We start from the raw sequence: 140,795 nt of genomic DNA on the forward strand, positions 1-140,795 counted from the left end.
TCCGGTGGCTTATAAACCGCTGGAATAAAAGGCCCGAGAGCAGGGTGACTCATGTGGCACATAATAAGCTGTCACATTAAGGATCTAGAAGAAGTTTCCAGCTCTGGAATGGGAGTGGGGTCTAGTAGGCTAGAGTGGGGGCACAGGAGCCAAGACTCTTCGGTTCTCTCCCCAGCTCTGGGAGTGGAGTGGGGTCTAGTGGATTAAAGTGGATAGGGGGCAGGTGGCCAGTTTAACACGTTCTAAAGGCAACAACCCAGATATATAAAGGTATTTTAGGTGCTGCTCTGATTAGCTTTGCAGCCCCAAACCTGATTAAGAAGCCTAAGTTTAATTATAACCACTTGGGGGAAGATAGTCATAGGGATTCAGGCACTTATTGGCACAGGAAGGAATCTAGTGGGATTTTGAAAATCTCCAAGGCACCTACAAAAGATGGTGCTTTGGAACCTAAGTCTAACAGAGCGTCAATGGGAGTTAGGCGCCTAACCTGCACAGCCACATTTGAATACCCTGTTCGGAGACCGTCTGCACCTTTAAGTGCCGAAAATGCAGGCCGGTAGGGTGCATTTGAAAATGCTGAGCCTTGTCTACACACAGTTTGCCCTGGTTTGGTTCAATGGGTTTAAATTTCTGAGCAGAGGCTCCTGATTTCCAGGTCAGGCCGAAACACAAGGCCATGAAGAAGTAACTAGGTGTGTGATTGGATAGTGCTGGGTGCCAGCTGGCGGCCACCTCTGACACGGCTTCCTGCTGGTCTAGAACCGGCATCGGCAAATACACAGGTGCCAACTACCCCAAGAGGAGTGGTTTGAAACCCATATTAGGACTCAGACACACCAAAACATGAACATCTCTTCTTTGTGCTAGGAATTGAATCCCCCATCCGTCAAATGATCATATTTATTTTTAAGAATGTTTTTACGTTCCTCAATTTAAATGTTCAGTTTTGCAAAATTATGGGTTTTAAGCATTTTTTAATTTTTATTGGCTTAAATTTTCCCAGTTGTGGACATTTATGGGAGGGGCTAGGCAATAACTATTTAATGACAGTGGAGGTTGAGATTCAAAGAATCAAAGCTTTATAACCATTAAAACGCAAATGGTCAATATCCCATGTCAAAAAATGGAAAGTAAATATCCTTAAATCAAACTCGGAGTTCTCAAGCAGCATTTCTCATCTTTTGGCTATATGTAAATTTTGATTATTTCCAATCAAAATACATTTTTGTCGGTCTGTGTGTGTACGGTGAAATCAACATTGACTGACAACAATCCAGTCCCTCCAGGGCTGTGTATAATGGTACCTGTATAAATGTGCGGGTGTTAAACTGTGCAACCATATAATAGGACAATCGTACAACCATACCTGTATAACTATACAACTGTGTCACAGTACAACTGTGGCTGTTTAACCATGAGAACAGCCATATGGGGTCAGACCAAACGTCCATCTAGCCCAGTATCCTGTCTTCCCACAGTGCTTGGTGCCATTCAGAGGGAATGAACACAACAGGGCAATTTATGGAGTGATCCATCCTGTCATCCAGACCCAGTTTCTGGCAGTCACAGGTTTAGGGAGACCCAGAGCATGGGGTTGTGTCCCTGACCATCTTGGCTAAAAGCCATTGATGGACCTGTCCTCCATAAACTTATCAAGTTTCAGAGTAACAGCCGTGTTAGTCTGTATTCGCAAAAAGAAAAGGAGGACTTGTGGCACCTTAGAGACTAACCAATTTATTTGAGCATAAGCTTTCGTGAGCTACAGCTCACTTCATCGGATGCATACTGTGGAAAGTATAGAAGATCTTTTTATACACATAAAGCATGAAAAAATGGGTGTTTACCACTACAAAAGGTTTTCTCTCTCCCCACCCCACTCTCCTGCTGGTAATAGCTTATTTGTTAATAGCTGGATTTGTGCTGGAAATGGCCCACCTTGATTATGATACACATTGTAAGGAGAGTGATCACTTTAGATAAGCTATTACCAGCAGGAGAGTGGGGTGGGGGGAGAGAAAACCTTTTGAGTGGTAAACACCCATTTTTTCATGCTTTGTGTGTATAAAAAGATCTTCTATACTTTCCACAGTATGCATCCGATGAAGTGAGCTGTAGCTCACGAAAGCTTATGCTCAAATAAATTGGCTAGTCTCTAAGGTGCCACAGAAAAGTCTCCTTTTCTTTTTATGAACTTATCAAGTTCTTTTTGGAACCCAAAATGCTTTTGACCCTCACAACATCCTCTGGCACCGAGTTCCACAGGTTGGCTGTGCGTTGTGTGAAAAAGTATTTTCTTTTGTTTAAGACTTCTGCCTATCAATTTCCTTGGGTCAGCCCTAGTTCTTGTGTCACCCGAAGGAGTAAACAACACTTCCCTGTTCACTTTCTCCACACCAGTCATGATTTTATAGACCTCTGTCACAACCTCATCTTATCCCTGTAATTGTGTGAATGTGCAACCATACAACTGTGGCTATAAAACCATATAACTGTAATAGTAGCTGTATAACCGTGCGACCGTGTAACTCTTAGGCCATCGGTGTCTATATGAGGCTGCTATCACCCAGCCTGTGACCTTCATCCAGTGCTGGCCTTTCCCCTGCCCTTCCCCTCTCTAACAGCTACGAGTCTGCCCCACCTTGTGGGAGAGCGTTCCCCCAACCAGTCACCCAGCAGGGTTTCCCAGCGGGCACATGGACGGAGGCGTTAAGCAGGCACACGGGGCTGATGGAGGCCGTGAACGCAATTGGCTTCTCCAGCTCCACCAGGGCGATGTCGGCAAGGAAAGTGCTACTGTTGTAATTGGGATGGGGGATGATCCGCGTCACCGATGAGAACGACTCGGTTGGGGTTTCACTGACAATCCGGTTTTCACCCAGCTGCACCCGATATGCTGAAATGGCTACGGACCTGGATACAAGAAAATCTGATTGGGGAAGAACTGCACAGCAATGCCACACAGGCATGGCTTGCGCAGCGCTCAGATGAAGCTAGCTCTGGGGCAGGGTCGCTGGAGAACAGCCACACATAACACCACAGGGGGGATGGCTTCCTAAAGCAGACGTGCAGCCATCCCTGAGGTGGAGCAGCGGGGGATCAGCCACGCAGGAACACTGCACAACAAGAAGCCAGTAGAGAGGGAGTCCTTCCAGAGCAGCCGCGGTCATTGTCTCTGCCCTGCCTGGGGTACTCACAGATTGAAGCAATGAGCTGCTGACACCACCCAGCTCTCAGAGACGAGCGAACCGCCGCAGATGTGGAAGCCGTTTTGCTGCACGCTGACCTGCCAGGGCCAGGCCCCGTCCTTGGCATCTTCACCATTGAAGATGCGCCCTGAGACCGAACGCTTGCCACAGCCTGGGAAGAAAACAGGGAACCTGCATTATCCCCAGGCAAGGGAGCTAAAGTGGGGAGGGTGTAAATAATTATAAGTGTTACCTGATGATCAGAGAGCAACTCGTTCCCCTCCCAGAGCCAGGGAAATAACCCAGGAGTCATGATTCCCAGCCCCCCCCCCCACACACACACACACACATACTTCAACCCTCAGACCCCACAGCAGATAATACTGGCATTTTGCTTTGGGCACTTTTCCTGCTCGATTCCAATTCCCACGAGCCCTGTGATACTTTTTGAGGTGACCCACAGTGTCTGGGTTGCACCACCCCCTGCTCCCAGCACGAGGGAGCCCTATCTGTGACCACCAGGAAAAACTCTTCCAGCCGCCAGCTGCTGGAATTCCTGGCGTGTCGCGAGTCCTGCGCTATCCCTCTGCAGGCAGCAATTTACACACCCAACGCTGTTACACGCCAGTGCCCCGTCCCCTGTCTTCGGCACACCTGCCATGCACATGGATCCACTGCCTCTGTGGAAACAGCGCTCCCCAATTCACTGCTTTCACCTTAGTTCTACCTTCTCCTTAGCACCTGGCACGTAGACGATGTGACAGAATATACCCATATCCACTATTGTAATAATCTTTGCACAGAGTTTTCCTGGTGAAGTATTGTTTGAAAACTCATCATTTGCTGGTCATTAATGTCCTGGTAAAAGACATGCGGTCACATTGCACGTGAAGTTATCAGATTCCCCTGTATGACGTTACTCATACATGTTCCAAGCCTGGGGACTGGCCGAACCAGCTCCTCAGAGACAAAGGGCAAGCTGACCCCTCAGCCAGGTGTCAGCAACAGCAATGGGCCACTGCCTGCTCAATGGCCATTCTTTGGCAGGAAAAGGGGCAGGGGTGAAAAATCTTCATCTTAGCAGAGAAAGAGTCTGGAGTTCCCATCCACACAGGCTGCCTCTTGCCCTGCTTCCCACTGGAATTGCTTCTTAAAGAAAAGGGACAGGACCATAAAAGGAAGGGGGCAGACACCTCCTGCTCGAACCCACTAACCCCTCCCAGAGCCAGGGAGAGAACCCAGGAGTCCTGGCTCCCAGTCCGCCCCCTGCTGGGCTCAGGTTGGCAGCTCCCTGCAGCCTCTCTCTGATTGGCTGCTTCCCCAACAGCCTCTCTAGGCAGCTTGGAGGATTCACCTCTACTGCTCATCCCTGGGGTGGGGTGGGGTAGGTCTGTGAGGCCTTCAGCAGGGCCTCCGGGCTTGGTACACCCGCTCACAGCATAGTATTTCCTTAAAGGAATAACAGACTTAATATGGTTGCACTTTCCAGGAGAGAGCTGGGCAGCACAGAACGTACATTTCTGGGGGAAATCTGGGGCTGGGGATGTGTCGGGGTCACCCTATGGGACTCTTTAAGGCCGGTAATAGCCAGGGTGTGGCTGGGCGGCTGGAGCACACACACAGACAGAGCTGGGAGCAAACTGCAGGTTGGAGGCTGTTTGTGAGCAGTCCAGACCGGAGGCTACAGCAGCAAGGCGTCATAATGGGCACCCCAGGTTACGGGGCAAGGGTGACACAGCTACTCATTAGTCTGGACTGTGTCACGGGGTATGTCACGGACATGCCTACAATAAAACCAAAGTGAAGTTGTTTTAACCGGGGGTGAGGGAGAGATTCAAAATAAAGCCAAGGAACGTGAGGTTACAGATAGAAGAAAAACAAAACACAGCCTACGGCCTGTACCTGTTAGCAAGATACTGTCCTGTCTGATAGGGTGTTACTCACTAAATGGCGAGTTCTTCCAGCCCTTGTCCAGCCCGTAGAGCTGGAATCTACCATTCCTGAGACCTCACCCCCCACTCTCTGCAGGTTCATTTGTCTTTGTGAACCTCCAGCCTGCGTCTCGTCCAGACAGTAAACAGAGGCTGTCTCCACGGGCGTCCACTTTTCAGACTCCCCATCAGTTTTGGAAGACAACAGCCTACGTCTCCAAGCTCTAAATTCTTTCCCCACACAAACGTCTCACAATAATTCGACAATCAGCTGAGCCTCAGAGACCCCACGAGTCCCCTTCAGTATGCCTGGTTGGACATAGATATAATGTCCCTGCCAGCACGTGGCTGGGTGAGTTTGGGCATGCCTATGTTGCAAGCGCTTAGGGAGTGAAGGAAGAGCAGGCAGGGCTCAGAGTACTGGGAGTTGAGGCTTCCATGGAGGTTAGGTTAAAGATATCATGGGACTGGGGACAAGGTCATTTAGATATAAAAGTATGACTGCTCAGAGCTCCGGTACGAAACTGTGGAAAAACCTGAGTGTCTCTGGATTAAGTTTAGAAGTGTGTGCAACAAGAGTGATGTAGTGGTGGGAGTCTGCTATAGACCACCGGACCAGGGGGATGAGGTGGACGAGGCTTTTTTCCGGCAACTCACGGAAGCTACTAGATCGCATGCCCTGATTCTCATGGGTGACTTTAATTTTCCTGATATCTGCTGGGAGAGCAATACAGCGGTGCATAGACAATCCAGGAAGTTTTTGGAAAGCGTAGGGGACAATTTCCTGGTGCAAGTGCTAGGGGAGCCAACTAGGGGGGGCGCTTTTCTTGACCTGCTGCTCACAAACCGGGTAGAATTAGTGGGGGAAGCAAAAGTGGATGGGAATCTGGGAGGCAGTGACCATGAGTTGGTTGAGTTCAGGATCCTGACGCAGGGAAGAAAGGTAAGCAGCAGGATACGGACCCTGGACTTCAGGAAAGCAGACTTCGACTCCCTCAGGGAACAGATGGCCAGGATCCCCTGGGGGACTAACATGAAGGGGAAGGGAGTCCAGGAGAGCTGGCTGTATTTCAAGGAATCCCTGTTGAGGTTACAGGGACAAACCATCCCGATGAGTCGAAAGAATAGTAAATATGGCAGGCGACCAGCTTGGCTTAATGGTGAAATCCTAGCGGATCTTAAACATAAAAAAGAAGCTTACAAGAAGTGGAAGGTTGGACATATGACCAGGGAAGAGTATAAAAATATTGCTCGGGCATGTAGGAAAGATATCAGGAGGGCCAAATCGCACCTGGAGCTGCAGCTAGCAAGAGATGTCAAGAGTAACAAGAAGGGTTTCTTCAGGTATGTTGGCAACAAGAAGAAAGCCAAGGAAAGTGTGGGCCCCTTACTGAATGAGGGAGGCAACCTAGTGACAGAGGATGTGGAAAAAGCTAATGTACTCAATGCTTTTTTTGCCTCTGTTTTCACTAACAAGGTCAGCTCCCAGACTGCTGTGCTGGGCATCACAAAATGGGGAAGAGATGGCCAGCCCTCTGTAGAGATAGAGGTGGTTAGGGACTATTTAGAAAAGCTGGACGTGCACAAGTCCATGGGGCCGGACGAATTGCATCCGAGAGTGCTGAAGGAATTGGCGGCTGTGATTGCAGAGCCCTTGGCCATTATCTTTGAAAACTCGTGGCGAACGGGGGAAGTCCCGGATGACTGGAAAAAGGCTAATGTAGTGCCCATCTTTAAAAAGGGAAGAAGGAGGATCCTGGGAACTACAGGCCAGTCAGCCTCACCTCAGTCCCTGGAAAAATCATGGAGCAGGTCCTCAAAGAATCAATCCTGAAGCACTTAGAGGAGAGGAAAGTGATCAGGAACAGTCAGCATGGATTCACCAAGGGAAGGTCATGCCTGACTAATCTAATCGCCTTTTATGATGAGATTACTGGTTCTGTGGATGAAGGGAAAGCAGTGGATGTATTGTTTCTTGACTTTAGCAAAGCTTTTGACACGGTCTCCCACAGCATTCTTGTCAGCAAGTTAAGGAAGTATGGGCTGGATGAATGCACTATAAGGTGGGTAGAAAGCTGGCTAGATTGTCGGGCTCAACGGGTAGTGATCAATGGCTCCATGTCTAGTTGGCAGCCGGTGTCAAGTGGAGTGCCCCAGGGGTCGGTCCTGGGGCCCGTTTTGTTCAATATCTTCATAAATGATCTGGAGGATGGTGTGGATTGCACTCTCAGCAAATTTGCGGATGATACTAAACTGGGAGGAGTGGTAGATATGCTGGAGGGCAGGGATAGGATACAGAAGGACCTAGACAAATTGGAGGATTGGGCCAAAAGAAATCTGATGCGGTTCAATAAGGATAAGTGCAGGGTCCTGCACTTAGGATGGAAGAATCCAATGCACCGCTACAGACTAGGGACCGAATGGCTAGGCAGCAGTTCTGCGGAAAAGGACCTAGGGGTGACAGTAGACGAGAAGCTGGATATGAGTCAGCAGTGTGCCCTTGTTGCCAAGAAAGCCAATGGCATTTTGGGATGTATAAGTAGGGGCATAGCGAGCAGATCGAGGGACGTGATCGTTCCCCTCTATTCGACACTGGTGAGACCTCATCTGGAGTACTGTGTCCAGTTTTGGGCCCCACACTACAAGAAGGATGTGGATAAATTGGAAAGAGTCCAGCGAAGGGCAACAAAAATGATTAGGGGTCTAGAGCACATGACTTATGAGGAGAGGCTGAGGGAGCTGGGATTGTTTAGTCTGCAGAAGAGAAGAAGGAGGGGGGATTTGATAGCTGCTTTCAACTACCTGAAAGGGGGTTCCAAAGAGGATGGCTCTAGACTGTTCTCAATGGTAGCAGATGACAGAACGAGGAGTAATGGTCTCAAGTTGCAATGGGGGAGGTTTAGGTTGGATATTAGGAAAAACTTTTTCACTAAGAGGGTGGTGAAACACTGGAATGCGTTACCTAGGGAGGTGGTAGAATCTCCTTCCTTAGAGGTTTTTAAGGTCAGGCTTGACAAAGCCCTGGCTGGGATGATTTAACTGGGACTTGGTCCTGCTTTGAGCAGGGGGTTGGACTAGATGACCTTCTGGGGTCCCTTCCAACCCTGATATTCTATGATTCTATGATTCTATGTTATTTACATAGGCCAATTACATAAATTAACAGAAGCCATCTCGGTAAAATTTTAACTCATCCTGTCTTCATTCTGCCACTAGGTGGGAAAGAAAGAAAGAAAGAAAGAAAGAAAGAAAGAAAGAAAGAAAGAAAGAAAGAAAGAAAGAAAGAAATCAAATGAAAACTAGAGAATGACCTTAACTTCCATGATAAACTTCGTTATAACCCCAATGATAACCTTCACCCAATGATACCCTTAACTCTAACCCAATGATAACCTTAACCACAAGATAACCTTAACCCTTGTCCCTAATCCCAATGATACCACCTTGTTCCCCTGCCCTAACACACGAGACCCCACTCCGTTTGCAAGTCAGGCTAGGACCCAGGAGTCCTGGCTCCCAACCTAATTCTCATTCCAAATCACCAGGGCAGATAAGTCTCACATTTTGCTGTGGGTGTCTTACCTGCCGGATTCTGACTCACTGGAGCACCTAAGGAGCAAACAAAGAGAAAAGAAAGCTATTACTGTGTGTCTGTGAGGGAGGGGGGATTATACAGTCATTCCTGTTGTCTGACACGATGTGTCTTTAGGAATGGGTGCCAATAGCTTCACCCACAGTTCTCAGGCTCCACCTACTCTCCTGAACCATCCCTGCTATCCACAGCAACAGCTAAAAGTCTTAATAGTGTCGCTATTCAACTCACCATCTGTAGGTTCCAGAGTTAACAATCCCCACTGATCTGAAAGGGGTGGATCAGGAGTGAATACCGAAATAGGGGCTAGATGGGGAGGGGTATCTATGAAGGGTGAAGATGTTGGATCCTCCTGTTATTTACTAGCCCAATTTCCTTCCCCCCAAGCCAGTATCTCTCTCCCCTCCCCATGGGAGGTAGGGCCCCATCTCCCACCTCCATTCCACCCCACACTCACCCTGCACCAGGGTCATCGCCAGCAGTGCTATGGCCAGGAGGGAGCAGAGATGCTCCATGATCCATCCTCGCCTGGTTCTGCCTTGGCCAAACTCAGCTGTCTCCATCGCCCCAACCAAAGCCCGGCTGGAGAATGAATGTGCCGGGGCAGGTTTTTATAGACCTGGTTCCTGCCTCCGCCCTCCCCAGATAAAGATCAAGAGAGAACAGATGTGACCCATCCCCTCATGAACCACTCAAGGAAACAAGTGCTGCTAAATTCTGCACGTGAACAGGGCGCGACCGTTCTCAGTCTGCTCTACCTGGAATTGCCCCATTAACGAGCACCTGGAAAACCAACAAAAATGTCCAAAGGCCAAGGTTTACGGTGGGGAGGCCCACTGTAATTTTAACTTCCATGTTTTGTTAGCAACTGAATGTGGCGAGAACAGATGGCCAAGGACAGTGCCCAGGCAAAGCTAAGGTTGTAATGGGGGTAAGGTTAGCGTAGGGGGTTCGTAGATTCGAAGGTGAAAGGACACCACTGTGATCAGTTAGTCTGACCCTTGGTATAACACTGGCCAGAGACCTGCCCCCAAATAACTCCTAGAGCAGAGCTTTTCGAATCATAGAATCCTAGAAGATTAGGGTTGGAAGAGACCTCAGGAGGTCATCCAGTCCAACCCCCTGCTCAAAGCAGGACCAATCTCCAACTAAGTCATCCCAGCCAGGGCTTGGTCAAGCTGGGCCTTAAAAACCTCTGTGGATGGAGATTCCACCACCTCCCTAGGGAACCCCTTCCAGTGCTTCACCATCCTCCTACTGAAATAGTGTTTCCTAATATCCACCCTAGACCTCCCCCACTGCAACTTGAGACCATTTCTCCTTGTCCTGTCATCTGCCACCACTGAGAATAGCCGAGCTCCATCCTCTTTGGAACCCCCATTCACATAATTGAAGGCTGCTATCAAATCCCCCCTCACTCTTCTCTTCTGCAGACTAAATAACCCCAGGTCCCACACCCTCTCCTCATAAATCATGTGCCCCAGCCCTCTAATCATTGCCCTCCGCTGGACTCTCTCCAATTTGTCCACATCCCTTCTGTAGTGGGGGGACCAAAACTGGACACAATACTCCAGGTGTGGCCTCACCAGTGCCGAATAGAGGGGAATAATCAATTCCCTCGATCTGCAGGCAATGCTCCTACTAATACAGCCCAATATGCCATTGGCCTTGGCAGCAAGGGCATACTGCTGACTCATATCCAGCTTCTTATCCACTGTAATCCCCAGGTCCTGCTGATCTTGTTTTAAAAAATGTCAGTGATGGAGAACTTATCACAACCTTTGTATAGTGTTCCAAACATTAATTAATCTCACTGTTAAAAATGTACACTTTCTTTCCCATCTGAATTTCTCTAGCATCAACTTGCAGCAATTGGATCAGACTGACTGAAGAGCCCATTATTAAATATGTGTTCCCCATCTAGGTATTTATAGACTGGGGTGAAGTCACCCCTTATCCTTCTTAAACTAAATAGATTGAGCTCCTTGAGTCTCTCACTCTCAGGCAGGTTTTCTAATCCTTTAATCATTCTCATGGCTCTTCTCTGACCCCTCTCAATTTATCAATATTATTCTTGAATTGTGGGCCCCGGCAATGGACACGGGATTCCAGCAGGGGTCACATCAATCCCAAATACAGAGGTAAAATAACTTCTCTGTTCCTACTGAAGATTCCACTCTTTATGCATCCCAGGATCACATTAGCTGTTTTGGCCACAGCGTCCCACTGGGAGCTCATGTTCAGCTGATTATCTTTTTCAGAGTTTCTTCTTCCCAGGAGTGAGTCCCCCATCCTGTAAGAATGGGCAACACTCATCGTTCCTAGATGCACACATTTTCATTTAGCCATACTAATACACATAGTGTTTGCTTGCACCCAGTTTACCATGTGATCCACATCCATCTGAATCAGTGATCTGTCCTCATCCTTGTTTACCACTCCCCCAATTTTTGTGTCATCTGCAACCTTTATCAATCATTTTTTTCTTCCAGGTTATTGATCAAAAGTTTAATAAAATTGTGATTCTACTCCCCATATTCTTCCTAGAAATAGCGTTATAATATGATTATAGCATATCAAAGATGTATTTTGTGCAAGATGGCTCTGGCGTGATATCATTGGAAAGGCTATAATTTGCTGAATATGATTATTTTATCTGTATGCAAGTATCATTTCTGTATCTGAAGTTAGGAATATTGACTATGTAACAATTATAAGTGGGTTTACACCTGGGGAATGCCCACCAGACAGAATGCTAAGGGGGAGCAATAGGACTTTGAAGATGCTAATCTCCCACCTTTCTGAGAAGCTTCCTGGGATGCTAGAAACAACCTTTGACTCATGGCTACTTTCACACTGCAGGGTCATGTGATTAAGTCACCTGTTACTAGATTCCATGATAGAACACCAGTATTTTTCCACTGGGGGTGGAAAGGAACCACAGTGGCAAACAAAGGGTTCCTACCATATGTAAAACCTATTTAAGACAGGGGACTGACTTAATCAGTGTTCAGTCTTCACTGAATCCATGCCCACAATGACTGCTGGAAACATCTAAGAAATGAAGACAAAAGTGGGGGAGAATAGCCGAGCCCAGGCTGGAAAAGCCCAAGCTAAAACAACATTTAGGGAGATAAATTACTACTTGTAACCAGTTTCTTTAGTGTATTATGCTTAGTTTACGTGTTTGTTTTATTCGTTCAGTAATCTGCTTTGATCTTTTTGCTATGTCTTATAATCACTTAAAATATATCCTTTGTAGTTAATAAATTTGTTTTTCTTTTCTCTAAAACCAGTTTGTGGAATTCATAACAGGGGGAGGGGGGACAAAAGATGTGCGTACCTTCCTCTACACTGAAGGAGAGGGCAAATTTTATGAGCTTACATTGTACAGTTCTCTGTGCAGCACAAGACAATACAATTCCCTAGCCGAGTCTTCCCATGCAGAGCTGATCTCGGTGTCTGTGTCTTTCCGCAGCTGGGTGTGTCCCTACCTCTATGTGTGTTGGAGGAGGCTTGAGGGCCTGGCTCAGCAGGACAGTGTAAGGGAGTGATGGAACAGCAGGCTCAGTGGTACCCCAGTACATCAGGGGGCACCCTGGATTGGGGAGTAACCTGTCAAAAAAAATGCTGATAAATTAAAAGTAATGCACACTGGAAAACATAATCCCAACAACAGACACAAAATGATGGTATCTAAAGTAACTGTTACCACTCAAGAAAGAGCTCTCGGGGTCATCATGGATAGTTTTCTAAAAATATCCACTTAATGTGCAGCAGCCGTCAAAAAAGAATCTTAGGAGCCCTTGGGACATCGATAGATAATAAACCAGAAAATAGCATAATGCCACCATATCAGTCCATTATATACCCACTCATTGAATGCTGCATGCAGTTCTGGTCACCACATCGCAAAAAATATATAGTGGAACTGGAAAAGGACCAGAGAGGGGCTACACAAATGATTAAGCGTATGGAGCCAAAGGCCCTGATTCAGTGGGTGCTCCAGGGCTGGAGCAGCCACAGAAGAAAATTATGGGTTCTCAGCACCCACCAGCAGCCCCACGGATGAGCACCTCCCCCTCCCTCCCACTGCCTGCCACCCACTGTGATCAGCTGTTCAGCGGTGTGCAGGAGGTGCTGGGGGTGAGGGGGAGGAGCAGGGCTGGGTCGAGGCAGGGGTAGGGCGGAGCATGGGTGGGGGATTGGGGGATGGGGTGGAGTGGGAATGGGTCCTGGGGCAGAGAGGAGGTCAAACACCTCCCTGGAAATGAGGAAGTCAGCACCTATGTATGAGCAATCAATTGCAGTCTGTTGGGGTTCTTGAGGCAGTTGGCCTTCCCATGCCCCAGCTCGTTACATTTAAAACATTGCCCAGCTGACTGGTCACTGGGGAGAGGTGGGTTGCTGGAGAATGGTGTGGTGGGCTGATAAGGTATCTGGGGTTTTCCTTGGGACATGGGGGGGCCTTGCACTGTCCCCGGTGGGAGGGTTTTGTTTCATGTTGCCCCTTCTGATATCCGCTCCAACTGCTACTAGCTTTCTTCTTTTCCGCCACCTCCACCCATGGGTTGTATTTCAGGCTCCGGCTAAGCCTCTTGCACAGGTTTAGCTGCTGCTGCCAGGGCGGGCTCGGTGGTGCCCTCCGGCGCTGGAGTTGCACATGGGGTTGCAAGCGCTGGATTCAGTGCTGGCAATGGTTCTGGTGCTGGTTGCTCCACCAGTTCCAGTTCTGGGACTTCAGTGGTTCAGCAGCACTCTTCTTAGCAGACTGTCTACACCCCACAGCCCCACTCTGCTTTCCACCAGCCTTGGTTACAACCAGCAAGGGTGACCCCAACACACCCCCACTCTCAAATTTCCCTCACACTGAAGTGTCCAGCCTTGTCCTGGACAGCTCAGAGAAATCGGAAGGTTCATTTGTTCTTTTAAACACACAAAAGCACATCACAGCTTATTAACTTAACTGAGGGGTAGATACACTCTTCCCAGCAAACACAGCACTGAGCTGATGGGTGGTAAAATAAAACACATTTATTAACAATAGGACAGAGGGAAAGTGATGTGAATGGAAAAGGAATAAACTTAGGAAGGGTTACAAGGAACTAAAAGGTTTCAGAGTAGCAGCCATGTTAGTCTGTATACGCAAAAAGAAAAGGAGTACTTGTGGCACCTTAGAGACTAACACATTTATTTGAGCATGAGCTTTTGTGAGCTACAGCTCACTGAGCTGTAGCACACGAAAGCTTATGCTCAAATAAATTTGTTAGTCTCTAAGGTGCCACAAGTACTCCTTTTCTTTAAGGAAATAAAAGTGAAAACACACAGTAAAAGTCTAAAACTTAATCTAGCAAGATGCAGGCTTCCCGTCCCCCTGTGTGTAAATGGGGCTTCCATTGTTTTCATCCCACCAGGCTTAATTTACCTAAGAGACAGGTAAATAGTTCTTCCCCCCGCCCGCCCCACTTCCTGCCTGGGCAGGAACTGCTCCTTCCTTTGTCTGGCCAAACACTTTCAAACACAATATCAGTGAGTGTCCATAATTCCCCCTGTAGTGTTACTACCGTCATTTCACAAAGACATTCACCACCGGCATGTCATTAGCTCTCAGAAAAGATCTTGCTCCATACATGCTTCTAATGCAGGAATACCATAGGCAATCAGCTGATTCAGCTGCCTATCACTTGAGGTTCAGCCCTCCTATCTTTATAGCCCAGTAAATCTTTGCAATGGATCCTTCTGAAAAGTAAAATCCAGATGGAGCTTCTCTCTCCTGTTGGGTGTAGACACTTGTCAGTGTAAGGTTTGCCTCTGCCCCTTGTTAGGTCGACGGGTCTGTGTGCTGTTTCTATGGAAATGGACATAAACATACATACCTTAGTTTGGGAGAGAGTATAATTTACATTGGCCAATTAAATTAACACAAACCGTCTTGGTAAAACTTTATTTCATCCTGTCTTGGTTCTGCCAAAAGAAAGAAAGAAAGAAAGAAAGAAAGAAAGAAAGAAAGAAAGAAAGAAAGAAAGAAAGAAAGAAAGAAAGAAAGAAAGAAAGAAAGAAAGAAAGAAAGCCCCTATTTCAACCCTCACCCTATTCCCATGACAAACTTCGTCATAACCCCAATGATACCCTTAACCCTAACCCAATGATAACCTTCACCCAATGATACTCTTATCCCTAACCGCAATGATACCACCTTGTTTCCTCTGCTCTAACCTGCTAGATCCCACTACCTTCCCACAGCTGGGTATAGGACCCAGGAGTCCTGGCTCCCAACCTCATTCTCATTCCACATGCCCAGGGCAGGTAAGGCTGGTGTTTTTCTGTGGTTGTCTTACCTGCCTTATTCCAACTCCCCTGGGCACCTAGGGAGTGAAGAAAGAGAAGGGGAGCATATTACTCTGTGGCAGGGAGGGGAGGTGTGTGTTATACACAGATATTTCACTGTGTATCTGGGGGAATGGCTGTCAGTAGCTCCACCCACAGTTCCCATGCTCCACCCACTCTCCTGAAACAGCCCAGTTATCCTCAGCAACAGTTAAAAATATTAGCAGTGTTGCTATTCAAGTTGTCATCTCTAGGTTCCAGAGTTAACAGTCCCCACTGATCTGAATGGAGGTGTCTCAGGATTGAATGCAGAAATCCAGGCTACATAGGCGGGGGGGTCAATGAAGGGTGAAAGGGTTGGATCCCCCTGTTATTCACAAGCCCAATTCCCTCCCCCTGTCAGACCGTATCTCTTTCCCCTCCCCATGGAAGGTAGGGCCTCTTCCTACATCCCCACTCCACCCTCATTCTGCACCAGAGTCATCACCAGAAATGCTAGGGGCAGTGGAGACAACCCATGATCCAGCCTTGCCTCATCCTGTCTTGGCCAACCTCAGCTGCCTCCATTGCTCCGACCGAATCCTGCCTGGAGAGTGAACACACCGGGGAAGACTTTTAGAGACGGAGCCTCCTGCCGCCACCCTCCCCAGATCTGTGGAAAATAGATGTGACCAATCCCTGAATGAGCTACTCCTGGAAACAAGAGCTGCCAAACGCTATCAGAAGGATCCATTGCAAAGATTTACTGGGCTATACAGATACATACAGCTCCCACAGCATGGAGAGCCTGGGGCCCGAGTGAGCCGGGCAGCTCCCACCAACCTCTGTTCTGCTGGCAAAAAATTGAAAACCTCTGTGCTAAATGGAAGGCAGAAATTTGGTCCCCTCCATGAGTCGCCTCTAGGAGGTGCAAATATGCTTGCTCACCCCGAACCCTGCAATGCCTAGTTACGGCTCTGCTTCCAAATTCAGCAGGTGAGTAGGGCGTGACCGTTATCACTCTGCTCTGCCTGGAATTGCCCCAGCATAGGCACCTCATAAAACCAAATAAAAAAGTGCAACCTCCCAGGTTACTGGGGGAATCCCCAGAGTGATTTACATTGTCCTGTTTTGTGAGCAACTGAATGCACCATGAACAGCTGGCCAAGGACAGTGCTCCGGAAAAGCTAAGCTTGCCATGGGGGTAAGGTTATCGGGGTAGTTCATAGATTCTCAGGTGAGAAGGCAGCACTGTGATAACCTACATTGTAGGTTATTGTATAACACAGGCCAGAGACCTGCCCCCAAATCACAACTAGAGTAGAGTTTTCAGAAAACCCGACAGTCTTGCTTTAAAAATTGTCAGTGGGGTGGAGAATCCACCACGACCCTCAGTGAATTCTTCCAGAGGTTAATTACTCTAACTGTGAAAAATTTACACTTTATTTCCAGTCTGCATTTGTCTAGCTTCAACTTGCAGCTATTGGATCTGCTCCACTGAAGAACCCATTATTAAATATTTGTTCCCCGTGTAGGTCTTTATAGACGGTGACCAAGTGACCCCTTAACCTTCTCTTTCCTAAGCTACATAGCTGCATTATTATGTATAATTCTGCCATTTTCATCTAGTAATGGACCAATACCATTGCCAGGATTCTTATTGTTCCTAAAACGTTTTTAAAACTCCTTCTTATTGACCTTAATTCTGCTGGCCGTAGATTTCTCCTTGTGTCCCTTGGCTTCCCTTATCAACTTTCCCTATAATCAAAGAAACTTCCCCCCCCCCCCCCCAGCACAGCCACCAACATGCACTTCATGCACAAGAAATCTCTGCACCTGGAAGGAAACCTCTCTCACTCCCGCGCCAGACTCCCCTGTGAGCTGCCTCTGTTTGCAGCTCTCACTGGATCTAGTCCCTCAGGAGCTCTCCTGTTAAGGTCAGCGTGAGGTGAGGGTTATAGATTGAAATGTGGCAGTGTTGTTCACCTCTTTTCTTTCTTTCTCTCTCGTCCCAAACCAAGACGGGGTGAATTTATGGTCTCACAAGCTGGCTTGGCGGATTTATTTCCCCTTGGTAAATAACTCGTTTGTTTTTAAATGCCCTGCGGGTGTGTCCATCCATTGCTAAGGAAACCCCGGCACCCTGATCCTATCACAGTTTGACTCATTGCATTCCACCTCCCAGAATTAGCCCGAGGATTTTGATGGGATGGAAAAGTCTCTTTTTCAGTTTCTCTTCCAAACATGCTCGGGAACCTCTCTTCCCTAAACGGGACATAGAACCCAGGAGTCCTGACTCCCAACACCCCCACACACACACACACACATACTCTCGAAGCAGTAGATCCCACTCCCAGAACTCCATTATGGCATTATAAATACTTTCAGGGTAGGAGGACTCTACCAATTCAACCAGATCTCTTTCTGAACCAACATTGTTAAATCTGTGTATAATACACCTCTTTCTTTCTGTCTTTCTGCACAGTCTTTCCTTTTTAGTCTTTGGTTTTTTAAAACCTGTTCTCAAGATATAAAATAGCTGCAAATCCCCAGGAGCCAGGGCTTGAACCCCAGTGTCCAGGCCAAATTGTGACTCACTCATTCCCATTTTGAGTCCCTGGCCCCCTCTCAGTGCTGGGTGAGCCATTCCCATGAGGTCTCACTGTGTGGCATTCTCCAGCTGCTCGCCCCAGAGGTGGCTGCTTCTTGGTGCCAGGTGGGGATCTCTGTACAGACAGTGGAAATTTCTGAGGGGTGTATCCCCACACACCCTTCTGCCCCCCCATACCTCCTCCTCCCCTGGGCTCTTCTCTTTCCCCAGGTACCCAGGGACTGTCTCTCCCTATGTGTCTTTGCAGCGCCCAGCCCGACGTGCGGCCCCCTATCTCTATCAGTACCAGAGAAACCCAATACACACATCAGATAAATTGTGTGGTCAGAGTGCTTTTTATTCTGTACTTTTTGATCTTTTCATTTCGATTAACCTCTTAAAAGGGAGGAGCATTAATCTCTGGGGGAAATTCCTTTGTGGGGAGGCGCATCGATTCTCTATCCCTTGGAGTATTGAAATTAAGAGTGAATTCCCTTTCTAAAACCACATGCCAGCTCACCTGTCAGATATGGGCTGGATGGGGAACCCCTCAATTCCCTTTATAAGTGACACATGCTTCTTCAGCTGCTCTAAAGGCCGGGGAGTGGGTGGCCTAGGGGTTAGCACTAGGCATGGGCCAGAGGAACCAGGTCAGGCTGGAATGCCAGGAGTGAGAATCAAGAGAGAAATCAAACGGCAGGGATCAAGGGTCTGTTACCAAGAATACCAGGAGGTCCGGTTCAGAGAGCCAAAGCAGGAGCCTTAGAGCTCTCTCTGAGAGAGCGCAAGGGCAGAGCTTATACCCCAGTCGGGGTTCATGGCCCCCAGTCCTAGCTGCTCTCTGCAAGCTACTTGGTGGAAGACTTGAGTGTAATTGTTCCCAGGTCCTCTGCGGACTGGGGTTCAAGGCCCCTATGACCTGACAGCTATCAGATATGGGGTGGTATGTTCCCTTTGTAAGAGACACACACTAGCTCAGCCAGCAGGTAGGGCTTGGATGGAGGATTCCCTTTGTCAGGGTTTCCCCTGAACTCTGGGGTACAGATGTGGGGACCCGCATGAAAGACCCCCTAAGCTTATTTCTACCAGCTTAGGTTAAAAACTTCCCCAAGGCACAAATTCCTTTCCTTGTCCTTGGACGGCATGGCTGCCACCACCACGTGATTTACACAAAATTTCAGGGAAGGGTCACTTGGAATCCCTATCCCACCTCCCACCCCCAAAAAATCCCCCCAAACCCCTTCACCCCTTTCCTGGGGAGGCTTGAGAATAATATACCAACGAATTGGTTAGCAATGTGAGCACAGACCAGACCCTTTGTCTTCGGGACACTGAAAATCAATCAGGTGCTTAAAAGAAGAACTTTATTTATAAAGAAAAAGTAAAAGAATCACGCCTGCAAAATCAGGATGGAAGGTAACTTTACAGGGTCAATAAAAAGATTTAAAACACAGAGGATAACCTAACGCATTTCCTTGCCTTACTTACAATTTCTGTGATTTTAGATGGATTATTCCAGGTATATTTTCAGGAGATGTTGTACCTGCTTGGCCTCTCTCTCCGTCCATAGAGGGAACAACAAAGAGAGAGCTACAAACAAACCCTCCCCCCACAGATGTGAAAGTATCTTCTTTCCTCTTTGGTCCTTCTGGTCAGGAGCCAACTAGGTTATTAGACCTACTTAACCCCTTACAGGTAAGGCGATTCAGTCCAGCTGCCAAGGAGGGATTTTATGCTACCCTTCTCTCTATATTTATGACACTCTTTCTAAGATGGCTAGCTCAGCCATCACATATGGGCTGAAGGGAGGCCTGGGTTGGGCCATCTGGGCTGTGCCGTGCATGAGGCTAGACTGGAGGACTGCAGTGATCTCTTGTGGCTGTGCTCTTAGCACCATCCCTGCCATGGGTTCAAATCCTCCCCGATCCCTAAGAGGTAGAGGGGAACTTAAATTATCTTGGGGCTTGGGTTGGTCACAGTCTGCAATTCTCAGCACAGCCAGATGGGGGTGCTGCAGGGCTAAGTCACCTGGTCCCCCTATCTCCGTGGGCTTGCCCAGGGTCTGTGCATGCTGCCCCCACCCCACGTTCTCCCAGGCACAAGCCTATTGCATAAGAGGTTTGATGGGGCAATGGGGCAGCAGCTGATGCAGCACCACATGAGGTAGTGAGGCTAGGAGGATGGAGGCCCCCCACAAGCCAATGCAGTGCCGGTGTCTGGGTGTGCGGTGGGGAAACTGAGGCAGGGAAGATGGAAAGGGAAAAGCAAGCCAGAGAAGTGGAGCTGCAGGGGAAACAGGCCAGGAAAGATAATTACAGAGAGTGGAGGAAAAGGAAATAACAGTCCCTTCCTGAAAGCAGAGAGATATTTTGGCATCCAGAAGAGGAGGGTAGAGAGGCCTCGAAGGGGCCTGTGGGGTGGCTGGCAAAGAGCCGAAGAGAGGGATAAAGAGGTGGGGGCAGAGAATAGAAGGATATAAGGACACAGTCTGGCATTGAAGCAGGTGGGAGAGGGAGGCTATGGCTTGATTGCTTCTGTGTGTGTGTGTCCCTGCTCCCCCTGCTGGAGGGATGGGCCCTGCTCTGTCTGTGTGCACGCATGTGTGTGTGTGTGTGTGTGTCCCTGCTGCCCCCTGCTGGAGGAAATCAGGACCCTTTGCACCCTCGTTAGCATTAGCAGCATTTGCACAGGCCCAGTTGGGATCAGGGCCATGCACCAATCTGAGGCAGTGATGAGCTGAAACCCCATTTGGAGGTGGCTTTCATGGGGGCCTGGAGAGATGTGCTGGGGCATGGGGGGTGCATCTTACAGGATCATGGGGACAGCTGCAGCGAGAAGCACGGCAGGCAGAGCCGGTGCCAGGCAATGACTTAGGGTCCCGAGCAGCCCAAGCAGGCCCCTTATCTGCTTTGCCTGTTTTAATGTTGTGTGGGTGGAGGAGGCCCCCAAAATATTCCTTAGGACCCCCAATGGGCTAGCACTGGCACTGTTGCACGGCATGACTGACATGCTACTAATGGTGAAGGATAGGGTGGGAACGTATCCCTGGATCCATTCGGCGTAGGGGGGCAGCAGGATGTAGACCCCCGGGCGATTGGGGTTCCCGCATTCCACGCCCCAGCTCACCACCCCGGCCAAGAACCACGCGCTGTCACATTCGCAGACCAAGGGTCCCCCGGAGTCGCCCTGCAGACAGCAGAACAATGGGGTCAATTCCTGGTATGTCCTTGAGGGGGCGCTGGCTCTGATCCGGGCCCAGGACAGGGGACTGGCCGGCTCAGGAGGGCGGGAATGGGACGTGGGACTTTTCCCTTCTAGGGGGCGCCAGCTCTTGCCCCAGGGAGGGGGACTGGCTGGCTCAGGGTGGGTGGGGAATGGGACGTGGGGGCTGTTCCCTTCTGGGTGGCACTGGCTCCAATCTGGGATTGACTGCCATGGGGGGGAGGGAGTCAGGGAATAGGATACAGGGTCTCACCTGACACGAATCTTTCTCCCCTTGCGGATACCCTGCGCAGATCATATCCTGCTTGATGGGATCGATCTCCTGAGGGTCGACCGCATATGAGCCGATTTTGAAGAGGCTGTTGCAGGCGTCTCTGTCTATCAGGGGCACCTGCACCTCTTGCAGCGTTTTGGGGGCTGTCAGGCTCTCTGAGGACAGACAGACGAACAGGGCCGAGTCACCCCCCATGGAGACAAGCCTTTCCACAGCTTCAGACCTCAATCGGCGGAGCATTGCCGGACAGCTCGTCCCCAGCCACTGATGGGACTCCGGCACCAGCACCGCTCTGTGCTGACCACCAGGGGGAGCCCTTGACCCTCACGGTTGCATGGATCTGCCCAACTCCCCACCTTCCTGCGGAGCTATCCTGGAGGTCTCTCTCCCTGCCTCAGTTTCCACATCTGTAAAATGGGGATAACAATCCCAACCTCCTTTGTAAAGCTCCTTGGAGATCTATGGGATGGACAGAACTAGGTACGAGCCAGTGATGTGTTAATACTAAAGGATCAAAACCGGGCTCAGTTGCTCCCACCTCCCCACCAGTGGAGGGACCCGCTTCGGGCATGAAACCGCCGGACGCAGGCATCACTAGAGATCCATGCACAGAACCCTGCACCAGCAAAATCCCAGGCCGCAGCAGGATGCGCAAAGCTGCCACAGACTCTCACCCAGTGCAAAATCAGGGACGGTAAACTAGGCGTGGAAATTGGAGGGTGCAAAGACAAAGAAGGATGACAGTGGAGATTGCACCAGCAACTCACGAGACCCGTGGTTTTCAAACGGCGGGTTGTGACCCAGTACCGGGTCGCGGAATGTCAGGCCCTGGGTCGCGGCAGCTCTGGTCAGCTCCACCGACCGGGCCGTTAAAAGTCCCGTTGGCGATGCTGCCCGGCTAAGGCAGGCTAGTCCCTGCCTGTTCTGACACCGCGCTGTGCCCTGGAAGCGGCCAGCAGCAGGTCCGGCTCCTAGGCGGGGGGGCCATGGGGCTCCGTGCGCTGCCCCCGCCCCAAGCACCGGCTCCGCACTCCCATTGGCCAGGAACCGGCTGCCACAGACTCTCCTAGGAGCCCAACCTGCTGCTGGCCACTTCTGGGGTGCAGCGCGGTCCGCGGTGCGAGGACAGGCAGGAAGCCTGTATCTGCAGCCCCGCTGCACTGCTGACTGGGAGCCGCCCAAGGTAAGCCTGTGCCCCAATCCCCTGCCCCAGCCCTGAGCCCCCCCCCCAACCCAGAGCCCCCTCCTGCACCCCAAACCCCTCATCCCCAGCCCCACCCCAGAGCCTGCACCCCCAGCCCAGAGCCCTGACCCCCTCCCCCACCCAACGCCCTCCCCCAGCCCTGAGCCTCATCCCACACCCTGAACCCCTCACTCCCAGCCCCACCCCGCTGCCCTCACCCCCATACCCCAAACCCCTCCTCCCCAGCTCCATTGGGTCGCGGGCATCAACAATTTTCTTCAACCAGGTCGCCAGAAAAAAAGTTTGAAACCCCCTGCGCTCGACTGCTGCAGCTCCAGGCACAGAGCTAGCATGCTAGCAGATTCCCCCGCTGCTGTGTGGATGTGAGAAACTAAAGCCTGACCGTGCTCAGTGTAAGATCAGAGGCTGTGATCGAGAAGTGAAAGTAAGTGCTGTCCAAAGCCAGAGAGGAAGGGCAAGCCAGCTCGCTACGGAGCAACTGGGCATGCACGCAGAGCGAAATTTGCAAAGCCAAAGCAGGCTTTCGCCAAAGGCAGAATCAGTGGGGCTAATGTCCAAGAGGTGGAAATACCGGAGGCGTAAGCCAGCTGCACACTAGCTGGCTGCAAATCCATGCATCCAACTGTAAGCAGTGTCAGGATGAGCTCCGCCCTGACATCTGCTGGTGAGGTGTGGCAAGTTGTGGAAAAGAACTTCAGGGGCCGATCTCATTTGCATAGGCACACCCACCCCGCCTAGAATGAGGCCATAGCTGCCCAAATGGTCACTTTGGCTGCTGTGGGATCCCCAGTGTCTCTGTTATTGGGGCAGGAAGAATAAATTGTTATTACCCTGATTATGGGAACTGTGTTTGGAACTGTACTTGGCCTTTTGTTATGATGGAGGGACTCACCATCAACTAAGTAGCACTCGCTAGGCAAGGGTCATGGGTTCCAAAACTGTGTGAATTGAGAGAGGCTGGGGACAAGTATTAATGCTTGGTGGCATGGGTCCCTTGGTGAGGGCCTTACCTGGTAATTGCCCTTCCTCCTCTCTCCACTGTGGAATATCAGAGCTAATCTTGATTCTATTAGGAGTCTAGTTACAGGCTGCTGAGCTCACTTTGGGCTAATGGTGCACCAGCACTGAGGCTCCCCTGCTACAAGCTGAATTCACTAAGGAGCTGAACTGACTAAGAGCTGAAATCACTGAGTGTTGTGTTAAGTAGTGGGGGAGCCTGACGATATATTGTGGAGCAGTTTGTGGGACGGCTGGAGGGCCTTGTGGACAGGCTGGTGGAGCAGTTCATAGGACGGCAGGAGCTGCTTGTGGGACGTGGAGCCGAGCGAAGCAGTTCGTGGGGCGGCTGGTGGAGCAGAGCAGAGCGAAGGCCTATGGAGCTGTGGGGCAGTCAGCTTCAGATAATGTAAGGTGCCCCTTACCTGTCTCTCTCCACCCAGGTTGGGACGTAAAGCTCTGCAGATAAACTTTCGAACTCTGGGGCTGCCCTGACCAGAGACAGAGACTTTTGGGTCATTGGACTTTTGGGACTTTGGGTGATTTTGGGTTGCTGGACTCAAGAACCAAAGGGAAAGGACGTGCCCCAATTTGCTTGGGGTGGGTTTTTGCTCATGGGTTGTGTTATGAATCCTGTTGGTGGTGTTTCCCCAACATAATGCCACATTGTTTCTCTCTGTTATTAAAAGGCTTTTTGCTACACTCAGACTATGTGCTTGCGAGGGGGGAAGTATTGCCTCTTGGAGGCGCCCAGCAGGGGTGGTATATATTTGTCCCAGGTCACTGGGTGGGGGCTCGAGCTGGTTTGCATTGTGTTATTGGAATGGATCCCCTAGATATTGAACCCGGCCCTTGTTGCTGCCAACTCTGACGGGCAGAAGGGTTACACAACGATCACGCTCACACTGACTGCATGACAGGGGTAAAGCAGGGGTGGGAACTGGAAAATGAAAGGCGGGTCCAAAGCCCAAAGAGGAATGATGGTGGAAATTAGCTAGCAATTGGCTAGCCTGCTATGGATCCACGCACAGAACAGACACACGAACAAGTTATCTTGCCACAGGAAGATGTACAAAACTAAAACAATCTCTCACCCAATGCAAGATTAGGGACTTTAAAGGTTAGGGTTAAGGCTAGGGTTGGGGGTAGAGTATAAGTTGTCTCTCTGCTTTCAGAAAGGGGCTGTTATTTCCTTTTCCTTCACTCCCTTTAGTTATTTATAGAGGCCGGTAGGGGCTTTGTGGTGGGAGAGAAGCTGAGCCCTGATTAAGAGGAAGGGCTTCTCTGACTAGGGGTCCTATAAAGGTAGCCAGCCAGTCAGGGAAGGGTACAGCCAGCAAACAGAGCTGTGAACAGGGGAGTTGGAGTGGGAGTTCTGTTGGAGGAGTTTAGGGGGAGGACTAAGAGATGCAGGCAGAGGAACAGCCAGGCTAGTGAAGGGAGTGGGGGGTGGTCTGGCAGTGTGGTGGTGCTCCTGGGGGGTTTGTTTTGCTGTGGGTGGTGGTGGTTTGCTTTGGTTTGTGTTTCCCGGACTAACAGGACTCAGGTGAGAAGGCGAAGACAGATAGAGAGGCAGCAGTGGGAGTGACCCAAGCAGTGGAAGACACAATGAAGATGAGTGGATGTGGAAGCTGTGGCACGTACATGATCCTGGAGGGGGGACCTCGAAAGAGTTTCGTCTGCATGAAGTGCCGCCTGATAGAGCTGATGGAAGAGAAGATCTGAGGTCTGGAGATGCAGGTGGAGATTCTGGTTGAGTTTAGAAGGGGGTTCGAGCGGATGGTGGAGCAAAGACATGAGGAGGCTGAAGGGGAAAGCTCAGACTTGCAGATGGAAGCAGGACCGAAGAACTCTGAGGGGAGACTGCTGGGTGAGGAAAGTGGACAGTGGAAGCATGTGACTAAGAGAACCAGGCAGAGGAAAAGACGGGCTAGTGAAGGAGAAATAGAGCTCAGGAACAGGTTTGCAGGGTTGGAAAATGAAGAAGGGGCACCGCAGGTGGTCACTGAAGGTGAGAGGGCAAGGAAGAAGAGAAGAGCAGCTAGTCCTATAGGAAGAGGGGAAGAGTCAGTGGAGATAACACCAAATATGAGCCCCAGGGAGATACGGGATGGGTTGCAGAGGATTGCAAGGGAGAATAGGAATCGAGAGGACTTGCAGCCAGAGGGAATAGTAGGGAGGGATAGCTCAGTGGTTTGAGCACTGGCCTACTAAACCCAGGGTTTTAAATTCAATCCTTGAGGGGGCCATTTAGGGATCTGGGGCAAAAATTGGGGATTGGTCCTGCTTTGAGCAGGGGGGTTGGACAAGATAACCTCCTGAGGTCCCTTCCAACCCTAATCTTCTATAATTCTATGAACAGGGGATAGACAGGAGAATAGCACCGTCACCAGGAAAAGGCAGGTCTACGTGACTGGGGACTCCTTACTGAGAAGAATAGACAGGCCTGTAACAAGAGCTGATCCAGAGAACAGAAGGGTGGGCTGTCTGCCAGGTGCTAAGTTATGGGATGTGGACCTGAGGCTGAAGAGGATCCTAACGGGAGCGGGAAAGAATCCACTGATCGTCCTTCATGTGGGAACAAATGATACTGGTAGATTCTCCCTGGAACGTATCATGGGAGACTATGCCAGGCTGGGGAAGACGCTAAAGGAAATTGAGGCTCAGGTCCTGTTCCTAGAGAAGGGCAACAAAGGTGTGACAAGATTATGCTACTCAACAGATGGCTCAGACAGTGGTGCTATAAGGAGGGCTTTGGGATGTATGGCCACTGGGAGGCATTCATGGACAGAGGACTGTTCTCTCCGGATGGACTTCATCTGAGTAGGGAAAGAAATAGGCATCTAGGATGGAGGCTGGCACAACCGATCAAGAGAGCTTTAAACTAGGAATCTGGGGAAGATGGTTGGGAGATGTCCGGGTAATCTCCATGCCGGATTTTAACATTGAGAGGGAAGAAAACGAAGTAAGAAAGGATACAGCCGTGGGTAGGAGAATGGACATAAGGAGGAAGGGCAGTGTGGGTACCAGTCTAATAGGTCCTACTGGCTGTAGAATGACCGTGCCCAATCGGGTAAGGAATGTGAGCGAGGCCAAACAGCAAAAATTAAGATGTTTGTACACCAATGCGAGGAGCCTAGGTAACAAAATGGAGGAACTAGAGCTACTGGTGCAGGAAGTGAAATCAGATATTCTAGGGATGACAGAAACATGGTGGAATAGTCGTCACGACTGGACTACGGGTATTGAAGGGTATGTGCTGTTTAGGAAAGACAGAAGTAAAGGCAAAGGTGGTGGAGTAGCATTGTATATCAATGAGGAGGTAGACTGTAAAGAAATAAGTGATGGAATGGATAAGACAGAGTCTGTCTGGGCAAAAATCACATTGGGGAAGAAAACTATTAGAGCCTCCCCTGGGATAGTGCTTGGGGTGTGCTACAGACCACCGGGACCCGATCTGGATATGGATAGAGCCCTCTTTAATGTTTTTAATGAAGTAAATACTAATGGAAACTGCGTGATCATGGGAGACTTTAACTTCCCAGATATAGACTGGAGGACGAGTGCTAGTAATAATAATAGGGCTCAGATTTTCCTGGATGCGATAGCTGATGGATTCCTTCACCAAGTAGTTGCTGAACCGACTAGAGGGGATGCCATTTTAGATTTGGCTTTGGTGAGCAGTGAAGACCTCATAGAAGAAATGGTTGTAGGGGACAACCTTGGTTCCAGTGATTATAAGCTAATTCAGTTCAAACTAAATGGAAGGATAAACAAAAATAGATCTGTGACTAGGGTTTTTGATTTCAAAAGGACTCACTTTAATAAATTAAGGACATTAGTTAGGGAAGTGGATTGGACTGAAGAATTTGTGGATCTAAAGGCAGAGGCGGCCTGGGATTACTTTAAGTCAAAGCTGCAGAAGCTATCAGAAGCCTGCATCCCAAGAAAGAAAAATTCACCAGCAGGAGTTGTAGACCAAGCTGGATGAGCAAGCAGCTCAGAGAGGTGATTAAGAAAAAGCAGAAAGCCTACAGGGAATGGAAGATGGGAGGGATCAGCAAGGAAAGCCACCTTATTGAGGTCAGAATATGTAGAGATAAAGTGAGAAAGGCCAAAAGCCATGTAGAGTTGGACCTTGCAAAGGGAATTAAAAGCAATAGTAAAAGGTTCTATAGCCATATAAATAAGAAGAAAACTAAGAAAGAAGAAGTGGGACCGCTAAACACTGAGGATGGAGTGGAGGTCAAGGATAATCTAGGCATGGCCCAATATCTAAACAAATACTTTGCCTCAGTCTTTAATGAGGCTAATGAGGAGCTTAGGGATAATGGTAGGACGACAAATGGGAATGAGGATATGGAGGTAGATATTACCACATCCGAGGTAGAAGCCAAACTTGAACATCTCAATGGGACCAAATCAGGGGGCCCAGATAATCTTCATCCAAGAATATTAAAGGAACTGGCACATGAAATTGCAAGCCCGTTAGCAAAAATTTTTAATGAATCTGTAAACTCAGGGGTTGTACCGTATGACTGGAGAATTGCTAACATAGTTCCTATTTTTAAGATGGGGGGGAAAAAAGTGATCCGGGTAACTACAGACCTATTAATTTGACATCTGTACTATGCAAGGTCTTGGAAAAAAAGGTTAAGGAGAAAGTAGTTAAGGACATTGAGGTCAAGGGTAATTGGGACAAAATACAACACGGTTTTACAAAACGTAGATCATGTCAAACCAACCTGATCTCCTTCTTTGAGAAGGTAACAGATTTTTTAGACAAAGGAAAAGCAGTGGATCTAATTTACCTCGATTTCAGTAAGGCGTTTGATATGGTTCCACAAGGGGAATTATTAGCTAAATTGGAAACGATGGGGATCAATATGAAAATTGAAAGGTGGATAAGGAACTGGTTAAAGGGGAGATTACAATGGGTCACACTGAAAGGTGAACTGTCAGGCTGGAAAGAGGTTACTAGTGGAGTTCCTCAGGGATCGGTTTTGGGACCAATCTTATTTAATCTTTTTATTACTGACCTTGGCACAAAAAGCGGGAGTGTGCTAATAAAGTTTGTGGATGACACGAAGCTGGGAGGTATTGCCAATACAGAGAAGGACCGGGATATCATACAGGAGGATCTGGATGACCTTGTAAACTGGAGTAATAGTAATAGGATGAAATTTAATAGTGAGAAGTGCAAGGTCATGCATTTACGGATTAATAACAAGAATTTTTGTTATAAACTGGGGACACATCACTTGGAAGTAACAGAGGAGGAGAAGGACCTTGGAGTATTGGTTGATCACAGGATGACTATGAGCCGCCAATGTGATATGGCCGTGAAAAAAGCTAATGTGGTCTTGAGATGCATCAGGCGAGGTATTTCCAGTAGAGATAAGGAGGTGTTAGTATCGTTATCCAAGGCCCTGGTGAGACCTCACCTGGAATATTGTGTGCAGTTCTGGTCTCCCATGTTTAAGAAAGATGAATTCAAACTGGAACAGGTACAGAAACAGGCTACTAGGATGATCCGAGGAATGGAAAACCTGTCTTATGAAAGGAGACTCAAGGAGCTTGGCTTCTTTAGCCTAACCAAAAGAAGGCTGAGAGGAAATATGATTACTCTCTATAAATATATCAGAGGGATAAATACCATGGAGGGAGAAGAATTATTTAAGCTCAGTACCAATGTGGACACGAGAACAAATGGATATAAACTGGCCATCAGGAAGTTTGGACTTGAAATTAGACAAAGGTTTCTAACCATCAGAGGAGTGAAGTTCTGGAACAGCCTTCCAAGGGAAGCAGTGGGGGCAAAAGACATATCTGGCTTCAAGACTAAGCTTGATAAGTTTATGGAAGGGATGATATGATGGGATATCCTAATTTTGGCAATTAATTGATCTTCGACTATTAGCAGTAGATATGCCCAATGGCCTGTGATGGGATGTTAGATGGGGTGGGATCTGAGTTACTACAGAGAATTCTTTCCTGGGTATCTGGCTGGTGAATCTTGCCCACATGCTCAGGGTTTAGCTGATCGCCATATTTGGGGTTGGGAAGGAATTTTCCTCAAGGGCAGATTGGCAGAGCCCTGGGGGTTTTTTGCCTTCCTCTGCAGCGTGGGGCACAGGTCACTTGCTGGAGGATTCTCTGCACCTTGAAGTCACCATGATTTGAGGACCTCAATAGCTCAGACATAGGTTAGAGGTTTCTTACAGGAGTGGGTGGGTGAGATTCTGTGGCCTGCATTGTGCAGGAGGTCAGACTAGATGATCATAATGGTCCCTTCTGACCTTAAAGTCTATGATTCTATGATCTTTAGGTGTAGGGTGAGCATAACTGTTAACTTGAAGGTCTAGGATGAGGGTTATTGGTGGGGTACAGCAAGATTTAGTGTTTGTGTTAGGGTTAAGGTGAGTTAAGTTTCATGGTTAATAGAGAAGGGTTAAAGTGTTCGTGTTAAGGTTGTGTTAGGGTTAGAATTAAGGGTTAGGGTTAAATGAAAAGGTTCGATTTAGGTAGGTTTGGAATGATTCAGTCTTGATCGGTAACTGTCAATTTCACCAAGCACACACAAAGGGAAGACAAAATATTTCCACTGATAATAACTGCAATTTACATAGAGGCAATGTAAGGAAAGTGCCGCTTGAGAAGTTATTGTAGTCACACCTTAATGCGTATAAAACAGGTGGTAATGAACGCTACATAGAGCACGTAGTGACAGTTCTGCTAAAACAGCTGGTGTCTGCATTCCCGGGGCATGTGCAGCAGGTAATTATACAGCGTTAATAAAGCTTTCACCTTATGAATCTCATCATCTACTGGAATTAATTATTGTCTGACTCTCCCCCTATAATTTCCTACAACTGTGAACATTTAAATTGATAAAAATGGGGGGAAATGCTTAAAAATAAACATTAATATCATCCATCTAAATTATTAAAAAAAGTTAAATTCTGCCAAACCTAAATATGATCAGGGACCATAAAGTTTAGGACTGGGGTTAGGGTTAGGGTATAGTGTTATCTTTAGGTGTAGGGTGAGCGTAACTGTTAACCTGAAGCTTAAGAAAGCGGGTTATTGGTAGGGGGTAAGGTTAGGGTAAGAGTTAGGATTACTCTAACGCTTGTTCGAGGTTAAGGTTGTGTTAGGGTGAGAATTCAGTGGTAGGGTTGAGTTTAAGGGTTACATTCAGTGTTGAAAGTTAAGATTAGTGGTTAGGGTTAGGGTTAAATTTAAGGGCTAGAGATAAGATGAAGGTTAAAGGTTAGGATTAAGGGTTAGTGTATAGCTTTAGCTTTAGCGGTAGAGTAAGCATTTACATTAAATTTAAGGTTAACTTTTAGGGTTGGGACTGGGGTAAGGGTTATGTTTAGGGGTAAGGGTATATCAGGGGTAGAGAGCTAGATTTTTATTTAGATTAGCATTGCAGTTAAAGTAGGGTTATGCTTATCTAGGATTTACAGTTGGTGTTGCAGTTAAAAATAAGGTTGGGGGGTAGGGGTAGGGGTATAACAGGGGTATAGCGCTAGATTTTTACTTAGGGTTAGTAATTCCCTTAACGGGGCTAAGGTTATGGCTAGGGTTAAGGGTGTATCTGTGATATAATGTTAGAGTTTGATTTACTGTTAGCATTGAAGTCAATCGTAGGGTTATGGTTAGAGTTAAGGGTATAGCAGGGGTATAGTGATAGATTTTGATTTAGGGTTAAGGTCAAGAGTTAAGTTTTATGGTTAATAGTTAAGGATTAATAGTTAGGTTTAAGGATTATGTTGGAGATAAGGTTGTGTTAGGTTTAAAAGTAAGGGTTAAGGGTTATGATTAAATTTAAAGGTTAGATCAGGGACCATAAAGATTATGGTGGGGGTGGGAGCTAGAGTATGGTGTTATCTTTAAGTGTAAGGTGAGGATAACTGTTAATCTGAATATTAAGGATAAGGGCTATTGTAGGGGGAAAGGATGGGGTAGGGTTAAGGGTGGGAGTTAAGGTTATGTAGGGTGAGAATTAAGGGTTAGGGTTGAGTTTAAGGGTTTAGATTTAGGGTTAAGTATTAAGATTGAGTGGCTAGGGTTAGGGTTAAGGGATAAAGATGGGGTTCAGGTTAAAGATTAGGGTTAGCATAGAGTTTTAGCTTTAGCTGTAAGGTGAGCATTTAAATTAAATGTAGGGTTAAGTTTTAGGTTGGGGGGGTGGAGGTTTGGGGTCTGGTTTGGGTTAAGGTTATATGTGGGTCATTGTGCTTGATTTTGATTTAGGGTTATCATTACAGTTCAAAGTAGGGTTAGGGTTCAGGTGAGTATTAGGAATTAGGGTTAGGGTTAGGGGTTATGGTTAAGATTATGGAAGAATTATGCCCCAAAGTAGTTTTCCAGTCAACATTCAGGGGACCCCTAGAACCTCCTCCCCAATTAACCCCCAAAGTCCTACCATTTCCCCACAGCCCCCCATTCTCCCCCTCACCTTCGTACTTAGTGTTACCCCAGCCGGTCACCCAGCACTCCATGCCCGTGGGGAACTCCACAGAGGAGTCTGGAAGGCAGATGGGGCGGATAACTCTGTTGAAGTTCACAGGGGTTTCCAACTCCACCAGTGCAATGTCACCGCTGGACCTGATATCAGTGTAGCTGGGATGGCAGTAAATATTCTTGATGGGAAAAGATACCAGACTTTCAGAGGGGTTCAGGAGCTGATATTCCCCTAGGTTCACATGATAGGCAGACTTGTCCCTGCAATATACAAGAGGAATATAAAGGTGGTTCACCCAGCAATCAGATGCAGCCAACTCTGGGGCAGGGCAGCTGGGGAACAGCAGCCCATAACACCACACAGGGCTGGCTCGCCTGGCAATGAGATGCAGCCATCTCTGGGGTGGGACAGCTTGGTAATGGCCGTACAGTGACGCTGCATGGGGATGGTTCACCTGGCACTGAGAAGCACCTGCCTCTGGGATGTGGCAGCTGGGGAACAGCCGCACAGGGATGGCTCCCACCTGGGTTACTCACCCATTGAAGCAATGAGCTGCCGACACCACCCAGCTCTCAGCAATGAGGGACCCTCCGCAGACATGGTTGCTGCCTTCACGGATACTGACCTGCCAGGGCCAGGACCCATTATTGGCATCATTACCCCCCACAATGCGGGGAGATTCCATTGGCTGCTCACAAGCTGAGGAGAAAGGTGGGGAGCAGAGTGAATAGAACCCAGGACTCCCGGCTCCCAGCTGCCCCTGCTCTAACCCACCAGACCCCACTCCGCTCCCAGAGCTGGGGAGAGAACCCAGGACTCCCGGCTCCCAGCTGCCCCTGCTCTAACCCACCAGACCCCACTCCGCTCCCAGAGCTGGGGAGAGAACCCAGGACTCCCGGCTCCCAGCTGCCCCTGCTCTAACCCACCAGACCCCACTCCGCTCCCAGAGCTGGGGAGAGAACCCAGGACTCCTGGCTCCCAGCTGCCCCTGCTCTAACCCACCAGACCCCACTCCGCTCCCAGAGCTGGGGAGAGAACCCAGGACTCCCGGCTCCCAGCTGCCCCTGCTCTAACCCACCAGACCCCACTCCGCTCCTAGAGCTGGGGAGAGAACCCAGGACTCCCGGCTCCCAGCTGCCCCTGCTCTAACCCACCAGACCCCACTCCGCTCCTAGAGCTGGGGAGAGAACCCAGGAGTCCTGGCTCCTGGTTGCCTGGCACATAACCTCTATCCTGTCTTCCCTCCCCAACGTCTGTCTCCCCACCCATGTGGTCTCACTTCTAAGGGCTGTTTCCCAGGTCCCCAGCCAACCACTCACCTTCCAGCATGGGCAGCTCCAGCAGCAGCCGAATGGCCAGCAGGCAGATTAGACCTCTCATGGCCCACGGCCCTCCAGCTGCACCTGGGACAGAATCCTGAATGGGACAGGGAAAGTTGAGGGGAGGGAAATACAGATACACCCAGTTTCGTAAACAGAGGTATGAAAATAAAGAGCAGGAGGTGACAGGTAACAAGGGGAACTTCCCTTCCGAGAGCTGGGGAGAGAACCCAGGTGTCCTCGCTCCCAGCTTCCCCTCCTCTAGCCCACTAGACTTTACTCCCCTCCCAGAGCTGGGCATAGAACCCAGGAGTCCTAGCTCCCCCCATGTTCTCACCCACCAGACCCCACTCCCCTCCCAGAGGTCATTCATTGAGTTATTTCCTTGTTTCTGTCTCACTCAATTAAACCTAAAACAGTTTGTTCAAAGCAAATACAAGGTTTAATATTTAAACCCAGATGGAGTTGAACTCCTCTGTTAGCCACAAGCTCTGCTCACTCCTGTCTCGCAGCCCCCTGCTGTCCCAGCCCTGGGCTCCCAGTCGTGTGATCTCCGGGTGGATATATTCATTGACCCTTTGCTGCTTCTATCTAGTCCCCTTGCTTCAGTTGGTTCTTCCCCCAAAGCCAGAAAACCATCTGTGTATTGGTGCTCACTTGTTCAATGCATTAATCCTATAGGAGAGGACTGTGGGCTAGTGGGTTGGCGGAGGGGGTGCTAGAATTCAGGACTCCTGGGTTCTATCCCAGCTGGGGGGTGGGGGCCATCTGCACCTCTCGTGAACTTACCCGCCTTGTGGTTTTATAGCTCTGTTTACGAATGTGATGTGTAGCCGGTAAATTGCAGCCAGTGACTTTGCCCTCTCGGTCTGTGCTTTGGTCCCAGCCAGCTGGAGTTGGGGGAACTGCTGTCATGGGTGTTCTCAGCTGCCTGCTGGCCACCCTCCTGCTGCTGCCCCTGCTGGAGGGTGAGTGAAGAGTCTGCTGGGGTCCTGGCATTTGACGCCTTCTGACTGTGGAAGTGTGCTGGTCTGAAGGATGAGGATTGGAAAGGATTAGAACAGGGATGCAGGGGGGGCTGGGAGCCAGGACTCCTGGGTTTTATCCCCAGCTCTGGGAGGGGAGTGAGGTCAAGTGGGTTAGAGCGGGAGGGGGGGGCTACTGGGTCTAATTCCCACCTCTGGGAAAGAAATGGGTTTCTGTCCCTCACATCTTCAAGCCCATAAGGAATAACTCCCTCTGCAATAACTTGTGGCACTCTCTGCTGGAGGACTCTGCCCTCTGTGGGTTTCAAGAGAAAAAGGGCAGGGGTGGGGTTCTCAGCACTTACACTGGGCAGGAGGGGATGGAAGTGAGGGGTAGGGGAAAGAGGAGATGGTTTTGGGTGGGCAGGGCGAGGGACTGTGGGAAGGGTAGGTTGTGGGTGGCAAAGGAAGGGGAGAGTGATATAGGGCTCGGGGGGAGGAGAGGGGATGGATAAGTGAGGCTGGGGTGAATGTGTGGGGCATGGGGCAGGGAATAGCTCATGGAGGTTGAGCGGGGGATGCACAACCATGACTGAGAGAATGGGCCCTTCCCCCATCACCCATGGAGGGGAAGTTATGGGGCAGAGAACCTGGATTTAGGATTTGGGCTCTCTGTTGGGACTCTCAGACAGAGGGGAAAATCCTGTATCAGACTATGTCCCCCTACATACCTCACTTCCTGGGGGGGTCATACCCCAGGCCAGAGAACCACCCCACCCACATGGGAGGAGGTTGGGGACCCATGGGAGGCATGGGGGCAGGCCATGGCTCAAAGGGGGCCTGATGGGGTTGTGAGAGGAGGAATTTCAGGGATCTGCCTGTGGAAATCGTGTGTGTGTGTGTGTGTGTGTGTGTGTGTGTGTGTGTGTGCGCGCACATGCGTGTGAGTAGGTGGGTGCAGCGCTGCCCCCTGCTGGAGGGGTCAGGGTCGTGTGTGGTTTTCACACCTCACTCATCCCTCTCTTTCTCTTCTAGCTGCTGAGGAGTTCCAGTCAAGTAAGGAATCTGGACACTTTCTATCCCCAGCTCTGGGAGGGGAGTGGGGTCTGGTGAGTTAGAGCGAGGGGGGGCTGGGAGCCAGGACTCCTGAGTTCTATTCACACACCTCTCCACTTTTCTCCCCAGCCTGCGGGCAGTCAGTGACCTCCAGCCGCATTGTAGGAGGGCAGAATGCCCGGAACGGGGCTTGGCCCTGGCAGGCCAGCATCCGATACAATGGAGTCCACGTCTGCGGAGGGTCCCTCATCACGGGGGAATGGGTGGTATCTGCAGCTCATTGCTTCAATCAGTGAGTAGAATGATAGTCCAACCCCCTGCTCAAAGCAGGACTGATCCCCAATTAAATCATCCCAGCCAGGGCTTTGTCAAGCCGGACCTTAAAAACCTCTATGGATGGAGATGCCACCACCTCCCTAGGGAACCCATTCCAGTGCTTCACCATCCTCCTAGTGAAATAGTGTTTCCTAATATCCAACCTAAACCTCCCCCACGGCAACTTGAGACCATTACTCCTCATTCTGTCATCTGCTACCACTGAGAACAGTCTAGAGCCATCCTCTTTGGAACCCCCTTTCAGGTAGTTGAAAGCTGCTATCAAATCCCCCCTCGTCTTCTCTTCCACAGACTAAACAATCCCAGTTCCCTCAGCCTCTCCTCATAAGTCATGTGCTCCAGCCCCCTAATCATTTTTGTTGCCCTCCTCTGAACTCTTTCCAATTTTTCCACATCCTTCTTGTAGTGTGGGGCCCAAAACTGGACACAGTACTCCAGATGAGGCCTCACCAGTGTCAAATAGAGGGGAACGATCACGTCCCATGATCTCCTGGTAATGCCCCTACTTATACATCCCAAAATGCCATTGGCCTTCTTGGCAACAAGGGCACACTGTTGACTCATATCCAGCTTCTCGTCCACTGTCACCCCTAGGTCCTTTTCTGCAGAACTGCTGCCGAGCCATTCGGTCCCTAGTCTGTAGCGGTGCATGGGATTCTTCCGTCCTAAGTGCAGGACTCTGCACTTGTCCTTGTTGAACCTCATCAGATTTCTTTTGGCCCAATCCTCTAATTTGTCTAGGTCCCTCTGTATCCTATCCCTACCACTCCTCTCAGTTTAGTGTCACCTGCAAACTTGCAGAGGGTGCAATCCACCCCATCCTCCAGATCATTAGTACCCCAGCCTGTTCCCTAGCTGTCCCACCCCAGAGGTGGCTGCATCTCAGAGTGGGCTGGGGGGAGGGCATCCCTGTGCAGTGTCACTGTGCGGCTATAGCCCAGCTTCTAAACAATCCCCTGGACGAACCCTTCAGTGTGCCAGACCCCCGTGGGGTCCCACTCTGCCCTCGGGGTCAGCCCCACGGCTCCACCCACTCCATGACTGAGTCTCTGGGCTCCGGGACTCCTGCTTCAATTCATGAGCTCTGCCCAGCGAGTCCAAGGGAGACAGATCCCCGGTGGAGGCTTGTCTGCTCTGCAGGAGCCTGTGCACTTCAGCCAGGATTTGCAGTGACGCCAGGCAGCCTTGTCATACCAGGGTCCGGTTAATTAATCAACTGGACCATGGCTCCGGGAAATCCTTAGGTGAGCCCAGAGAAACCACAGTGAAGATAGAGGCCATCTGGCCAAGCCAACGCTCCCCAGCCTGCTCTGGACTCCATTTCAGCCGCTGTCTCTTGGGGTACGTTTACACTGCAATGAGGGACCCGTGGCAGGGCCGCGGCTGGCTTCGGGCAGCTAGCCAGGGCTTGAAGACTTGGCACGGCAAGGGTTTTTAGTGCAGTGTAGACATATCCGTTGAGCCTCTCCCAAATATTGGACAACCTTTATCCCCCGGCTGTCAGCTCTCAGTCCTTTGTTCTCGGCTAGCTTCTGCTCAGATCCCTGCGGAGATATGGAAGGAATCCACCTTCCTCAGGCTCTTTGGTTGCTAGGTCTCAATGTTCCGGCTATTGCGGTTTTTATTCTCTCCTCAGATTCCCCATTGACATAGGGTTGGCCCCAGCTGGGCCTGCAATGACCCAGTCAGTCCGTGCCAGACAGCAATGACACCCCTCTCCCCCTTGTTTCTCCTGTGCTGCCCCATTGAGAGACTTAACGCTTTTGCACCCAATAGGGAAACTGAGGCACATAGAGGATTCATAAAAATATTACAGAAAATTCCCACTTTGCCACAGGCTCTTCCCCATCTGCCCCACCACAGCAGTGGCTGTATCTCAGCCCCAGGCAAGCCACCCTATGTGGCCTTATGTGCGGCTGTTCCCCAGCTGCCCCACCCCAGAGGTGGCTGCATTTCTGTTCTGTGGTAGAAAATATAAAAACAAACTCCTGCCCAATGTCTCCCCATCTCCTAGGAGCCTGCCCCTCGCTGGTTACTCTGTTTCCCTGGGGGAATTCCAGCTAAACATCCAGAGCGCAAACGCCTTCACCTCTGCTGTGTCACGGGTCATAATCCACGACAACTACAACCCCACCACCGATGCCTCCGACATAGCCCTGGCGCACCTAAGCACGCCCCTTCTGTACACCGCCTACATCCTCCCTGTCTGCCTTCCCGCCCGCAATGATTCCATCGCCTCCGGCACCCAGTGCTGGGTCACCGGCTGGGGCAATGTCCAGACGGATGGTAAGATGCCTGGAGGGCCTGCGTGGGGTGGGGGTCCCCCAAAGGCGACATGGGAGACCCCTTGAGCCAGGGCTGTGTCTGCTGCATGAGTCACGTCGCCGTCGCGTGGCCGCAGCCCAGACAGGCAAAGCAAAGGCCAACGGCTGCCGAAGAGCAGAGATCTTCCAATGGGAGGCAGGTTCTGGGAAGCGAGTGGGGGCGAGTGAGTTAGAACGGGGGGGGCTGGGAACCAGGACTCCTGGGTTCTATCCCCAGCTTGGGGAGGGAAGTGGGGACTGCTGGGCTAGAGCAGAGAGTGCTGGGAGCTGATACCCCTCTTGTGCTTAAAAACTCCCATTCACACCTGACCGAGCTAGATTGACCCAGATGAGGTGGGGAACAGACAGTCAGGGATGATCCTTCCCCGGGTGGAGGTGGCTGAGGTGGGCCCTGATGAGGTGTATTTTTTCTCCGCAGAAAATCTCCCTCCTCCCCGCACTCTGCAGGAGGTTCAGGTCTCACTCATAGATGTCCAGACATGCAATGACCTCTATAACACACCCATCACAGGGTACCCGGGGTCGCGCCCCATCAAAGATGACATGGTGTGTGCTGGCTACCCCGAAGGAGGGAAGGACTCCTGCCAGGTGAATGAATTCAGGGACGTCCCAGGAAATCCAGGCCCCGAGGGCTGAAATAGTAGGGGGCTGTGGGTCGGGCTTGAGGGACACCAGGTCAGGACTGAGGGGCACCAGTCTCACTAATTCTCTTTCTCTCTCTAGAGTGATTCTGGGGGACCCCTCGTTTGTTCGCAGGCTGGCTCCTGGTTCCTGATCGGCATCGTGAGCTGGGGAATTGGCTGCGGCCTCCCCAACCGTCCAGGGGTCTATACCCGGGTCTCCGCCTACTCTGACTGGATCCAGCAGCAGTTCCCCAGTGTGGCATTCGGGGTGGTGAACGTCACCATTAGCACTCAGTCTAATGCCGGCTACGCTCCAGCGCCCACCCCCCTGCTTCTCGGCACCCTCCTGCTGGCCAGCGCTGTCCCGGGGATGGTGCCACCGCTTTCTAAGTTGCTAATTTAACAGTCAGCCCTGCCATGGGAAAAAAAACCATCAGAATTACAACCCATTATTATAGGGCTGGGAGGGGAGTGGGTGTGACGGGATTGACAGAATCTGTAACCGTGTAGATCACTGTTGCAACCACTGTTATACATTTGCAGTAAATATTGTCCAAAGGTTGTAGTGTGAGGTGTCTGTGGCAAGCTTATGGTTTTCTGGTCATGATTATGCTGTCTATATGTGTGTATCGTTTTTGTAGTTGAAGTTATGAATATTGGCTCTGTACCGTCTGTATTTCAAATTGTGCTCTGCTTCTGGGTGACACCCCAGACAAGTTGGTGTCAGCTCGGCCTAGCCTGCTTGATGGCCCATTAAAGACCAGCAGTGACCCAACTGACCCATTGAGAGAAGGCAGATACACCCTGTGACTCAGCAAAGTATGCAGGGACTTGCCCATATGAGTCCAAACTCCATTTTGCTGTAATTTTCCACAGTAAGAACAAAGAGGTGTCCTTACACCTGGAAAAGACCATAAAAGGCTGATGTCTCATCTCCATCTTGCCTTCAATCCTGCTTCTTACCTCTGCAGGCACTTTGCTACAAACGGAAGCTCTACACAAAGGACTGAATGACCCGTCCCAGCTGGGGATGTTCTCCAGAGGCTTGATTTGAACCTGCCATTTATTCCATCACTGCGACAAGCCTGAACCAAGAACTTGGCCATTACAGTATGTCATTGATCCCATTTAACCAATTCTAGCTCTCATCTGTATCTTTTTCCTTTTATGAATAAACCTTTAGATTTTAGAGTCTAAAGGATTGGCAACAGCGTGATTTTTGGGTAAGATCTGACTTGTATATTGACCTGGGTCTGGGGCTTGGTCCTTTGGGATCAAGAGAACCTTTGTTCTTTTACTGGGGTATTGGCTTTCATAACCATTCGTCCCCATAACGAGGGGCACTGGTGGTGATACTGGGAAACTGGAGTGTCTGAGGGAATTGCTTGTGTGACTTGTGGTTAGCCAGTGGGGTAAAACCAAAATCTTCTCAGTCTGGCTGGTTTGGTTTGCCTTGGTGTGCAAAGAAACCCAGCCTTGGGCTGTAACTGCCCTGCTTTAAGAAATTTGTCCTGAATTGGCACTCTCAGTTGGGTCCCGCCAGAACCAGGCTCATTACAGTGGGTTAGTTATTGCTGGAGAGGACTGGGTGTCAGGACTCCTGGGTTCTATCACTGGCTTTTGGAGGGGATTGAGATCTGGTGGGTTAGAGCAGGGGTTGGGAGCAGGACTCCTGGGTTCTATCCCTGGCTCTGCCAAAGACTCCCTGTGTAACCTTGAGCAAGTCCCAGGTCTCTCTGAGTCTCAGTTCCCCTAGATGTAAAAGGGGGAGAATAAACTTGCCTTTGTCTATTTAGAAAGTGAGCCCTTCAGGGCAGAGACCGGCTCCCATTGTGGGTCTGGGCAGTGCCAGCACAATGAGGCACTGTTCTCAGTTGTAGTCTGTGCAGCACCTGGCTCAAAGAATTCCTGGCTCATGTTCAGGTGTCGTAGGTCCTACAATAATACAGAGAATACTAGTAATAAAAGATATGTCTGTCTGTCTCAACTGCATCTGTCTGCGTAGACTGTATATGCCTGTCTGTCTAGTTTGCCTTGTCTGTCTGTCAAGATTGTTTCTGCCCCCTGTCTAAATTCTGCCTATCTAGGCTGTCTGTCTCTTAATGTGTTGCATATGACCATATGTCTCTATTGTGTCCGTCTGTTTGTTTAGATTGTGTCTATCTAGATTGTGTCTGTCTGTACTGACACCATCTGTCTATATTGTGTCTGTCTGTCGAGGACGGGTCTATCTCTTATTACTCACAATGATATAAAGTAAATAACACCAAGAATACTGTGAATTTCCTTGGGCTGTTCTGTCCTTGGTCATTTACACAACAAAGAGAACACAAAGGACCCATGCACCTCTGAGGTACACACACACACACACACACACGCAGACACCCACAGCAGAACCAGGTGAATCCCCTGGGGAAGCCTCCCTGACCATTTCAGGAAACATTACCCCATTCCGCACATGCCAGCGGCATCATGTTGTGGAAACACAAGGGGGCGGGGGTTGTCAGCTGCACAGGACCTAGGAAAGGAATGAGGGGCCAACGCAGCTGGGACGTGGGGCAGGCTGGATACAGGGAGAGTGAAAACAGGGATGAGGGGTGGAGGCCCAAGAAGCGGTTTCCCTAGAACGGTGAGAAGAGGCAGGCGATGGGGGGATTGGCTGGGCGACATTCCCCAGCAAGGCAGACAACTGACACTGGGGATTGGGGTCACTGGGGCAGCTCACCAACCATCTACTCCCCTGCGGAAGCAGAACTGGGAGCTGCTGTGCCATGTATAAGCAGGGTCTGAATGAGCTCTCCCCTGACAGCTGGGAGCGGGGAGAGACTTCAGGAGCAAATTGTATTTACATGACCACATCTACTCTGCCTAGGTACCCAGCAGACAGGAGCTGTGTTTTCAAAGTGATCAACTCTGGCTGGCGTTGGGATACAAATCACTTTAGTACTGAATGCAACGGTAGTGAAATGCTCTTACCAATATTGTTGCCTTTATTGTATGAATAAAGAGGAGCAGAACTGTGCTTAACCTGTCCCGAATGAGGGGGTCACCCTCCACTGAAGGGACCTTGTTAAGCCAGGGGCTCAAATGCCAGAGGCCTGTGAAAGTAAAAGGGGGTGGGGACAGATGTCCCCGCCAGGAGGTGTGGTCCCTCCCTCAGATTTCTCGGTCTGGTTTAACCTGTTTCCCCTTACTGTTCGAAGTTCATTATCTTAGAGTGCTCAAATGAGAGCTGAAATCACTGGTGGTGGGGCAGTGTGTCTGCCCAGCCTGCAAAAAGCTGCCAGGCAGTAAAAGACTGACCTGCAGAGGTCACAGCAGAGATGCAGGTGCCAGCAGAAGGTGACTGACAGTCAGCTGGTGGACAAGTGGCCGGCCGGGCAGCCAGCCAGAGCAAGCACTCAGATGGCAGAGCAAGCAAAGTGCCTTCTTCCCAGAGGTTGGAAGTGAACTCACACAGATGCACCTCTCAACCCTGGGTCCTGTCTGACCCAGGACAACCACTGTGAGTGGGGTGGGGTGAGGCAGCAAAGCGGGGCACAGGGAAGGCACTTTTGGTTGTAGACTGATGACCATGAGGTGGAGGGCACTGCCCCATGCAGTCTGGGGTGGGCATCCTGTTCACAGGTTTATGATTATGAATTCTGCTTGTGGCATTTTCCCTAATTAATGTTGCGTGATTTCTCCCTTTCACTAAAAGTTTCTTTTCTACACTCAGACTCTGTGATTGTGACTGGGGCAATATTGCCTCTCAGAGGCACCCAGGGGTGGGATGTAAATTTCCCTGGTCACTGGGTGGTGGCTTGAGCTGGTTCTGTGTTGTACTGTTGAAAAGCAACCCCTAGATATTGAACGTGGCTCCGGTTGCTGCCGGCTGCACCTGGCAGAAGGGTTACACATGGGAATGCCCTGTAAGCCAGGAACCATTCGTTTCCTGCTACCCACGCTGCAGAGTAAGTTGGGGGCTGGGAGCCAGGATGCCTGAGTCGTATGGGAAGGGAGTAGGGGCCAGTGGGTTGCATTCCTGGGTTCATTTGCAAGGAGAGTGCGGTCTACTAGCAAGTGGGAGGGGGGATGGGAGCCAGGATGCCTGGGTTCTATCCCAGCTCTGGGAGGGTGGAGCTGCCATTGGCACCTCTCATGAATTTACCTTCCGTGTGGTTTTATAGCTCTGTTTATGAATGTGACCTGTTACCTGTAAATTGCAGCCAGTGACTTTTCCCTCCCAGTCTGGGATTTGGTCCTAGCCCTTGGAGGAGCCAGCTGGAGCTGGGGAAACCGGTATCATGAGTGTTCTCAGCTGCCTGCTGGCCGCCCTCCTGCTGCTGCCCCTGCTGGAGGGTGAGTGCAGGGTCTGCTGGGGTCCTGACCTTGGGAATCTGCTGGGATGAGGGATGAGGATCAGAAAGGGACATAACAGGGACTGGGGGGGCGGGGAGGAGAGTGGTCGCTAATGGGTTAGAGCAGAGGGTGCTGGGATCCAGGACTCCTGGGTTCTCTCCCCAACCCTGTGAGGGGAGTGGGTTTCTGTCCCTCAAACCTTCAAGCACAAGTGGGATGGAGCTGTCCATGAGGAAGTATTCCCTCTGCCAATAACTTGTGGCACTCCCTACTGGAGGACTCTGCCCTGTGTGGGTTTCCAGAGGAAAAGGGCAGGGGTGGAGCTCTCAGCACTTACACTGGGCAGGAGGGGATGGAAGTGAGGAGTAAGGGAAAGGGGAGATGGTTTTGGGTGGGCTGGGCGAGTGCCTGTGGGAAGGGTAGGTTGTGGGTGGCAAAGGAAGGGGAGAGTGATGTAGGGCTCGGGGGGAGGAGAGGGGATGGATAAGTGGGGCTGTGGTGGATGTTTGGGGCATGGGACAGGGAATAGCTCATGGAGGTTGAGCGGGGGATGCACAACCATGGCTGAGTGAATGGGCCCTTCCCCCATCATCCATAGGGGGCAGTTATGGGGAAGAAACCCTGGATCTAGGGCAGGGGTGGGCAAACTTTTTGGCCCAAGGGCCACATCCGGATATGGACATTGTATGGCGGGCCATGAATGCTCATGAAATTGAGGGTTGGGGTGTGGGAGGGGGTGAAGGCCCCGGCTGGGGGCATGGGCTCCAGGGTGGGGCCAGAAATGAGGAGTTCAGGGTGCTGGAGGGGGCTCCGGGCTAGGGCAGGGAGTTGGGGTGCAGGTGGGGGGGTGAGGACTCCAGCTGGGGGTGCAGGCTCTGGGGTGCAGAAGGGTGGAGCTGAGGGATTCAGAGGGTGGGAGGGGGATTGGGGCTGGGGTTTGGGGCACTGGAGGAAGTCAGGGATGCAGGCTCCAGGTGGCGCTTACCTCAAGCAGCTCCCAGAAACAGTGGCATGTCCTCCCTCCAGCTCCTACGCGTAGGCGTGGCCAGGCGGCTCTACGCGCTGCCCTGTCCGCAGGTGCCTACCCCGCAGCTCCCATTGGCCATGGTTGCTGGCCAATGGGAGCTGTGGGGGGTGGAGCTTGGGTCAGGGGCAGCGTGTGGAGCCCCCTGGCTGCCCCTACGCGTAGGAGCCAGAGGGGAGACATGCTGCTGCTTCTGGGAGCCGCTTGGCCCCCGGACCCCGCTCCCTCGCAGGAGCTTGAGGGCCGGATTAAAACATCTGAAGGGTAGATAGGGCCCCCGGGCTGTAGTTTGCCCACCCCTGATCTAGGGTCTGGGCTCTCTGTGGGGAATCTCAGGCAGAGGGGGAAAGCCTGTATCAGACTATGTCCCCCCACATACCTCACTTCCTGGGGGGTCACACCCAAGGCCAGAGAACCACCCCACCCCATTGGAGGAGGTTGGGGACCCATGAGAAGCATGGGGGCAGGCCATGGGAGGAAGAGGGCCAGGTGGGGTTGTGAGAGGAGAAATTTCAGGGATCTACCTTTGGAAATCGTGTGTGTGTGTGTGTGTGTGTTTGTGTGTGTGTGTGCACGCGTGAGTAGGTGGGTGCAGCGCTGCCCCCTGCTGGAGGGGTCAGGGTCGTGTGTGGTTTTCACACCTCACTCATCCCTCTCTTTCTCTTCTAGGTGCTGTGGAGTTCCAGTCAAGTAAGGAATCTGGACACTTTCTATCCCCAGCCCTGGGAGGGGAGGGAAGTGGGGTCTAGTGGATAGAGCCGGGGGGACTATGAGTCAGGACTTCTGGTTTCCATCGCTGGCTATGAGAACGGAGTGGAGTCTGGTGGGTTAGAGCAGGGGCGGGCTGGGAGCCAGGACTCCTGGTTTCTATTCACACCCTTCCCCACTTTTCTCCCCAGCCTGCGGGCAGTCAGTGACCTCCAGCCGCATTGTAGGAGGGCAGAATGCCCGGAACGGGGCTTGGCCCTGGCAGGCCAGCATCCGATACAATGGAGTCCACATCTGCGGAGGGTCCCTCATCACAGGAGAATGGGTGGTGTCTGCAGCTCATTGCTTCAGTCTGTGAGTACCCCCAGCCTGTCCCCTAGCTGTCCCACCCCAGAAGTGGCTGCATCTCAGAGAGGGCCGGGGATGGGGAGGGAGAGCAGCCCCTGTGCAGTGTCACTGTGCGGCTATAGCCCAGCTTCTAAACAATCCCCTGGAGGAACCCTTCAGTGTGCCAGACCCCCGTGGGGTCCCACTTTGCCCTCGGGGTCGGCCCCACGGCCCCACCCACTCCATGACTGAGTCTCTGGGCTCCGGGCCTCCTGCTTCAATTCATGAGCTCTGCCCAGCGAGTCCAAGGGAGACCGATCCCTGGTGGAGGCTTGTCTGCTCTTCAGGGGCCTGTGCACCTCAGCCAGGATTTGCAGTGATGCCAGGCAGCCTTGTCATACCAGGGTCTGGTTAATTAATCAACTGGACCACGGCTCCGGGAAATCCTTAGGTGAGCCCAGAGAAACCACGGGATAGATAGAAGATAGAGGCCATCTGGCCAAGCCAATGCTCCCCAGCCTGCTCTGGACTCCATTTCACCCGCTGTCTCTTGGGGTACGTTTACACTGCAATGAGGGACCTGTGGCAGGGCTGCAGTTGGCCTGGGGCAGCTAGCCCGGGCTTGAAGACTTGACCCGTCAGGGGTTTTTAGTGCTGTATAGACATATCCTGGGTCCTCCTTTGTCCCGAGACATTGAGCCTCTCCCAAACCTTGGCCAATCCTTTATCCCCTGGCTGTCAGCTCTCAGTCCTTTGTTCTCAGCTCGCTTCTGCTCAGCTCCCCTGTGGAGATGCGTAAGGAATCCAACTTCCTCCAGGTCTTTGGTTGCTGGGCTTCAGTGTTCTGGGCACTGCGGTTTTCATTCTCTTCTCATCTTCTCCAGTGATATGTGGTCGGACTCAGGTGGTGCTGTAAGGACCTCTTCAGTCCACAACAGAGAGCAATGTAACATAACCCCTCTGCCCGGTTCTCCTGTGCTGCCCCATTGAGAGACTTAACGCTTTTGCACCCAATAGGGAAACTGAGGCACACAGAGGATTCATAAAAATATTACAGAAAATTCCCACTTTGTCACAGGCTCTTCCCCATCTGCCCCACCACAGTGGTGGCTGCATCTCAGCCCCAGGCAAGTCACTCTATGTGGCATTATGTGCGGCTGTTCCCCAGCTGCCCCACCCCAGAGGTGGCTGCGTTTCTGCTCTGTGCTAGCGAGTATAATAACAAACTCCTGCCCAATGGCTCCCCCTCTCCTAGGAGCCTGCCCGTCACTGGTTACTCTGTTTCCCTGGGGGAATTCCAGCTGAACATCCAGAGCGCAAACTCCTTCACCTCTGCTGTGTCACGGGTCATAATCCACGACAACTACAACCCCACCACCTATGCCTCCGACATAGCCCTGGCGCACCTAAGCACGCCCCTTCTGTACACCGCCTACATCCTCCCTGTCTGCCTTCCCGCCCGCAATGATTCCATCGCCTCCGACACCCAGTGCTGGGTCACCGGCTGGGGCAATGTCCAGACGGATGGTAAGATGCCTGGAGGGCCTGCGTGGGGTGGGGGTCCCCCAAAGGCGACATGGGAGACCCCTTGAGCCAGGGCTGTGTCTGCTGCATGAGTCACGTCGCCGTCGCGTGGCCGCAGCCCAAACAGGCAAAGCAAAGGCCAACGGCTGCCGAAGAGCAGAGATCTTCCAATGGGAGGCAGGTTCTGGGAAGCGAGTGGGGGCGAGTGAGTTAGAACAGGGGGGGGCTGGGAACCAGGACTCCTGGGTTCTATCCCCAGCTTGGGGAGGGAAGTGGGGACTGCTGGGCTAGAGCAGAGAGTGCTGGGAGCTGATACCCCTCTTGTGCTTAAAAACTCCCATTCACACCTGACCGAGCTAGATTGACCCAGATGAGGTGGGGAACAGACAGTCAGGGATGATCCTGCCCCGGGTGGAGGTGGCTGAGGTGGGCCCTGATGAGGTGTATTTTTTCTCCACAGAAAATCTCCCTCCTCCCCGCACTCTGCAGGAGGTTCAGGTCTCACTCATAGATGTCCAGACATGCAATGACCTCTATAGCACACCCATCACAGGGTACCCGGGGTCGCGCCCCATCAAAGATGACATGGTGTGTGCTGGCTACCCCGAAGGAGGGAAGGACTCCTGCCAGGTGAATGAATTCAGGGACACCCCAGGAGATCCAGCAGCCCCGCGTCTGCGATTGGAGGGGGCTGCGGGTCAGGACTGAGGGACTCCGGCAGAGCTGGGGGGGGTCAGGTATGTAGTCCCTCGGGGCTGCAGATTGGGATTGAGGGGCACTGGTCTAACTGGTTCTCCGTCTCTCTCTAGGGCGATTCTGGGGGACCCCTCGTTTGTTCCGAGGCTGGCTTCTGGTTCCTGATCGGCATTGTGAGCTGGGGAGCCGGCTGCGGCCTCCCCAACCGCCCTGGGGTCTATACCCGGGTCTCCACCTACTCCGACTGGATTCAGCAGCAGCTCCCCAGTGTGGAATCCGGGGTGGTGAATGTCACCATTAGGAGCCAGCCTAATGCCGGCTACACTCCAGCGCCCACCCCCCTGCTCCTCATCACCCTCCTGCTGGCCAGTGCTGCCTTGGGGTTGGGGCCACCCCTTTGTTTCTGAGCTGCTAATTTAACAACCAGGCCTGCCATGGAGGAGACAAGGCATGATTATGGGGCTGGGAGGGGAGTGGGGTCTAATGGGTTAGCACATGGGGAGCTGAGCGCCAGGACTCCTGGGTTCTCTCCCCAGCTCGGGGAGGAGAGAGGGCTGTAGTGGGTTAGAGCAGGGGACAGGGGCTGGGAGCCAGGACTCCTGGGTTCTCTCCCCAGCTCTGGCAAGGGAGGCAGTTTTAGTGAGTTAAAGCATTGGTTCTCATCCGGGGGCCCACAGACCGCTGGTGGGGTGTAAGCCATTTCAGTGGGTCCATGAGCCCCCTTGCCCTATATGGCTAAAGCTGGGAGCCCAGAATTCCAAGCCCCAGTGCCCCATGGGGCTAAAGCCCTGAGCCATGGCTCCCGATGAGGCAGAAGCCCTGCGCACCCCTGCCCTGCATGGGTAAAGCCCCCCAGACCTGTGAGGCAGAAGCCCCCGTGCCCACATCTAGCGGCTGAAGCCAGAGCCCCAAACCCCCACCCCCCTCCACACACACACACACAGACACACACACACAGAGCTGAAGCCTGGAGCCCAGGACCCCGCCCCTCGGCTGGGCCCTGGAATTGTATAACAGGTTGGGAGTCCTCAGAAAGAAAAAGCTTGAGAACCCCTGAGTTAGAGAAGCGGGGGCTGGGTGTCAGGACTCCTGGGTTCTATCCCTGGCTCTGGGAAGGGAGGGGGGTCTAGTGGGTTAGAGCAGGGGGGGCTGGGAGCCAGGACTCCTGGGTTCCGTCGCCAGCTGTAGGAGGGGATTGAGGTTGAGTGGGTTGGAGCAGGGGCTGGGAACCAGGACTCCTGGGTTCTATCTCCAGCTCTAGGAGGGGATTGAGGTCTTGTGGGTTGGAGCGGGGGCTGGGAGCCAGGACTCCTGGGTTCTATCTCCAGCTCTAGGAGGGGATTGAGGTCGAGTGGGTTGGAGCTGGGGCTGGGAGCAGGCCTCCTAGTTTCGATCTCTGGCTCATCCACAGATTTCCCGCGTGACCCTGAGCAAGTCCTGGGTCTCTCTGAGTCTCAGTTTCCTTCGGTGTAAAAGCGGGAGAATAAACCTGCGTTTGTTTGGAGCAGGTGTTCAAACAACACGTTTTTTGGTGGCCTCAGGGTGCAGCCACCAACTCTTGCTAGTGGCTGCTCTGAGACTTTTTCCTAAAATACTTAATTTACTTTAGGAAAAACAAAGAAATCTGCACATACACACGTCCACATCATTGTCATTTATTTATGTAGGGTTTGTTTGTTTGTTTGTTTGCAGACTCAATAATAAAAATAACGCACAGTTGTCTCTATTCTTTGCTGGAGCTAAACAGAATAGGAACACTAATTAGGTGCTTTCCACGTTCTTGTCTTTTGTTATCGTTTCTTTTGCTTTTTTGCTAAAAGGTCGCTGTCACGGACTCCCAGGTCATGGCCACTCTTGGCCCGGTGCGGTCCCTGGGGGGAAGCCCCTTCAGCGTGACAGCCCTTCTCGGGGGTCCACTCTGTCTTGGGGGTTAAGCCCCTCCTCCTCCTGGAGCCGCACCTCTCTGAGCCTTAGCACGCCTGTCTCTCGCCCGTGGGCCCCTCAGCGAGTTCACTCGCTCTGGACCCCTGGGGCCTCCACTCCCAGAGGGAATAACGCCCCCCCCCCCCCGATCTCCAGACCGGAGCGACTCTCAGCCAGTGTAACACAGGAGGGTTCATTGAGCATCTGAACACAGCGTAGGACCTCTCAGGGCCCTCAGGCCTGGCCTCCCTCAGCAGAGCACATCCAAGTCTCCCCTGCATCCAGGTGGGCTCTGCCTGCTCCCTCTCTCCAGTCCCATGAAGTGAGCTGTAGCTCACGAAAGCTTATGCTCTAATAAATTTCTTAGTCTCTAAGGTGCCACAAGTCCTCCTTTTCTTTTTGAGGATACAGACTAACACGGCTGCTCCTCTGAAACCTGTATCCCCTTCAGGGTCTTTTTCTGGCACTGATATTTTGTCCAACTTTCTGATACCCGTTCGCGTTTTTCACTCTTTTGCCTTCTGCCAGGAACGAGCTCAACCTGCCCAAACACCAGGCAGTGATTTTGCTGACGATGACGTTAGCCGATAGCCGCTGACGGAGCTGCAGTGGGGCGAGAGGTAAACACAGCAATTAGCCAACCAATACGCTTTGTGACTTGAAAGACAGCCATGCCTATGCAGTTCAGCTCCACCTGCCCTGTAAGGAACGAGGGCACATTTGGGGTGTATGGCGTTTACAAGGCAACTTTAAAATGTAACTTTTCAGCATTTGTTTGGGCACTTTGGCGCATAGGCGTAGTATGACTTCCATGTGGGGGTGGGGGGGCAGAGCGGGGGGATATTTAATGACAGCCCAAGCCCAAGCCCCGGCCCCCTGCAGCTGACGCACAAAGCCAGAGTCCCGCCACCCTGAGGCTGAAGCCCAAAGCTCGGCCAGGTAGGTTGGGAACTCATCAGCCACCTGCAGGTCCCTCTGGCACTGCGCACGCCGGCCACACGTGTCTCCGAAGCTGCTCCCTGGAGCCCCCGAGGAAGCTGCGTGGTGCAGGGCGCTGATCCCCGTGGGCAGCACCAGCAAACACCAAGGCAGCATATCCAGAAGCACGAGCCGGGTGCTGGGGGAGGGCAGCTTCTTATCTGCCTCCCCACCCGCATCTCCTTCCAGGAAGCTGTCGTGGTCGCAAAAAAATCCGCTGGTGGCCACGGTGGCCACATTTGAGAAATGTTGGTTTGGACTGTGAGCCCTTTGGGGTAGGGACTGGCTCCCACTGTGGGTCTGGGCAGCCATGTTCGGGTGTCGTAGGTCCTACAATAATACAGAGAATACTAGTAACAAAATATATGTCTGTCTGTCTCAGCTGCATCGGTCTGTCTCGATTGTATATGCCCATCTGTCGAGTTTGCCTTGTCTGTCTAGATTGTGTCTGCCTTTCAAATTCTGCCGGTCTAGGCTGTCTGTCTCTTAATGTGTGAGATCCAACCATCTGTCAATACTGTGTCTGTCTGTCTGTTTAGATTGTGTCTATCTAGATTGTGTCGGTCTGTACTGTCTCCATCTGTCTCTGTTGTGTCTGTCTGTCTGTTTAGATTGTGTCTGTCTGCCTAGGATGGGTCTATCTCTCATTACTCAATGATACAAAATAAATAAGCCCAAGAATACTGTAAATTTCCTTGGGCTGTTCTATCCTGGGTCATTTACCCAACAGAGACAACACAAGGAACCCCAGGCACCCCTGAGGTACACACAGACACACCCCAGAGTCTAGCTATAGGCACCCAAATACCCTGGAGTTTAGCTATAGACACACACGCCCTGTGGAGTTGAGCTGCACACACAAACACACAGACGCACACAAGACGCACACAGCAGAACGCGGTAAGCCCCCTTGGGAAGCCTCCCAGGCCATTTCGGGACACATCCCCCTATTCTGCAAAGGTCAGCAGCCGGGTGTCACAGAAACACGAGTGGGGGAGTTCTCAGCTGCACAGGACCTGGGGACGCAGCGAGGGGCCAATGCGGCTGGGGCCGGAGGCAGGCTGGGAATGGGGAGGGTTAACATGTGGCAGGGTTTGGTGGCACAAGAAGCGGTTTCCCTGGAAGGGTGAGATGAGGCAGGCGATAGGAGGACTGGCTGGGCCACATTCCCCAGCCAGGCAGACAGCTGACACCAGGGTTTGGGGTCACTGGGGCAGCTCCCCGACCCTCTAGTCCCCTGCGGAGGCCGAGCTGGGAGCTGCTGGGCCATGGGAGCGCCCTGCACCCCAATAACCATCCTTCTCCTGCTGCCCATGCTGCAGGGTAAGTGGGGGCTGGGAACCAGGATGCCTGGGCCCTATGGAAGGGGAGTGGGGGCTAGTGGTTTAGCACAGAGAGCTGACCGGGAGCCGGGACACCTGGGTTCTATCCCAGGTTCTGCCACAGACTCCTTGTGTGACCTTGAGCAAGTCCCGCATCTCTCTGAGTCTCAGTTTCCCTGGATGGAAAAGGGAGAGAATGTTCCTGCCTTTGTCTGTTTAGACTGTGAGCCCTTCGGGGCAGGGACTGGCTCCCACTGTGGGTGTGGGCAGCACCTGGCACAAAGGATTCCTGGCTCATGTTAGGGTATCGTAGGTCCTACAATAATACAGAGAATACTAGGAACAAAAAATATGTCTGTCTGTCTCAACTGCATAGTATATGCCCGTCAGTCTAAATTGCATCTCACTGTCTAGATTGCCTCTCTCTCTCTCTCTCTAGATTGTGTCTGCCCCTCTGCTGAAATTCTGTCTGTTTAATTTATTGTATCCAACCACCTGTCTCTATTGTGTCTGTCTATCTGTTTAGATTGTGTCTATCTAGATTGTTTCTGTCTGTACTGTCTCCATCTGTCTCTACTGTGTCTGTCTGCCTAGGATGGGTCTATCTCTCATTACCCACAATGATACAAAATAAATAACCCCAAAAATACTGGGAATTTCCTTAGGCTGTTCTCTCCTTGGCCATTTACATGACAAAGATAACACAAGGGACCCCATGCACCCCCCAGGTACACACACATCGGAATTTAACTGCACACTTTCACGGGGTCCCCGGGCGATGCTCTGGACCTGCTCCCCATGAAGCCAGTCAGGACTCTGGGCAAGTCTCCTTTCTGTGAGCAGCCTGTCTGCAGGACACACAGCTCACCCGGCTTCCACCTTCCTGGGTCTGACCTCGGAGCCTCCAGCCTCCTCTGCCCCTCCTTGCGCTTCCCCCAGCGAGTCCGCCCAGGTGGGGTCCTGGGGAAGCCAGAGGGTCCTGCCCCGCAACTCCGCAGTCAGACGGGACTCTCAGCCAGCCAGTAAAACAGAAGGTTTATTAGACGACAGGAACATGGTCTAAAACAGAGCTTGTAGGTGCAGAGAACCGGACCCCTCAGCTGGGTCCATTTTGGGGGGCAGTGAGCCAGACAACCCCGTCTGCCCTTCACTCCTCATCCCCAGCCAGCCTCAAACTGAAACTCTCTCCAGCCCCTCCTCCTCTGGACTTTGTCCCTTTCCGGAGCCAGGAGGGCACCTGATTCCTTTGTTCTCCAACCCTTTAGCTCTCACCTTGCAGGGGGGAAGGGCCCAGGTCATCAGTTGCCAGAAAACAGGGTGTCAGCCATTCTCTGTGTCCAGACCCCTGCACACACCTGCCCTGTAGGGCTCTGCAAGGATCATTCACCCGTACCTCACCACCTAGATACTTAAGAACTGCATAGGGGAAACTGAGGCACCCACACACTATTCAGAGGAAACATTAAGAACAGTCCCGCTTCGTCACGCACACACACACACCCAAGTCTAGCTATAGACACACACACTCTGGAGTTGAGCTGCACACACACACACACACACATATACACAAACACACAGACGCACACAGCAGAACCCAGTGAGTCCCCTTGGGAAAGCTCCCCGGCCATTTCAGGACACGTCCCCCCTATTCTGCAAAGGTCAGTGGCCGAGGGTCACAGAAACACAAGTGGGGGAGTTCTCAGCCGCACAGGACCCGGGGACGGAGCGAGGGGCCAATGCGGCTGGGGCCGGAGGCAGGCTGGGAACGGGGAGGGTTAACATGAGTGCGGGGAGGGCGGGGGGTTTTCCTGGAAGGGTGAGATGAGGCAGGCGATAGGAGGACTGGCTGGGCCACATTCCCCAGCCAGGCAGACAGCTGACACCAGGCTTTGGGGTCACTGGGGCAGCTCCCCGACCCTCTAGTCCCCTGCAGAAGCCGAGCTGGGAGCTGCTGGGCCATGGGAGCGCCCTGCACCCCAATAACCATCCTTCTCCTGCTGCCCATGCTGCAGGGTAAGTGGGGGCTGGGAACCAGGATGCCTGGGCCCTATGGAAGGGGAGTGGGGGCTAGTGGTTTAGCACAGAGGGGTGACCGGGAGCCGGGACACCTGGGTTCTATCCCAGATTCTGCCACAGACTCCTTGTGTGACCTTGAGCAAGTCCCGGATTTCTCTGAGTCTCAATTTCCCTGGATGGAAAAGGGGAAGAATGTTCCTGCCTTTGTCTGTTTAGACTGTGAGCCCCTCGGGGCAGGGACTGGCTCCCACTGTGGGTGTGGGCAGCCCCCGGCACCACGGGGCCCTGATCTCGGCTGGAATCTGGGCAGCACCTGGCACAAAGGATACCCGGCCCATGTTAGGGTATCGTAGGTCCTATCATAATACAGAGAATACTTGTAACAAAACATATGTCTGTCTGTCTCAACTGCGTCTGACTGTCTACATAATATATGCCTGTCGGTCTAGACTGTGTCTGCTCCTCTGTCTAAATTCTGCCTGTCTAGGTTGTCTGTCTCTCTTTCTGTCTTGAATCTGACCATCTGTCTCTACGGGGTCAATCTGTCTGTTTACATTGTGCCTATCTAGATTGTGTCTGTCTGTACTGTCCCCATCTGTCTATATTGTGTCTGTCTGTCCAGGATGGGTCTATCTCTCATTACTCACAACAATACAAAATAAATAACCCCCCAAATACTGTAAGTTTCCTTAAGCTGTTCTGTCATTGGCAATTTACACAACAAAGACAACACAAGGGACCTCGCACCACCCCTGAGGTACACACACACACACACCCCTGGAGTTTAGCTATAGACACACACACTCTGGAGTTGAGCTGCACAAACAAACACACTCACAAACATACAGAAGCACACAGCAAAACCCAGTGCATCCTTTGGGGGCAGGGACTGGCTCCTACGATGGATCTGGGCAGCACCTGGCACAAAGGATTCCTGGCCCATGTTAGGGTATCGTAGGTCCTACAATAATACAGAGAATACTAGGAACAAAAAATATGTCTGTCTGTCTCAACTGCATAGTATATGCCCGTCAGTCTAAATTGCATCTCACTGTCTAGATTGCCTCTCTCTCTCTTTAGATTTTGTCTGCCTCTCTGTCTAAATTCTGCCGGTCTAGGTGCTTTGTCTCTTGATGTATTGTATCCAACCACCTGTCCGTATTGTGTCTGTCTCTCTTTATAGATTGTGTCTATCTAGATTGTTTCTGTCTGTACTGTTACCATCTGTCTCTATTGTGTCTGTCTGCCTAGGATGGGTCTATCGCTCATTACCCACAATGATACAAAATAAATAACCCCAAGAATACTGGGAATTTCCTTAGGCTGTTCTGACCTTGGCCATTTAGACAACAAAGACAACACAAGGGACCCATGCGCCCCTGAGGTACACACACGGAGTTTAACTGCACACACACCCCGGCAGTCTAGCTACAGTCTAGCTATAGACACACATACACTCTGGAGTTTAGCTGCAAGCACACACACACACACACACAGACGCACACAGCAGAACCCAGTGACTCCCCTTGGGAAAGCTCCCCGGCCATTTCAGGACACATTCCCCCCCACACACCCCATTCTGCAAAGGTCAGCAGCCGAGTGTCACAGAAACACTGGTGGGGGAGTTCTCAGCCGCACAGGACCCAGGGAAGGAGCGAGGGGCCAATGCGGCTGGGGCAGGGGGCCGCCTGGGAATGGGGTGGGTGAAAACAGAGGGCGGGGGGGTGGCCAATGAAGCGATTTCCCTGGAAGGGTGAGAAGAAGCAGGCGATATTCCTCTGCCAGGCAGACAGCTGACACGGAGCAGTGGGGTCACTGGGGCACCTCACCGACCCCCTAGTCCACTGCAGAAGCCGAGATGGGAGCTGCTTGGCCATGGGAGCGCCCTGCACCCCAATAACCATCCTTCTCCTGCTGCCCATGCTGCAGGGTAAGTGGGGGCTTGGAGCCAGGAGGCCTGGGTTCTATCCCTAGCTCTGGGAGGGGAGTGGGGGCTAGTGGGTTAGCATCGGGGGGCTAGGAGCCAGGACGCCTGAGTTCTATCCCTGGTTCTGCCACAGACTGCCTGTGTGACCTTGAGCAAGTCACGGGTATCTCTGGGTCTCAGTTTCCATAGATGGAAAAGGGAGAGACTCTTCCTGTCTTTGTCCGGTTAGACTGTGAGCCCTTCGGGGCACAGCCTGGCTCCCCCTGTGGGTCTGGGCAGCGCCTGGGACCACGGGGCCCTGATCTCAGCTGCAGTCTGAGCAACACCTTCACAAAGGATTCCTGGCCCGTGTTAGGGTATCGTAGGTCCTACAATAACACAGAGATTACTAGTAACAAAACATATGTCTGTCTGTCTCAACTGCATCTGACTGTCGGAATAATGTATGTCCATCAGTCTCGATTGTGTCTGCCCCTCTGTTTAAATTCTGCCTCTCCAGGCTGTCTGTCTCTTAATGTATTGTATCCGACTGCCTGTCTCTATTGTGTCTGTCTGTCTGTTTAGATTGTGTCTATCTAGATTGCGTCTGTCTGTACTGTCTCCATCTGTTAATATTGTGTCTGTCTGCCTAGGATGGGTCTCTCTCTCATTACCCACAATGATACAAAATAAATAACCCCAAGAATACTGTGAATTTCCTTAGGCTGTTCTGTCCTTGGCCATTTACACAACAAAGGCAACACCCGTGTCCCATACACCCCTGAGGTACACACACACACACACACACACACAGATACACACACACAGACAGACGCACACAGCCCCGGAGTCTAGCTATAGACATACACACCCTGGAGTTTAGCTGCACAAACACACACACACACACACAGAAGTGCACAAAAGAACCCGGTGAGCTCCCTCGGGAAAGCTCCCCGGCCATTTCAGGACACGTCCCCCCATTTCACGAAGGTCAGCAGCCGGGTGTCACAGAAACAAGAGTGGGGGAGTTCTCAGCTGCACAGGACCTGGGGACGGAGCGAGGGGCCAATGCGGCTGGGGCAGGTGGGAGGCTGGGAATGGGGAGGGTTGACATGTGGCGGGGTTTGGTGGCGCAAGAAGCGGTTTCCCTGGAAGGGTGAGGAGAGGCTGGCGATGGAGGGACTGGCTGGGTGACATTTCCTGGCCAGGCAGACAGCTGACACTGGGCAGTGGGGTCACTGGGGCAGCTCACCGACCCCCTAGTCCCCTGTGGAAGCTTAGCTGGGAGCCGCTGGGCCATGGGAGCGCCCTGCACCCCAATAACCATCCTTCTCCTGCTGCCTAGGCCGCAGGGAAAGTCGGGGGTTGGAGCCAGGATGCCTGGGTCCTATGGGAGGGGGCTCGTGTGTTGCAGCAGGGTGGGCAGGAAGTCAAGATTCCTGTGTTCACTTGAAAGGAGAGTGGGGTCTATTAGGCTAGAGTGGGGGGAGGGGCTGGGATCCGGGACTCCTGGGTCCTATGAGAAGAAAGTGGGGGCTAGTGGGTTAGAGCAGGGGGAGCTGGAAGCCAGGACTTCTGGTTTCAATTCTCAGTCTCAGCAACAGACACCCTCTCTCGCCCCCACCCTCTGAGCCAGCCCCAGAAATGTACCTTAGGGCTGTTGAAATGCTCTAAATAGTGTAATAACCCAGGGATGAGGCTTCAGCAGGGAAGCGGTTAAAAAGATATGAAGTGCAGCTGTGTCCCACGGGCAGGGCAGGGTGCAAAAGACTCAGCTGTTGTCCCAGAGCCAAGGAGGAACCCAGCAGTGCTGGCCTCCAGCCCGCACTACTCTAACCACTAAACCTCCCCTGGCTGGGGAGAGATCCCAGGCACCCTGAGAGCCGTGTGTTATTTTGCACTGTTTACTTTTAGTCAGCATTTCTTTCTGTCTTTCTTTTCCTGTCTTCCTGATTCCTGTTCATTTCTGAAACCGGTTCCCCTGCTTTGTGCCATCTGTGACTCCTTCTCCTGTCTCCCTCAGCTGCACTGGACCGTGGAATCCAGACAGGTATGTAAACTATCACTGAAATCATGTCATCTTTCACTTCAATCAGCCTCTGCACCAGGTGGCTGGAGGGTAGCTAATGTGATACCGATTTTTTTAAAAGCTCCAGAGGCGATCCTGGCAATTACAGGCTGATAAGCCTAACTTCCGCACTGAGCAAAGTGTTTGAAACTATAGTAAAGGACAGATTTGTTGGGGAAGAGTCAATGTGGTTTTTGTAAAGGGAAATCGTGCCTCGCCAATCTACCAGAATTCTCTGACTGTGTCAGCAACCATGTGGACAAGGGTGATCCAGTGGATAAACTGTACTTGGACTTTCAGAAAGCCTTTGTCACAGTCCCTCACCCAAGGCTCTGAAGCAAAGTAAGCAGCCATGGGATAAGAGGGAAGATCCCTTCATGGGTCAGTATCTGGTTAAAAGTCAGGAAACAAAGGCTAGGAATAAATGGTCAGTTTTCACAATGGAGAGCGGTAAATCGGGGTCTGTACTGGGATTACTGCAGTTCAACACATTCATAAATCATCGGGGAAAAGGAGTAAACAGTGAGTGGGCAAAGTTGGCAGATGTTACAAAATACCTTGTTAGTTAAGTCCCAGGCAGACTGCGAAGAGCTAAAAAGGGATCTCACAAAACTGGGTGACTGGCAATAAAATGGCAGATGAAATTCAGTGTTGACAAATGCAAAGCAATGCACATTGGAAAACATAGTCCAAACTATATATATAAAATGATGGGGTCTAAATTAGCTGTTACCACTCAAGAAAGAGATTTTGGAGTCATTGTGGATAGTTCTCAGCGGCAGTGAAAAAACCAAAGAGAATGCTGGGAATCATTAAGAAAGGGATAGATAATAAGACAGAAAATATCCTATTGCCTCTCTATAAATCCATGGTGCGCCCACACCTTGAATACTGTGTGCAGATGTGGTCGCCCCATCTCAAAAAAGATATTTTAGAATTGGAAAAAGTACAAAGAAGGGCCACCAAAGCCATTAGGGGTTTGGAACGGCTGCCGTATGAGGAGAGATTAATAAGCCAGGGACTTTTCAGCTTGGAAAAGAGACGACTAAGGGGGGATATGACAGAGGTCTATAAAATCATGACTGATGTAGAGAAAGTAGATAAGGAAGTGTTATTTACCCCTTCTCATAATAGAAGAACCAGGGGTCACGCAAGGAAATGAATAGGCAGCAGGTTTAAAACAAACAAAAGGAAGTATTTTTTTCACACAACACACAGTCAACCTGTGGAACTCCTTGCCAGGGGATGTTGTAAAGGCCAAAAGTGTATCTGGGTTCAAAAAAGAGTTAGGTAAGTTCCGGAGGATAGGTCCATCCATAGTTATTAGCCAAGATGGGCAGGGACACAACCCCATGCTCTGCGTGTCCCTAAACTGCCGATTGCCAGAAGCTGGGACTGGATGACAGGGGCTGGATCACTTGATGGTTCCCTGGTGTGTTCATTCCCTCTGGGGCACCTGGCGTTGGCCACTGTCGACAGACAGGACACTGGGCTGGATTGACCACTGGTCTGACTCAATACGGCCGCTATGAATCACGACGCCGCAGGGTGGTGCTAGGGGGCGCTGTGCTGCAGGGAGCGGGGGCGCCCTCCCCAGACCATGAGTCCCGGCCCCGATGCCCGAGGGCGGCGCTAGGGGGCGCTGTGGAACACCAAGCCCCCCACGGGAGGCTGCCTTGCAGCTCAGCGCAGCTCCAGTCCCCTCCACCAGGGAGCGCCGCGTGTCCTCCGTTCCGTCATGGGTCTCTCCCTCCGCCCGCAGCGTGCGGCCAGGCGGGGCCCCAGGACCGGATCGTGGGCGGGGACGACGCCCCGCTGGGGGCCTGGCCCTGGCAGGTCAGTCTGCAGTATGAGAACCGCCACATCTGCGGGGCGACCCTCATCAACGCGGAGTGGGTGCTAAGCGCTGCACATTGCTTTCCCAAGTGAGTGACCGGGGCTGGGCCAGGAGGGGGCTGCGGGTCGGGAGCGGGGGGCACCGGTAGAATTCGGGGGGAGCCCAGGGCAGGGCCAGGAGGGGGCTGCGGGTCGGGAGCGAGGGGCACCGGTAGAATTCGGGGGGAGCCCAGGGCAGGGCCAGGAGGGGGCTGCGGGTCGGGAGCGGGGGGCACCGGTAGAATTCGGGGGGAGCCCAGGGCAGGGCCAGGAGGGGGCTGCGGGTCGGGAGCGGGGGGCACCGGTAGAATTCGGGGGAAGCCCAGGGCTGGGCCAGGAGGGGGCTGCGGCTCGGGAGCGGGGGGCACCGGTAGAATTCGGGGGGAGCCCAGAGCAGGGCCAGGAGGGGGCTGCGGGTCGGGAGCGAGGGGCACCGGTAGAATTCGGGGGGAGCCCAGGGCTGGGCCAGGAGGGGGCTGCGGGTCGGGAGCGGGGGGCTCCGGTAGAATTCGGGGGAAGCCCAGGGCTGGGCCAGGAGGGGGCTGCGGGTCGGGAGTGGGGGGCACCGGTAGAATTCGGGGGGAGCCCAGGGCAGGGCCAGGAGGGGGCTGCGGGTCGGGAGCGGGGGGCACCGGTAGAATTCGGGGGGAGCCCAGGGCAGGGCCAGGAGGGGGCTGCGGGTCGGGAGTGGGGGGCACAGGTAGAATTCGGGGGGAGCCCAGGGCTGGGCCAGGAGGGGGCTGCGGGTCAGGAGCGGGGGGCACCGGTAGAATTCGGGGGGAGCCCAGGGCTGGGCCAGGAGGGGGCTGCGGGTCGGGAGCGAGGGGCACGGCTGTTGGTCTCTGGGCGCTGACCCCTCTCTCGCCCCAGGCATGCGGAGCTGTCTCGGTACCGCGCCGTCCTGGGCTCCCGCCAGCTGTCGGTCCCAGAGCCCGGCTCCCTGCGGCTGCCCCTGTCCCGCGCCCTGGGCCACGCGCTCTACTCTGGGGAGGGCTCCAGCGGAGACATCGCCCTGGCCCGGCTGGGCCGCCCCGTCACCTTCACCCCGCAGGTGCTGCCCGCCTGCCTCCCGGACGCCGGGGTCCACTTCCCCGCCGGGACCCTCTGCTGGGTTACTGGCTGGGGGTCGCCACGAGAGGGAGGTGAGGAGGGGGGGAGAGGAAGGGAGGGGGCAGGAGGAAGAATAGAGAGGGGAGAGGTGGGGAAGTGGGGGGTGGGAGGGGCCATGAGGAAAGGGGGGGGAGAGGGGAACACAGAGGAGGAGGGAAAAGGAGGGGGGAGTATTGGAGGGGGCAGGGAGGGGGGCATTGTGTCCTCCTTCTCCTCCCCCAGGGTCCCCTCCCCCACCCTGGCAGTGTTAACCCTTCCTTCCACCCCCCCAGACCTGCTCCCGGCCCCCATGACGCTGCAGCAGCTGCAGGTGCCCCTGATCGACCCACTGCCCTGTGACGCCCTTTATCGGCGCCGGAGCTCCAGGAGGGAGATCCAGGATGACATGGTGTGTGCCGGCTACGCCGAGGGACAGAGAGACGCCTGCCAGGTGAGAGCAGGGGGCTGCGGGTCGGGAGTGAGGGGCATCGGCAGAGCTGGGGGGGAAGGGGGCTGCAGGTGGGAGAGAGGGGCATCGGCAGAGCTGGGGGGGCAGGGGACTGAGGGTCGGGAGAAAGGGGCATCGGCAGAGCTGGGGGGGGCAAGGGGACTGAGGGTCGGGAGAGAGGGGAATCGGCAGAGCTGGGGGGGGCAAGGGGCTGCGGGTCAGGAGAGAGGGGCATCGGCAGAGCTGGGGGTGGCAGGGGACTGAGGGTCGGGAGAGAGGGGAATCGGCAGAGCTGGGGGGGGCAAGGGGCTGCGGGTCAGGAGAGAGGGGCATCGGCAGAGCTGGGGGGGCAGGGGGCTGCGGGTCAGGAGAGAGGGGCATCGGCAGAGCTGGGGGGGCAGGGGCTGCGGGTCAGGAGAGAGGGGCATCGGCAGAGCTGGGGGGGGCAGGGGGCTGCGGGTCAGGAGAGAGGGGCATCGGCAGAGCTGGGGGGGCAGGGGGCTGCGGGTCAGGAGAGAGGGGCATCGGCAGAGCTGGGGGGGGCAGGGGGCTGCGGGTCAGGAGAGAGGGGCATCGGCAGAGCTGGGGGGGGCAAGGGGCTGCCGGTCAGGAGAGAGGGGCATTGGCAGAGCTGGGGGGACAGGGGGCTGCAGGTGGGAGAGAGGGGCATCGGCAGAGCTGGGGGGGACAGGGGGCTGAGGGTCGGGAGTGAGGGGCATCGGCGGAGCTGGGGGGCAGGGGGCTGCAGGTCGGGAGTGAGGGGCATCAGCAGAGCTGGGGGGGGCAGGGGGCTGCGGGTCGGGAGTGAGGGGCATCGGCAGAGCTGCGGGGGACAGGCGGCTGAGGGTCGGGAGTGAGGGGCATCGGCAGAGCGGGGGGGGACAGGGGGCTGAGGGTCGGGAGAGAGGGGCATTGGCAGAGCTGGGGGGGGCAGGGGGCTGTGGGTCAGGAGAGAGGGGCATCGGCAGAGCTGGGGGGGCAGGGGGCTGCGGGTCGGGAGTGAGGGGCATCGGCAGAGCTGGGGGTGGCAGGGGACTGAGGGTCGGGAGAGAGGGGAATCGGCAGTGCTGCGGGGGGCAGGGGGCTGCGGGTCGGGAGTGAGGGGCATCAGCAGAGCTGGGGGGGGAGCCGAGGGCTGGGCTAGCAGGAGGCTGCAGGTCCGGACTGAGAGGCCCCGGTGTCACCGATTCTCTCTCCCCAGGGCGATTCGGGGGGGCCCCTGGTCTGCCAGAAGGCTGGGCTGTGGTTCGTGGCCGGCGTCGTCAGCTGGGGCGAGGGCTGCGCCCTCCCCAACCGCCCCGGGGTCTACATCCGCGTCGGCGCCTACCTGGACTGGATCGGGCAGCACGTGCCCAACGCCACCTTCGGGGTGGTCAATATCACCACCTACAGCCTGCCCGGGGGCGGGCCCCCCGGCCCTGCCCCCACTGCCCTGCTTCTAGCCGCCTGGCTGCTCCGCATTCTCTGAGCCCCGCCCCCTGGGCAGTTAAGGCCACACCCACCCGGATAGGCCACGCCCCAAGGGGAGAGTGCCACGGAACCGCTCTCCAGTGACTCCGCCCCCTTCCAGCCACGCCCACCCAGCCATGACATGTCACGCCCACCAGTGGACTGTGCCACGGAATCCCCCCTCCCCTGTGGACTCTCCCTCGTGGCCAATGGATGGGTCCTGCCTACCTCATGTCAAGTAACCCCGCCCCCTTCCGGCCATGCCCACCCAGGCACGACATGTCACGCCCACCAGTGGACTGTGCCACGGAATCCCCCCTCCCCTGTGGACTCTCCCTCGTGGCCAATGGATGAGTCCTGTCTACCTCATGTCAAGTGACCCCACCCCCTTCCGGCCACGCCCACCCAGGCACGACATGTCACGCCCACCAGTGGACTGTGCCACGGAATCCCCCCTCCCCTGTGGACTCTCCCTCGTGGTCAAAGGATGAGTCCTGTCTACCTCATGTCAAGTGACCCCACCCCCTTCCGGCCACGCCCACCCAGGCACGACATGTCACGCCCACCAGTGGACTGTGCCACGGAATCCCCCCTCCCCTGTGGACTCTCCCTCGTGGCCAATGGATGAGTCCTGTCTACCTCATGTCAAGTGACCCCACCCCCTTCCGGCCACGCCCACCCAGGCACGACATGTCACGCCCACCAGTGGACTGTGCCACGGAATCCCCCCTCCCCTGTGGACTCTCCCTCGTGGTCAAAGGATGAGTCCTGTCTACCTCATGTCAAGTGACCCCACCCCCTTCCGGCCACGCCCACCCAGGCACGACATGTCACGCCCACCAGTGGACTGTGCCACGGAATCCCCCCTCCCCTGTGGACTCTCTCTCCTGGCCAATGGATGGGTCCTGCCTACCTCATGTCAAGTGACCCCGCCCCCTTCCGGCCATGCCCACCCAGGCACAAGCCCTGCCCCTGCGGGGGAGAAGGACCGGGGCTTCCCCGCAACATGGGTGGGTCACAGCCACCACGCTTCAGCCTGCCGGAAATATTCTCCCCCACGGGACCAAGTATGGGTCTGAGCCAGGGCAACAGGGAGGAGACGGGATACCGGGCTAGATGGGCCCATGGGTCTGATCCAGCCGGGTCCCTTGTGCACTGTTTTAATTTAAACGCAAAAGACTGGAATAATAATAAATAAATAATTTACTGTTCTTCAGTGCCTGAATGCAGGTTACAAAAGTGCTTTACAAACAGGAATAAAAGAAACCTTAGAATAATTCCAGCGGGCGGGGGGAATGGGACTACTATTGTACATGGGGAAACTGAGGCACCAAGCAAGGCAAGAACAGAACTGGGGACAGAACCCAGGAGTTCTGCCTCCCAGCCCCCACTGCTCTAACCCACTAGACCCCACTGCCCTCCCAGACACAGAACCCAGGAGTCCTGGCTTTCAGATGAGGTGTAGGGCACAGGCCACAAGAAGCAGGGTGTGGGCTAGCACCATGGGCGCATGATTGAAGCTGCCGTTTTTTAATTTTTTCTCGCAGTTCCTGTTAGCCACGGAGCCGTGGGCTGTTCCATTCGTGGTGCCCTGGACGAACGCCAGGTCTGGGACGGTCTCTCGGAGCCAGCCGTGGTAACTGGTGACTCGGATGTAAACGCCGGGGCGGTTTTTCTGAGCACAGCCTTCTCCCCAGCTCACCACGCCTGCCTGGACCCAGCTCTGTCCCATTTTACACACCAGCGGACCACCGGAGTCACCCTAGTGGTCAAAGAGGCAGACAAGGGGTTACTGAGATGCAGCCACCTCTGGGGTGGGGCGTGGGGGACCCCCTTGCCCAGCACCGAGGTGCGGCCCCTCTGGGTAGGGGTGCAGGGGATGTTCACAGAGGGACCCCTCACCCAGTGCTGAGACACGGCCCCTCTGGAGTGGGGTGTGGGGGCTGGTTATGTGTGGACACCTCGCCCGGCACTGAGATGCAGCCACTTCTGGGGTGGGATGCGGAGGCTGTTAGTATGGAAACCCCAGCACCAAGATGCAGCGGGCTCTGGGGCAGGGCTCTCACCTGGCAGGCATCCTTGCCCCCTTTGGCGTAGCCGGCACACAGCATGTCCTCCTGGATCTTCTGCCCTTTGCCCCTGCAGTAGAGGGCGTCGCACGATGCCTGGGCGATGATGGGCACCTCCAGCTTCTGCAGCGTCTCCGGGGCTTTGCCTTTCCCTGCTGGGGGAGGGGGCAGTGGGACAGCTGGGCTGGGAGCCACACCCACTGCCCCTCCCCCTGCCCAGCAGGATGAGGGGCCACCATAAATGGGGGAGGCATGGACGGGGGGGCACAATCCCTTCCCCCCACACCAACTTGTATCTCCTGCTCCTTTCTGCCCTGCATGCTGCATTGCCTCCTCCCTTTCACCTCTATCAGCCCTCCTTCTTTCTTCCTTTTTCCCTCCATCGCTCGCTTTTCGTCTCTCCGAGTCCCTTCATCTTTCTCTTTCTCTCTTTTGTTCTTATTCCAGTCATTCCTTTCTTCCTTTCTTATAACATTCATTCGTGTCTCTTTCTTTCTTACTTTTTTTCTTAGGCCATTCATCTTTCTTTCTTTCTTTTCTGTTCATTCATTCATTTCTTTCTCTTTCTTATTCCATTCCTTCCTTTCTTTCTTTCTTTCTTTCTTTCTTATTCTATTCATTCATTACTTTCTTTCTTACTCTATTTCTTTCTTTCTTATTCCATTCACTCTTCCTTTCTTTTTCTTAATCATTCCTTTATTTCTTTCTTTTTCTTATTCTATTTCTTTTTCTTATTCATTCCTTTCTTTCTTTTTTTCTCATTCTATTTCTTTCTTTCTTTTTCTTATTCCATTCACTCTTTCTTTCTTAATCATTCCTTTATTTCTTTTTTTTTCTTTCTTATTCTATTTCTTTCTTCCTTTCTTATTCATTCCTTTCTTTTTCTTTCTTATTCTATTTCTTTCTTTCTTATTCTATTTCTTTCTTTCTTTCTTTCTTATTCCATTCACTCTTTCTTTCTTAATCATTCCTTTATTTCTTTTTTTCTTTCTTATTCTATTTCTTTCTTTCTTTCTTTCTTATTCATTCCTTTCTTTTTCTTTCTTATTCTATTTCTTTCTTTCTTTCTTATTCTATTTCTTTCTTTCTTATTCCATTCACTCTTTCTTTCTTTCTTTCTTATTCTATTCATTCATTTCTTTCTTTCTTATTCCATTCTTTCTTTCTTTCTTTCTTTCTTATTCTATTCATTCATTTCTTTTTCTTTCTTATTCCATTCCTTTCTTTCTTTCTTTTTCTTTCTTATTCTATTTCTTTCTTTCTTTCTTATTCCATTCCTTTCTTTCTTTCTTTTTCTTTCTTATTCTATTTCTTTCTTTCTTATTCCATTCACTCTTTCTTTCTTTCTTTCTTTCTTTTTCTTAATCATTCCTTTATTTCTTTTTTTCTTTCTTATTCTATTTCTTTCTTTCTTATTCATTCCTTTCTTTTTCTTTCTTGTTCTATTTCTTTCTTTCTTTCTTTTTCTTATTCCATTCACTCTTTCTTTCTTAATCATTCCTTTATTTCTTTCCTTTTCTTTCTTATTCTATTTCTTTCTTTCTTTCCTCTTTATTTCTTTCTTATCCTATTTATTTCTTTATTTCTTATTCCATTCACTCTTTCTTTCTTTCTTTCTTTCTTTCTTTCTTTCTTTCTTTCTTTCTTTCTTTCTTATTCTATTCATTCATTTCTTTCTTTCTTTCTCATTCATTCCTTTCTTTCTTTCTTTCTTTTTCTTTCTTATTCTATTTCCATTCACTCTTTCTTTCTTTCTTTCTTTCTTTCTTATTCTATTCATTCATTTCTTTCTCTTTCTTTCTTTCTTTCTTTCTTTCTTTCTTTCTTTCTTTCTTTCTTAATCATTCCTTTATTTCTTTCTTTTTCTTATTCTATTTCTTTCTTTCTTTCTTTCTTATTCCATTTATTTCTTTATTTCTTATTCCATTCACTCTTTCTTTCTTTCTTTCTTTCTTTCTTATTCCATTTCTTTCTTTCTTTCTTATTCCATTCACTCTTTCTTTCTTTCTTATTCTATTCATTCATTTCTTTCTTTCTTTCTTATTCCATTTCTTTCTTTCTTATTCTAGTCATTCATTTCTTTCTTTCTTTCTTATTCATTCCTTTATTTCTTTTTCTTTCTTATTCTATTTCTTTCTTTCTTATTCTATTCATGCATTTCTTTCTTTCTTTCTTATTCTATTCATTCATTACTTTTTTCTTTCTTATTCCATTCTTTCTTTCTTTCTTTCTTTGTTTCTTTCTTTCTTTCTTTCTTTCTTATTCTATTCATTGATTTCTTTCTTTTTTTCTTATTCATTCCTTTCTTTCTTTCTCCCCCCCCCCTTTCCAGTACAGCCATGCCCCAGATTCTTTATGTCCTCCCTCCCCACTGTAGCTTTCTCAGGATCTGGGCCCTGTCTCCCCCATCCCCCAACCCCAGCCACACACTTCACTCACCTCCACCTTTGACATCCCCCCAGCCAGTGACCCAGCACTTGGTCTTTGGCAGGAACTGGACCTCGGCATCAGGGAGGCAGATGGGGACGATGCGGTCAGTGAGGTTCACGGGCCTCTCTAGCTGGACCAGGGCAATATCCCCACTGGAGACTTTGCCCCCGTAGTGGGGGTTGCAGATAATCTTCCCCACGGAGGCTATGACTGCATGGGGGCTGGGGTGCAGCTGTTTGTGGGTCCCAAGTAGCACTGAGAACCGGGAAGGGTCCTTGGTCCTAGAGATAGAGAACAGCAGTGAGAGGAGCCCAGGGCTGGGCTAGCAGGGGGCTGTGGGTGGGGAGTGAGGGGCACCGGCAGGGCTGGAGGGAGCCCAGGCCTGGGCTAGCAGGGGGCTGTGGGTTGGGAGTGAGGGTCACCAGCAGAGTGGGGGCTGGGCGAGCAGGTGCTGCAGGTCGGGAGCGAGGGGCACCCTGATACTCACTGTCTGAAGCAGTGGGCTGCCGTCAGCACCCACTGTGGGGAGATGAGGGACCCCCCGCAGCGGTGGGTGCCGTTGAGTCTCAGGCTGACCTGCCAGGGCCACTCCCCGTCCCGCGCCTCCGAGCCCCCCACGATTCGCTTCGTAGGGCTCTGGCGCCCACACACTGTGGAGAGAACAGGTGGGAGTTGGGATCGGCTGGGATGGGAGGGGTCGGGGGAGCTGTTATGGGCTGTACGGACCAGCCGCACACCTTTAGCAACTGCCCTGTGCTGGGTCCCAGCCCTGGCTCCCTGGGCGTCCGTGGGGTCACTCCGGATCTACCCCAGAGCTCACCGAGCCAGGACCCAGCCCTGGCTCCCTGGGCGTCCGTGGGGTCACTCCGGATCTACCCCAGAGCTCACCGAGCCAGGACCCAGCCCTGGCTCCCTGGGCGTCAGTGGGGTCACTCCGGATCTACCCCAGAGCTCACCGAGCCAGGACCCAGCCCTGGCTCCCTGGGCGTCAGTGGGGTCACTCCGGATCTACCCCAGAGCTCACCGAGCCAGGACCCAGCCCTGGCTCCCTGGGCGTCCGTGGGGTCACTCCGGATCTACCCCAGAGCTCACCGAGCCAGGACCCAGCCCTGGCTCCCTGGGCGTCCGTGGGGTCACTCCGGATCTACCCCAGAGCTCACTGAGCCAGGACCCAGCCCTGGCTCCCTGGGCGTCCGTGGGGTCACTCCGGATTTACCCCAGAGCTCACCGAGCCAGGACCCAGCCCTGGCTCCCTGGGCATTAGTGGGGTCACTCCGGATTTACACCGGGGGTTGCAGAGATCATAATCCATCCCGGGCTCCATAGACTTCATCACAACACAATCAAGAATAATTACCGCAGCTAATTTTATAGTCCAATGAAAAACCCAGAATTATAACGAGGCAGGAGAATGATCTTGGTACCTGTTGTACTAAGAATCCCAGGTAGGTACAACGCTGAGAACAAGCCACTAATAAGCCAAAAACTGAAAATTCACAGTTAATTACGTAACAAAGCGATTATATTAACCAAGGCTAGTGGTTAGAGCCGGCGAGGGGCTGGGAGCCAATACTCCTGGGTTCTCTCCCACCTTGGGGAGGGGAGGGGAGTGAGGTCAGGTGGTGAGAGCAAGGGGGCTGGGAGACAGGACTCCTGGGTTCTCTCCTCAGCTCTGGGAGGGGAGTCAGGTCTAGTGGTTAGAGCAGGGTGACACTGGGCAAGCCCCCCATGCCTCCATTTCCAAAGGAGGATAATAATCCTGCCCTCCTTTGTAGAGTGCTTTGAGATCTACTGCAGGAAGGAAAGGGGGTTCTCGGTAATAACCCCAATTCCCTGCTAATCAGCTGTAAAATCAGTTCCACCACTTCCGTTACATAGATTCATATTTCACTGCTTATCCGTTAATAAAGCAGTTCTCCTTCTTGCAGCAGTGATCACGTGCCACGTTCTGCTTATGATCACACAGCGACACCATGCAAGAGACTTGATCAAACGATTCATTGCTAATTAACTAACAATGGTACTACCATTGCTAATCATAATTAATAGAATCTCACCACTCAAGAGTTAATAATAACCACGTTATTAGAATGATAGCAATAATATTAAAAACACTAAAAACATTAAGGGATAGATAGATAGATAGATAGATGAGAGGGATGTATGGGGATAGATAGGTAGATAGATAGATAGATGAGAGGGGTGTATGGGGATAGATACATAGATAGATAGATAGATAGATAGATGGGGTGTATGGGGATAGATAGATAGATAGATAGATAGAGGGGGTGTGTGGGGAAAGACAGAGAGAGAGGGTGTATGGGGATAGATAGATAGATAGATAGATAGATAGATAGATAGATAGATAGATAGGGGGTGTATGGGGATAGATTAGATAGATAGATAGATAGATAGATAGATAGAGGGGGTGTGTGGGGAAAGACAGAGAGAGAGGGTGTATGGGGATAGATAGATAGATAGATAGATAGATAGATAGATAGATAGATAGAGGGGGTGTATGGGGAGAGAGAGAGACAGGGTGTATGGGGATAGATAGATAGATAGATAGATTAGATTAGATACGGGGGTGTATGGGGATAGAGAGAGAGAGAGAGAGAGAGAGATAGGATGCACAAAGAAAGAAAGAAAGAAAGAAAGAAAGAAAGAAAGAAAGAAAGAAAGAAAGAAAGAAAGAAAGAAAGAAGATGGGTGTATAAGCATAGGACGACAGATAAATAGATTAGATTATAAAGCTGTAGAAAGAAAAGTCTCCCAGCTCCATTTGCATTGGATATTAGCTTTCACCCACCCAGCCAGCTGGCCAATTTTTCTCACCAGATTGTGCCAGGCAACTCCCTGCCTGGGGTCCATCCCCTAGGAGCCCTGCCAGGGTCAGCAGTGCCAGCAGAGTCCCTCTGCCCATCACCCCTCTCCTCTGGGCTTCCCGGTGCTGCTCCCCCATGCCGCTCATCCTGGGATACAAGTAGAATGTGAGGGTGCCCCGTGGCACTGCAGGTTCCTATATACTCAGCCCTGGCAGGGTGTGGGGCTGGGAATGTCGCCTGACTTGTCGGACCGACGTTGGCAAACGCCTCTCTACTTCCTTTCTTCCCAGCAACCTACCTTCCATGTTCTTGCCCCGGGCACGCCATCTCGGGAGCTCCTCCCCTCCCCCATCCCAGCCTGCACTCCCTCCACCACCCCCCTCGCCCTCCATCCACCCCCACGCCACCCACCTCCCCTGCTGCCAGGATCCCGCCCCAGTCCCTCTGCTCTGCACACCTCTCTCCCCTTCCCAATTTCCATCCCCGTCCGACTGGTCTCCCCTCCACCAGCCATCCCGTCCCAAGTCTGCTTAGCTGGCGAGACCCCCCATGCCACCAACCCATTGGGAAACAGGAGAGAGGCCCGGCTTAGCCTGGGAGGGGCAGGTTTGCAAAAGACCCAAAGGAGAAGTCTGTTAGGAAAGACCCGGGGATGAAGACACTCAAGGAAACAGGTGACGCAGGAGCATTACCCCACCCCGGCCTCACGTACGATGAGCCATGGTCCTGGGCGGAAACCAAGGGCAGAAAGGTTCACCTGAGGTGTCTTGGGGGTTGGCACCTGGGTGACTAACTGAGGAGCAGGGGAAGGCAGTGGACATCCTTGCTCCATTGAAGCCAAATTCCCTTTGGCGAGGAATTCCCATCACGGGTGTGATGCTGGCACCAACCCGGCCAGCCAGCGCTCGGGGCTGCCACCTCCAAGAAGCAGAAAGTCCAGATTCTGCATCCACCCCCACCTGCCTGACCTTGCTGTGACAAACCGGGCCCTATTTTTGGGGACACCGATGCCTGCCTCAGTTTCCCTCTGTGATGCGCATCGCTACCCGGTGGGGGGGAGGGGCAAAAAGGATTAAGAAAGCCACTCTTGGGGGAAATGAGGTGTGGGATGACATCGGTGCCTGGGGTGAGGTGACGGGGTCGTTACAGGACTGGCCGAAACCGACCCGTATCAGGGGAGGGTTGGCCAATGAGAGCTCCAAGGAGTGAACAACTGACGCTGATCCACGGGGATCTCCGGCGGGTGGCCTATGGGAGCCTGCGGATTGACCTGAATTCTGAGCTCAGCTGTAAGAAATCCAGGACCGTTCATGGGACGTCCCAGTAATGTAGGGCCTGAAAGCCTGACTTAGTCCAGACGAAAAGACCCGCCGATATAACTCAAGGGCCGTGTTACCCTCAAGCCTGGTAAACAGCTAAGGAGCCAAAACTGGTGTGTCGGAAATTAGACCTCACCGGTGGGCTGCTCCACCCATCGCGTACAGAAAAAGATCTTGAGGGGGAAATTGCCTTCACCATCCCGGTGCCACCCCCATTCTCGCCGGGGAACCCCGCTCTTTGTCTCTCTGCTCTTGAGAGCCGTCCTGTTCAGACCGGCCCCGGAGAGAGGGACCCAGACAACATCGCCACCGACCCCAGGGGAATCCCAACCGCTGGGATGAAAAAGGATCAGACATTAAGAGCAGCTCCGGCCCATCTCAGCTGCCTTCTCCTCCAGTTATTACACCTTGGCTACCGTCTAAGAGACAGTTAAAGAAGGGGGCTTTCCCTGCTAAAACCTCTCCCCGGTTCGAGGGCCAGGGACCAAGCGCTGGGTGAGGGTAAACGAAAGCCTTGGTTCCTGTGTTACATTTCCAAGGCTTTCGCTGGTTTTCGCCTTCTTTTCTGGATTTTTCCGGGGGGGGGCGGGTTGGCCGCCCTTCTCCTGAGGCCCCTCTCCTCCACCACGTCTTCCCTCCAAGACCACACCCCCCACTCGCTCCTCTCCATCCCCCCCCCCATCGCGCGTCCTTACGGCCTGTAAAAAGTGGGAGGGACATATTTAAAACTGATGGGGCCATGGCCCCTTCCCCCCCGTTCCGATGCCCCTGGCCGGGACTGGCAGAGAGACGGCGAAAGAGTCCATGGCAGCTTGGCTGGGTCGAGTCTGTCTTCACCTTTGCTTCTCCGGGCTAACCTAAGGACTTCCCGTGCTGTGGTCCGGCGGATAAAATACCCAGCTACAACAGGCTGCCGGGCGTCACTGCAAATCGTGGCTGCGGGGCATTGGTCCCTGCGGCGTGGGTAGGCCTCTATCTCAGCTGGACTCATTGGACAGAGCTTGTGTGGTTGGAGGGCTGGAGCCCAGAGACCTTGAGCCCAGGGGGGAAGAGGGGGCCTCCGAGGGGCTGTGGCAAAGCGGGGGCGTAGCACCGATCCTGTGCACCCGGGACACCCTGCAACGGGGCACGGCGAAAAACCAGCCAGGCTGCTTCAATGCTGGCCGGATGGCCACCGTAACAAAGCCTCATGCTGATTTCGATCCCCCGAGATCAGGTGTTCTCAAACTGGGGGGGGTCACAAGATCATTATGTGGGGATCATGAGTACACGCACGAAACAGAGAGAAACGGCTCTAAAATCCATCATTTAAAGCTAGCCTTTTAGAAAGTCCCACACACCTTTCCGTCACCATGTAGCATATGTACATAAAAAGCATGGCAAACGTCCAACACAGCGATCATTGTTCCTAAGCAAAATACATACGGTATTATCACCGCCCAGCTCTGCATTGAAAATAGTGTTAAGTAAACAAAACGTTTGTCATTTGTACAGGGGTTCGCTCTCCGAGGCGTGCTGTCTGAATGGGGTCGTCAGTACAAGAAGTTTGAGTCGCAGGTGCCGGGGGGAATCTGGAGTCAGGTTAAAAAAAAACCCAACACATTCTCCACCTGGAGTCTCCATCTTTGGGTGGCTTCTAATGTGGCCTGGAGGTCAGTCAATATGAGACAGTCCCGGGCACTAACGGGCTCTCGAACCAGGAAGAGAAAGAACCAACGGCCTGACGTTAAAGCCAGGCAAATTCCCTTCATTGATTCTGAGCAGCTCAGGTGAGTAAGTATTGGAACAAACTCCTAAGGGAAGGGGAGGGCAGGGAAGGTTTCACCATTTCTGGTCAGCTTCCAGTCAAGACAGGAGACCTTCCTGGAAGACACTTTAACCAAACACAAGTTACAGGACTAAACACAGGAGGAAGTGGATGAAATGTAATGCCCTGGGCTACACAGGTGGACAAACCAGATGATCTACTGGTGACTTCTTGCCTTTAGAATCCATGACTCTTCCATCGGTGGAAATGTAAGATCCATGGAGCAGCTAGGACAATTCGCCGCAGAGAACAAGACGCCCCCAAAAATGCTAAAGGATGGAAGCGGTAGCCCAGAGGGAATTTCAACCGCTGAGAATCTAAACTAATCAGCGAACAAATCACAAGCGCATAACAAGCGTAACGGATAAATTACAATTAATATAATTATTCATAATCATTTCTGTAGATTTTATCTAGCACTTTCCAACAGCATTTCTCAAAGTACAGTGCAAAGGAGGCCAAAATAATGATCAAATAGAAATTAATTAATTATTCAATAATAAGAATAATAATAAATCACAGCAACCAGGAATTACTAGATCTGGTTGACAGTCTTCCAACAGTACCCATTTTGTTGCAAGCGCAGCCGTCCGTGGGAATGTCTCTATTTCAAGAACGTTTTATTTTGAAGAGCACGTCAAAAGGCAGCAAAGCAAGCTCAAAACCTTCCATGCAGCGAGATTTTGGAGGGAAGTTTTGGATTTGGTTTTTTAATTTCATTTTGAAATAAGCTTTTATTTGGAAAGGTCGTTGATAGGATTCATTTCAGATCCATTGAAATGGTTTGTTCCCATTTTGCCCTCGTAAGAAATGTGGCAAGAATTCTACAAAGAAATAGATAAATATACACCAGTAAATGACGGCAAATAAACTATCAAACAATAAATATTTGGGAGATAAACAATGCAAATAATAGAACAATGGAAGCTAATAATAAGCAAATAATACGTAAGTTAAAATATAATAAGTAACTGGGAAATAGCCAATACAAATAATAGAAAAATAGAAACCAATAACTGACAACTAATAAACTTTGTCTTTAAGCTTCCACACCTGCATGAAGCATCCACCAGTTTCCACCTCTTATTCCAGTCTTGCTCTGGTCTGCTCAAGCATCTGAGCATCATGGGGATGGATTTGGCTTTTTCCTCTATTGGTCGCCCTCTTTTTCTGTTTCCATAGCCCTTGCCATGGAAATCGTGTTGATGGTCCTAAATATATCCATCACCTTCTTCTCCCTCCGTCTGATACTTCACATTGGTTTGCTCTGCTTACAATTTTGGATGTTGCAAGATTCTCTCTCTTTCCAATGGTCTCTAACAATCTTACAAACCAACCAATAACTAGAAAATAACCAATCCAAATCACAGACAAAAATCTACTAATAACTGACAACGGATTAATATGAATGCAATAAATAATTAGGAAATAACCCGTGTAAGTTATAGATATATACAAACTAATAAATCGCAGCTAATAAATGAATGATAAAACAATGAATACTTAGGAAGTAACCAATACAAGTTAGAGAGAAATATAAACCAATACATAGTATTGAGTAAATATATTACAAACCATAAATAACTATGAACTAACAAATATGAATACCAGATAAATACAAAATTATAACTGACAGCTAATAAATATATTAAAAATAATAAATAGCTAGGAAATAAGAAACTCAAATGACAGATAAATAGATACCAATAAATGACAGCTAATAAGTCTGTAATAAAAAACAACTAGGAAATTATCAGTGCAAATAATAAATAAATGTAAACTAGTAATAAATATGTTACAAAACAATAAATAACAAGAAAATAACAGATTAATAGCTAGAATCAATGTAAATAATAGATAAATGTAAACTAATAAATGAGAGTTAATCAATTTATTACCAAAGAATAAATAACTAGGAAATAAATAATTATTAAATATTATCTAATAAATGACAACCAATTAATACATTACTAAAACTCGAATAAAAATAATAGATCACCATAAGCGAATACATTACAACTAATAAAGACATTACAAAATAATACATCACTGGGAAAGAATCAATGCAAATAATAGACAAATATAAAATAATAAATGACAACTGATGAATAAATTACAAATCAATAACTAGCTATTTACTAAGAAATACATTTCACAGACAAAAGGACTAGATAATACTCATCAGGAGTAGAATCCAAAACAGTGGCTTTCAAGCTTTTTCTATTTGCAGACTCCAAAATAATTTCAAAAGGAGGTCTCTTTGGGAATCTTAGACATAGTCAGCGGACCCCCAGGGGTCTGTAGATCACAGGTTGAAAACCACGGCTCTGTGGTAACGACAACCTTTCGCAGACCCCTTAGACACAGTCTGCAGACCCCCAAGGGGCCCGCGGATGCCAGGCTGAAATCATTTCCATGTTCCAAAAGAATCACAGGCCACACAGCTCTCATACCGTGCCGGGGGAAATGCATCATGTCCCACCAGGGATGCAGTTATTTAATTACTGATATCTCACCCACAGGCTTGATGTCTGAGCACAAAATAGGCCAGAGAGGTGGGACCCCAACAGACAGCTAAGAAAAAAATGGCAAAACCAGTGGAGAGCGTTACTAAAGACAGATCGGCTAGGAAATAGCTATCAAATAGGAAACGCACAATAGATAGCTTGTCTTTCTTTCGAAGCACTAAGAAATAAAAAGAAATAACAAAAATAGCAATAACAATAAACAGCGCTATTAACAAAATATCGGCTAAGAAATAAAAACAAATACCACAAAACAGAAAAATCAATAGATCGTTCTTATTAGGAAAGATCAGCAGAGGAATGAAGTGCTAATAAAGAATGAAGAGCTAACAAGTAAAATAAACTAACCATCACATAACAAAACCACTAGAGAGTGCTCATAACGAAGGAAGAGCTAATAAAGAAACAGAAATAACTATCAGATAACAAATGCCATAGATGTGCTAATAAAGATAACAAGCATCAAAGAGCAAATATAGATAAACAACTAGATAACTAGAAACTAAAAAAATTGTCAAAAAAAACCCCCAACAAATAATAATGAATAGAAATACAAAATAACAAAAAGTGTAGAAAAGAACAAATGCAAATAATAACTAAATGTAAGCTAACCCACAAGTGACAAGTGTAGAAAACAATGGCTACTGTACACATGCCCCCAAAGTAAACCAATACATTTGAAGAACAAGAGCTGATACATAAATGTCACAAAAATAAACACATCATAGACTATCAGGGTTGGAAGGGACCTCAGGAGGTCATCTAGTCCAACCCCCTGCTCAGAGCAAGACCCATCCCCAATTTTTGCCCCAGATCCCTAAATGGCCCCCTCAAGGATTGAACTCACAATCCTGGGTTTAGCAGGCCAATGCTCCAACCACTGAGCTATCCCTCCCCCCATTCAAGTTTTGCTTTCAATGGGAGTGGCATTTTTGCATAGAATATCAGGGTTGGAAGGGATCTCAGGAGATCATCTAGTCCAACCCCCTGCTCAGAGCAGGACCAATCCCCAATTTTTGCCCCAGATCCCTAAATGGCCCCCTCAAGGATTGAACTCACAACCCTGGGTTTAGCAAGCCAATGCTCAAACCACTGAGCTATATAATCAATAACCAAGAACATGAAATGCATAGGTCAAGCCATTGACTAAGAACTAACTTTCCCAATAGCCCAAATAATCGACTCTCTTCATAAAAAATGACAATCTAATAAGTAAATAACATTTTTAATCCCTAATGGCAAAATAGACAAGAACTAACTAGAAGCTAGAACAAAACCTAGACAACACAAATAACTATTGACTATTAAACGCATTTCACAATAATAAATAAATAACCAAATAGATAGGGCTAATAAAGAGCCAACTAATAAATAAACAACAAAAAATACCTGTCAAAGAGCAATCATAGATAAACATAAAGTAATACATTGCTAGAAACAAAAAACCAATCAAAAATATATAAGTAGCAAGCTTATAAATACCTAAGAAGTAAAAATAGACAAACTAATAAGTAATTCGGGAGCGAATACAAATAAATATTTAGTTCTTATCTTGTAGAAACAAGCCAAGTATTCATCAGGAGATCTCAAAGCACATTTTATTAAATAAAATATCTTTACATATAACAGCTAGAGAGGTAACAGCACCAAACAAATAACTAGCAAATAAACGTTGACAACGGAGACCTCCGGAGGTGGCTTGATGGGAGGTGTATAAGTAATCACCATATTGTACATCAATAATCTAGAACAATCTTATTCGTCATTAGGTGTACTATGGTAATACCAGTCACGGAAGCAGGAGCCCCTTGTGTCAGGCGTGGAGCATTTTGCATTAGGTTATTATGGTTGCACCTAAAAGCAGCAGTCAGAGACCACGGCCCCATTGCGCCAGGCACTGTACGATATTTATTAGGGGTATCACGTTAGCGCCTAGGAGCCCCAGTCATGGACCACGAGCCCATTGCGCCAGGCGCTGTACGATATTTATTAGGGGTATCACGTTAGCGCCTAGGAGCCCCAGTCATGGACCACAAGCCCATTGCGCCAGGCGCTGTACAGTATTTATTAGGGGTATTATGTTAGCGCCTAGGAGCCCCAGTCATGAACCACAAGCCCATCGAGCCAGGCGCTGTACAGTATTTATTAGGGGTATTACGTTAGCGCCTAGGAGCCCCAGTCATGAACCACAAGCCCATTGCGCCAGGCGCTGTACTCACACACCATCTCTGCCCCAGTCTGTGTGTATGACAAGAGATGCCAGATGGAGGCAGGCAGACAGAGGACCACAAGGAAACCATGGTCAACGGCAAGCTGTACACATCAGCAGCCGCACCGTTGTCGGCATCACGCGTGGGTGAGTTTTGAAGAGGGGTTTGAACACAACGCTGTATTGATTATTTTGACAGTTTTTAAGCTGACAGCCGGAGCCCGGCAGCCCAGGGCCAACAGCCGGAGCCAGGAGTGGCGGAAGTGCCCTAAAAGTGTGGGCGGGGGGGCACAGGCACCCAACCCCTGGCCCCACCCCCCCTACCCCCCCCCCCCAAGGCCTGCTCTCACACTGCCTCTTCCTGCTGGCCCCTCGCTTTTCCAGCACCCCTGGCCGGAGCCCCGCCCGTTCTCCTGATGATCTGAATTTTTGGTGATCTGATCCGGGCCCGGTCCCAGTTTGATCGGGCAATCGGGGTTCCACTGTACAAGGTTATAATTGGTTCACAACATGTAAAAACTAAAGATTCCCTGTGAAAACGCAAACTCCGTGGACAATGGGTTTCTCGGATCCCGGCTGATGCTTCATGGAGGCCGCTGCTGGGGTGTTCACAGCGGTCGTGCAGCCCTCGAGGGCCTGGCTCCCGGTCCCGGGTGCCTGGAGGGATGGGAAATCCGTCCCGCCGGCCTGTTGCAAGGCCCTGCCTGATCTCACCTCTGAAGCATCCCAGCCTTGCAGGAGCTTCCTGCCAGGGGGCTGACTTGCCCGGCCTGCTCAGGGCGCCGTCAGAGGGATAATTACAGGGAAGTTCGGTGCCTGCAGGGCTCGGTGCCCGGCAAACACTGCTGGGGGGTGCTGTAACGGGGGCAGACTGGCGCACGCCGGACCGCAAGCAGGGCGTGCGCTGAGACACGAGGGGTGATGATGTTTGTACGACCGGACTCAGGGAGTTATGCCAAGATGAGCATTTGCCTTGGCGGAAGGTGGATGGGTTTAAAGCGGTGTGAGCCGCATGGCCCCTTGCTTGCCGTCAATAGAACCCAGGCGTCCTGGCTCCCAGCCCCACCTCGCTCTAACCCACCAGCCCTCACTCCCCTCCCAGAGCTGGGGAGAGAACCCAGGAGTCCTGGCTCCCAGCGCCCGCTGCTCTAACCACTAGACCCCACTCCCCTCCCAGAGCTGTGGAGAGAACCCAGGAGTCCTGGCTCCCAACTCTAATCACTGGCTACCGCAGCTTGACATCAGCAAGCCTATTTCCACCTTACTGCAATGAACTTGCTGCTGGGGTCAGGGTAAGAGGTGGTGTGTGTCAGCCAGAAAGAAAAGCAATAATCACGAACAATAACAATGAACCATGAGGTATATTGAAATGGACAGCCCCATTTCTTCCCCAGTGACTCACCCCCTCCAAGCCATGCAGCCCTGGCTGACTCATCACACAGAGCCTTTAAATTCCCATGGGGATGAGTATGACAGATCACCCTCGCGTCCATTATAGGACTGCCCGGAGACCACTGCGATGGGCGCCACACAGACCCTCTGACTGACGGGGCTGCTGAGGTTCCAGCTGCAGGGTGTGAAAGGGAGATGGGACTATCCCCAGCTCTGGGAGGGGAGTGGGGGCTGGGAGCCAGGACTCCTGGGTTCTCTCCCCGGCTCTGGGAGGGGAGTGGGGTGGGGTCTGGTGGGTTAGAGCAGGGGGGGTGGAGCCAGGATGCCTGGGTTCTCTCCCCAGCTCTGGGAGGGGAGTGGGCTGGGGTCTGGTGGGTTAGAGCAGGGGGGCTGGGAGCCAGGACTCCTGGGTTCTCTCCCCAGCTCTGGGAGGAGAGTGGGATCTGGTGGGTTAGAGCAGGGGGGGACTGGGAGCCAAGACTCCTCGGTTCTCTCCCCGGCTCTGGGAGGGGAGTGGGGTCTAGTGGGTTAGAGCGGGGGGGGCTGGGAGCCAGGACTCCTGGGTTCTCTCCAGCTCTGGAAGGGGAGTGGGGTCTGGTGTGTTAGAGCAGGGCGGGGGACTGTGAGTCAGGACTCCTGGGTTCCATCCCCGGCCAAGAGAGGGAGGGAGATCTGGTGGCTTAGCGCTCCGGTCCGGGGGCTGGGTACCAAGGTTAATTCTCTCTGTTGCCGACCATTGCAGTGTGGGTCCTGGGCCACAAGGGGTCAGCCAAGGCCCAGCAATGGGATCAAGTGGCTACTGGTGAGCTGAACAGGAGGGGCTCCTCCAGGTGTCCTCCAGGGCCCCTGCCCTTGTGAGCTGGGCTGCGCGGCAGCCCCCTGGCGCTGGTAGGGGAAGGGGCTGGGACTGAATCCATCCCTTAGTGAGACAGCCGGGGGTTGGCTCCCTGGTGGTGAGATGCAGCCGCCTCTGGGGCAGAGTGTCCCGGGGTCCCCGGGCGATGCTCTGGAACTGCTCCCCATGAAGCCAGGCAGGACTCGGGGGAAGTCTCCTCTCGGGGAGCAGCCTGTCTGCAGGACACACAGCTCCCCCGGCTCCACCTTCCTGGGTCTGACCTCGGAGCATTCAGCCTCCTCTGCCCCTCCGGGCGCTTCCCACAGCCACTCCGCCCCGGCGGGGTCCTGGGGAAGCCAGAGGGTCCTGCCCCCCAACTCCGCAGTCAGACGTGACTCTCAGCCAGCCAGTAACACAGAGGGTTTACTAGACGACAGGAACATGGTCTAACACAGAGCTTGTAGGTGCAGAGAACAGGACCCCTCAGCCGGGTCCATTTTGGGGGGCAGGGAGCCAGACAACCACGTCTGCATTTCACTCCTCATCCCCAGCCAGCCTCAAACTGAAACTCCTTCCAGCCCCTCCTCCTCTGGGCTTTGTCCCTTTCCCGGGCCAGGAGGTCACCAGATTCCTTTGTTCTCCAACCCTTTAGCTCTCACCTTGCAGGGGGGAAGGGCCCAGGCCAGCAGTTGCCAGGAAACAGGGTGTCGGCCATTCTGTGTGTCCAGACCCCTGCACACACCTGCCCTCTAGGGCTCTGCAAGGATCATACCACCCTTATCCCACCCCCTAGATACTTAAGAACTGCATAGGGGAAACTGAGGCACCCCCACACTATTCAGAGGAAACATTAAGAACAGTCCCGCTTCGTCACATCTCTCCCCCCTTCGAGACCGAACTGAGCGGGGTCACTTTCGCCGGTGACCTGGGAAAGGTCGAAGCCACCAACGTTCCCATGGATGCCCCATCATCTCTCCCCTTCCTCGTGGGAGTTACACCAGGCCCTTCCAGTTTCACGCCCTCCCTTAGGTCGGGGTGGTCGATAGCACTCGCAGGCCGCATGTGGGAAGGTTTATGCGGCCCGTGCCCTTTTGCCACCCCAAAACCCCCGGGGGTCAAACTGGGATCGGGTCTTCTCCCAGCGCTCCAGTCTGGAGGGCTGCAATTCGGGCTCTCTTGGCTAAGAGCCCCCATCTTGACCTGGGCCACATACTGTTCACTTACAGAACCTAGCATGGAGACATCCCTTTCTCCACAACCTTGTCTCCCCAACAAGCTGGCCCAACACAGCCACTTGGTCTATCGGACTGTTTAACTTTCTTAACAGCTTTCACTCCATCTGAGACCTTCTCAAAGCTATCCACACTGGATCTTCAACAGGAAAGTCAGTGGATCCATTCACAACAGAAAATTTCTGACTGTTAGGAACTGAAACTTTCTTGATTAAATCACTTTCACACCCTTCAGTTGCAGTAAACTGCTTGCAAAGACTCCCTGAGGATTCCTCTCCCTAGGGCTTTTCTATGCAACAATTCACCCCTCACAGAAATTCTGCTCTTACCCTCTTCACCTAGGGCTTGCTCTAGAGGAACACTTTCCTGAGCAACAACAGACTCTTTCTGGGTCTCCCTTACATCCAGAATCACCTCTGGCCCATCCGGCGGATTCCTACACAATCCCCTTTCAGGCAAACTTACATGACTCCTAGATAAAAGGTCTAGAAGCCTTCTCCTTCCCTTTGCCACACACAAGTTCAGGAATCTTTTCCTTCTTGCTACAGGTTTCCACACCCTCAGTAGGTAACACAATCAAATCACCTTTCTGCTCTCCTTGTGCCCTGGCTAGGATCTCATCCTGATTAGACAGAGTTGCGACACCCTTTCCCAGACACACACTAGCAACAGGCAAAATACAAGCACCAGAATTGTCTGGTCTCTGGGATTTTACATAGACACTAACTGGATGCGACCTAGTTACAGGGCCATTCTCCCGAGCAGACACAAACTTAGGGCCCTTCCCTTCCTGGGCTTTAGCTGAATCCAGAACCAGCTCTGAGACAACGGCACGACCCTCAACCATCACAGGCTGAAAGGCCCCTTCTGTCTGCTCCACAGACAAAGAAGAGCCGGACACACTTTCTCTTTTCCCAGACACACAGCTTGGGATCTCATTCCCCTGGTCCCAGCACACAAGGCTGGTCACAGACAACTGCTTGGAGATCAGGGTAGCTCCCTCCACAGGCAAGTCAATACCCCTGACAGACACAGGCACGTTTCCTTCACTGTCCCAATTCTCCACCCAGCTAACAGGTAAGGTCCAGGGACACTCATCTTCCACTCTCCTCGCCTTCCCACCCTGCTGACTAGACACAGCCATCGGCTCACAAGGCTGCCTAGGCTCATCCAGACTTTCCTTACCAGCACCTTGCCACTCCCCACAGATCCCCTGCCCTGCCTGTGTCTCCCCCCACGCAGCTGGGGGTCTCAGCTCCCCCTGTGCTAAGCGCTGCCCTTGCTGTCCCAGTGGGGCAGGCAGCGAGCTCGCTGCTTTCCTCACTGCATCAGAGCCAGCGTGAGCCCCCGCTCCAGTGTGCAAGGGGGGCGGGGAGCCCCAGGGGTCTGGTTACAGGCAGGCAGGTAGCCTGAGCCTAGCAGCTCCTCCCCGCTGCCAGCCAGGTCATCTGCATTTTCACTGACCATTTCCCTCTCCGCCGATTGGTTCCCTGGATTCAAATTCAAACCCTTGGCAGTTACCGGAGCAGGGCGTGGATCCTGCCCCAAAGAGACACAGTCACCCCACAACAGGGTCTCGCAGCTGGTATCCTGGAGAACCCCAACGACCAGCCAGCCCCACCCCTCCTGGGTCTGCACAGGGATCTGGGCCATAGGCAGGGCAAGGGGCTTCGTCCCTGGGACCCTCACCCAGCTCACACAGCCCCTCAGCATCTGAGGCTGCACCACCCAGGGCCTGACAACAGTTCTCTCTGTCCCAGGGTCTCGCCACCCCAGGGATGTCTCCCCATTGACCATCACCTCCCGCTCCCACTGGAGGTCCGAGGGGCCTGGCCCCAGGGAACTCCACCCAGACATATAGGTTGGGACCAGGGGTGGGAGCCTGTCCACCTCCCCACCCACCTGGCTGACGGAGTCTGTGGCCTTGGGACCCAGCAAGGGAGCTAGACACTGGGGCTTTTCCGCAGGGTCCCCCTGGTTCAAATCGCCAGCCTGCTCAAAGGCAGTGATGTGGGCATCCACATCCCCCCCCTCCTTAACCAGGGGCAGCAATTTAGTCTCGAGGTTCCCTGCGGAACTGGCCCCCCGGGGTCTATCCCCACTCACCCCGGGGAGGTCCCCTAGGCCTCTCCGCTCCCCCACCGCCAGTTCATGCTGCTGCTGCTTCTGCAGCTCTTTCTCGGGCTCTCGCTGTCTCTCACAGTCCTCTTGCTCTCTCGGACTCAGCTCCAATCCCGTCCGTCTCCGATCCCCCGATGGGGAACCCGATCGTGAAGACCCTCGTCTGGTCGGGGACAGGAGTCTTGGGGGTTCCTGGCTCCCACTCCAGCTGCTCCCAGATCCTGCTATAGCCCCATTTGGGGTCAGGAATCTGCTCCTTAGAGCGGTCATCCTCCTCCAGCTGCACGATGAACTGTGCCTTGGTGAACTTTCCAATGCTCAACCCTCTCTTTCTGCACAGGGTTACAATGTCCTTCTTAAGGAGACGGTGACAGGCCATCACTCCGCTCTTCCCAAGTTGTTGTGGACTCACAGGCCTGTGTGCTCTCAGCTCCCCACGGTCTCCAGGGAGAACCCCTAGTGTGCCAGCCCTTCTCGAGGTCACCACCTCTTTGCCAGGGTCGAGCTGCAGACTCCTCCGCCCCTGGGACCGCTCGCTGCAATCCCCAGGGGAACCCTGTTACTGCCAAAGTCCTTCTCTCTCCAGTGCAAGGGCTCCTCCGCCCCTGAGACTGCTCACAGCAGTCCCCAGGGGGACCCCATTACTGCACAGTCCTTCTCGCTGGTCACACACTCTCAGGGGTTAACCGCCCCCCGAAACCGCTCCTCTCTGAGCCTTCAGCACACCTGGTCCTCGTCAATCCCCCTTTGTTTTACTGCTCCCCCGTCACTTACTGCAGGAAGCGCCATCTGTGGGGTGCAGTACATCCCACCGCTACCACCAGTTGACACGGAGTCCCCGGGCGATGCTCTGGAACTGCTCCCTACGAAGCCAGTCAGGACTCTGGGGAATTCTCCTCTCTGGGAGCAGCCTGTCTGCAGGACACACAGCTCACACGGCTTCCACCTTCCTGGGTCTGACCTCGGAGCATTCAGCATCCTCTGCCCCTCCGTGTGCTTCCCACAGCCAGTCCGCCCAGGCGGGGTCCTGGGGAAACCAGAGGGCCCTGCCCCCCAACTCCGCAGTCAGACGTGACTCTCAGCCAGCCAGGAAAACAGAAGGTTATTAGACGACAGGAACATGGTCTAACACAGAGCTTGTAGGTGCAGAGAACAGGAGCCCTCAGCCTGGGTCCTTTTGAGAGGGCAGTGAGCCAGACAACCACGTCTGCCCTTCACTCCATGTCTCCAGCCAGCCCCAAACTAAACTCCCCTCCAGCCCCTACCTCCTCTGGGCTTTGTCCCTTTCCCGGGCCAGGAGGGCACCAGATTCCTTTGTTCTCCAACCCTTTAGCTCTCACCTTGCAGGGGGGAAGGGCCCAGGCCATCAGTTGCCAGGAAACAGGGTGTCGGCCATTCTGTGTGTCCAGACCCCTGCACACACCTGCCCTCTAGGGCTCTGCAACGATCATACCCCCTTATCCCACCCCCTAGATACTTAAGAACTGCATAGGGGAAACTGAGGCACCCCCACACTATTCAGAGGAAACATTAAGAACAGTCCCCCTTCATCAAACAGAGCAACTGGGGAACAGCCACACGTAACACCTCATGGGGAGGGCCCCCCTGGTGGTGAGATGCAGCCACCTCTGGGGCAGAGCAACTGGGGAACAGCCACACATAACACCGCATGGGGAGGGCTCCTCTGGCGCCGAGAGGCAGCCGCCTCTGCATTCCAATCTGAATTCTAGCTAGGACTCCTGGGTTCACACCCTAACCTTAAATGGCTTCTTTCTCGCACAATTAAGGCTATCAAAATGCATTTACGGAGTTATACGTGTGTTTGTCCAAACCTGCGAGCCTGCCCAGGGCACATCCATAAAAACCTCAGTAATAAAGCAATCAGCAACTGTAAGTAAGTGGAAGCATCGTAGAGACAAATTGTGTCTCTTCCCTTTGTCTGAGGCATTAATGAGGTTACCGGGTGGGGAGGGGGGAGCTGGGAGGCAGGACTCTTGGATTCTAGTCAGCTGCCACATTTCACCATTAAAGTTTGCATCCTTGGGTCCCAGCTCCCCCTGCTCTAACCACTAGACCCCACTCCCGTCCCAGAGCTAGGGATAGAACCCAGGAGTCCTGGCTCCCAACCCCCCACTAGACCTAGAGCCCTGCACAAGAGTATCGTTTTTAATCTCGCTCCCGCCCGCCCCGCCTTGTTTTCCTGCATTTTCTCTTGCTCCCGCTCGCACAAACCTTAGAGCCCGCAAATCCCGCAAGAGGGGCAGATTCCCCCACGCGACTAACAAAAGAAGGTCGGCTCATGTCTGATGGATAGACACGGAATTCAGCCACGGGGGGTTCCCACCAAAAGACTAAAACGACTCTTGCTTAAGCCGTGGTAAAAAAAAAAAACCAACCAACCAGACTTCAACTCCTGCTCTAAAAAGCGACAAATCGCTTCGACTTAAGTAGTCACAAAACCAGCGAGGAGTCCTTGCTGACACAGGCTCACAGGGCTGCCCCTCTGAAACCTTTACGTCTTAAACCTTGTGGTTACAAACGGCAAACATGCTTCACGTCACTCAAATTCCCTTTGTGACGCCGTCTGCCCACCCAATCCCGCCCGCAGCCACGAAGGCTTTACCCGCTCCTGCAGTTTATTGCAGCAGGAGCCAGGGGACCCCAGTCCAGCGCAGGGCCCTCAGCTAGACCCCCCCCCCCATCCCTGCCAGAGCCAGGGCTTTTCCTGACGCCCCGTGTCTGAAGTAGAAGCCTGCCGGGCCTGCCCGTGTGGTTTTAAACGCTACGCTCCCTTGCAAACATAAAAGAAATTAAAAGCCACAGAATCGAGTCGCTTCTCCAACAATTCCCAACACGGTTGGACCAAGCTGAGCTGGAAGTGTGACTGCTTTGGTTTGAAGTGTGTCGCTGACACCCGACAGGTGTTGCAGAGATGGGCGCGCATCCGGCCACAGCCACATCCCAGGAGAGGAGGGCGGCGCTGGCCACATGGGTAAACTAAGGCACTGAGAGAAGGCTGCCTTGCCATGGGCACGTGGTGAGAGAATGGTAGGGTGTGGACTGGAGTGCAGGAGTCTGGTCTCCCAGACCCATCTGTATTAACTACTGTATTCCTATCCCTGCCCTGCCTGGGAAAGAACCCAGGAGTCCTGGCTCCCAGCCCCACAGCTCTAGCCCACTAGCCCCCACTCCCCTCCCAGAGTCAGGGACAGAACCCAGGAGTCCTGGCTCCCAGCCCCACAGCTCTAGCCCACTAGCCCCCACTCCCCTCCCAGAGTCAGGGACAGAACCCAGGAGTCCTGGCTCCCAGCCCCACAGCTCTAGCCCACTAGCCCCAACTCCCCTCGCAGAGTCAGGGACAGAACCCAGGAGTCCTGGCTCCCAACCCCACAGCTCTAGCCCATTAGCCCCAACTCCCCTCGCAGAGTCAGGGACAGAACCCAGGAGTCCTGGCTCCCAGCCCCACAGCTCTAGCCCGCTAGCCCCCACTGCCCTTGCAGAGCCAGGGACAGAACCCAGCCCCCCTGCTCTAACCACTAGACCCCCACTTCCCTCAGAGAGCTGGGCATAAATCCTTACAGCCAGTGGATCTAAAGTCCAAATCAAGGCGATTACAATAACGACTTTTAAAAACAGGTTCTAAATTAATAGAGCAGTTAGATTAATATATGAAGTGCCCAAATGTTCGTATCAGAGATAATTAGGTTATCTTAGATTATGGAGTAACAGATTAAATTGGATTGGATTGGAAAAGGGATATTTTAGATTAGAGGAGATGAGATTAAACTGATGTCTTTCGGAATAGATAAAATTAGATCATGGAGGTAGAAATTAGATCAGGGAAGACAGAATTGAGGAGAGTTTAGTTTAAGAGTGAAGTAGCAAGTGGAAGATTATTTTAGTTAGAAATTAGATTCAACTCAATTAGAAGAGAAGTAGATGGACAATTTGGGTAGCAAATCTAACAGGACAGAAGCTGGGTGACTGAAGCACTGAAATAGTTGGAGAGAGAGATATTAGATTAGTCGATAGATGAGTTTCAGATGGGTTAGATTTGATTTTCAGAGGTTTACATCAGATTTTCTGAAACTCACTTTAAGAATACATTAAGAAAGCATCATATTTGATTAGATTTTCAGAATGTCAGATTAGATTAGACTTGGTGAGATTAGATTAGGAAAGGCTCAAATTAGAAGAGATTAAGTTATCAGGGAGTCATATTGTATTGGACTAGATTAGATTAGATTAGGAAAGGCTCAAATTAGAATAGATTAGGTATCCAGGGGGTATTATTAGATTAGATTAGATAAAATTAGATGAGATTAGGAGAGAGGTTTTGGATTATAAAGTTCATTTTAGGAGGGACAAGACTAGGAAATATCAGATTTAGGAGAGAAAGGTCAGTTTATCAGAGTGACGGGCACAGAGATTAGGGCAGGCAGATTAAATTAGATTATATTAGGAGACTGGCAGGCAGATGGGAGGTGGTGGGTCACGAGCAGCTGTTCTCACTGGGGAGAACTTGAGTTACCCTCCTCCAGCAGCCAGGGCATCTCACAGAAGCAGGCACATAGACCAGCGTGGGCGGGAGGAGGAACTGGGCTAACTGCCAGGGTGGCATGCCTGCCGTGGGTGGGCGTGTGGGTGGAGTAAACAGTAAGAGCTGGGACCGGCCTAGGCACTGCCGGAGCGGTGAGAAAACTGAGCCTTGAAGATCGAATGGGACCGTACCATTTCCAACCCACTCTCCTCTGCTCCCGTGGCCGTTGGAGGTCTCCTGGGAAGAGCAAGAGAGGTTTCAGAATGAAAGGGTTTTGTCCAGGGCCTAGCCCCATGGGGTAGCAGTCCATCTCCGGGCACTGGAGGTGGTACCACAATACAGAGGGTAAGACACGAAGGCCCGAGCTGCTGAAATTTAACTCAAAATGTGTTCCTCCCAAGTGTATTTTGGCCGTTTGAGTTAAATAATAGTAATCACCATAATTATAGGTCAATACCAGCTCATTAATAATACCAGAAACATCTCTAGCATGGGTTATCTTCAGAGTTTTACAAACCAGGTCACAAGCAATGAACTGGAGATCTTAGCTTTAAAACCGCCAGGGAGAAAGTTACAGAATCTGGCGAAAAATAATAAAAGGCAGAGACTGGGGGGTTTTCACCCTGGCTCAGACCCACAGGCCCATCCAGCCTAGTCTCCCGACGGCTTTAGGGGCTTGGCCGGCAGGGCCGGATTCTGATCCCCGTGAGCCCAGTGTAAATCCAGAGCTACCACCCCTGGAGCCAACGGCGTTAGAAATTGGGGGGTAGTGGGGTTTCATGGTGATCGATAGGAGACAGATGGGTGGTCAGATGGCCCTACCACCCAGACACCAATTATTATACTAACCCGATTACTGTAATAAAATCCCAGCACTGAACATTCACGGGTGTCCATCAGGGGCCCCAATCTTGAGCAGGGTCTGTGCAGTGCCCAGCACAATAGGAGGGGAGTGGGGTCTTGTGGGTTAGAGCAGGGGGGGCTGGGAGCCAGGACTCCTGGGTTTTATCCCCATCTCTGCAAGGGAGTGCAGTCTAATGGTTGGGGGGGGGGGGCGGGCTGGGAGCCAGGACTCCTGGTTTCTATCCCGGCTGTGGGAGGGGAGTGGGGTCTAGTGGGTTAGAGCAGGGGGGGCTGGGAGCCAGGACTCCTGGGTTTTATCCCCATCTCTGCAAGGGGAGTGCAGTCTAATGGTTGGGGGGGGGGGCTGGGAGCCAGGACTCCTGGTTTCTATCCCGGCTGTGGGAGGGGAGTGGGGTCTAGTGGGTTAGAGCAGGGGGGGCTGGGAGCCAGGACTCCTGGTTTCTATCCCGGCTGTGGGAGGGGAGTGGGGCTAGTGGGTTAGAGCAGGGTGGGGCTGGGAGCCAGGACTCCTGGGTTTTATCCCCATCTCTGCAAGGGAGTGCAGTCTAATGGTTGGGGGCGGGGGGCTGGGAGCCAGGACTCCTGGTTTCTATCCCGGCTGTGGGAGGGGAGTGGGGTCTAGTGGGTTAGAGCAGGGGGGGCTGGGAGCCAGGACTCCTGGGTTTTATCCCCATCTCTGCAAGGGGAGTGCAGTCTAATGGTTGGGGGGGGGGGGGGCTGGGAGCCAGGACTCCTGGTTTCTATCCCGGCTGTGGGAGGGGAGTGGGGCTAGTGGGTTAGAGCAGGGTGGGGGTGGTGCTAGGAGCCAGGACTCCTGGGTTCCACCACACACAAGTTGGAGCAAAGCTTGGGATCCTCACCTGGAACGAGTTGGGCCGCTTTGTTCCCCGCCCTGCTCGCCTGGGTATATAGGAGTCCCGAGCCCCAGAGGGCACCCGGCAGCTGTTCGTTGGCTGCCTCGCAGGAGAGGCTCTGCTTGTACCCTTCAGGAGTGGTATGGGGGAGGGGCGAGGAGCTGCCCAGAAGGGACGGGTGATGGGCTGGGGGGGGCTGCGGCTCCTCGTCCTGGCCGGGCTGACAGGGACGGCTGCCAGCAGGTTGGATTTCTACTGGAAAGGCTGCAACGAGATGGAATCGCTCTCCAGAGGTGAGAGCCAGGACTCGGGGAGGGGAGGGCAGGAGAGTGGGGTCTAGTGGGTTAGAGCGTGGGGGGTTGGGAGCCAGGACTCCTGGGTTCTCACCCTGGCTCCGGCAGGGGAGTGGGGTTGAGTGGTCAGAGCAGGGGGCTTGGGAGCCAGGACTCCTGGGTTCTATTCCCAGCCCTGACAGTGACTCAGCATCATCTGCCCTCAGCGTGTGGGTGTATGCCCGTCACCTCTCCTCCTCGGGGCCTGGGCGTCAGCTCCACGCAGGGAGAAGGCGCTTGTAGGGCTGGGAAAGCCAAGGGGCCCCGAATGGGGTCAGTCACAGAGGCCAGCCTGAACCCCCTCTCCCCCACCCCCTTGGCCTTACAATCTGCCTCCCCCCTCCTCCTCATTAGAGGCCTGAGGGCAGGGGAGTGGGTAGACAGGGGTTCGGCCAGTTGCAGCTGCCCTGGGACCCCTGGCCTGTCAAATTTGCTCCCATGGAAGTTCAGACCACAGAGATGGGGGCCCGGAAACCTCTAGTTCAACTTAGATTCACATTGGGAAATCCTGGACCTGTCCCCATGAGAGCATCTGTAGTAGATGAAACTAATGGATCCATCTAGCCTTGTGTCCTGCCACCCCCCGGATAAGCCCCATGGGCCCTTCTAGTCCAGTATCCTGTCTGCAGCTCCTGTCACCCCTGTTGGAAAGTGCTACGGTCCCTGCAGGAGGCAGCTGTTGGTCCCCCCGACCCCATGGGGGAGTTTGCTTCACACCCACATTAGCCGGCGGTGGTTGTGTCATGCCCGGCCTTAAGAAGGCGGGTGTTATTTCAGCTCTCAATGGCTTCTGATCAGAGAGCCAGTATGATTTAGGCCACTCTGTGCCTCAGTTTCCCCCCCCCTTCCTTCCCCCGCCCTTTGTCTCTCTTCGTTATTCAGACCGGAAATTCTTTGGGCCGGGGACTGCCTCTCTCTCTGTGTCTGGGCAGTGGCCGGGACAAGGAGAGCCCTGATCTTGGTCACAGGGTCTGTACAGTGCTTGGCACAATAGAGGCTCTGATCTCAGTCAGCGGGCTGTGCAGTGATCTCCGTCGTGGGGGGTCTGTGCAGCGCCTGGCGCGACGGGGCCCTGATCTATCTGCTGCCGTGAAACTGATTTATTGTACCACCCTCCGCGGGAGATGAGTGCTGATTTCACATGTGGCACGAGGTAGGTCCTGGTAGCTAAAACACAGTGCCAAGCGATGTGAATGGGGGTGGGACTGACCCATGGCAATAAAGCCTAATGTAGAACTCAGTTAACCTGCAGATCGCCCTGCTGCAGGATGCGACGGGGTCACAAGTTTTCCCAGGATTTCAAGCCAAAGTGCGGAATATCTGGAGCAAGGAGAGAAATTCCCTACACACTTAGAGACGGTGTTTCTCAAACTGGGGGTCCTGTCCCAAAAGGGGGTCGCAAGGCTACTGTGGGGGGGGTTGCAAGATCACCAAAATTGTATCGGGTTTCCATACGTCCAGGTTTTCACGGACATGAACTCCTTTTTCGGTCCTTGCTCGTCCTTTTCCCTCGCCTTCAGAGCTGGGTGGCCGGAGAGTGGCAGCTGCCGGCCGGGAGCCCAGCTCTGAAGGGTGGCCTGGTATAGTTACTTAGCTCTGCAGGGATCTGCACTGATACTGCGAAAACTATGTCCAGTACCAAAAGTGTGGGGTGGGGAGGACCGTCACAACCTGATATCTTTTCAAAGGGGGGGCCCAGGAATAAAAGTTGGAGAACCCCTGGCCGAGGACCCACATATAGATTGGGCTACAAACTTCATGCCTCAGAGGAGAAGCCAGTGTCAAACTCGGGAAGGCTGGGGAGAAATTTTGCCCGTGATCTGATCCCAGTTGGCAGGGAGGGGGCAGGACACTGGGCTCGGTGGGCCCACGGGTCTGATCTCTTACCTTCTCTCTGATCTCTTTCAGCTCCCAGCACCCACGTGATCCGGTCCAATAGAGGTGAGTTTCTGGTCCCTCCCTCCCCATTAGTAACACACAGCTGGGGTTACCCAGGCAGCTGGCTCCCGGCAGCCAATTGGATCGGGGCTCTGTCTGGTTCTGCTGTGGGAGACGGATCCAGCCAGGGCCCAACGTGGGGCTGGTTCAAGACCTGCCTAGGGCAGGGGTGTGGGGATGAGTCCCAGATGTACCCAGCTGTTTTCTGCTAACTCCAGTAATCCCCCCCCAGCCTGTCTGAGCATCCCCCGCCTCCTTCTCCCCAGTATGTGGCCGCCCCAGAGCTCAGTACCGGAGCGTGGGGGGTGAGGATTCGATGGAGGGCGAATGGCCCTGGCAGGCAAGTCTGCTCTGGTACAACAAACACCTGTGTGGGGGATCCCTCATCTCCAACCAGTGGGTGGTGACGGCAGCTCATTGCTTCCAACGGTGAGTGTCAACGTCCCTTGATCCCGACCCGCAGCCCCCTGCTGTCCCAGTCCTGGGCTCCTCTGACCCCCAGCGCTGCCGGTGCCCCCCAATCCCAGCCCGCAGCCCCCCCACCCAGCCCCCTTTTCTGACTCCTCTCTCCGTTCTCAGGAGTATGGACACCTCCAACTATGCGGTGCTGCTGGGAGTCAACAAGTTGGCCAACAGTCAACCTCACAAGCTGTCCTTGGGCCTGAGACGCATCATCCGCCACCCGATATACTCCGGGGAATCCTCCAGCGGGGACATAGCCTTGGTGGAGCTGGAGAGACCCATCCAATTCACCAATTATATCCTCCCCATCTGCCTCCCAACGGCCTCTGTTCAGTTCCCAGCAGGCATGAAATGCTGGGTGACTGGCTGGGGCAACATCCAGGAAGGTGGTAGGTGTCTTTGGAGCTGGGATCATGGCACTGGGGAAGAGAGACTAGAGAAGCGATGGGCTCGAGGGGCAGGTGGGAGTCAGCAGTTGGGGTGATGGACGCAGAGGAAGGGGCAGTTATTTAGTAGGTTCAGGATTTGGGATTTCTTTTCCCGAGACGATTCATGATGGGAAATGGTCTACAAAGAAGAACTTTGTGGGGGGATTCGAAAAGGGGGAAACCGGGGAACCGGTAAACAAAATCAGATCCCGAGAAACAAAACACAGAAACCGATGAATGCAATTGATAAAGAAAACCTAACAACGCAACCCAATAAATGACCAACCTAAAAACAAAACCCAATAAATGATAAAAGGAGCACAACTGATAAACCAAACGCAATAAACGATAAACAGAACATGATAAATGAAACTGATGAACAAACCTGAGAAATGATAAAAGGAATACAACAAACAAAACCAATAAACAAAACATGATCAGTGATAAAAGAAACATGACAAAGGAAACCCAGCAAACAAAACACCATCAACAATCAATGAAACATAAGAAACAAAACATGATAAAAATGGAAGGTGATAGAAGGAAACCCAATAAGCAAAACCCAATCAACGATAAGTGGCATGCGATAAATGAAAAACAAACAACAAATAAGTGAAATACAATAAACAGTAAATGAAATAAGATAAACAAACCACAATAAGCTACAAATGAAACGAGATAAATGACAAATGAAATAAAATAAATGAAACACAATGAAGAAAGAAATGAAAATGCAAGCCCAATAAATGAAACCTGATCAACAAAACACCAAACCCAATAAACGGTACCTAATAAATGAAACAGGAAAAACAGAACCCGATAAAAAAGATCGGATAACTAGCCTTGGTAGAATTTGATTTTTATTTTTTTATCATTTCAACCAGATACCGATATTTGTTTCGAAATGTTTTTTTTCTTATTTTTGTCCATGCAAATTTTCACAGTTGCCCAAAGTTATGAGTTTTAAGCATCTTTTTATTTTTATCAATTAAAATGTTCAATTGTGGGGAATTATGGGGGGCCATCCAAAAACAGGGTGCGTCAGACAATAATTATTTAATGACTGCAGACACTGATTTCAAAGAGTGAAAGCTTCATAACTGCTACCACAGATTGTCAAAATCACGTCAAAATATACAAAGTCAATATCCTTAAATCAAACTCTTATAAGTTCTCAAGCAGCAGTTCTCTTACTTTGGCTCTGTGTAAATTTCTGTTACGATCAATGGAAATATTTTCTCGTCCGTTTGTGTGTGTGTTCGGTGAAACTGATCTCTACCAACATTTACTGATAAAAATCTAATCCTTCCAAGTCTGCTGACAACAGAAACATGAAACCTGATATACAAGATTAGATAAATGTAACATGAAACCCAAAAACAATGCCGATAATGGAAAAGTGAAACCCAGTAAACAATATCCAATAATGGCAACATGAAACCTGATGAATAATACCCAATAATAGAAACCGATAAACAATACCCAATAACGGAAATGTGAAACCCAATGAATAATACCCAATAAATGCAACGTGAAACCCGATAAATGATATCGATAATGGAAACGAAAAACCCAATGAACAATAACCAATAATAGCAACATGAAACCTGATGAATAATACCCAATAATGGAAACAAATAAACAGTATCCAATAGTGGAAATATGAAACCCGATGAGCAATAGCCAATAAATGCAACATGAAACCCGATAACCAATACCAATCATGGAAACCAATAAACAATAACTGATAACAGAAATACGAAACCTGACAAATAATACCCGATCATGGCAACATAAAACCCGATAAACAATACCCAATAAATAATACATGAAACAACCCAAAGCCCGAGAAACAAAATCCCTTAAATGAAATGTGAGACATGAAACCCAAACCCCAGTAAAGCACTCAACAAGCAAAACACAAAAACAGATCAATGAAACCAGAAACCCAGCAAATGAAACCCACTACCTGAGAAAGGAAAACTGATAAGCCAAACTGCAAACCTAATCAATGAAACCCAAACAAAGAAACGATAGCCAATAAACAAAACCCAACAACCAATGAAAAGCAAACCTCCCACAACAGAGCCTGATCATTTGAAACCGACCTCCCTCCCCACCAAAAAAAGGTTAAACAAATCTTGGGTGATGAAAACTTATGTTTTTGTTGTTAAACAACAATTCAAACAATGAACGTCCACCGTTGAGTCCAGAGAGATTCCCCTTGACTGAACAAGGCCCATCACCGGTACACAGATGTTCCCACGGGGACTGTGTGATAGCACCCGACATGGACGACTGCTCTGGATGAGAGGGGAAATTCTCTGATCTCCCCCCAACCTCCACTCCCTTTGGAATCGATGGCTCTGCTTCAGAGCCATCTGGGCCCCTCACCATTGTCTCTGGCTCTCCTTCCCAGAGGACCTGCCAGCTCCGCAGACCCTCCAGAAGCTCCAAGTGCCCATTATAGACCAGGAGACCTGCAGGGATCTCTACAACACGGCGGTGGGCGAGACCTTCCCGCCCAAGTCCATCCAGAACGACATGATGTGTGCCGGGTATGCTGAGGGCATGAAGGATACATGCAAGGTGAGTGCCTCCCGGCCAGGGAAGGCGGAGTCCTGACACCCTCCCTGGTTCAGACCCATGAACCCATCTAGCCTGGTATCCCGCCCCCTCCCTGCTGGTCCATGGGCCCATCTAGCCCAGTATCCTGCCTCTCACCCTGGGTCAGACCCATGGGCCCATCTAGCCTGGTATCCCGCCCCTTCTCTGCTATCCTGGACCAGCCTGTCGAGCCGGGTGTTCCATTTAGCCTGATTCACTCCAGCATGAGCCAGGGCTGCTCACACGCACACAAGGCCCCGATCCCCAGCGCCGCTCTCACACCCCTTCCAACACCCCCTGTCTCTGCCCCCACAGGGGGACTCCGGCGGCCCGCTGGTCTGCAAGGTGTCCAAGGAGTGGCTGTTGGCCGGGATCATCAGCTGGGGCGAAGGCTGTGCCATCAAGAACCGCCCTGGGGTCTACATCCGCCTCACCTCCTATGAGGCCTGGATCCACAGCCACGTCCCCGATATCGAGTTTGTGCCAGACGAGAAGGGAAGGAACGTGCTTGGCAACGCTGCGACTGGCTGGGCCGCGAGGACAGGCATGACCACCTGGCTGCTGCTGCTCATGGGGCGGCTCCTCATGGAGGTCTAGAAAGGGCTATCGGGTGGGAGGGGTGGCTGGACCACCTCCCATCCTGTCCCCAGGCTGGGAAGGGGGGTGGGATCTGTCGGTGCCACCTGCCCTGTCGGTACAGTCCCCCCAAGGGGCACTGCCCCATGCACAGACCTCCTGGGGAGGGCATGCACCCCCGCCTTGCTCGCTCACACCCGCGGGGGGACGGGGCAGTGTGAGCAAACTCAGCATCTGTCTGTCTGTCCTTCTGCAGCCGTCCACAGCCCAACTTTCTCATCTCTCTGATCCAAGCCCTATTTATTGATCTGTCTGTCTCCAGAGCCACTGACTTTCCATCTGTTGGCCTCTCTACGCCCTGCTCTGTCTGTCTGCATATCCCCATACACACGCCTCCATCCATCCATCCATCCATCCCTAATCTCCATATCCCCCATCTAATCTATCTATCTGTCTGTAACGGGGTCTGCAACCACCTCTCGTGAGCGCCCCCTCTGGTTGGGTGTGTCTGCGTTCTTTCAGTTCTGGTGACCCCCTTCAGTGGTTCTCGGGTGGTTTTCTCAGTGACTCAGCCCTCCGGCCGAGTCAGAACAGACCCCTTCCAGGGCATACAGTCCACCACGGCCTACTTGTATACCCCTCTGGTGGTGTCTCTCTGGCCCTCCCTGGGCTCAGTCTTTAAGTAGCCCTGGTCCTGGTATGGGGCATATCCCCAGGGCTTCCTCCGTGGAGACACTATCTTCCTGTGGCCATCCAGCTGGGCTCAGTCCTTACTCAGTCCTAGCAGCGAGCTAGGAGCTCCTTCATTGCTCCCCTGGTCCCTGCCCCCACTTAGCCGTCGGTGGTCCTGCTGCTCTTCCAGCCAGGCATGCCGTCCTGTCTTCTCCAGCTCCAAGCAGCAGCTGACTGCTCGTGCTCCTCTATTCCGCAGCTCCTTTGATATGGCCCTGCTGGTCCCTGATTAGCCGTTCTAATAGCCCCTCTGATTGGTTTCTTCCTCACCATTCGAGACCGCTTGGAGGACTCTCCACTGCTCCTTTCCTGGGATGGGTGAGGCAGGACCCTGAAGCGTCCAACAGGGGCCTTTGGGACTAGTCCACCCCATCACACTATCTATCTATCTATCTATCTATCTATCTATCTATCTATCTATCTCCATGCACCCACCTCTAGCTATCAATCAATCAATCCCTATGCCCCCCATGTATCTATCTATCCACCCATCCATCCCCATGCACCTCCTCTATTATCCCCATACACCTCTCCATCCATCCATTCATCCATTCCTATACATGCCCCTCTATCTGTCTGTCTATCTATCCATACATTTCCAAAGACCCCCTTCTATCTAATCTATCTAGCTATCTATCTCCATGCACCTGCCTCTAGCTATCAATCAATCCCTATGCACCCCATGTATCTATCTATCCATCCATCCATCCCCACGCACCTCCTCTATTATCCCCATACACCTCTCCATCCATCCATTCATCCATTCCTATACACACCCCTGTATCTGTCTGTCTATCTATCCATACATCCCCAAAGACCGACTTCTATCTATCTATCTATCTATCTATCTATCTATCTATCTATCTCCCTACCAAGACAGAGATCTGACAATATAAACCCAGTGTAGATGAGATTCCATATTTTTATTTTTTGGAAGGGCTTGGTAGTTTTTCATTCCCCCCGCAGAACGTTTCAATAGCGATGAATGAAAAAACCTGCCCTGGAGAATTTAAAATCAGTGGGTGATTCACACGCGGCTGATTCACTGATTCACACTCGGCTAAGATAAAAACCAGTCAGCCTATCGAGACTCGGCCTAGGAAACTAGAATTGGATACACTTTTTAATCCCCAGGAGAGTTGTGTTGGGGGAGAAATGAGATCCGCTCCAATTAGATGGAAACATTTCTTTGATGGAATATTTTGTGGTTGGGAAATGCTGATTCATTGACATCAAAATGAGGACAGGTCAATTTCAAGGAAATTTCATTTCAAAATTGTATTTCACTTTCAAATGGATTTGATTTTCTCTTCTGTTGTAAATAATAAAGAATAGGCGAGAAAATAAAATTAAAAAATATAACAGTGGAAATAATATACAGTAAAATACAATCAAAGATCAAGAGATGACAAGAAAAGACAAAGAAATGTTTTGATTTTTCATTTTTGAAAGGACTTTTTATTTTGAAATTGATCTGATTTTCCATTCTATTATAAATACTACTTGAATTGAATAGACGCTAACGTAAAATAAAATACAAGATCAAGGAATGAAAAGTCAAACCCCATTTGAAACATGTCTATCAGATTAAAATGTTCCAGTTTTTAATTTCAAAGTGATTTGAAATACATGAATATAGTCGTCTATAAAATAAAATTCAAAATATAAAAATGAACTAGGAAATAAAACGCAAGATCAAGAAATTAAATATATTAATAATATAGGAGACTATAAAATAAAATAGAAAATAGAAAATGAAATGCAAAATAAAATGCAAGATCAAGAAAAGCAAAGCTGAAATTAAATATTGCAATTTTTCCTTTTGAAATGGATTTTATTTTATATTCTATTCTAAGTTGAGTAGACTAGAATAAAAACTATATATATGTATATATATATAAATGAAACAATACAAAATAAAATACAGGATGAAGAAATGACAAGAACAGTGAAGTTGAAATTGAAATGAAACTTTATGATACTTTGTTTTGAAATTTATCATGCTTTATAGTCTACAGAGGAGAGAATACAAGATACTATCCCACATACACACACGCTCTTTCTCTTGATCTTGTATTTTATTTTAAAATAAAGAGATGACAAGAAAAGCTGACATCGCAATGGAACATTTTGATCAGATTGAAAAGTTCTGACTTTTCATTTCAAACTGTATTTTAGCTTATACATTATAAAATAAAAAGACCAACCACATACAGAAAAGTGGAAATCAGAACAAAAATGTTTGAATCAGAACAATATATTCCATTTCTTAAAAATCTGGAAATGACTTTTCAGTTAGAAATGTGTTTTACATGATACATTACAGGAAAGAAAACCATAATATGAAAAGAGCAAGAACATAAACTGAAATTTTAAAAAATCAAATTCAAAACTTGAATTTTTCAAAAATTTTGTTTCATGGAAACTTTTAAAATTTTGGAGGGATTCATTCTGAATCGGAAAGCATTCCTCCCCATGCCTCCCCCCACAAAATATAAGGAATTCCAGATCTGGAACAGCTTTAATTGGAAGGAACTTCCTTTACATCAAACTATTAAATTCCACCAGGGGCAAATTTAAGGGGACCACTGAATTTTCTGATCTCTTCTCTAGTTAAAATACTCTCTGACTTTAACTTGCAATATAGTTCATGCTTTTGTTCTCATTTAACGTTCACAGAAGTGGGTGGCAGGACCACAGTGTCCAGTGGTTACAGCACAGAGTCTGGAGCCAGGACTCCTGGGTTTGTTCTCCAGCTGTGGGATCTAGTACTTAGTGGAAGGCGGGCTGGGAGCCCGGACTCCTGGGTTCTACCCTGGGAGGGGAGGGCTGGGAACCAGGACTCCTATGTTCTGTTCCCAGCTTTGAGAGGGGAGTGGGGTCTAGTGGTTAGAGCAGGGGGGCCTGGAAGCCAGGACTCCTGCGTTCTATGTCTGCCTTTTAGAGGGGAGTAGTGGTTAGAGGTGGTGGGATTGGAGTCAGGACTCCTGGGTTCTATTCCCAGCTCAGCGAAGGGAGTGGGTCTAATGGGGGTGTGGGGGTTGTATTCTGCTCCCAGCTCTGCCACCAGTTTACAGTGTGACCTTGGGCCAGTCAATTGGCTTCCCTCAGTTCCCGCCCCACATCTGTCAAACGGAGCTTGTAAACCTGTCCTACCTCACAGGGGGAGGCTGTGAGAAGTCATAAAGGGAGGGGTTGGGGTCAGTCTAGGGGTAAGGAATTAACACACACACACCCCCATTTCAGACATACACATACACACTGTTTGGGAGGGGTCAATTCTGCTCTTGATGTGACATAGCTTTCCGCATCTATTGTTAATAAAAAGCCTTTGATGCAAAATGAATCGAAGCTGTGTCTATTCACAATCCAGGGACGGGGGAATAAGGGAAATAAGGGGTGTGGCTCTCCTTCGCTCCTCCCACAGCATAAGCCCCACCCACTTGGGATTTCAAAGCAGGTAGGTCCCTATACAATACAATCCTCCTTGTTTTGTTCCAATCGGCCATGAAATGGCACATCTAGCACTGGGCAAATAAGGGATTTTTTTGAAACCTGGGGGGTGGGATGGGCTGAACCAAAAAATTAGATTTTAGAATTTTTTAGCGAATCGAAAATGCCCCCCAAAAATTCATTTGGGGTCAAATGAAATGTTTCATTTCGAAAAAATTTAAACTTTTCAGCTGTTTTTTAAACATTTGGGGGGGGGGGGGGTTAAGTTAAATGACAAGGAAGCTTGAACAAAGAAGTCATTGCAAACTGAAAAAGATCAAAATGTTTCAGCCGATTTGAAACGGATTTCATTTTCTTACATTTCAGATGAAGGAACTCTCGAAATGCCACTTTGTTTCGAAGCAAAAAACCCCAATCTTGCAAACACTTTGAAACACTGCTGACGTTTCTTGAAATTAAATTACACACACCGTCTTTTTGAACCAAACGAAATCAAACCTTTTCGATATTTTTCAACCTTTTTAATGGTGTACCTAATAAAACAAAAGGAAATCTCAAAATGAAAAATCAATCATTTTGTTTAAAAAATGTTTGATTTTTTCTGACTTGCCTTTGATAAAAGAAATTTAGCAAAACCAACACAAATCCACAAAACATTTTTAGGGGTCACCAAACCTCCATTTTTTTTTCTGGCTTACCAGTTTTGGTTGAAAAAATTCCCCTCAGTTCCAATCGTGTTTATCGTTAGACTTCAGAATTAACGAACACTCACAATATAGGGTTAGCAGGACACATGCCTCTTGGGACTATCATGCCAGGCTCTCTGCAGTCTCAGGCAGATGCCCCCATGTCAGTTCCAACCCATGCCCATTATTATCATTAGGTTTCAGAGTTAACGCTCCATTGAGCCCATTGCATTCCATCTGTCAGCGAACCATTTGTTCAGGCTGCCTGCAGATTCCGACAGATGGCACCGTATTGGTTACCCTCAGTTCTAGAATGATCATTACAGAAAAACTACGATCATTAGGTCTGAGGAGCCCTGATCTTAGTTGGGGTGGGTCTGTACAGCACCAAACACAACAGAAGACCTGATGGCGGTCGGGGTCTGTGCAGCGCCTGACAGGATTGGTGACTCTGGGGGCTACCATCCCACAGATAATACATCGTGCAGTCCCGATTTTTTCAACCTCGTGCATTTGCAAAACCACCCCAGCGTCTGTCAGGCAAAAGAAATTATATAACCCTCCGAAGCTCAGCAACAATTAGGTGACATGGGAGGTGTTGTTGACAGTTGTGATAATGGGTGAGGCGTCGCCAAGACTCAGCTGAAGCCCGTGTTGATCGCGATGGGAGATAACTTGGGATCTGGCCGTACCGGTTGGATGAGAAATCCCGGTGGCCAGCTTCTTGTTTTTCATGCTGTTTCATCGTTGAGCCGGCCTTAAAATTGGAGCCAAAATTCCCATCCCCTTAAGAAGGATCCCGGGCGGAAAGATTGAAGAGGTCATGATGGACAAGGAACTCAGTGTGAGCTCCCCGCCGGATGCTGCACCTCAAAGGGCTTGTGCGGTGATTTCACCTCGGTACCGGTGAGACCGATACTGGCACACTGCGTCCACTTCTGGGCAGGCGCCGGTTAAAACGGCAGTTCAAAAATTCAGAGAGGAGCCACAGAAACGGTCCGAGGGCGAGAGAAAATGATAGGAAGCGTACCGAGCTCGGTCCGTTTCACACGCTGGCACGGTGCCTTGATTTGGGGGGGAGCAGAGAAACACGCACGCATCTCAGCCCCCCCCGCGGCGTGGTCGGCGCATATACCTTCACCGCGTTCTCCACCTTGCTTCCGGCGCTTCCGGGCCGCTGAGCTTGGGCAAACGCGGTGGCGGCCACTGCTGCGTTTGCTAGCCGGCTGGCTTTTCTGGCAGCCAAGGGACGAGAACGCCGGCTGACACGTTTGGGGTACATTTGTACCCCCGCCCACACACACTTCCCGGGGGTACCCTCTTCACCTGCCCACTGGGGTTCAGCCCAGGAGCGCCGGAAGCTCCCTGGAAGCGGAGGGCCACCAGTGCCCAAGCCGTGGCCCCGCTGCCTGGTCCACCCCTCACCCCGAGACCCTGCCCCTGCTCTGCCTCTCCCTGGATGCCCCTCCCGTGCTCCGCCTCTTCCCCTGAGGCCCCGCCCCCTCCTCCCATCACTCGCCCTTAAAGCAGATAAAACGTGATGGGGACGTGGACCCCCAGCCCCGGTTCTGGCGCCCCTGGTTCAGGCCCCTGATTTATCAGCCGCAGGCAACAAAGCCCGGCCCTCTCGGCCCGCGCAGGCCACGTTCTCGCTCTGTGGATTAGCACCAGGCACGCTCCGGGCCTTGAACGTCTCCCCGGTCCGCTGGAGGCTCGTAGCATTTACAGAGATCTGCTTCCCAGGGCGCCCCAGCTTACCAGCTCCAGCTGAGCACGCGGCCCTTAGAGGGGCTGGCAGTGGCCGCAGGTCGGTGTGCATGTCACACGGCACGGCGAGCCTAGGGACAGCAAGGAGAAGCATTGGAAACCAGCGGCTGCCTGCATGGAAAATGAAGGCCGAACCCGCAGCGTAGCTGACAAGATACTCTCCTGCCTAGCTAAATATTGCCCAGCCAAAGACCCTGACAGCGATTTACAGCCAGGTTTGGCTGTGATCCTCCGGCCACCAGGCAAACGCACGGGTCAACTTGCTTCCTCGGCGAAGGATCCCGCCCCTCCCTTTGCCCCAGAACGGCCCGTTCTACTTATTCCCAAACCTGGCGCCCAGTGCTTAATTTGTGCCAGGGCCGAGCCCCGGCAGCTCTGGGCCCGGCAGGTCAGAGCCCCGGCAGCTCTGGGCTTGGCAGGTCAGAGCCCCGGCAGCTCTGGGCCCGGCAGGTCAGAGCCCCGGCAGCTCTGGGCCCGGCAGGTTCAGAGCCCCGGCAGCTCTGGGCCCGGCAGGTCAGAGCCCCGGCAGCTCTGGGCCCGGCAGGTTCAGAGCCCCGGCAGCTCTGGGCTCGGCAGGTCAGAGCCCCGGCAGCTCTGGGCCCGGCAGGTCAGAGCCCCGGCAGCTCTGGGCTCGGCAGGTCAGAGCCCCGGCAGCTCTGGGCCCGGCAGGTTCAGAGCCCCGGCAGCTCTGGGCCCGGCAGGTCAGAGCCCCGGCAGCTCTGGGCCCGGCAGGTCAGAGCCCCGGCACCTCTGGGCTCGGCAGGTCAGAGCCCCGGCAGCTCTGGGCCCGGCAGGTCAGAGCCCCGGCACCTCTGGGCTCGGCAGGTTCAGAGCCCTGGCAGCTCTGGGCTCGGCAGGTCAGAGCCCCGGCAGCTCTGGGCTCGGCAGGTTCAGAGCCCCGGCAGCTCTGAGCCTGGCAGGTCAGAGCCCCGGCAGCTCTGGGCCCGGCAGGTCAGAGCCCCGGCACCTCTGGGCTCGGCAGGTCAGAGCCCCGGCAGCTCTGGGCTTGTCGCATCAGTGATGAATGCAAAAAAACTGCTCCAGCCCCAGGATCTCTTTCATTACAAATTAAGCCCTGCCGGCACCCCCTCCCTGCTGATTGCGAAATCTGCAAGAAAGGAACTCGACCAGAAAGCCCGATCTCTCGCTGAACGCTGGGCTGGTGATGGGGTACTCACCCCACGCCTGCCCTCAAGGGGTTAAGGGGGCCCAGAAGAGGCCGATTAACCTTCACAGGTGCATCGAAAGAGAGGCTTCGGGGGGGGGGGGTTATACTTGTGGAATTGCTGACACAGCCCAGCTGGGGGAGAAGCTGGGAAAGGGTTATAAAGAGAGGACGTTTGACGCAGCTTGGGGGAGAGGCTCTCTCTGACTCTGAGGGAAGAGAGGAGAAAGTCCCAGGGGAGCTGTGGGGAAAGGAAGACGCCCAGAGAAGCAGCAGCCAGGATGGGGGCTTGTGCAGGCCTTGGCTGCCGGTTACAGCAGGGACCTGGGCTGCAACCCGGGGTAGAGGGTTTCTCTACCAGCCACGGGCACAGGGCCGGCACAGGCCCCACCGGGAGCAGCTGGTCCCAGGGAGACGTTGACACCGCGGAAGGGGGGACGATGCAGTGAGCCGGGAATAGGGGGCGCTGTGCCGCGTAGGAAGAGCGCGCACCCCAGCGGCGGAGTGGCCGTCAGCAGAGGGCGCCGTGTGCGAAGGAAGCCGCCACGCCACGCCCAGCCAGGAGGAGGCGCTCTTGTGACGGGGCCATGTTGGGAGACAGACGACACACTTCGCACTAGCGAGCAGGCAGAGTGCGTTACCCACCCCCCACCCTCCCGCCTGAAAGAAACCTGGGGAGCCTCCTGCCTTAACTTTCTGGCTTGCAGAACAGAATTTGCAGTGTAGATACACAGCTCCTTCGATAGTCTCCATACACCCAGTTCACAAGGATTGTGACGGCCAGCGGGCTACTGGCTCTCAGCAGAGACCTCACATGCCCCCCCCCCTTTGGGGAGCTAATATTCAGACATCCGACCTAGGGGAGCCCTGTAAAATCTTACGCACCCCGTGCCCTTTGCCAGTTGGCGGCCGGTGGTCACACGAGGGATCAACCGTTAGAACAAATCCTGATGGGCAGCGGCTGATGCCCCAATCCTTGATGGCTTCCTAGCCAGCCTGGGCACCTATCTGGAAAACGCATTAGCCCAGCGCAAGTTACAGACTTCAATAGAGGGGCACGCGGGAGAAATTTTCGGTCCCGTGAAATATGGGCGGCTGGACTAGGTGATTGAACAGCCCCTTCTAGCCTTAACTAGGGAGGGTTCTGCTTTCTCCCTGTGCTTTGGGCCTCCGACCAGAGGTCTGGCAGCCCGAGCAAATTCATGACACCGATGCTTCCCGCCCAGGCTGGGGCGTCCCATTGCATTAGCCGGTCCCTAGAGCGCAGTGTTGAGAAGCGTTGCCGTATTGGCTCAGCGAACCGGCTTCTGAGTGAGATTTCTGAGTCACGGGGTCCAGACGGTCTCATGGTCTCAAAAGCTCCCGTCCTCGAGCGAAAGGGGGAAGAAAGCAAGCAAGCCAGGGGCTGTCCCTCTGTTCTGCGCTTGCACCAGCATGGGGAACTGGTTAACGCCACTTCCCGGGATCTGTTTGATGACACCGCATTTAATAGGGATAGGAGTATGATCTCGGTGACCCCGGGGGTAAATCCAGACTGACACCCCTCCCCCCCCGCCCCCGATTTCAGTGTACAGCAGCTAAAGATCTGGCCCCATCAGCCTTTATAGGGCACTTATCTCTTGCCCAGAAAGCGAGGGCTGCAAGAATAGCTATGCCCCGAAATCAGAGCAGTGGGCCCACCTCTGAGATCAGCTGCCCAAATCCTCCCCAGAACCCGAAGCAGGCATGAGGCAGCGATGGGGAAATCAGCTGGGATCTTGCATAGCCAGGATGGGAATAAATCCTGTGAGCGGCGAAAAGGAAGGGAACAACAGCACACTGTTGCCACTGATTGGGGGAATATGCTTCATTTGAGGAAGGCACCGGCTTTACGGTTTCCTCTTGATATACGGGCCAGGGAGATTTCCGGCCAGAGGAGTGTTTGAGAGCTGATTTGCACACCTGTAAGTGACTGCATGATACACAGAGCTTTCTAGACCCCCTCCCAGCCCTAAAGATAGCCCTGGCTCCGTCCCCCCGCCCCGCTCTACCCACTAGACCCCACTCCCCTCCCAGTGCTGGGGATAAAACGCAGAAGTCCTGGCTCCCAGCCCCCCTGCTCTAACCCCACCAGACCCCTCCCGAGCTAGGGATAGAACCCAGGAGTCCTGGCTCCCATGGTTTCCTTTGCCTCACACAGTGACAGGTCAAGAAGGCAAGGCCTCTCAGCAGAGACAGGCAGGTCCCAGGGAGGCACTCCCCAGTAATGGCTGCCTTGGCGTGGTGATAGGCATATGATTGATGGGAGCCACCCTGGGAAGGGCTGCTGTGACCACTCAGCCTGGCTGCTGCATCCCCTCCCTCCTGTTTGCCACGTTCAGTCATCCCAGCCTGTCAGGAATTAGCCTGGCAGCATTTTGTGCTGATCCCAGTGGCCAAAATTAACACTCGTGAGGTAATCTACTAGCCCTCAGACCCCTCCCATGGGAGGGATAGACCCCAGGAGTCCAGGCTCCCAGCACCCTGCTCTAACCCACTGGACCCCGCTCCCCTCCCAGAGCTGGGGACAGAACCCAGGAGTCCTGGCTCCCAGCCCCCTCTGCTCTAACCACTAGACCCCACTTCCCTCCCAGAACTGGGACTAGAACCCAGGAGTCCTAGCTCCCAGCCCCGCTCTCACCCACCAGACCCCTCTAGCCAGGGACCCAGGAGACAGGATCCTTCTAGCCAGGGCCCTGTGATGGGGTGGGGGGGGGAGTCCCCTAGTGGTCAGAGCACTTCTTTCCTGTCCCCCTAGTGCCTCAAGTCTGTGGGGCTGGCAGTAGGGGAACCTGTGCCCTCCCACCCGCCAGGGCTGGTGGTTCAGGTGCATTGCTTGGGCAAGGGTTTCAGCTAGCCTCCTCCGTGGATCACCTCCTACTGCCCAGCACCCCCTTTGCCTCTCCAGAGTCCAAGCAGGGGTCCAGCTATTGGCTTACAACCTGTCTTCAACTGAAAGGGGGCCAGCGGCTCTTCCCCCTCACTCACAGGCTCTTTGGGGTCTGCTCCAGGTGGCATGGGGCTCCGGCCGTGCTCCTGCAGGACCTACCAGCGCAGGTCGGCTCCCTTTCACTGGCCCCCCGACTGAGCTGCACTGTACCCCCAGTGAGAGGGTGCCAGGCAGGTGCGGCTGGGTGAGGCCTCCGGGCCCAGAACTGCTCCTTAACCACCTGCTTCCCCTTGTGGGGTTTGTACAGCCCATCCCAGATCCAGGAGACCTGGTCCTTCCAGCCAGGGCCCCAGGTGACCTGGTCCTTCCAGCCAGAGCCCCAGGAGACCTGGTCCTTCCAGCCAGGGCCCCAGGAGACCTGGTCCTTCCAGCCAGGGCCCCAGGAGACCTGGTCCTTCCAGCCAAGGCCCCAGGTGACCTGGTCCTTCCAGCCAGAGCCCCAGGAGACATGGTTCTTCTGTTATACCAATAAAATAAAAACCAGCAGGATCTTATTAAAGGGGAAAAGGCAAAATGCCACATTTATTGTGACTACAGAAAGAATCACAGTAAGCAGTTAGTTATAGCTATAACATGCCATTCAATCTCATATTTATTCACACATTCATTCATACACACACACACACAGGTTCTGCAAGGTTGTTATCATAGTTACCAGCCTTAGAGTTGCTCGTGCCAAGCCACTGGCCAGGTGGCCTGGACACGAGGAGGGAGCAGGGCCTTGTTGGATGCTCATCTGACGCTCCTGGAAGTTGGTTGGCAGAATCAGACCCCAAAGTTCTCACTTTCGAGAGTCCATTTTTATAGGAATTTCTTCCTGTGCCAGTCTATGGGAATTGCTTCATCACGCTGTTGCTGAATCAATCAGCAGATGGCACATTCCTGACGGCTCCGTGCTGCCAGGCGCGATCTTGTTCTTCGGTTCTCCCATCCTTGAGGCTGTTGGGTGGGTTCCAGTCTGCCCTCCGGGGGTCCTCTGGTTGTTTCCACTTGACACCTTCTTCGGCTGATGGACACTAGATTCTTAGGCTCCCTGATCATTCATTTCTTATCCACACCAAGCCTCCATCCCCATCCATCCTCTCTCTCTATTTTAATCACAATTGTTAACAAAGCGAGATAAATACAACAAAAGGGCGGGGAGTCTCTGGGTGCTGTTTCTGTTGTTACAAAGGATCGCTTGGAGTCTCTCTCGGTGTGAGTAGTTGTTGTTACAAAGTATTGCTTTGAGAACAGACTCCGTTTTAGGATGTACAAACACAATTAGCAGCCAAAAACCAAGAGACCTCCCTCTTAATTAGTAATACCCTGGAATTTAAACTATGGGGAATCAAACTCGCTTGTAAAAAGAAAAGGAGGACTTGTGGCACCTTAGAGACTAACCAATTTATTTGAGCGTAAGCAGCTCACGAAAGCTTATGCTACAATAAATTTGCGAGTCTCTAAGGTGCCACCAGTCCTCCTGTTCTTTCTGCGGATACAGACGAACACGGCTGCTACTCTGAAACTCATCTGTGATTTTAATACAGAACTTCTTTAATATGATCCAACATAATCCCCCTTTTGACACTCAGATTTAATAATCGTCAGTGTCACTTTCTATGTAGCCAATTCAAGAGAAGGTACTGGGAGGCAATTTGAGTTTATGATTCCAATTCACCCCACATATGCGATCCTAGTGATGTATCTTTACTACAAGGCTCTGGGGCAACAGGAAAGGGGAGACACTTCCACTTTTGAGGAGTCCATTCAGTGCGGCCTCTAGTGTCCAATAGCTTCCCTCCCTCCCCAGCCCACTGGCTCGGGGTCCGGGGTAGCCAGAAGGATCCCATGTGTAATATGGGGAGTGGGCTAACCTTCCATACCTTTGCCTCCAGGGACCGTTGGTGTGCAATTTTGACAACAATTTCCCCAATTAACAGGTCTGGTTTTATAATGCTAGAAACATACTGCATCCATTTGTACTGATAAGTATCAAACAGTGATCTTTTTTTCCCTTTCTTTTTGTATCAGGCTGTCCTGTAGCTGGGACAGAGAGCTTAATCTATTCTTAATTACCTGCAGGTGTGTTTAGTTTTTTTTTTTTTTAAACACACAACAGTGCTAGCAACAAGACAAAACACAAGACAAAACACAGAACACAAAACACAATTTCTGTTGCAACAGTAGCTTCATGGTATTGGGTTGCTCTTTTCCTGATTTTCTGAAAGACAAAAAGAACATTTCTGCCCCTTTCGGGGTAGCAGATTATTGCTTAAAATATTTCTTTTCCAAATACCCTTGCTGATTGCAGGCAAAATAGAGGAATTACCCCCATATTTTCCTGTGTTTGTTCTATAGGCAGGCCAGGTTTCAATGGTTTCTATCTTTTAAGGGTTATGGGGAAATTATCCCACTGTTTAGTCATTAAATCCCTGAGGTGGGGTACCTCAGTTTCCCTTCTTATACAGCAGACCCAGTTTATAATGCTTTTCCTGCTCTGTTAAGCTTTAAGTTTATTTACAGGTAATAGCTGAGAAGCATCATTACCATATGACCTTAAAGGATTTTTCCAAAAATCATACACACTATTCATTGTCACAGGGGTACTTATTATCATTAAATGTATTAAAGTTATCTTAAAAAGAAAAGGAGGACTTGGGGCACCTTAGAGACTAACCAATTTATTGGAGCATAAGCTTTCGTGAAAAGGGACACAATCAACTTTCACCAGAGTTTTGATTACTTTTAACTTTTAACTTCTGCTTCCAAAACACACAGCAATCTGACAAAGAAAACACAACCTATCGTGGCTCCCTTTGGAGCCCGAATAGCATTTTAATTAAGTAGCATGGTATGTCTGCATTTCTTTTGCCCCTTCTACAATATACCCTGCACGTGTTCTGGGGCAAACGCCCATTCCTTCCATAGTTTAACTTCTATAACATGATCCATATCCATTTTTACATAAGGTGTAACTATTTCTTTTGTGCTTACAGAGTTTTCATGTACCTTTATCCAAGTGACAGTCTGATTATACAGAGCCATTTTAAGGCTCAGTGTTTCTAATATTGCTTCTTCTTGTTTTCAGAGTAGCAGCCGTGTTAGTCTGTATCCAGAAAAAGAAAAGGAGGACTTGTGGCACCTTAGAGACTAACCAATTTATTAGAGCATGAGCTTTCGTGAGCTACAGCTCACTTCATCGGATGCATTCAGTGGAAAATACAGCGGGGAGATGTATATACACAGAGAACATGAAACAATGGGTGTTACCAGACAGATTGTAACAAGAGTGATCAGGAAAGGTGAGCTATTACCAGCAGGAGAGCGGGGGCGGGAACCTTTTGTAGTGATAATCAAGGTGGGCCATTTCCAGCACTTGACAAGAACAGCAGGAGGGGAAATAGACAAGGGGAAATAGTTTTACTTTGTGCAATGACCCATCCACTCCCAGTCTCTATTCAGGCCTAAATTAATTGTATCCAGTTTGCAAATTAATTCCAATTCAGCAGTCTCTCCTTGGAGTCTGTTTCTGAAGTTTTTTTGTCGAAGAATTGGCACTTTTAGGTCTGTAATCGAGTGACCAGAGAGATTGAAGTGTTCTCCGACTGGTTTTCGAATGTTCTAATTCTTGACATCTGATTTGTGTCCATTTATTCTTTTACGTAGAGACTGTCCAGCTTGGCCAATGTACATGGCAGAGGGGCATTGCTGGCACATGATGGCATATATCACATTGGTAGATGTGCAGGTGAACGAGCCCCTGATAGTGTGGCTGATGGGATTAGGCCCTAGGATGGTGTCCTTTTTAATTTCTTATTTTTTATTTTATTTTTTTTACTACAGCTCTCATCTGCTATTTTGTTACAAAAGCCAACCAAACAAAAAGAATCCAGAATTTTTTCCTATTCTCCTGATTTTGACTGCCCTGCTGCATCCACAACTTAAAAACATTTTAAATTTTGTAAAGCATGGAGTTACCTTTTAAGGGTTAAATGCCAAATCCCAAAGCCAAACAACACTAATCACCTGTGTCTAGCAAAAAGGTCTGTCAGTTTTGCAACTTTGAATTAAAGAGTCAAATGGATTTTTAGTGGCATTATTTAAAACAAAACCAATTGGTCCTTAGAACTTTACATATTTACACACACACAGATAGATACATACACATTTTCTTTTCCTTAACATCCCTTCCACACTGCTCTGTTTTTTACATCTTACATTCACAGAATATCAGGATTGGAAGGGACCTCAGGAGGTATCTAGTCCAACCCCCTGCTCAAAGCAGGACCAATCCCCAATTTTGGCCCCAGATCCCTAATGGCCCCTTCAAGGATTGAACTCACAACCCTGGGTTTAGCAGGCCAATGCTCAAACCACTGAGCTATCCCTCCAACCCGCGGAAGTGCTTTCTCAGTTCAAGTGGTGGGATCCTATGCTTTGGGGGAGCAGGAGCTTTATACATTGGAGGCAGTTACGTTCCTTCTGTTCTTTTAGCAAATTTGACTAAATTGTCCATAGTCAAACGATTTCAATCGGATAGTTCATTTTTGCCTGGCTTATTTACAGACATTCCTTTGGAAAAGGGCCCATTCTTCCTTCAGAATGGCTGCAAAGAAACCAAGAATGCTTTTTCTCTCACACTTTTCCTTTTTAACATTTTCACAAAGTTTAGCTGCTTAATTCCCTCCAGCCTCTGCAGAGTTAACTTTTCACTCTCTTTTCTCTTCGTAATTATGCCTGGGGGTGCCGTACATAGGACCTTCTCCCCCTTCACCCGCTCTAATGGCAGCTACCTGTTTAGTGGCAAAGCCCAATTTTTGTCTCAGACTCTTACTTAGTGACGCACGACGACTGTGATTTGCAGGTGCTCGGCCCGGCTTCAAGGTTAATTTCTTTACCATACCTTAGAGCACATGATTCTCTCTTTCAGTTTTCTCAGAGGCTTTAGCTTGGTCTGCCAGGAATCTCTCTCTCTCTGCATTCCTGGACTGCCTCTTTCACGATTTCCAGCTGACGCTGGGTATTTGTAGCCAGCACCTTCCAATTGTCTGCTCCCTTTTGGTTTGGCTTTTCCTGTAAAGATGCCTTTTCCTCTTCACATGAAGACAAGCAGAGGTAGGAATCATTAAATGTCTCCCCCAACAACCAAGTTGCTGCTGCATCTCTGTTGGCAGCTCTAGGAGGTTTGTATATGAGGATATACTGAGCCAATCTATCCTCTAGGTCCGAACTAGTGCAGACATCAGCCAGGGCTTGTTTAGTCCAAGGACTGTGCCCAAATTTTTGAAGGATTTGTTTAAAAGGTGTAATTTCTTTAACAAAAGGTGAGGTTAGAGTTCCTTCTGACTCCATTCATAGAATATCAGGGTTGGAAGGGACCTCAGGAGGTATCTAGTCCAACCCCCTGCTCAAAGCAGGACCAATCCCCAATTTTTGCCCCAGATCCCTAAATGGCCCCCTCAAGGACTGAACTCACAACCCTAGGTTTAAGCAGGCTAATGCGCAACCCACCGAGCTATCCCTCTCCCTCTCCCTTTCCCTCTGGTACTGGCTTACACTGTTTTCTTTTAAACGTCTTAACACGGACATTTCAATCTCTTTGCGACTCCTGGTATTACTCAGCGAGGGACCCAGCCTAGATTCTGAAATCGTAGCTTCTCAAATTTCCCCGTCACACCTGGCACAGGTCAGCGAGTGACACAGCCGAGATCCTCTGATCCTGCTACTCCTTGTTCCAGCGAGCAGCACTGCCTGGCCCTTACGCCTTCTTGTTGCCCCTGATACTTCAGTGAACAATAGGACTTGGATTCTGTAATCGTAGCTTAATAATATGAGCTCTGTATATTTTACCTCTGCCTCCTGGAGGCCAGCAGGTCTGGTTAATCAAATAGAAATGCCGAGCTCAATAGAGCTGGCGGTGTGCACACCAATATTTACAATAACGGAGGGTTTTTACCAATATTCCCCCTTTCACAATTCTCCACCAAAATGTTATACTGATAAAATAAAAACCAGTAGGATCTTATTAAAGGGGAAAAGGCAAAATGCCACATTTATTGTGACTACAGAAAGAATCACAGTAAGCAGTTAGTTATAGCTATAACATGCCATTCAATCTCATATTTATTCACACATTCATTCATACACACACACACACAGGTTCTGCAAGGTTGTTATCATAGTTACCAGCCTTAGAGTTGCTCGTGCCAAGCCACTGGCCAGGTGGCCTGGACACGAGGAGGGAGCAGGGCCTTGTCGGATGCTCATCTGACGCTCCTGGAAGTTGGTTTGCAGAATCAGACCCCAAAGTTCTCACTTTCTAGAGTCCATTTTTATAGGAATTTCTTCCTGTGCCAGTCTATGGGAATTGCTTCATCACGCTGTTGCTGAATCAATCAGCAGATGGCACATTCCTGACGGCTCCGTGCTGCCAGGTGCGATCTTGTTCTTCGGTTCTCCCATCCTTGATGCTGTTGGGTGGGTTCCAGTCTGCCCTCCGGGGGTCCTCTGGTTGTTTCCACTTGACGCCTTCTTCGGCTGATGGACACTAGATTCTTAGGCTCCCTGATCATTCATTTCTTATCCACACCAAGCCTCCATCCCCATCCATCCTCTCTCTCTATTTTAATCACAATTGTTAACAAAGCGAGATAAATACAACAAAAGGGCGGGGAGTCTCTGGGTGCTGTTTCTGTTGTTACAAAGGATTGCTTGGAGTCTCTCTCGGTGTGAGTAGTTGTTGTTACAAAGTATTGCTTTGAGAACAGACTCCGTTTTAGGATGTACGAACACAATTAGCAGCCAAAAACCAAGAGACCTGCCTCTTAATTCGTAATACCCTGGAATTTAAACTATGGGGAATCAAACTCATTTGTGATTTTAATACAGAATTTCTTTAATATGATCCAACGCTTTTAGCCAGGGCCCCAGGAGACCTGGTCCTTCCAGCCAGGGCCCCAGGAGACCTGGTCCTTCCACCAGAGCCCCAGGAGACCTGGTCCTTCCAGCCAGGGTGCAGGTGATGTCTTCTGTACAAGCTCATTCGTGCTGGGATAATATGCAAGGTGCTTTGCTGTGCAGATCCGTGGAAAACAAGAATTCCATTTTGAAAAAAAAGAGGTTACTTTTTTCAATCCACGTCATAATGAAACTCAGACCCAGCTTCCAGTTCTCGCGGTGCCTAATATAGTGAAGGGACACAATGCCGGGTCTTCTGCCCCCCGCCCCCTGCAATGAGTGCTCTGCCCAAACCGCTACTGGTGTGTCTGGGGCCTTGCTCTTGGTCTAGGACAGTGGTTTCAATCTTCTTTCATTTGCAGCCCCCGAAGCAATGTTGACTGGAGGGGCAGGCCCCTTTGCAAGTCTTAGTCATAGTCTGCGGACCCCCGTGCATTTGAGATCACTTGCAAGGGGCGCTGTCCTGTAGAACTGACTTGGGCCTTTCCCAAATGACCGTGCAGATATTTTAGGAGCATGGGAATTGCCAGGTTGGGTCAGGCCATGGGCCTTTTCAGTCAGTCGCCAGCAGTGGCCGGTATGAGATGTTTCAGATCCAGATGTTCCTCTAGAGGAAAGTACTGACCCTCTCAGTAAACAGATGTGGGAGGATCTGCCCTCTCAAGATGACCATCTCAGCTTGCTCTCCAAGTGGACAATAGCCCTGAAACAGGTGTTTCAATATCCCTGCCCAAATTGTCTCATCAGTTCTCATCACTCTGGACATTCTTGGTCTCAATAGAAATGGCCAATCCCTTTGGTAAGCCTAAGCACTGCTGGACCGTGGTCCATCTAGCGCAGAAGTAAGGGTGGCAATACCATACCAGGCCATCCTTACTGCTGCTGGCGGTGGCTCTGCCTTCAGAGCTGGGCTCCCGGCCAGCAGCCACCGCTCTCCAGCTGCCCAGCCTTGACGGCAGAAGTAAGGGTCGCAGTATCACAATTACCCCTACACAATAACCTTGTGACCGCTCCCCCCCCCACACACACACAACTCCTTTTTGAGTCAGGACCCCTATAATTACAACACCGTGAAATTTCAGATTTAAAAATCTGAAATCATGACATTTACGATTTTTAAAATCCTATGACCGTGAAATTGACCAAAATGGACTGTGAATTTGGTAGGGCCCTAGCAATGTGTGAATCTGTGATGGGTTCGGTCACAGAGACCCCCTTGGGACTGTCACCTGATGTGCTGAAATTACCTCTGAGCCCGTTTTCCCTGCCAGCCTGGGCCTCCAGAACCCTGCCTTCTTGAGTCAGACACGCTAGCCTGCTGCAACACAGACCCAGGGTCTTGTCCATGTCCCCAAAGCTGAAGACTATAACCAAAAACTGCTCAGCAGGTCACTTATCTCCAGCACCCAGACACCCAGCTCCCAATGGGATCCAAACCCCAAATAAATCCATTTTACTCTGTATAAAGCTTATACAGGGTAAACTCGTAAATTGTCCACCCTCTATAACACTGATAGAGAGTTATGCACAGTTGTTTGCTCCCCCAGGTATTAATCACTCTGGGTTCATTAATAAACAAAAGTGGTTTTATTAAGTATAAAATGTAGGTATTAAGTGGTTTCAAGTAATAACAGACAGAACAAAGTATGTTACCAAGCAAAATAAAATAAAAACATGTAAGTCTCAGCCTAATACATTAAGAAACTGTTTCAGGTAATGTCTCACCCTTAGAGATGTTCCAATAAGCTTCTTTCACAGACTAGACTCCTTCCTAGTCTGGGCCCAATCCTTTCCCCTGGTACAGTCATTGTTAGTTCCAGCAGACATCTTAGGTGGAAAGCAGGGGTGTTCTCATGACTGTGACCCCCTTTTTTCTGTTCCACCTGTAGTGGAGCTGCTGCCCCACTCCTGGAGAACAGGCGTTAAAAGCAGCCAAGCTAGGCTGATTGGGGAAGTAGCCACAGCTGTGGTCAGCTCAATCAGGGCACAGCTGGCCTTATCAGAGGGCTGGGGGCCAGGAGCTGAAGGAATCTCACTCTAGCCCTGGAGGGAGAAGGGCTAACTGCCTGAGAGAGAAGGTACCTGAAGTGGAGCAGTGCTGGGGAAGGGCAAAGGGAGCTGAGGAGCTCCAGCCTGCTAAACCCCCAGGCTGCAGGCCTTGGTGAAGGCCTACACAGGTACTGGGGTTGCAGAGGTGCAGCCCGGGGTTAGGCAGAGGCAGCTGGTCCAACTTCCTTGCCAATGATGAGTGGCCGTGACCGACTGCAGTTTGCCCCAGTGAGCGGGGGCTAGATGATGACTGGCAGTACCCACTGAGGCAAGGTGGGTTTGGAGGGTTGGGAGTGCCCCTGGGAGGGGAGATCCAGAGTGTGGACCAAGAGGGGGGGGTACTGCTGTGGCAGAACCCCAAGGTAAATTGTACCGGGGTACGGGAGGGACACAGGGGCCAGCGGCAGGCGAGACACCGGCCTGCAAAGGGCGCGCTGTACCCTGGAAAGAGCTAATCCCCAAGACAACCAGAAGGAGGCACCGCACCGGTGAGTCGTCACCCTCGCTACACACACCCTTTTATATCTTTGGCACAAGGCAAGAATCTTTTGCCTTTCTGGGTCCTCACTCCTCCTTCTAAATGGAAAAGCACCAGGTTTAAGATGGATTCCAGTTCAGGTGACATGATCACCTGTCACTGTAAGACCCCAGCTCCCATTCTTCCAGGGCTGGCCCACAGGCACCCAGGAAGCTTTGCAAGTAAACAGACCGTTTACAATGGGAGCCATCAAGATTGCAAAACACCATTAATGGTCCACACTTTGGATGCTTACAATAGGACCTCAGAGTTACACTTCATACTCCTAGTTTCAGATACAAGAACGATACATTCATACAAATAGGATGACCACACTCAGTACATTATAAGCTTTGTAATGGTACCTTGCAAGAGACCTTTTGCATAAAGCATATTCCAATTACATCATATTTACACTCATAAGCATATTTCCATAAAACATTGTGGAGTGCAACGGCCCAACTTTTTGTTTTTGTTTTTTTGGGGGGGTTGTATTAATCCTGCTGCCTGTTAAGTTCACGGGGTGGCCCCTGGTTCTTGTGGTATGTGAAGCGGTAAATAACACTTCCCTATTCACTTTCTCCGCACCAGTCATGATTTTGTAGCCCTCAGTCACATCTCCTCTTGGTCATCTGTTTTCTAAGTGGAGCAGCCCAAATCTTTTTAGTCTCCCCTGGTATGGAAGTCGTTCCATACTTTTGATCATCTTTGTTGCCCTTCTCTGAACCCTCTCCACTTCCACTATATCCTCTTTGAGATGGGTCAATCAGAACTGGACCCAGTATTCAAGGTGTGGGCACACCATGGCTTTAGACCGTGGCATTATGATATTCTCTGTCTTGTTTTCCCTCCCTTTCCTAATCGCTCCGAACATCTGTTCGCTTTTTCTCCGCTGCTCCACGCTGAGCTGAAGTTTTCAGAGAACTATCCACAGTGACTCCAAGATCTCTTGCTTGTTTCTTGTTCTCAGCCATGACCAATGGCAGGGAGTCCCACTGACTAATCACCCGATGGCTGGGAAACAATCTCCTTTTATCACTTTCATATTTCCCAACAGTGCAATATAATTGAACGGCCCCATTTCCTGGGTTATGGGACATGATGGATTTTTCTGGCTAGCTGGTGCGTCCAAAAAACCTTGGGGGGGAAAAAAGTTTAAGGTGGGACCAAAAATGAATTTTTTTGAAACTTTCAACAAATTGGGGAGAGGGGAGGAGGAGAGGAAATTGTTTCGAGTTAAATGAAACAGTTTGTTTCAACAAAATCAAAATATTTTTGTTTACTTTTAGACCATTTTCAATGTTTTTATATAAAATAAAATTAAATTACAATTTTGAGAGAAAGGGCCTCCTGTGGATTTGTGACCTCTATCACTGGCTCTGCGAGTGGAGGGGGTTAGAGCAGGGCGGGGCTGGAAGCCAGAACTCCTGGGTTCTACCCCTAGTCCTGGGAAGGTAGTGGGGTCTAGTGGGTTAGAGCAGGGGGCGCTGGGAGCCAGGACTCTTGGGTTCTATCCCCACCTCTGGGAGAGAAGTGGGTTATAGCAGGGGAGCTGGGACTCTTGACTGGTATTTCCAGATCTATGAAGTCTCTTCTCTGCCTCAGTTTCCCCCTCTTTCAAATAGCTATAATATCACCTCAACCTCCTATGCCAAGACTTGAGCACACAATGCTCTCCCCCAACACGATTATCCCAGGCAGGCTACACATGGCAAAGAGCGATCTGCCCACGTGCCCCATTGTTCCTTATTTTCCTGCAACATTTCTAGGTTTCATTGTCCACCCACTCCAATTACAGAGCCAAGAGCAATTTCCTGGCCAGCTGTACCCTCCCTTAATACTCATCGCTCTAGGCATCTTGGGCCAGAGACACCAGTCAGACTGGAGGTGGGCTGTGTTAAGTTTTACTGGTATCTCCTCCCAGAGTAGGTGTATCAGTCGGCCAGGTGTTGGGTGTGCCATCGATCAAGCTACCGGCCTCTGCCAACTGGAAGATCAAGCTCTCTTAACACATGTGAATGAACAGAGCTGTTCCTTAACCCTCTGTTCCCAGGGTGGGGTTTGCACAGCCCATCACAGGTCCAGGAGACATGGTCCTTCCAGCCAGGGCCCCAGGAGACATGGGGCCCCAGGAGACATATAAGAATGGCCATACTGGTTCAGACCAAAGGTCCATCTAGCCCAGTCTCCTGTCTTCCGACAGTGGCCAGTGCCAGGTGCCCCAGAGGGAATGAACAGAACAGGGAATCATCAAGTGATCCATCCCCTGTCGCCCATTCCCAGCTGCTGGCAAACAGAGGCTAGGGACACGATCTTCGCTCATAGCCATTAATGGACCTATCCTCCATGAACTTATCTAGTTCTTTTTTGAACCCTGTTATAGTCTGGGACTTCACAACATCCTCTGGCAAGGAGTTTCACAGGTTGACTGTGTGTTGTGTGAAGAAATACTTCCTTTGGTTTGTTTTAAACCTGCTGCCTATTCATTTCATCAGGTGATCCCTAGCTCCTGTGTTATGAGAAGGAGTAAACAACACTTCCTTGTCTACTTTCTCCACACCAGTCATGATTTTATAGAGCTCTATCATATCCCCCCCTTAGTCGTCTCTTTTCCAAGCTAAAAAATCCCAGTTTTATTACTCTCTCCTCATACGGCAGCCGTTCCAGACCCCTAATAATTTTTGTTCCCTTTTCTGAACTTTTTCCATTTCCACTCTATCTCTTTTGAGACAGGGCAACCACATCTGCACACAGTATTCAAGATGTGGGCATACCATGGATTTATATAGAGACAACATGATATTTTCTGTCTTATTATCGATCCCCTTCTTAATGATTCCTAACATTCTGTCTGCCTTTTTGATGGCCACTGTACATTGAGTGGATGATTTCAGAGAACTATCCACAATGACTCCAAGTGGTAACAGCTAATTTAGACCCCATCTTTTAATATGTATAGTTGGGATTATGCTTTCCAACGTGCACTACTTTGCATTTATCAACATTGAATTTCATCTGCCATTTTGTTGCCCGGGGTTGTGAGATCCCTTTGTAGCTCTTTGCAATCAACTCTGGGTTTAACTATCTTGAGTAGTTTTGTATCATCTGCAAACTTTGCCACCTCACTGTTTACCCCTTTTTCCGGATCATTTATGAATTCGTTGAATGGGACCGGTCCCAGTACAGACCCCTGGGGAACACCACTATTTACCTCTCTCCATTCTGAAAACCGACCATTAATACCTACCCTTTGTTTCCTATCTTTTAACCAATTACCAGTCCATGAGGGCACCTTCCCTCTTATCCCATGGCAGGTTACTTTGCTTAAGAGCCTTTAATGAGAGACCTTGTCAAAGGCTTTCTGAAAATCTAAGTACACTAAACCCACTGGATCCCCCTTGTCCACATGCTTGTTGACCCCCCTCAAAGAATTCTAGTAGATTGGTGAGGCACGATTTCCCTTTACTAAAACAAGGTTGACTCTTCCCCAACAAATTATGTTCATCTATGTGTCTGACAATTTTGTTCTTTACAATAGTTTCAACCATTTGAGTTCCTTCAGAACTCTGGGTGAATACCATCTGATCCTTGTGACTTATTGCTGTTTAATTTATCAATTTGTTCCAAAACCTCCTCTAATGATACCTCAATCTGGGAGAGTTCCTCAGATCTTTCACCTAAAAAGAATGGCTCAGATTTGGGAATCTCCCATGAGACCTGGTCCTTCCGGCCAGGACCCCAGGAGACATGGTCCTTCCAGCCATAAGAATGACCAGACTGGGTCAGACCATGGTCCATCTTGCCCAGTATCCTGTCTCCGACAGTGGCCCAGACCAGAGCTTCAAGAGAAGCGCATAGAATGGGACATTTATGGGGTGATCCACCCCATCCTCCACTCCCAGCTTCTGGTAGTCAGGGGCTTACCGTCGCCCCGAGAATGGGGTTGGGTCCCTGACCATCTTGGCTAATCGCCATTGATGGACCTTCTGACCTTCTGAATATTGCTGGGGTGCAAAATGTACTTGGCACCAGCAACACGTTCCTTCTTGGGTGGCTCCTTGGAGGTGGATTCAGAGGATTCTGGGGAGACGCATCAAGAGACCTTGAGTTCCATGAGTACCATGATCAACATAAGCCACATCAGAGAATAAAAAAACCCAAGATAAGAGAATCCGCATCCCAGATCCATGCAGATCCGCCAATTCCCCTGAAGGTGAGACAAACATTAAGGCTGCTGCCACTTGCCCTGCCATCCCTAGGTCCCACGGAAGGTGGGTCTGAGCCCCTTTTTATCTACTTGTTCCTTCCACCCACCTATTTCCAAGAGCGTAGTTAGTTAAGTCTTGGCCTCTTGCCCCTATTGGCTACTCCTGCTATTTATTATGAGGGGTCCCAACGATTGTCGTAAGAATTTGTGCAGACAGCTGGGTCTCTATAAAGTGGGGATAAGAAGGTCTGGCTGAATAAAGCGAATAGATTATCACAAGATACCTGTAACTAAATCCTCTGACCCAAGGTTACTTACGCACGAAGCCACTACCACTACCACTAGGACTCAAGCTGAATACTAGGCCTCAGGCCTACTCCAAAGCCAGTTTGAAACGAACGTTACGTTTCATTGTATGCTCCTACTTGCATTATAGCTTTACTTTCATTTGCACTAAATTAGCAACACCAGCAGCTCACGCCGACAGGAACCTCAGAAAAAGCCATTGCAAGCAAGTGTAACTGAGGAATCGGGAGGCAGAGCTAGGAGAGATTCAGGCCCTGGCTGGGCCTGGACTTTGTGTGCCCACCTCACTTGGAACCGCTTGACAAGTCAGAACGTGTTGCCCCCATTATGCTAGGGGAGACTAGCCCTCTGCTCCCAGGGACACCATGAGAAGCTGAGCTCCGCTGGGGTCAATGGGGCCAGAGCCCCAGCTGGGGTCACTCGGCCGTCGCTCCAGTGGGGTCAATGAGGCCAGATCCCCAGCTGGGGTCACTCGGCCGTCGCTCTGCTGGGGTCAATGGGGCCAGAGCCCCAGCTGGGGTCTCTCGGCCGTCGCTCCAGTGGGGTCAATGGGGCCAGAGCCCCAGCTGGGGTCACTCGGCCGTCGCTCCGCTGGGGTCAATGGGGCCAGAGCCCCAGCTGGGGTCACTCGGCCGTCGCTCCAGTGGGGTCAATGGGGCCAGAGCCCCAGCTGGGGTCACTCGGCCGTCGCTCCGGTGGGGTCAATGGGGCCAGAGCCCCAGCTGGGGTCACTCGGCCATCGCTCCGCTGGGGTCAATGGGGCCAGAGCCCCAGCTGGGGTCACTCGGCCGTCGCGCCGCTGGGGTCAATGGGGCCAGAGCCCCAGCTGGGGTCACTCGGCCGTCGCTCCAGTGGGGTCAATGGGGCCAGAGCCCCAGCTGGGGTCACTCGGCCGTCGCTCCGGTGGGGTCAATGGGGCCAGAGCCCCAGCTGGGGTCACTCGGCCATCGCTCCGCTGGGGTCAATGGGGCCAGAGCCCCAGCTGGGGTCACTCGGCCGTCGCTCCGCTGGGGTCAATGGGGCCAGAGCCCCAGCTGGGGTCACTCGGCCGTCACTCCGGTGGGGTCAATGGGGCCAGAGCCCCAGCTGGGGTCACTCGGCTGTAGCTTCATTGGGGTCAATGGGGCCAGATCCCCAGGGGGGTCACTTGGCCGTAGCTCCATTTGGGTCAATGGGGCCAGAGCCCCAGCTGGGGTCACTCGGCCGTAGCTCCATTGGGGTCAGATCTCACTATAAGGCAGGTTTCCAATCCTTTAATCATTCTTGTGTCTCTTCTCTGACCCCTCTCCAATTGATCCACATCCCTCTTGAATTTTGGGCACCAGAACTGGACACAGGATTCCAGCAGCAGCTGCACCAGTCATGAATACAGAGGTCAAATAATCTCTCTACCCCTACTTGAGAGTCCCCTGTTCATGCATCCCAGGATGGCATTAGCTCTTTGTCACACTGGGAGCTCCTGTTCAGCTGATTATCCACCACAACCCCCAAACCTTTTCCAAAGTCACTGCTTCCCAGGAGAGAGCCCCCAGTCCTGTAAGTCTGGCCTGCATTCTTTAGCCTTATTTAAACGCAGGTTGTTTGTTTGCACCCAGGTTACCGAGCGATCCAGCTCTCTCCGAGCCAGTGACCCGTCCTCTTCATTATTTCCCACTCCGCCCGAGTTTTGTATCATCTGCAAACACAATCAGTGATGGCTCTACGTGTCGGGGAGCCAGCGAGATCGAATTCCTGCTCTGGGACCGTCGCGCTGGGCGATCTCTCAGTATCACTCTTGCACTAACGAGAGCCTCGTCTGCAAGACACGGGAGACGACTGTTTCACCAAGGAGGCCTCAGCTGGAGAATTGCGTCCAAGTCTGGGCGCCGAACTTTGGGAGCCAAATTGGAGCGAGTAAAACGCTGCAGGGGCAGGCCTAGAAGGTACAGGCTAGCCAACACCACCACATAGCTACCCAGCAGCTATACAAAGTGTGTGTGCATTAGCACCTAATAAAACCCTGGTAAGATATATCCCACAGGAAGTTCCTCCTCCAGGCCAGACTGACACCTTCCCTCGTGGACCCTGATTGGTCCAGGCCCCTTATTTAAGCCCAGGAGGAATTCCAGGAAGCAGCTGTGAGACAAGGTCGGCTCTCGTGCGAGCTGTCGTGGTGGATCTGTGTCTTGGTCATCTGACCCCTGGCTCTGCCAAGCCCGAGTTGTGAGACATGCGAACTATGAGGAGAGGCTGAGAGAATGGGCACATTTAGTCTAGAGCGGAGAAGGCTGAGGAGGAAGCTGATAGCAATCATGGGAGATGTTCAGGGCTGCTAGAAAGAGGAGGGGGATCAATTATTCTCTGCATCCATTGAGGGTGGGACAAGAAGGAATCCACTTAGTTTGCAGAAAGGAAGATTTAGGTGAGAGATTAGGGGGGAAATCTAAGGCTACTCCATCACTGAACCAAGCTTCCAAGGGAAGTTGGGGAATCCCTGTCACTGGAGGGTTTTAAGAACAGGTGGGACAATCCCTGTCGGAGATGGTCTAGGGTTACTTGGTCCTGTCTCACCACAGAGGGCTGGACTAGACCTGCTGAGATCCCTTCCAGTCCTGCGACTCTGTAAGCAGGGTTGATTTCTCCTTCCACGGGTGCTTGGCATAGCCTTCGGCTTCAAGCAGGGCTGTGTTTGTCTTTGGATCAAGGACCAACCGGCTGGCACCTTCCAACGTGACAGATCCATGGTGAGTGCTTCAAATTGCAAAACAAGCTGATAAGCGTCTTTCCCTGTGGCACGCCCTTGCCTCGCCCAGTAATGCACAGCCTCCTCTCCTGACCCTGTAGAGCGATGGTGGATAATATGGGTTAATTACAGCCACTGCCCACCTGCTGGCTCCCAGGGCTTCGCAGAGGTTAATGACTTTAGCCTCACACCACCCCGGGGGGGAGGTAGAATGAGCTCATTAGCAGGAAGGAAAATGAGATATCCATTTGCCTGAGGTCACAACCCAGGAGCCCTGATTCCCAGCCCCCTGCTCTAACCCTAGACCCCACTTCCCTCCTGAGCCAGGGATAGAACCCAGGAGTCCTGACTCCTAGCCCACCGCTTCTAAGCGTTATGTTACCAGCTTTGCCCATTACTTTGGGATATGCTCATTTATTAAGGTTACTCTTCTGGGGGGGGAGGGGGTCTGTAATTCTATCACTGCTTGTGTCCCTTGTGCTCTCACACGGAGCCCTGCTCCTCCCTGCTGCAAGTTGCCTCCCAACGGCGCTGTCCTGCAGGACCTCGGTTCCCCAGGACTGGGTTCTTCCAGACTCAAATGAACAACACACACAACGAACAACACACATCTGAGAGGACCAGGTGAATCAGCACTCCCAAGCTGATCCCTTATTTGACCTTGGACTCAGCAGGCCGGGTCAAACAGCACCTCCAAGCTGTCACCCTCCTAGGCCCCAGGTTCAGCACGTCCCTATCCCCACTTTCACGTTACAATTCTTCTGGTAGTAACCCGCTTGACCAGCGAACCCCAAAGGATTTTTGGGCGCTGCAGGGATTTTTAGCTTCGGTACAGGAGTGCGTATTGTTGGAAGTGATGAAGAAGCAAAAAACACCCACAAGGGGGGGGCGGAGGGAGAGAGAGAGAGAGAGAGAGAAGCAACCAGCTTAATCATGAAAGTTATTTATTGCCAGGTAATAACCACAGGGGAGCCAAACACGCAAAACAGTGATAATATTAAATCTAACTTAAATTTGATTATAAAATTCAGGTTTAGAAAACTATAACTGATCACACAAGTCAGGGTCAGAAGGCTATACCGAGAGAAAGAGAGAGAGAGAGAGCTAGGTTATCACCGCTCCATGAAGCTTGAATCGATGGGGGGTCCCAGGTGATGGCAGCTGAGAGTCCGGAGTGCGGGAGCCAGGCAGAGCCCGCAGCACAATCAGTCAGGAGAAGGTGAAGTCCCAGTGGACTTTGGATCCAGGCAACAGAGCACTTATTTGAGCGTGGTAGGGGGGGTGTAGGGAAAGAACAATGGTTCAAGGGAGAACACGAGATTTGTTTATGGGTAACAAGGGAGGATACCAAAGTTTTTTTGTTCAGGCTAGACATGGAGCTGATCATTCCTGGCTTTGGGCGATGTTCCTTGGAGGGAACTCACGATGCAATTAGGGAGCGTCACTATTTTGGATACCAATAAAGGATTTATTACCAGAATTGGGCTGATAATACTGAGCTGGGTGTGCACAGGCGTGGGTTCATTAACATCTGGAGCAGAGATCCCCATCATGCCGTGCGCTTCCCTGCTTTTCTGGTCTTAGAGTTCAGTGCAGTTCTTGCTAGGAATCACTGTTCTCCATGCTGTATGCTCATGGAGATGCCTCCTTGCCCCATCTTCGATGCAAATCAGGCTAGGGGAGTTTCCTTAATTCTGACAGGTTTCAGAGTAGCAGCTGTGTTAGTCTGTATCCGCAAAAGAAAAGGAGGACATTGTGGCACCTTAGAGACTAACCCTTTATCCACAAACTTATCAAGCAAAGAACCACTTCCGCAGCAACTTCCTGAGCATTTTTGTGAAATCCCACTGTATTTTCCACTGCATGCATCCGATGAAGTGAGCTGTAGCTCACGAAAGCTTATGCTCAGATAAATGTGTTAGTCTCCAAGGTGCCACAAGTCCTCCTTTTCTTTTTCCTTAATTCGCTCATCCCGATCCCAAGGGTTGAGGTGTGCCTCCCCCGGCCTATCCATTGCTTTTTGTAAGTCTTCCTTCTGATGCAGATTTGATTCAAGCAGAGGCTGGGGTGGGGAGAAGGTCTTTCGTGTGTCAGACAGGCTGGGTACAGTGCCCTGGTTCCCCAAGAACAAGAGCTGCTAGGTAACAACTAGACCCCGCACCCTCCCAGAGTTGGGAAAGAAGTCGATGGGGGCCTAATATCTGGGTCTGGGCAGTGCCCACCACATTAGGAGGACCAGACCCACCCTGGGTCTCTGCAGCGCCTGGAACAACAGGGAATCCTATCTCAGCCCTGGGGGGGAGAGGTCTGTGCAGTGCCCAACACGACGGGGGGGCCCCGATCTCAGTGGTGGCGTCAAGGTCTCATGCTCCTGGCCTTCCTGGATCCAATTTCCTGGTCACTTTCGAAGAAATTGTTGAAGACTGATTAGTGCCTGGGGATCCCAGGGAAGGATCCTCTCATGGTGCTAGGCCCTGTACACCGGGAGATTACAGCCAGGCACGAGCGCAGAGGAAATACGCCGCTAGCCACTTCCACGCCTGCCTTCGCTTTTACCGAGGGCTTTGTACAGGAATGGCGAGCTGGTTCCCAGTGAGTTGTGGGCCAGCTCGTCTCCTGGCGTAAGGGGACTGAAGTCACCGGTGTTACACCAGGGAGGTAAGTAGAGCTCTCGTGTCTGAGCTCACGGCTGAGCGTGCTTGTTTTGTCTGGCGCATCTGAGCAAAACTGCCCCCACAGGGAGCAGCTGGGGAGGAATCAAAGGCGCATAGCTCATGGCACTAAAAATGTCTCTGCAGATTTTATTCCGGTGTAAACCCGGAGCGATCTCTCTGATGCCAGTGCAGTCAGATCTGGATTCTGATCTCAGTGACCACGGTGTAAATCTGGAGTGACCTCCACTCATACCAATGGAGTGAGGGCCAGATTCTAATCTCAGTGACAGTGGTGTAAATCTGGAGAGACCCCCACTGAGGCTAGTGGAGTGAGGGCCGGATTCTGATCTCAGCGACCGCGGTGTAAATCCGGAATGAGCCCACTGTTTAGTGGTGGACTAATTGAAGGGCTCCAAAAGCCACATTCTGACTCTGATTGTCTTGAAATTGGCTCTGTCCAGTGGTGGTGCTGGGTAGCTTTAATGGTCCAACTTGGATGTTATTTCAACTAGAGGTTCCCGAGATACAGCGTCCCCTTCTCCAGCCCCCCCAGAGAAATTTGGGGCCTCATGTTTTTGGGGGACACTCCCAGTGACAGACATTTTGGGGGGGAGGGACAATTGTCCCCCTTTTCTGTTCACAAAGCTGACCCACAGAAGCGGGTGGGGCTGTTTGCTACGTATCATTTCCATTGTCATAGGCCCCGGTCCCCAAAGGTGCCCAACTCCCATTGAGCTCGGTGCTTTACGTTATTTATTAGGTGTATTACGGTAGCCCCCACTTCTGGCTCAGGATCCCAGCGTGCTGGGCGCTGTACAGACACAGAAGAGTGTCGTCACCCCACCCCCATCCCCAAGGGCTTCCGTTCTAAGAGCCTTGGTGAATGACTAGGTTGGGAAATGAAGGCAGCATCGCACGTGGCCACAAGGGGGCGCATGGGAATGACACCGGTGGGGGGCGGAGCTATGAGGGGTTGGAGCAGCAAAGGGTGGGGGCTAGGGGGGAGTTGGAGAATTGCATTGGAGAGTGGGGTGGAAAGGGGAGGGTCAGGCTGAGCAGTGGGGGAGAGTGGGGGACCGTCCTCTGCTCCTTCCTCCAAATCCCCCCTCCCCCGCAATGTCTGGCCCCACGGACGTCATTGCAGATTCCCCTAGGGATGCCTGTCTCAGCATGGGGAGGAGGACTGGGGAGGGAGGGCTAGGCTGTGCGGATGGACGGACAGACAGGAGAGGCAGTGGGCGGAGTGACATACAGCCATGGTCTTCTGGTGCCAGGATAATCCTTGCCAAGGAGCAGGGGCAGTGGAGGGGCGGGGGGAAGAGCTGGGCTCTGACAGGTGGGGATGCGGAGAAATTACATTTAAAAAAGACCCAAGGAAATCAAAAGCCCCCAAACTTCGTTAATGTCAAATTCAAGTTGTCTGGGGGTGGCTGGGAGCCTTCCAGAGGGTGAGTGAATATAAACGGCTGAAAAACCAGGAAGTGAAGGGTTCAAGTAATACAACTTTAAACCATTTAAAAAAAAAAAACGTGTAACACAAAACGAAAGTCCGCATCACCCCCACGGCTTAGCCTTCATTCTATGCCCCACCATGCCAAGAACACACATCCTAGCAAGAGATAAAAACATTTGGCAGAAACTTTTTTCCACTGAAAATACAGGTTTGAAGACCCGGAAGAGTTTCACAAATTTGTGGCATAAGCATGGCCACAGTGGGTGAGACCAATGGTCCATCGAGCCCAGTACCCTGTCTTCCGACAGTGGCCGGCACCAGATGTTTCAGAGGGAATGAACAGAGCAGGGCTATTATCAAATGATCCATCCCCTGTTATCCCAGCTTCTGGCAGCTGGAGGTTTAGGGACACCCAGAGCATGGGATTGTGTCCCTGCCCATCTTGGCTAATAGCCTTAAAAGCCTTAAAAGCCAGAGGTTAAGCGACCAAAGGAGTTTGTAGGAGGGAGTCCTAATATAATTGTTATGGTTAGGAAGGGCCAAATCACCAGTGCTAACGCTGTTCCTGTCTCCTCCACTTGCACCTGTATCCAGACAGAGAACCTAACCATGGATGGCTTTGAGCAGGGGGTTGGACTAGATGACCTCCTGAGGTCCCTTCCAACCCTGATATTCTATGATTCTATGATGCCTCTACCCAGATCCTGGCGTGGATTTCCAGACACTGTGGCCTGCATTTCCCACTCACTGAAAGCCAGGCTGGGGGGACCATCCAGCGTGAGAGGTGCCTGCTGGTGGGATTGCTCAGGAAGCAGGTGGGAGAGGTACAGGAGGAGGTGGCTAAGCTGAGGAGCATCTGTGCCCACGAGGAATTCATTGACAGTATTCAGATGGAGACATCCAAGGCGGAGGAAGCTATCCAGCTGACAGAGGACTGCTGTCACAACACCGGGGGAGGAGGATATGGCTCTGTCACAGGGAGGACACGGCTGCTGGTTATTTCTGACAGCAGGCAGTGCTCCACCCCTGCTCCCAACCCACCCACCATGGTGATGGAAAACCGATATGCTGGCCTGGCAATGAGTGATGAGGAATCACCCCTAAGGTGGAGGAGGAGAAGCCATGTACCCTCATGGCTGGGAGGATCGCAGCCACCACTCCCAGGAGGAAACGTAGGGTGGTGGTGGTTGGAGACTCTTCTGAGGGGGACGGAGGTACCCATCTGTCATCCTGACATGGCATCCCAGGAGGTATGCTGCCTGCCAGGGGCCCGTATCTGAAATGTGATGGCAGGATTGTCGAGGATCATCCAGCCCTCTGACTACTACCCCATGCTACTCATCCATGTGGACACTAATGATACTGCGAAGTATGACCCTGAGCAGATCAGAAGTGACTCCAGGGCTCAGAGAGTATGGGGGAAGGAGTTGGGAGCGCAGGTGGTGTTCTCTTCCATCCTTCTGGTCAAGGATAGGGGCCCAAGCAGAGACAGATGCATCCTGGAGGCGAATGCCTGGCTGCAAGGATGGTGCCACTAGGAAGGCTTCAGCTTCCTTGACCACGGGATGCTGTTCCAGGAAGGAGGACTGCTAAACAGAGATGGGGTCCACCTATGGAGGAAAGGGAAGAGCATATTTGGCTACAGACTGGATAACCTAGTGAGGAGGGCTTTAAACTAGGTTCGACGGGGCAGGTGACCAAAGCCCACAGGTAAGTCAAAAACATGGAGACCCAGGAGAAGGGTCAGAATCTGGGGGGAGCATGGGCTGTTATGGCTGGGATAAGGGAGAGGCAAGACAGAACTGGGGGTAGGGGGAATCAAATCAGTATCTGAGATGCCTGTGTACTAATGCGAGAAGTATGGGGAATAAGCAGGAAGAACTCGAAATGCTAGTAAATAAACACAGCTATGACCTAGTTGGCATCACTGAGACTTGGTGGGATAATACGCATGACTGGAACGTTGGTAGAGAAGGGTACAGCTTGCTCAGGAAGGACAGGCAGGGAAAAACGGGAGGAGGTGTTGCCTTATATATTAAAAACTTACACTTGGACTGAGACTGAGATAGAAATAAGAGACAGACTTGCTGAAAGTCTCTGGGTAAGGATAAAAGGGGTAAAAAAACTAAGGGTGATGTCATGGTAGGGGTCTACTACAGACCACCTAACCAGGAAGAAGAGGTGGATGAGGTTTTTTTCAAACAACTAACACAATCATCCAAAGCCCAGGACTTGGTGGTGTTGGGGGACTTCAACTACCCAGACATCTGTGGGGAAAATAACACCGCAGGGCACAGATTATCCAACAAGTTCTTGGACTGTATTGGAGACCATTTTTTATTTCAGAGGGTGGAGAAAGCTACTAGGGGGGAGGCTGTTCTAGATTTGATTTTGACAAATAGGGAGGCGCTGGTTGAGAATTTGAAAGTGGAAGGCAGCTTGGGTGAAAGTGATCGTGAAATGATAAGAGTTCACGATTCTAAGGAAGGGTAGGAGGGAGAACAGCACAATAAAGATAATGGATTTCAAGAAGGCAGACGTTAGCAAACTCAGGGAGTTGGTAGGTAATATCCCATGGGAAGCAAGTCTAAGGGGAAAAACAATTGAAGACAGTCGGCAGTTTTTCAAAGAGACATTATTAAGGGCACAAGAACAAACTATCCCCCTGCTTAGGAAAGATAGGAAGTATGGCAAGAGACCACCCTGGGTTAACCAGGAGATCTTCGAGTGATCTAAACATAAAAAAAAGGGTCCTACAAAAAGTGGAAACTCGGTCAAATTACAAAGGAGGAATATAAACAAATAACACAAGCATGTAGAGACAAAATTAGAAAGGCCAAGGCACAAAATGAGATCAAACTAGCTAGGGACATAAAAGGAAACAACAAAACATTCTACAAATACATTAGAAGCAAGAGGAAGACCAAGGACAGGGTAGGCTGGTTACTCAATGAGGGGGGAAAAATAATAACAGAAAATGTGGAAATGGCAGAGGTGCTTAATGACCTCTTTGTTTCGGTTTTCACCATGAAGGTTGGTGGCGATTGGATGTCTAATGTAGTGAATGCCTGTGAAAATGAGGTAGGATCTGAGTCTAAAATAAGGAAAGAACAAGTCAAAAATTACTTAGACAAGTTAGATGTCTTCAAATCACCAGGGCCTGATGAAATGCATCCTAGAATACTCAAGGAGCTGACTGAGGAGATATCTGAGCCATTAGCAATTATCTTTGAAAAGTCATGGAAGAGGGGAGAGATTCCAGAAGACTGGAAAAGGGCAAATATAGGCTCAATCTATAAAAAGGGAAATAAGGACAACCCAGGAAATTACAGACCAGTCGGCTTAATTTCTGTACCTGGAAAGATAATGGAGCAAATAATTAAACAACCAATTTGCAAACACCTAGAAGATAATAAGGTGATAAATAACAGTCAGCATGGATTTGTGAAGAGCAAATTATGCCAAACCAACCTGATAGCTTTCTTTGACAGGGTAACAAGGCTTGTGGATACGGGGGAAGTGGTAGATGTGGTATATCTTGACTTTAGTAAGGCTTTTGATACTGTCTCGCATGACCTTCTCATAAACAAACTAGGGAAATACAATATAGATGGAGCTACTACAAGGTGGGTGCAAAACTGGTTGGAAATTCGTCCCCAGAGAGTAGTTATCAGTGGTTCACAGTCAAGCTGGAAGGGCATAACAAGTGGGGTCCCGTATGGATCGGTTCTGGGTCTGGTTCTGTTCAATATCTTCCTCAATGATTTAGATCATGGCATAGAGAGTACAAGTATAAAGTTTGCAGATGATACCAACCTGGGAGGGGTTGCAAGTGCTTTGGAGGATAGGATTAAAATTCAAAATGCTCTGGACAAACTGGAGAAATGGTCTGAAGTCAACAGGATGAAATTCAATAAGGACAAATGCAAAGTACTCCACTTAGAAAGGAACAATCAGTTGCACACATACAGAATGGGAAATGACTGGTTAGGAAGGAGTACTGCGGAAAGGGATCTGGGGGGGGGTCATAGTGGATCACAATCTAAATATGAGTCAACAGTGTAACGCTGTTGCACAAAAAGCAAACATCCTTCTGGGATGTATTAGCAGGAGTGTTGTAAGCAAGACACGAGAAGTAATTCTTCCGATCTTCTCAGCGCTGATACAGTCTCAGCTGGAGTATTGGGTCTGGTTCTGGGCGTCACATTTCAGGAAGGATGTGGACAAATTGGAGAAAGTCCAGAGAAGAGCAACAAAAATGATTCAAGGTCTAGAAACCATGAGCTGTGAGGGAAGATTGAAAGAACTGGGTTTGTTTAGTCTGGAGAAGAGAAGACTGAGAGGGGACGTGATAAGTTTTCAAGTACATAAAAGGTTGTTACAAGGAGGAGGGAGAAAAATTGGTCTTCTTAACCTCTGATAGGACAAGAAACAATGGGCTAAAATTGCTGCAAGGGTGGTTTTGGTTGGACATTAGGAAAAACATCCCACCTGTCAGGGTGGTTAAGCGCTGGAATAAATTGCCTAGGGAGGTTGTGGAATCTCCATCACTGGGGATTTTTAAGAGCAGGTTAGACAAACCTGCCAGGGATTGTCTAGATAATACTTAGTCCTGCCTTGCATGCAGGGGACTGGACTCGATGACCTCTCCAGGTCCCTTCCAGTCCTAAGATTCTATATAGAGGCAATATGATATTTTCTGTCTTATTATCTATCCCTTTCTTAATGAGGACCAAGATTCTGTTCGCTTTTTTGACAGCCGCTGCACATTGAGTGGATGTTTTCAGAGAACTATCCACAATGACTCCAAGATCTCTTTCTTGAGTGGTAACAGCTAATTTAGACCCCATCATTTTATGTGTACAGTTGGGATTGTGTTTTCCAATGTGCATTACTCAACATTGAATTTCATCTGCCATCTTGTTGCCCAGTCACCCAGTTTTGTGAGATCCCTTTGTAGCTCTTTGCAGTCAGCTCTGGATTTAACTACCTTGAGTAGTTTTATATCGTCTGCAAACTTTGGCACCTCACTGTTTACCCCTTTTCAGATTAGCTGAATTGTTGGAGTTGAAGAAAAACCTACAATAAATCTGGGCGGGGGAGTCAAAACCTTAACATTATTCAAATGTTTCGACCTTTTGATGTGAAATGACTTTTTGTGGTGCAATAGCCTTTCAGTGGAAGTTTTTAAAAGAGCTTGAAGCACCATCCAAATCACAGTGAAATGTTTCGTTTGATCCAAAACTCTTTGGTGTCACAAAACTTTCCAAAAAAAAAATCATTTTTCTTTGACCCGAAAAAACAATTTCCACCCTCCAGACTTGCCCATGAGCTGAACGATCCATTATTTGCCCAGCTGTAAGACTGGAGGAATTATTTCTCTGGCCTGTGTTATGCAGGAGTTTAGACTCGATGGCTTCTTCTGTCTTTAGAATCTGTAGACACGAGCGCTCTGCCCTGAGAGTTGCTACAGGGGACGTGAGCATTGTAGGCCAAAAATGAGCTCCTACTTCCTGCTGTGAGAAAACTCAAGTTCGGCTCAGGCCTAGCTGACAGGAGCTACCTACACGTGGCCTACACACAAGCCCTGAACCTGTGGTAGAAGCAGACCTGACTTGTGTGCAGAGCCTAACTCTCCTAACTTCCACTGAACTCAATGGGATTAAGCTCCTGAATACCTTGGAGATCTGGTCCAGGGGTCAGCAACCTTCAGCACACAGCCCATCAGGGTAACCCACTGGTGGGCCGTGAGACATTTTGTTTATGTTGACCGTCCACAGGTCCCAGGGGCTGTGGTTCGCTGTTCCCGGCCAATGCGAGCTGTGGGAAGTGGCAGCCGGGCAAACCGCAGCCACTGGGAGCTGCGCCTGCAGATGGTCAACGTAGACAAAATATCTCGCGGCCCGCCAGTGGATTACCCTGATGGGCCGTGTGCCAAAGATTGCCGACCCCTGATCTGATCTTTGATGGTGTTGACCTTTCACCCCAACCTGATCTTGGAAGGTTTATAGCTCAACGTCATTCATGTGCTTTTCTAATGATCCGCGACGCATCTGTCGTCAACGTTATGTCTCATATCCTTGACGAGTGCCCGCTGACTTAATTCAATGGCGGGCTACCGGCTCTCCACCTGGCCAATGACAATATGGGGCATGTTGCACAAACGCTGAGAGATTCATATGCTCAGACACTTAAGAGAGGGATAAAAAGGCCATTCATTACAGCTGTAATGAATGTAGGGACAGATAAAATATACATATATATTAATATTGCAATAAGTTTTGCAATGTGTTTGAGGCCTAACTGCTAGCATACGTGCACAGCCCAGCATTATAAGATTTAGAAATATGTTTCTTGTGATAAACAAGGAAACGGCAAAGGAACAAGACAAGTTTCAAACAGTAGACTTACATAGGCTTTTTGGTGTTTGTAACAAGGGCAAGAACCATATTGGTGGATCGAAAGCACTGGGAAGACGTCTTGACACAAATAGCTGATGCTAACAGCCAGAACTTTAATTAGGGTTGTCTGGAATACCACATGCTGACAGGGAGCTGAGACCTAATGAAATATGGCCCCACACATGTAGTAATTGGCAATCTCTTGGAATTTGAGGGTGATTGTCTTCCAAAAAATGATAGCCACTTATCGCTGGTGGATTCCTCTAATGAGGCCAATCTGGGATTCACAGATTTTATGACAGATGGGGCAGATGTTTTCCAGTGGAAGGGGATGATCTGGGTTGTTGAATCAAGCTGTGGTGTGTTCTCACCTCCTCTCCCGTCTCTCCATTTCCTGTTGTCTTCACTGGGTCTCGAAACAGTGGGATCCTTGCCACAAGGTCCTTCTCCATTGAACCAGCCGAGGGCTTGGGTCTCCCATAAGTTTATGAGGAGGTTGCACTTCTTGTTGTTGGCTTTGAGGCGATTTTTTTGCCCTCTCCAGACATGTATCGATGTAAGGAAAAGGTGTCTAAAAGAGGTCTCTGCCCAGCCCCTAGTTGGGTACAGCCAGTTGAGAGGATGGCATAAACTGACTTGTCATATCCCCGCCACGGTACTGACCACTGACTGCTTTCTTCTCTCTTTGTTCTCACCCATCCTCACAAGCATTGGAAACTGCTCCCTTATGTGGATCTCTTTCTTGGATGTGTTGTCAGTTGGCTTGCATGTGTGTTTTTCCGTGTGCTGTCCCAGCTCTGTGCAGAGAGCTGACCCAGCAGGCCTCGATAGCACTACCTAGAAAGGCCACCAACTCGGTTGGGTGGCGAAGGTGCTTGGCCAGGTTTATTGCCAGCAAAGCATGGCCTTAGCTCCCTGGATCAATGTCTGCAGGAACACTCACACATCTATGGTCGTTACAACGGATGCAGCAGGTTAAGGCGAGGTATCCCGACATTTATAGACTGAGACAAATAACTAGAACACACAACTTACGTACTCCCTTACCTGTGGCATGACATTTGTTTGTTACCTCCCCTTGCTCCTGATATCTTGAACAAATCTGTCAAACCATCTTGTCTTGTACTAGATTGGGGTGTAAATGTGCCAGCCTTGAACCAGATTTGTACATGAACATCTAATACTTACTACACTAGCAACAACTTTGCCAAGTTCACGTACTGGACGGTGAACTTGTGAGAATCTGCTTTAATACGTGGCCTGACTTTGGTTCCCAGCCTCTGGTTCCGGCCTCAGGTCTTGCCCCAGGCCCAGTGCTCCAGGCCCTCTCTCTGCTACCGTTTGGGTGCAATTCACTGTTGTAATTTGGATTTGAAATGAAGGCTTCCTGCCTTTATATCTGTAACCTCCAGTCCCACTCGTTATAGAATTTTACAAAGCCACCTGAGGAAAGAACCTGTTATTAGTGACTCATGCAATTTGCACCCTAAATCAATCTAAAGGCTGCAATGCCTTGTGTCTTGCGTGACCCGAGGTGCCCAGGGTAACCCACATTGCAAATGCCAAGGTCATGGCAGGCTGCCGAAAGGAGAGCAGATTCTCCCCAAACTGGTGGTTAACGTTGAAGTTAGACTCACCAACCAGTCGCCAACTGTGCTCCTGATTCCCCCACACTGGTTATCAAGAATCTAGAAAAAAGAAATCACACAGCCCCCTTTATTGCGTTCCTGTCTCTGGCTCCCAATCAGCACCTCGGTCCAGTACAGTGAGAAGTTACTTAAAATTCTATTCGCTTTACAAAATGTTCTTCTGACCGCAAAGGGCCAGCTACATTACCAGATCAGTACTAGTTTGGCTCTTACCCAAAATACCACCCCGCCCGCCAATCGTTTAGTGTCTAAAACTAAAGGTTTTATTATAAGCGAAAAGAAAAGACCAAGAAGAGAGCTGTTAAATAGTCAAAGCAATCAGATGCATATATCAGGTTCTTAGCAGGCTAGAAAGTCCCTCTGGAACACATCCACAGCTTGGATGGGTCTGTCAGTCCTTGGTTCAAAGCTTCAGTCTTCAGAGAGGTTACTCCAGAGGGGAGAAGCAGGACTGAAGACAAAACAGAGACAATGCCGCTGCCTTTTATATCTTTTGCCATGTGGCCGGTTCACCCTCCGTCCCAAACACAAGCTCACAGCACATGGGCCTGGAAAAGCGCTTGGAGACTCCTGTCCCTACACGTCCCGCTGACTCATCGGCGTAGGCCCTGACGTCTCTCTCCGTGGCTTCGTTGTGCAGCTGATTGTGCTGGATGGGCCGTCACACAGGCCAGGCAGTGCAGCTGCCAGGGGGTCTGCGGGTGTCACCCAGCCACACAGTACAGGTTTGACGCTGCACTGATACGCACATCCTTATCATTCATCATGCAGATGTGATACATACGTACCAACGTGATTATCATATTTAGCCAATTATAACTACGGCTACGTTTTAGTCACGGGTGTTTTTAATAAAAGTCAAGGACAGGTCATGAGCTGTGAATTTTGGTTTACTGCCTGTCACCTGTCCGTGACTTTTACTATATAACCCTGACTAACACTGGGGGGGGGGCAGCCTGGGGGGGGGGGCAGTGGATACTCGAGGGGGGCATGACCCAGGGGGATGCTGGGGGTACTCGGGTGGCGGGTGCCGGGGGGGCTTCATGGGGGCTTCGGGGGCATAGCAGGGTTGGGGCAGGTTCCCTGCCAGACTCCTGAGAAGCAGCGACCTCTGGCTCCAAGCTCCCTGTGCTGCCTTCTCTATGCCCCAGCCCCGGTTCTGCAGCTCCCATTGGCTGGGAACTGCAGCCAATGGGAGCTGCGGGGGCGGTGCCTGCAGGCACAGAGGTGTGGAGCTAGGACCTGAGGGAGGGAAGTTCCTGTCGCCCTTCTGGGGAGCCCCCACCCCCACACGTAAGTACCGCCCCACCCCCCAATCCCCAGCCCTGAACCCCCACCCCCACCCAAACTCCTGCTGCTGGGAGGTGGGGCGGGGGGAGCCCGAGATTGCCCCAGCAGCGGCCGGTGCGGCTGGCCATGGGGCTGCCGGAGCTGCATGGGCGTCTCCCAGCCCAGGTGCACCAGCCACTGCAGAAGTCACGGGAAGTGACAGAATCCGTGACAAACACGGAGCCTTAGTTATAACTGTTCCGCAGAGACTTTACACGGCATATCTTGTAAGATGCATTGCAATTTTGTAACATTGGAATCCATAACATTATAAATGGTCACCCATATTCCCTACAGGATAACATCCGGTATTCCCAGCTATCCCCAGCCCTTGCCTTGAGGTTTCCTTCTGGGAAGTTGCCCGCCCTCACCTGGCCCTGAGCCCTGGCGATTATTCATGTAGGCAACCAAATGCCGACGAGCAAGAAGATACCTGGGCCACCCTCCAGGACTCAGCGCTGACCCGGGGTGTGACGGCTCTCTCAAAGTCCACGTGCACCTCGCTTCGTAGCACAGGGCCAGCTGATCCAGTCGTCAGCCAGCGCACTGACGCCTTATGCCGTGACTGTGACTGGAATTCAAATCTATGGGATGATTCCACCTTCTCCTCATCTGCCTCCTTCTCTCCCTGTTGCTGATCCATGGATTTTAAGTGACATCCCGTAGCTGGACCTCCTGTAACACAGAAACCGTTAAATTTCATCCTGAGACCCGCTTTGTGGAGCCCTGTCACATGTGTTGCCCTGAAGCCTCTTCCAGAAAGGCAGCTGGTCTTGATGCCGTGGAAAGCTGGAGAATACACCGCTTCCTGTGGGAGGGCATTTACTTTTCCACCACCCATACTGACCCATCCCTAGGGAACGAAGCAGAGCAGGGCAAGCTTAACTGTGTATTATTGGCATTTGGGGGCATTAGATGGATGGATGCACGGATGGATGGATGGATAGAGGGGTGTGTATGGAGGTGGATGGTAGATGGTCAGGGATACAGGGGTAGATAGCTGGACAGATGGTGGGTGTGACAGGTACCCCCCAGAGCGCCACCTGGAGCTGAAGTATCACTGAGCCCTGGGACCCACCAGCCTGTCACTCTCACTGTGCTGCCGTGACAAGTTGCAAAGCCCTCCAAGCTTGCACTTTCACCAGCACATTCACACTGGTAGGGAGCTACCCAGCTGCAGTTATACGCAGGCTCTCCAACCACCAGCCTCCCAGCCTAGGACCCCGGAGCAGTACCGTCCTGCCCTGGTCAAACCTGGCACACTTGCGGTAACCAAACTGAGATTTTCCCCAGACACCATAGTCAAATGCACACTGGTTTGCATTAAAACATAAAATAAGTTTATTAACTACAAAAGGATAGATTTTAAATGATTCTAAGTGACAGCAAACAGATCAAAGCAGATTACCTAGTAAATAAACAAAACCGCGTCATACTAACACACTAGATAGGTAGGATGTGAATTGGCAAATTCTCATCCTGAGTGATAAGCAGGCTGGCAGATTCTTAAGGCACAAGCTGCCTTGGTTTTGCAGCTTGGGTTTCCCAGGTTTTCATACACAGGCTAGAAATCCCTTTAGACTGGGACCATCACTTCCCCCAGCTCAGTCTTTGTTCCTCAAGTGTTTCCAGGTGTGGTGTTGTAGGGAGAGTGAGGCCCCCATGATGTCATTTACCCCCTTTTATATCTTCTTCCCACTTGCTGGAAAGCTCTTTGCTGTGACCTGGGTCAAGCAGTTCCCATTGTGAAAGACTATCTCTGAGAGGTTTCTATTGCACACAGTTCCTGGGGTAATCCTGGTGCTTCTGTGCCTTTCCTCAATAAGCCATTAACCTGGTTTGGCTTTTTTTACTGTTGTACCTGAAAGGCTGCTTGTGGGTGTTTTCAGCCTCACTTGTTTCAGTAACACACACAGAGCCCAACCTCATAACTTCACAGACGACGATAGCACGTACCATCCAACGAGATATTAATGTCTAGCAGATCAAGACTAGAATGACACCTCACACGGCATATGTTGTACAAAACATATCCTAATTACATGACAGTGGTGAATATTGGGGGGTCAGGGGTCACAGTGGGGATAAGGCTGAATGGACAGATGTGTACAGGGATAGATGGGGTACTGGGAATGGACAGATGGATAGGGGAGTGGGCTTTGGTGGGTTAGAGCAGTGGGGGAGCTAGGAGCCAGAACGCCTGGGAGGGGAATGGGGTCTAGTGGGTTAGAGCAGGGGGGCTGGGAGCCAGGACTCCTGGGTTCTATTCTGGCTTTGGAAGGGAGTCAGGTGAGGAGTCAGGACTTATGCTGGAAGCTTGCCCCAAAAGAAGGGCCCCTGGATGGGGAGTTTATCCCTCTAATTGGGTGCCTCGCCCTGATGATTAAAGTCTTTCCAGGAAGCTATCAGGCAAACAAGGCCAGCCAGGCAGAGTTCCAGCACCCTGGCTCCCCTCTGATCCCCCAGGGGGGCCTTCCCCAACAGATCCCCCTCCCCGAGCCACCCACCTAGCATCCCCTGGCTCTTTTGCTATCCCACTGCCATGAACGGGGTTTTGGCTTAGGGGATGGTGGGGTTCATTGAAATCCCTGGCAGGAAATGGCAAGGTTTGCAGCATCTCTGAAAGGTGGGGTCAGGGAGAATTAGATGGGTTTGTCTCCTCTGGGTCTCATGCAACCGAGCCAGGAAGTGGTGATAGAGCCCAAGAGTCCTGGTTCCCAGTCCTCCCAGCTCTGACCCACTAGACCCCACTCTCCCGGAACCAGGGATAGAACCCAGGAGTCCTGGCTCAAAGCCCCCCCAGCTCTGACCCACTAGACCCCACTCCCTCCCAGAGCTGGGGAATTGCTTTAAAAATATCTCTTCTGTTTGCTGGATAGCTGCTTAGATGTCTTAGTGACGTACATTGAGATAGTTCTCAGGAGTGACTGGAAGAGCTCTTTTGACCAAGTGATACTTGTGTGTTTAGTTAAATACCTGTCAATAAAAACAACTGGTCATTTTAAACAGTCTGGAAAAAGATCAGTTCCCCTCTAACTTAACTGGGTTTCACATCCTTTGTTACTGCCAGATCGCAACCCTGGCAGGTTTCCTGTCTTTCACAGAGACTTCCAAATAACCTGCAGGAGTAATCCTGCAGTATTGTTACTGCAGAGTACCAGAGTATTATACTGCCCAGAAAATATTATGCTATTCTACAGTAATAATCATAACAAATAATAATACTGTTAAAGCATTAATACTGCGAGAAAGTACTCTGGTATTTTTCAGTAATAATACAATTAGCTGTAGTACTGCATGAAAGTACTCTGATTATTGTCCAGAAGTAATATCATTAGACTATTAGTACGGCACAAAGGTACTCTGGTGTTTCCCAATAATAATACGGATAGATTATTAGCAGTGCACACAGGCCTTCTGGTATTCTCCAGTAAAATACCCAGGAGAATCATAACTTTTGTAGCCCTGTTAAGAATATTAAAGTAAGAGTGAGTTTCCTGATGTATTGCTGTAAAGTAGCAGAGCACCGTTGTACAGTACTAACGCTTTACCTGGAGTATTACAGTAGTATAACAGTACTTCCAATAATGCAACTGGAATATTACTGAAAAATACCAGCAGATTATCCATAAACCCTATTAAGAGAAATCCAGCACCAGTGGACTTACTGGTGTTCGGTTAGAAAATACCTGAGTCTTTTGTCTCTATGGCAAGTACCACAGCACTTGTGAGTCTCCTTTTATGAGTACTACACTAAGAGTGAGTTTGCTGGAAGTATTGCCTGCATATATTTGTACAGTATCAATAATTTTATTGGAGCATTATGGTAGAATGCTAAGGTATATTTTATAGCCCTACTAAGAGGCCTAAGGTGTTTAGCTGAGCATTGTCAGGGAATACCAGACTGATAGTAGGTATGATATTAGTATGCGGTCTAGCAATGTAACTAGAATATTTCTTATTGAATACCAAAGTATTTTGTGCCCTATTAAGTGCCCCTGATAGTGAACTTACTGGAGTATTAATGTGGAATACCAGAGTATTATTGTTCAGTACTATAATAATGTAATTGGAGTACTTCTCTACACTACCAGATTGTCTTTAGAGAGCCTATAAAGAATACTACAATATTAGTGAGCTTTTGTATGGTACCAGTAATCTAACTCGAGTTTTACAAGAGTACTTTTGCATGGTATGACAATAAACTGGACTATTACTCAGAATACTGGAGTATATTTGTAGCCTAGTAGGATTGCTACCATACTTGTCACCTAACTGGAGGATTACTTTAAAATATCAGAGTACTGTACCTTTTCTGCCACTGATTATATATTGGACTG

General features: G+C 51.1%; 5 protein-coding genes across 7 annotated transcripts in view; 3 read left to right on the forward strand and 2 right to left on the reverse strand.

Annotated features, from left to right (window-relative positions):
- LOC102936401 (serine protease 27-like) overlaps positions 1 to 9,226 on the reverse strand; it is a 10,234-nt gene extending 1,008 nt beyond the window's left edge. Inside the window, exons 1-5 of the mRNA XM_043548305.1 lie at positions 9,169 to 9,226; positions 8,702 to 8,728; positions 3,198 to 3,360; positions 2,642 to 2,913; positions 1 to 19 (exon numbers count right to left, since the gene is read on the reverse strand). The exon at positions 1 to 19 is cut by the window's left edge and continues 151 nt beyond it. Coding sequence (XP_043404240.1) covers positions 1 to 19; positions 2,642 to 2,913; positions 3,198 to 3,360; positions 8,702 to 8,728; positions 9,169 to 9,226 — 539 coding nt within the window. The remainder of the gene's footprint in view (positions 20 to 2,641; positions 2,914 to 3,197; positions 3,361 to 8,701; positions 8,729 to 9,168) is intronic.
- Positions 9,227 to 18,955: 9,729 nt separating this feature from the next.
- On the reverse strand, positions 18,956 to 33,419 carry LOC102936856 (serine protease 27-like). Its single transcript, XM_037898628.2, has 5 exons — positions 33,096 to 33,419; positions 32,313 to 32,475; positions 31,771 to 32,036; positions 21,083 to 21,258; positions 18,956 to 20,793 (listed from the first exon to the last, which is right to left on the reverse strand). Exons 1-5 carry the CDS (start codon positions 33,394 to 33,396, stop codon positions 20,413 to 20,415), a joined length of 1,287 nt encoding a protein of 428 aa, XP_037754556.2. The 5' UTR covers positions 33,397 to 33,419; the 3' UTR covers positions 18,956 to 20,412.
- A 505-nt stretch (positions 33,420 to 33,924) lies between these two features.
- On the forward strand, positions 33,925 to 39,074 carry LOC102930100 (serine protease 33-like). Its single transcript, XM_037898704.2, has 6 exons — positions 33,925 to 34,063; positions 35,096 to 35,116; positions 35,246 to 35,408; positions 37,467 to 37,738; positions 38,195 to 38,364; positions 38,500 to 39,074. Exons 1-6 carry the CDS (start codon positions 34,009 to 34,011, stop codon positions 38,800 to 38,802), a joined length of 984 nt encoding a protein of 327 aa, XP_037754632.1. The 5' UTR covers positions 33,925 to 34,008; the 3' UTR covers positions 38,803 to 39,074.
- A 397-nt stretch (positions 39,075 to 39,471) lies between these two features.
- Positions 39,472 to 48,819, forward strand: LOC114022609 (serine protease 33). 3 transcript variants are annotated; one of them, XM_043549691.1, is made up of 8 exons: positions 39,472 to 39,509; positions 41,272 to 41,904; positions 42,608 to 42,740; positions 44,434 to 44,454; positions 44,664 to 44,826; positions 46,055 to 46,326; positions 46,784 to 46,953; positions 47,133 to 48,819. In XM_043549691.1, the coding sequence occupies exons 3-8, from the start codon at positions 42,686 to 42,688 to the stop codon at positions 47,424 to 47,426; spliced, it is 975 nt and encodes a 324-aa protein (XP_043405626.1). In that variant the 5' UTR covers positions 39,472 to 39,509; positions 41,272 to 41,904; positions 42,608 to 42,685; the 3' UTR covers positions 47,427 to 48,819. The 3 variants fall into 3 exon arrangements, with proteins under 3 accessions (XP_043405626.1, XP_043405625.1, XP_037754631.1); XM_043549690.1 differs by lacking the exon at positions 39,472 to 39,509 and having other exon boundaries at positions 40,774 to 41,904; XM_037898703.2 differs by lacking the exons at positions 39,472 to 39,509; positions 41,272 to 41,904 and adding an exon at positions 41,920 to 42,352 and having other exon boundaries at positions 47,133 to 48,119.
- Positions 48,820 to 53,087: 4,268 nt separating this feature from the next.
- Positions 53,088 to 95,479, forward strand: LOC102939474 (transmembrane protease serine 9). Its single transcript, XM_043548306.1, has 12 exons — positions 53,088 to 53,255; positions 57,188 to 57,214; positions 58,995 to 59,157; positions 59,978 to 60,249; positions 60,490 to 60,647; positions 61,846 to 62,107; positions 63,641 to 63,736; positions 91,356 to 91,388; positions 91,652 to 91,814; positions 91,965 to 92,236; positions 94,695 to 94,864; positions 95,198 to 95,479. The coding sequence occupies exons 1-12, from the start codon at positions 53,201 to 53,203 to the stop codon at positions 95,477 to 95,479; spliced, it is 1,953 nt and encodes a 650-aa protein (XP_043404241.1). The 5' UTR covers positions 53,088 to 53,200.
- The last annotated feature ends 45,316 nt before the right edge of the window (positions 95,480 to 140,795 follow it).

Source organism: Chelonia mydas, chromosome 6 (assembly GCF_015237465.2).
Source record: "Chelonia mydas isolate rCheMyd1 chromosome 6, rCheMyd1.pri.v2, whole genome shotgun sequence".
Taxonomy (NCBI): Eukaryota; Metazoa; Chordata; order Testudines; family Cheloniidae; genus Chelonia; species Chelonia mydas.

What these genes read in the sequence shown, in the direction of transcription:
- LOC102930100 (XM_037898704.2), top strand. Translation starts at nt 34,009, where the DNA reads ATGGGTGTTCTCAGCTGCCTGCTGGCCACCCTCCTGCTGCTGCCCCTG. An exon ending in TGCTGAGGAGTTCCAGTCAA is followed by an intron (nt 35,117 to 35,245) that starts GTAAGGAATCTG and finishes TTTTCTCCCCAG; the next exon opens with CCTGCGGGCAGTCAGTGACC. An exon ending in GAGGGAAGGACTCCTGCCAG is followed by an intron (nt 38,365 to 38,499) that starts GTGAATGAATTC and finishes TTCTCTCTCTAG; the next exon opens with AGTGATTCTGGGGGACCCCT.
- LOC102936856 (XM_037898628.2), bottom strand. Translation starts at nt 33,396, where the DNA reads ATGCCCAGCTCTGGGAGGGGAGTAAAGTCTAGTGGGCTAGAGGAGGGG. An exon ending in GCAGCTCATTGCTTCAATGG is followed by an intron (nt 32,037 to 32,312) that starts GTGAGTAACCCA and finishes TGTATATTGCAG; the next exon opens with GGACAAGTCTGCCTATCATG. An exon ending in GGGTAACACTAAGTACGAAG is followed by an intron (nt 21,259 to 31,770) that starts GTGAGGGGGAGA and finishes GTCTGTCCTCAG; the next exon opens with AGAGCCTGACAGCCCCCAAA.
- LOC102939474 (XM_043548306.1), top strand. Translation starts at nt 53,201, where the DNA reads ATGGGAGCGCCCTGCACCCCAATAACCATCCTTCTCCTGCTGCCCATG. An exon ending in GGACCGTGGAATCCAGACAG is followed by an intron (nt 57,215 to 58,994) that starts GTATGTAAACTA and finishes CTCCGCCCGCAG; the next exon opens with CGTGCGGCCAGGCGGGGCCC. An exon ending in GACAGAGAGACGCCTGCCAG is followed by an intron (nt 60,648 to 61,845) that starts GTGAGAGCAGGG and finishes CTCTCTCCCCAG; the next exon opens with GGCGATTCGGGGGGGCCCCT.
- LOC114022609 (XM_043549691.1), top strand. Translation starts at nt 42,686, where the DNA reads ATGAGTGTTCTCAGCTGCCTGCTGGCCGCCCTCCTGCTGCTGCCCCTG. An exon ending in TGCTGTGGAGTTCCAGTCAA is followed by an intron (nt 44,455 to 44,663) that starts GTAAGGAATCTG and finishes TTTTCTCCCCAG; the next exon opens with CCTGCGGGCAGTCAGTGACC. An exon ending in GCAGCTCATTGCTTCAGTCT is followed by an intron (nt 44,827 to 46,054) that starts GTGAGTACCCCC and finishes CCCCTCTCCTAG; the next exon opens with GAGCCTGCCCGTCACTGGTT.